Genomic DNA, 144,179 nt, shown 5'->3' with positions numbered 1-144,179 from the left:
AAGTCTTTACTTTTTCTTCAAATGGAAGTGTCATGATCATTGATTCTTCCTCGTCCCACGTGGTAAACTTAGGACCCTCTTATTAGGTTTTTCCTCTATTTGCTGATTCAACTTTTCTAGAATCTAAGGATGTTTGGTATTGTGTGAATTTGTGATTATTCTTCCTTGAGGTACAAGAGATTTTTACTTTATATAAATCATGTCATTTGACATTTGCTGCGATGCTGTGCAGGTGGTATTTCCCAGTTATGGAGAGCGTTATTTGTCATCGCCATTGTTCGAATCCATTAGGCATGAAGCTGAACAAATGACATTTCATTAAGATAATCTCCTAAGTAATTCTGCTCTCTGAATTTTATGGTATCAGAGTATTTTTGTTTTTTGTCTAATGATCCTCTGTTCATGAGGATCCACCACTTGTTTGACTTCAATAATGCAAAAGAATTTTTTAAGAGAAGCCAACCATGATCCCTTATTCAGAAGGATTAGAAATCTCCATGTGTTTAACTTCAAACCATCTAAAAGGAATAGAAAATTAACAAATGTTGAACGCGTTGGGATATCTTATAAAAAACGCTCTTTCTGAAAAAATGAAGTATCATATTTATAGTATAAAAGAAAATATTTATGATAGAAAGGGTAAAGAGCACCTAATCTTTTAAAATTTAAATGGACACATTAATTTTTAATGTTGTCCCAATGATATAGATTATTTTCGTGGGTGATTTATATGCTTTAACTTGTTTACCAGGAAACACCATAAACTTATTCTAGTTGACTTTAAAATTTCACTTATTTTACAATTAAAATCTTTAATTCATTTTTATCTTAACTAATCCTTCAAATTTAAACAATTTAAAAGTAGCCTTTTAAACCATCGTTGTTATATAAATTTTGTTTTTATAAATCACTTTCTATGCATTGAAACATCATAAAAATTATAACTAAATCACCTTTTGCAAAATTTATTAGTTTTATTTCCCCCCTTTATTTTGTTAGTATTTTTTTCCTAAATTTATATTTTTATCGTATCTTAATAAATTAAAAAAATATATACTTGTAACAAGAAAATTGTAAAAGATTAGTTTGTTATTGATATTAAAAGCAAAAACTTACCTCTAACCCAATGTAAATAACTATTTTTTAAGAAAAAAAATATAATACAATTAATTCAAGATTACTATTTGAAATACTAAGGTTAAAATCTCAAGTTAGTTTCTCAGTATTTTTGTCTTAATCATATTCTTACTTTTGAAAATATGATGTAATCATCAATTAAAAATAAAATTAACCTTTATATATATATATATATTACAAATTGATTTTTATAAGATTTAGTCAAATTAAAATTCATTTCTAACCATCTTTTTGCAATGTGTTTGAATAATATTATAAGTTATCTTTACATTATTTTTATAATATTCAATTTTGGCAATTATTTATCTCCTTTGTAAAAACTAGGTCATCGCTTAAATTTTGGCAATGTGTGTCATCATCAACACACATATTTATAATTTATTAATTATTCTTACTAATTGATTTATTTAAACTCTCCATTTTAAAAAATTTAACTAAACAATAATATTGTTTTATCTTATTTTTTAATATTTAAATATTATTATTATTTACATTTTTTTTATTAAAAAATAACATTTAAACAAAAAATTATATCAACCCCAATTATTGATTGTGGATAACTTTTATCATTAGGAATTTAAATGAAAAAGTCTCACGTTAACTAAAATTGAAAAAGTAGAACATTATATAAGGATAAAAACTCATAAACGTATTGTCTTAAAATTTTGAAAATAATGTCAATGTCTTGTGTGGTTGGACTCAGGTCTCGTTGGTATTTATTCTTCCCATAAAATCCTCTTCATAGACCTAACATTTACAAGAAAAAATCAACTATAAAAAAATACAACGTAATTTATTATATTAAATTAAGGTTTAATCACACGGAAGGTTCCCGTTTTCGTTACAAAATCTCAATTAGGTCCTCAACTTCAAAGTTATCTCAATTGGGTCATATTTTTTGAAAATTTGTTCCAATTTGGTCATTTCCGTTAGGGCATCATTGACGGCGTTAACTCTATGCCACGTGTCAACTCGTAGTTTTTTTAAAAATTTTTTAAATTTTTTTAAATTTTTAAATTTTTTTTTTTACCTTTTTTTCTTAAAAAAATCTGACATGTGTCAAATTAGGGTTTTGCCACATGTCAGCTTGTGATTTTCTTAATTTTTTTTTAATTTTTTTAATTTTTAAATTTAAAAGAAAAAAAAAACTGCCACGTGTCAAAATATGATTTTGTCACGTGTCAATTATTTATGTGAAAAATCTCGATTTGGTTATTGTATTTGATATTTTGTCTCAATTTAGTCCTAATCTCTTTTTAAACTGAAGTAATTTCATCCCTTTCAAATTGAGACCAAATTTAACTTTTATATCAATATTATGATGATATTTTTATTATAATAGATATTTTTTAAATTCAATTGTAAGTTGTTTAGAAATTATTAAAACAATTTTTTTAAATAAAGTTTAATGCAAAATTTAAATTTAAATACAATTAATTTGGTTTAAAATATCTATTATAATAAAAGTATCATTATAATATTGATATAAAATTTAAATGTTGTCTCAATTGGAAAGAAATGAAATTACTTTAGTTTAAAAAGAGATTATGACTAGATTGAGACAAGAAAACAAATACAGGGACCAAATCGAGATTTCTCACATAAATAATTGACACGTAGCAGAATCATATTTTGACACGTGGTAATTTTTTTTTAAAAGCTAAAAATTTAAAGAATCATAAGCTGACACGTGGCAAAACCCTAATTTGACACGTGTCAACTGTTTTTCAAGAAAAAAAAAAGTAAAAGAAATTAAAAGAAAAAAAAAAAACACGAGCTGATACGTGACACACACTTAACACTGTCAATAAATGCCTTAACAGAAATGATCAAATTAAAACAAATTTTTAAAAGATATGATCCAATTAAAATAACTTTGAAGTTGACAACCCAATTAAAATTTTATAACAAAAATAGACGTAATTAAACCTTAAATTAACAGAAATGACCAAATTAAAACAATATTCTTTTATTTTATATTTTCACTTTTGCAGGAAAATTTCACTTGCGGCATACGAACAAGGAAAATTTTCTACCGACAAACCATAAGCGATTATTTTCCATTACGTCTGTACCAACTATGTAAGGAATGACGTATACATTTATTATTCATCGAAAACGTGTCACGCGTGGGGTGGGAGAAAAGGATTTAATTATATAAAATCAAATTAGTTTCTCATCTATATCTAGAGAGAAAGATTTGATATTTATTTTACAGAAAAAGAAAAAGAGGGAAAGAAAAGGACAGGAATTTGTTATAGTTTAGTCAAACACAACAAAAGAGAGAAAATTAATTTAAAACCTGGCTTGTCCTTTTATTTAGTTATCATATCATATTTTTATAATTTTCAAATATATATTTTTATCTATATACTTTATCAAACAGTTAACATTAAAAACAAATCGTTGGAGAGAGAAGAAAGTTGACTCAAGAATAGATAAAACCTAATTTTTGTTTTGTTTGTTTTTCATGTCTATGACATGGGAGAGGGGAAAAACCAGAAATAGTAAGTATTAATAATTATTGAGTTAGACATGAAACCAATAAAAAGTAGATAAAATTATTTAGTATTGTTTGCTTTGATTTTTTATTAGTATTGTGTGCTTTGATTTTTTATTTAAACTCTCATTCTTCACTTAATGTATTTATTGTATTTTTTATAATAAATATAAAATATATAATCAATAAAAAAAAATCAAAGCAAACAATACTAAATAAAAAATCTCTTCAATTTTTATCTTAATTAAACAAATTATTTTATTTTATTTTACTGTTCATTTCTTTATCTCTTTCCAGTCAAGAATTTATTGTTCGCAACCCTACCTACATGACCTGTTGACAACTGTGTACCAGTTGATAATCAATAGAGGATTGTACAGAGTATCAAAACGTTTTTTCTTCATATGATTTTACAATTTTAGCCATCTCTAATACTTTTTTTTCATAATATTTTAAATATTTATAATAACAAAATATATTATTTCTCAAATTATAATTAACATATATATTATTAATAATTATATACTATTATTATTATTATATATATAAATAAAATAATAATAATAAGAAATAATATATTTATATGTATAATATTATTAAAAATAATAATATATATAATAATAATAAAGAATATATAGTAATTAACAATAATATATAATAACTAAATATAATAATAATATTAGTTATTAACTAATAATTTTAAATAGTAATAATTTTTATAAAGTTAATTATAATAATATAATATAATTTATTTTTGTATTTTTTGTTAAAGTTTATTAAATAATACTTTTAAAATGTAATATTTTTAAATAATCTAAAAATTATTTAATATATTTTTATATTGAGGGTGCTTTAATAATTTTTTAATTTTATCTATTATAACTCTTTATTTTATTTATCACATCAGTCAAATTATTGAGTCAGTTTCATTAAATTTATTTTTAAATTTACTCAATTTATCTTTTAAATCCACACAAAGAAACACACATATCCATCAACATAAATTCACATAAATTTACTTTCACATTCTCCTCCAAATTCATCTATCCATAAAAACACAATCTTATTGTTTAGCTTAAATGAAATATTATACAAGAAAAATATATTTGAAAATTAAATAACGACAATTTTCTCTTATAATTTAAAATAAAATTGTTTAAATAATTTTAAATGTTTAAAATAAAAAATATTACCAAAATTATAAAAACAAATTGTGAAAATTTAATTTTCCAAAATTCATTTTCCATTATATAAACCTGTCAGGTCCATGCAAACTTTTCCTTTAGTATACTCAACTTTTTCTAGTCTAGTCTCCACCTTAATCTTCACACCTCACTCTTCCTCCACCCATGGCTTTTTCTCACGACTTGGAGGAGGAATCCTCTTCGCCCCCTCTCGTGTTTCACGTGCGGAGGAGCGAACCGGAGCTGGTGGCTCCGGCCAAGCCCACTCCCCGCGAAACCAAACTGCTATCAGACATAGACACCCAAGCGGGCCTCCGAACCCAAATTCCAATCATACAGTTCTACAGAAACGACCCATCAATGGCAGGGAAGGATCCGGTTGAAGCCATTAGACACGCTCTCGCCGAAACCCTAGTTTTCTACTACCCGTTGGCTGGAAGGATTAAGGACGGTCCTGACGGAAGCCTGGTGGTGGATTGCAACGAGGAGGGTGTGATGTTCATCGAGGCCGACGCTGATGTCACACTCCACCAATTCGGTCACACTCTTAAACCCCCTTTCCCGTGCTTCCAACAACTCCTTTACCAACCTCCCGGTTCGGAAGCTGTAACTCATACACCCCTTTTTATTATACAGGTCCAACCTACCATATTCTTCACCCAAGCTTTCAATTTTATACAGAACATTATCAGGGTTTAGTAAACAAACTTAATCATATGCATGATTGATCAAAATCACAAGTTGGATTATATAAAGAGAGTTTAACGTGACATGCTTAGTTAATTACAAATGACTGCATGCATGTTTTTAAAGCAGTCTCTTTTTTTTTTTTTTAATGATACACAGGTGACGCGTTTGAAGTGCGGTGGTTTCATCTTGGCGCTCCGTTTCAACCACGCCATAGTCGACGGAGTTGGCCTGATTCAGTTCACAATTACCATGGCAGGGATAGCTCGAGGAGTCTTTCAAGAACCTCCATTCAAACCTGTGTGGCGCAGGGACCTTCTCAGTGCCAGGGATCCGCCACGTGTCACATTCAACCATCGCGAGTACGAGCAACTCACAGACTCCAACGACGCCGTTCTAGAGAGCTTCGAGCAACGGTCATTCTTCTTCGGCCCGGCCGAAACTGCCGCCATCCGCGCCCTCCTCCCCCATGACCTCGACCAGCACACCACCACCTTCGAGGTGCTGACGTCTTACGTCTGGCGCTGCCGTACAAGAGCGCTTCAGATCAATCCTGATGAGGACGTTCGGATGATGTGCATCGTGGATGCGCGCGACAAGTTCAAGTCGTCCTTACTGACGGGTTATTACGGTAGCTGCTTTGCGTTTCCGGCAGCTGTGGCCGCTGCCGGAGAGCTTTGCTTGGAGCCGTTGGAGTATGCGGTGAGGCTGATACAGAAGGCGAGGGGCGAGGTGAGCGAGGAGTATGTTCACTCTGTGGCGGATCTGATGGTGAGTTCGGGAAGACCTTTGTTTACTGTCGTGAGGTCGTGTCTGGTTTTGGATACGACGGAGGCTGGATTTAGAGATTTGGATTTTGGGTGGGGGAAGGCGCTGTATGGAGGAATGGCTGTTGCTGGTGCAGGGATGTTTCCTGCAGTGAACTTTCATGTTCCGAGTCAGAACGCGAAGGGAGAGGAAGGGATTCTGGTTTTGGTTTCCTTGCCTTCACAAGTTATGAAAATCTTTGCCAATGAGTTGGATGACAATTTGGTTCAGAACAACACAACAATTTAGTTGATCATTTGGTTTGGTGTCACTGTTCATTGTTTTATGATCTACCTAAGATGAAGTCATTAGAAGTGAGAGGTTAATTGTGGACTTAAAAGCTTGGGTTGTCATCACTGTAAGAAATAAATTTGTGTGTGTGTTTTAAAATATAATAATACCTTTTAATTAAAAATCTACATTTAAGTTGTAATTAATTTTAAATTCTATTAAATATGTGTGTTTTGTTTTGTTTTGTTTTTTATTATTAGCCATTGATTTTCCTAATCTCTAGCTATTTTGATTTAAAACTTATGAAGAAACATGTTTAATAGTTCCAGAAATTTCATTAAAGACAGTTAGTAAATTTCTCAGTAACTATTTAATGTCTCTAATATATGACAACAAAATATTTAGCCAAATATTTCAATTTCAATTGGCTTCCTTTTTCTTTTTCTTTTTCATTCTAAACAGTACTATTTCCCGTTTATCTGATCTATGTATAAATAGACAGGTGAAAATTCTCTGGGATAAATGTTCAGGAGATCGAATTTAAATAAAATAATTTATATTTATAACATTTTCTTAAAGCAATTTTGTTGAAAAATTATTTAGTGTAAAATTTTCAACCTGTCATAAAATTTGCTTTCAGGATTCTTTTTCATCGTGTAGTCAAACCGAAGTTTGAAAACAAAATCAATTTTGATATCTATCAATATCTAAATATCTGTATCTCTTCTGCTTTAGGATATAGATTAATTAACCAAGAACCAATTTTAGAAATGTAGTATTTTGGTGTATGCATGTCTTTATTCATTTTATCTTTCAGATTTTCAGTAAGAAATCCTATACAAAAATACTATAAAAATATTGGAGTCAAGAGACCGATTAACCTTAATTTATTTAGATTCATTTATTTGTAATGATATAATTAGATATTTACTCGAGATTTCAGTTACGTGCATTTAAAATTTAAAATTTAAAATAACGAGTGCGGGATTTGTTTGAATGGATTTGGACAGAAGGGAAAATGCATATTAGCGGGATAAGTTACTTATTTAATTCCGCTCCATGTGATGATATTTGGGGTGAATAATGTTATTTTATAAAAGGAATATCGCAAAAACATCATGTGGACTGAGTTTTGCAATAATCATGGCGAGAATAGAGGTTGAGAATTGTGAGAACGGTGAATTAGAACGCACGTTGAACAACTAGGGAATCGATTCTGGTTTGAAAACTATTCAATAAGTTCTTGAGATACAAAGAATCGAATCTAGATTTGTTGGAACCAATTCCAAAATATCGGCCATGAGAATCGGTTCTCTTGGAGATCCGAACCGATTCCAATTTCTAAAAATGGTTTGTTTAAGAATAGTAGTGCATGCAGGATTTTTTGTCTGTAATAGACAAATCACTTCTCATAATTACGAGATTAGACAAATCTTTTAAAAATTACGAATTTAGACAAAATGTATTGGGGAGAGATGTTTTCTCATAAAGAAGTTTTCAGATAAAATTATTTAGGAGAGATACATTTTGTATATTGTAATTGATTACTAAATGAATTATAAGATTAGTCCAGAAATATTGTAATCGATTATAGAATGAGTTTCAGTATTTCTGGATAATATAATCGACTACATAAATATGTTCATCAATTACAATTGTATTTTATTTTTTTAAATTTAGTTGTAATTATTCTCGACACATCCTGTGCACGTGGGAAGAGACTACTTATGTTTGTACTTGTACTTGTGAAATTCAACTTTGACTTACTTTGAATGAAAACAGGTTGTTAGAAAATCTTTTGTCCATGCTATTTCTATTGTGTCTCAAATCTGCATAGGTAAATGGAAAAAAGTGAGGTAGATTTTAATTTGATGATCACACATGATATTATTATTATCTCCCTCTCACTTTATTGAATAAAAGTAAAAAATAATAATTCACTCACACAAAAGTAATTTCATAATACTTTTATCAGAGCAACTTAGTAATTTTAATTATTATCTATTAAGACTTATTTTTTTTTTATCTATCATATCAATCAATTTACTCACAAATTTCATTCTTAAATCCATTCATTTTTACTTTCAAATCTCTAAAAAAAACAATACAACTTTTACGTTCAAAGCAACCAAATTAATCCCATCACTCTCACAAAATAACCCTAGAAGCTGATTTGTCCTTAAGTGAATGTTTTTATAGTATTAGCCTTGGATTCTCTGGTTGACCCATAGGCGAGTAGCCGTTAAGATTGAGTTTTCTCAGTTGTTAACAACCTTTTTTTATCTAATTAGTTTAACATTTTTCCAACAGTTCTCACAACTTTCAGACTTTGAATGTTCATTTAGATGATAATAATACAGACTTCCCCAATCTTGAGCGGAACACTACGAAAACACTTTATTTGACTAAATTTTACTAACAATATTTTTACTAAAATTACTAAAATTCTATTTTCGATGTTCTAGGTGACAATGTTTTCTATTAGAAATGTTCAGGATAGTTTATCTATGATAGAATTGTATAAACGCTTAAGTATAAAATAATTTACTTAAATAATTACGTTGAAAAATTAATCAAAGCAAACTATTGTAAGACCCCATTTTTTGTGTTAAAGTGTTGGACCAACTTTGATAAAAGGTCCAAGGACAACCCATCTTGTTTTTTCAGGATTCCTCAATTGCCCACATGCTTCTCATTCTGTCTCATTCACTAAAAATAGTTCTCACTCTTCCTCTTAGTGCTGAAGTAGGAATTGTGTTAGGGCAGTTGCAAAATCCCCTTCCAGTTAGCAGAAACCATCTTTCACCACCTTCTTAAATCTGCTCCAGGTAGGGTTTCTTGAGTTAGTTCTCAATTTCGAGATAAGAGAAGCTAGGGTTTAAAGCTTTTTATGATTATTGCATCTTTTTCTAGTTTTAAATAATGTTTATGAGGGCTCGTTGTTGTGGTTACCTAGAAATGGTTGAAATGTTGTTTGATACTATTCTTCTGATTTGCATGCGTGAGCAGTGAAGAGCTATGTTGTTTTCATCCAAGTGAATAATCCTCGCCTAAGCGAAATTAGCAAGAAGTTCACCCTAGGTTCTGCTCGAGTTGTCGCTCAAGCGACGAACTCCAGTTTTGAGCGAGAGTAATCTCGCTCAGGCGAGAAGGCCTCGCTTAAGCGAGAACTCGTGAACCCTCACAATGCCCTCTGATTTCAATCTCGCCTAAGTGTGAGCTTTTCGCTCGAGCGAGAGGCACCTATCGCCTGAGCGAGAGCTCCTTAGCTTAAGCGAGATTGACAACATAGTTGTTTGAATGCTTGTATGCTTCCATGATTGATTTGTTTACCTTTTTAAAGCATGAAGTATGATGTTAATGTTCTATGCAATGTGGTTGTGTTTTATTTAGTTTTTGTTGTTTGGGATTTTGGATTTTTGCATATTGAAATCAGTGAAAATCTGTCAATTTAGCTTAAGCGAGATCAGTCTAGCTTAAGCGAGAATTTATAGCTTAAGCGAGACCAGTCTAGCTTAAGCGAGAATTTCTAGCTTAAGTGAGATTAGTCTAGCTTAAGCCAAAACAACTCCAAAATTTTAATTCCTTATTTTAACTTGTGGATTGATTCAATTACTCTTAAAGGCATGAATCTGTGATTGTGATTGTGTATGTTTCATGTGATATTGACTTGCTTGGTATAAAATGAAATACGAATGGGTTGGTTAGACATTGACATGAGATTATAATGCTTGAGATGGCATGTGGAATGTTGTGCATCAAAGAGTTTCATGGGAAATTCTTGGTGATGGTGTTGTTAGTGTATACCTTGATATAGGAGATGTCTAGATAAAGGAAGGTATCCTGAACTCTAATAATTGTTCACACTCATTTAGAGTAAAATGATTTATGTAGTGAGATTATGTAGTGAGAGTGGCAGGAGGTTCCAGTCTTTGGCAGGATAATGGCCTTAGACAATCAGGGAATTAACCTTCGGGTATGATTGGGTGATAAACCCTTGTGTGTAGACTCTGTAGAGTTTAGAAACCAGCACATGCGTATACTTCCTTTAGAATTTTATATCAAGAGTATAATCTGGATAATTGAGTCAGAAGGTCTTGCATTTGTTTGCTATCACATGAATTGGGTACCTAGTGCTTTATATGATTATGACTTGATTTAACATTTACTTGCTTAATAACATGGTGAATTTTTTTTTATTAGCTTACCCTTTCTCTTTGTGTCTGTGTTTCTGTTTGGTTTTCGTTTTGCGATAATCACCAAATCCTTTGTGTGAGCAGATGTGGAGACCCTTGTTGGTCATGATGTTGGCGGGGAGGTTGCGGTGTAGTTAGGTAGAGCTGTCAAAACGGGTCACCCGATCCAACCCGGCTCGGCTCGCGACGGGTTGACCACTTAGTGGGTCAACCCAACCCGACTCACTTATTAGCGAGCCAACAAAATTAGAACCCGACCTGACCCACCACGGGTTGGTGGGTTAAACAGGTTAGCTCACTGGCTCACTTAATTAAAAAAAAACACACAATTTTTTTTCTTTAATCTCAAGAAAACTAAATTATAATTCCGATTAAAAATCTAAATAAACTTCAATACAATCCAAATAAAATCCCAAATTATGTTAAACTCCAAATACAAACCAAAATCACAAAAATATAAATTACTATCTAACATCAAATCATTATTGTCACTTATCAAACTATAGTATTAGAATCTTGAATGAATAAATCCACAACATTTTCATCTCTTGAAACATCTTCTTTATCCCTATCTACAATATATATATATATATATATATATATATATATATGTATATTATATATACATATATATATATATATATGTATATAATATATTAATTAATTAAATATTTAAAATTTATTGGCGGGTTAGTGAGCCAATCCGGCTCATCACGGGTTCAACCCGAATGAATTGGGTTCTTAATGGGTTGGGTTCATTTTTAACCCGTACTGAAATTTGTAACTTTTTTCAACCCAACCCGACCCGAACCCGTGATGAGTCGGGTTGGCTCGCGGGTTATAACCCATTTTGACGGCTCCATAGTTAGGCTTCTTGAATCCTTTATTGTTCATTGTTGAGCCTTTCTTCTTAATTTTATCAGTTTCTTGTCCTGTGAGCAAATTTCTAGTTTAATCTAATATGTGTTTATATTCTTTCTAATATACTTTCTATTAGTGCTCTTTTCTTTTATACAATAAACATGCAACATTCTATTTACTAAAATTATTTTATTAAATTGGGATGTTACAACTATTACTCTTGTTTATACTAATTAATATATATATATATATATATATATATATATATATCAAAATTAGTGTTATATAAATGAAAACTATTTATATATTTGATCCATATTCTTATAGTATTATTTTTAAAATTTAAAATTAATAGAGAAATTTATTTTTCAAGGTTGTGTTTGAATTCAAGCACGAATTGTCAAAGACGAAAACTTTGAAGGCAAAATTTAAAAAATATGATTAAAATATTAATTAAATACGAAAAACGAAAAATATTTTGTCTCATACTTTTCTTCAAAGATGAAGAGACTTGCAAGGAAACGTATAAAGTGATATGTTATACGTAAAAGTTATAATTTATTTATACTTTTAAACATTAAGAATAAAATAATATAAATAATAAATAGTAATGATAATGCAATTAAAAAATAATAATAAAAATAAATTATATTTTTAAACAATAATAAAATAATAATTTGTTATTTAATTAAATTAATCTATAATATTTTTTTGAATTATTATATCAATCCCATTATTCACAACCTTTTATAATTTTTTTATTTATTTCTCTTCATTTTTTGTCTGGATCCTGCAGAATTGTTAAGTTGAATATCATGTGAGACCACATTGAAATAAACTACACATGACTTCTTTCAATAAAGTTGATGTGCTAAATGTATGAAGTTTCACATTTTCTGGCTCAATTCTTGGATAATGTGCCTTATATAACTATTGAGCAACTTCACTTAGTGCTAATCAATTTTAAAATCTCTATGCCATTACAAGAAGCCTTAAATGATGAGAATTGGATGATTTTAGGAATGAGATACAAGAATCAAATTACTTTTAGTACTACACAATATGAGTATTTTGAATATTATTCGCTTTGAGTAGGTGTTACCTCTATTTCAGAACCAATAATCTGAATAAGACGATCAAATATGCTTGTTTTTTTTGCTTCAAAAGATTTCCAATGTAGCAGACAATTGTAAAGGGTAAATGCTACAACAGGTTTTCCTTCACAGAACCCCCGAGATCTTTTTGTCACGCATTTGAAAAGAATATCTATAATCTCCTATACACAAGGAAATTAAACAGAAAGATAATCTGAAAACCATTAAACAACAAAGAACAAGTCACAGCAAACTGCAAACAATTGATTATTCACCTTGAGCGATTCAGCGGCGTCAGTGGTGGATGGTTCTAGTGACGGTGAGCAATTTGCATTGAAGTAGTTGCAGGTTGGACCTCATCTCTGTGTCAGAGGTTGTTCCTCCATGAAATTCTGCACCATTTTGGCCAAGCAGCACACCGAGGTTGTTTCAAATTCTGTTGCTACATCTGAGTTGTTCTTCGATAACTAACTATCAACTACGAACAGCCATTTCAGCCACGATTTCATCACTGACTTGTTCCGAACTACCACTGCGTCCTTCACCTTCTTGGAATCTATGGGTTGAACTTTCATTGGAACCATGTCTTTCTTCTGCTACTCTTTTTACAGAGTTTCTAATTTTTTTCTCCATAAAACCCCAAGCCCTATTCAACACACATTTAATAATAAGTCACGGACTGCACGTGTTCTTCTAGACTAAGAGAGTGAAGGTTTCAAGGTGAGGGACGAGCATTGGTCATCGAAGGCGAGGGATAAACTTTTGCTAGCAATAAAAGACTACCACCACAGCAGCGTGCGAGAGCGCCAGAGAAGAAAGGAATCCGTCACGAGAACCAACAGCGACGATAGCATGGACAAGACCTGTGTGCTGGGAAAATGGCTCTGAGAATGTGAGAAGCGGAAAAGATTCAATGATAACAATTCATTTCTACATCTGTTAGGGATAAAATAATTTCTCCATTATTACAAAATTATCATCCCTTTATGTTTTTATATCCGCTTAAAATATAATAGACGTAGAATAAATTTTTTCTTTTAAGAGTTCTATATATAACCCTTATGAAAGTTATCGTCTTGTTTACAAAATTGTTATCATCTCTTTTTTTTATACTTAATTTACAAAATTGTTATCGTCTCTTTTTTTATACTTACATGAATTAAAGCATATATGATTAGAGCTGTTAAAATGAATGATTCGATTGGATCTATCAAGAGTTAATCATTTAGTGAACCAATTTAATCCAGCTCATTTATTAATGAACCAAAAAAATTTGAATCTGATCTAGTCCACCAGGGATTGGTGGGTTAGACATGTTGGTTCACGGACTCACTTAATTAAAAAAAAATACAATTTTTGTTTAAGTCAAAACTAAATTATTATTCTAACTAAAATCTAAATAAATTTTAATACAACTCAAATACAAACCAAAATCACAAGAATACAAATGATTTATGTGTTGGCTAAAAAAACTAGTTTTACCCAACCGCAAAACTTAACTTAACAAAAAAAAAAACATTTGTGTGACCCTTTATTTGCGGGTTGGTAAGCCACTCTAGCTCACAACGGGTTCAACCCGGTCAATCAGGTCAAAAATCAACCCATATTGAAATTTGTAAAAATATTTTAACCCAATCCAACCCAAACCCGTGATAGACCGGATTAGCTGGCAAGTTCCAAACTATTTTGACATCTCTATATATAATATTGTGCTATACAATGTTTTTTTACCGTGTTTGTGGCTAGTGTAAGACAAGTACATAACAGTTGACTTTGTTGCTTTTATAAAAACAGGCTAGATAGTAAAGATTTGTCATTTTACATTAATTATCAGCGTAAGTAAAGACAAACATTCCATATTATCTAACATATTTTCAACAAAAAAAAGTCATTTGTGGTTTTATATTAATATTAATCTAAAACCTCACATTTGTTAATAAATTGAGAGAATTAATTAAGCTTGATGATAAGGTGAAATAAAATTTGTTTCAATTGGTTAACGAAAAATTAAACCCAATGATTCAATTGACAAATATAAAAAACTGAGTACTCCATAAAAAAAGAACAAAAGATAAATTAAAAACAACCAAATTTATTAGAAACTTGAATTTTAATTAAAATTTATATTAGTTAGTTTAAGTCTATTTCAATAGATTTATCTCGGATATAAATCCATACTTTGGTGTTTTAGTATAAACCAATTCATTACACTTGGATTGGATAATCTTTTATATTTTGAAAATTCAAAATAAAGGTAAGGTTGGATTCATTCAAGTTATTATGTAAGTTGGGTCCAAGTAAGTTAGAATTAGGTCGGGCTAGGATTAGCTTGTACAAGATCGAGTTGCGTCTATATATATTGAGTTAGGTTAAACTTAAGACAAAAGAGGTTGATTCTTGATCAAGTTTGATTGAATTTATTGAGTGTAGCCCAAGCCAACCTAGAACTAAGTCAAGTCCATGTGAGATTGAATGAGTTTATATTATTTTACATTAGGCCGAATTGAGTTCATGTTAGATATAATTGAACCTAGTCAAATTTTGGTCAGTTGGGTTAAGCTAAACTTAAATTAGTATGAGTTCAATCAAGTATAGCACATATTCGATTGGATTTATTGAATCAAGCTCAAGCTCATGTTATTTTGAGTTTGATCAGGTCGTATGTTATACAAAATTCAAACCTAAACATAAATTTAATTTAGAAAAAAATGATTTTATTAACCATGTGAAAATAATATAAATTTAAATTGGAATATGAAAATTAAATCAAATTGATGTATTTAAAATGAATATGAAATAGATATTTTTTTATCATCAAAATAAATGTTTTAATAAAATATATAATAGGGTTAGTCAGTTACGATCATATATCCTCCTAGTGTCATTTACAACATCATTGTCCCTACTCCAACACAAATTTAACTAAAATAACAATTCAGAATATCATTTAATTTTCTCTTTCAGTTTCACTCTTTTGAACAAGATTGTACACACATTTACTTGTTTTAGCTCAAATTACTAGCAATATTGTGTCACTGATGCAAATCACTGTGTCTCTTTTATCCATCTTTCCAGGGGATGCTTTGTTCAACGCTCATCTTTCCTCCTTTCTTTCATTTTTGCAGTTTTGATATTGTATAGGTTTTTCCCAAGCCTTCCAGTAATGTTGACTGTGACTTTGTACACCTGCACACAAAATACACCCCCACAACACAAAAAATGCCCTATATATAGTTTTTTATCGTTAACTAGAAAGGCATTCCTAGTTGTCCTGCATCAATAATTGATTTTTGTAATCTCATTATTAATTAGTATCTATACTCCAAATGAATCAAAACCTGCTATAGCGAATTTTCTCTCTTTGGTTGCTTTTATCCTCTAACCATGTTCATCTTGCCCCCATACTATGAATACTCCTTGCTACACCTATAATCATACACTCCTATGTAGCCTTGTTCTCTCCATCACATAAGCATCGAATCTTATTTACATTAGATTTATTGTTCTTGAAAATAGTTTCGTTCCTCTGTTTCCATATACTCTACACCACGCACACCTAGGTCAAAATTATACGCCAAAAAGAGTGTGATTATGGAGGATAGTGAATTCTAAAAACAGTAGGGTTAGCTCAACTAAAACGATAGTGACAACTAAAACAAAGTTGATCTCAAATAATGAAGTGCTCAAGACATATTTGAAACTTTCTTTAAAAAGAAAAAAACATGGTTAGCGCCATTTTATCAACAGAAAACACGTTTAGAAAATATGCATGGACCACCTCAAATTATTTATCATCTAGAATAAAAAGAACGATAGGCAATGACAAATATAATAAAAGAGTATATATAGCATTGCAAGGCTATATATAAGTTAACAGTGTCCATGTATCACCACCTCACAGTTAACAGATGAAATTATTGTTTAAAATAGAAAAAGATACTTTGAGGAAAAGAAAACACGAGACATAGCGAACCTAAACAACTTTTATGATAGGAAACAGATGAGAAGGTGAAATGATAGATCATTGTAGCAAACGCAAGGAAAAGTGTTAGCAGGCCTCAGATAATTGTTCACGTCATTATCAAAGATAATATTATCAGCCAATGTCGGCAATATCAACACATCACTGGCCACACATTATTTAGATCATAAAAACCAATTTTGAAAAAGAGAGAAAACAAAACTTTGGTATCAGTTGAAACTTGAGTTTGAACTATAATGTTAAGTGATGATAACATAGTTACAGAAGTACCACGTACCAAATTCAGCATAGTGGGAGAACCCCATTTTGAACTGTCATCAAAACAAGACATATGTGATAATAACGTTAAAGTGAAGGAACCACGTAACACACGTATAGTGAATAATCAGCGTACATGATGACTCTCTGAATAGTAGCAGAGAAGGGAGAAAGTGAGGAAAGAGAAGAACGAAGAGATCTGAATTTATAGGAAGTAATGTTGGAGTGTCGAAGTAAGAATAGGAGTCTTCTCTTGATGAACAAGCAAAATACTACTGGTTGTGGCAGTCTCCTGGACTTTTCAAACACAACAGATATCGAAAGCATCTTAGCGCAGCCTTCTACTTTTCAAGCGATATCACGAGCGCGTGCCATGCAAGAAACTTTTTTTATTTAAACTTATAGCTTACTTTTAAGAACGTAGAAAGTTTTACTCAAGTAGCCATTAATTTCAAATTAACTTCATTCTTAATTTAGTTATTAATTATAAAATTTACTGTATAACAATTTATGATTAACTGACCATTTAACTCGTTTGCAGTATACATTATTTTATTTATTCGATAACTTGCGTCATTTTGTGCTTATCAATATAATACATCTCGAAAAATTTGATCACTTAAGATAAGTTAAAGTTAGAGAGGAGATAATAGTGAGTATATAATTAGATCTAGGTCCATGATGTTTCTTTCTTAAATCAAAGATATTTTATATTAGTATTTGATTTTTCTTATCCTCTTATAGTAGTAGAGTATTATGAAGTGCAGTTCAATTATTACTCTGAAGAATGAGTGTACTTGAAAGCAAAGGATTAAGAGTGTTTTCTATGTACTGTACAAATTTACACTTAATGATGATTCTCTACGGTTGTGGTTTCTTTTCGTATTTGGAATTTCTATGTTATACTCTTGTGTTCGCTATGTTAAATTATTTCTATGTTAATAAGGTGATTATTGAGAGTAAAAACGATAATGTTCTTACTTGAAAATGTGGTTTAAACTAATGAAATAAAAAAAGTTTTCACTTTACATGAAAAATAATGATAAATAAAGTTACAACTACGGATCAGATGAGACAGATTGTCAAACATAAATGAGTCAATAATTATAACTTGTTCCGTATAAGACGGAACTGAGAGACCAGGTCAAGGTGATTTGTAAGTTTTTTTAAACTATTTTAACCTAAGATTTGCACGTTAATAATTAATAAATGCGAGATTCTTTTACTCGAAATGGTACTTGTATCCAGTTATATGTATTAAATCATTAAAATGTATTAAATCATTAAAATGTCAGTTTTGTGAGTTTGATTTGAATTGATATGAACATGTAATTTGTAGTTTTTTTATTTGGTTTGGATAAAAAATCTGTTTGTCTCAATCTTATCCACTTTTGCTTTATTTTGGTCGGTTAAGAATCCGTTTAATTAGACCTGTTTTTTTGTTTCTAATCTGTATTTCATAATATTTTCTGATCAGATGTCTGTTATAGCTATATAGATCATGAAAATTAGAAAAATCCAAATTTTAAATCCAAACTATATTCAGATCAAAAAATAATATGATCCTAATTTGAACTTGATCTTCCTTTCGATTCCAATTCCATTTCAAGCACTCTCTTCTCGCAAATATTCTCGTGCCCTGCCCCTACAACGCCGCGCTCCTCGACTCACAACCTCCAAGGAAAGCATAGATACAAGGAGTGGTACATTTACCACGTTTTAATGTTAAAAAAAATATTATATAATAAATTGTCTTTACTCTTTAATTTTTTTAATATTTAATATATTATTTAACGTTTTATTATATTTATGCTTAAATATTATTAAATTATAATATTATATTTTTTAATATTTTATATATAATTTGACCTTTTATTATATTTATGTTTTAGATGAAAATTTTATTTTATTTTCAAAATAAAATTTCAAATAAAATTAGATTTATAAAAAAAATTAAATTTCATTAAAAATATGAATTTAGAAGTGGATTTAGATTTAAAAGGTGATCCAAATATTTATATATTAATTTTAAAAACATTTAAACTAGTTTTATAACAATAACATATTAATCTAAAGTCTAATTTAATTATGTGAATCTAAATTGGATCTTTAAAAAAATTATCTATATTCATCCCTATTAGGGATGACAAAGGTGAAGACAGATAATGTTTACTCATAACTCGACTTGAAAAAAAAAATCACCAATTATCCATTTGTTTACTCGTTGGATATCCACTTAAAAAATACTCGTGAATTTTTTTAAAATCCATGGGTACATGTGGATACTCGCATACCTGCGAATATTTAATAAACATATATTTTTAAATAAAATTATAAAAAAAATAAATATAATATGAATTAAATTTTCATTTTCATTTTTATTAAATTTAACTTAATAACATATAATTTTAATATTTTTACAAATAACGGATACTCACAATTATACAGATAGTATCTATATATTTATAAGCAGATATTAAAATCTTCGTTACCCGCAAATAATAAATACCGCAATTACTAACTATTCGTTGCAAGTGTTATTAACGAGTAATCGTGAGTACTCATATCCTTACCTCTGATTGTTAACATCATGTATTAATCATATTTATAAATCGAAATGGAATCGTAGGCACTTCATATGCACATTATTTGGTTTTGGTTAATTTACATGTTTGATTTTAGGGATCACATTATCCTAGGAGTTTGGGTTGCAACTTTTTTGCCGGGAATTATGCAATCCTAAGTTTTATCAGTTTGATTTTACTTGAAAATAGTAGCAATAGGATCAAGAATGCAAACTTATAATCTTATTACATTCTTAATAGGCAATACTACCTGGTTTTGTGGAATATCAATTGACCTAAAATCATGATGACTGTATTATAATTTGAAAATGTGCAATCACATAATTTTTGGAGGCAAGCCAGGTGGGTAGAGGGAGACAACAACCTTAGTGATCTTTTTAACAACACACAGTCTAGAGGATGTAAATTTAAATATGCATTAACTAAACTCAATCTGTGTAGAGAGATGATTTTTTTTCCTTTTTGTATAGCACATTATATGCATTTCATTGTATGGAATTTGTGAGAATTTTCAATGAGCAAAAAGGATAAGTGATAAGGGAAATTACAACAAAAGAGAAATTTTTTGCACTACTGACAAAAAGGAATCCACTACAAATTATTTGTGCTAAGATAGTGAAGGAACACTTTAGTTGAATATTGTTAATCATCTAATTAATCGAGAGAGACTAGACCTAATATCCAATGACATTAATGGTGGTTGTTTTTTATTTATGTGTATGCCTTAGTGTTATGTTATACAAATATCTCTTATCCTTTTTGTGAAAGAGGCCATACTAATCTTGCGTCTTGTTTTAAATTTTTTCGTGACTATTGATGGTGTAAAAAGTTAGAACACCAAGTATTTACTATAATTTATGTATTATTTATTGTTGATAAGAAAATCTAATGTATGAATTATTTAGATTAGTTTATCGAGATAAACCTATTTTATTAATTTTATCTATATATTGTTTATTTGAAGATGTAATGATTTTATTATAATTTTTTCTTTAAATAAAATATTAGTAATATAAGAAAAAAAAGTCTATATAAACTACTAATCTTTTTATCCAATATTAAAGGGTTTGTAATGACACATCTTAAAGTTATTCTGGCTAAATTCTTTATTTTAAATTTTGAGAAAAAATATATTATCTGTGCTAAATTACATACCCTCAATTGTAATAAGACCTTTTTCCCGCAAAACTTGTCGTAACTTAACTAAACGTGCCTTCAAATTACATATTGTTTGGCCCATTTATAGAAAAGAAAAGCTACATTCACTAATATCTCTTAACTTAGTGAGAGGTTTACTTTAAATATGCTTACATTGCTTCAAAAAGTTACGTAAAAATATATCTTTAGAAGGAAAAAACCCTGTGATCGAAGAAATTGATTGCGAAGGGCGCGAGTGGGCACTAGCACTTAAACAACTTCATTCAAAGTCTGACAGAACTCTCACATTATTAATATTGTCTTCTAGTTAAATAGAATCCGGTGGTTTCTGATCTTGTGTGTTTCTTGGATATTATGGAAGTACAAAAAGAAATTTACTGTGTTGATCTTTTGTTGCTAAAGTTTCACAAAATCACTTTCCTTAAAATTCTATTATCATGAATGTCCAGTTAATTATTATTTGCATATAATTGATGTCTCTGAAAAACTTGTTGGCTTATAACAAAACAAAATTACTTAATATTAATATATATATATATATATATATATCACTAAAAAATACATTCATTTAGTAAGGAAAAAATAGCATGGAAAAAAATTAAAAACAAATAGTGTCGGCATTTTGGTCTCAACAGAAAGATAATAACTACCTTACTACATACAAAATTTTAATAATTTCAAGAAATAAAAATTCAATCCATAGCGAGGACCTAACCCTTTCTACATATCTTAAAAATTAATTTTCTCTTAGTCACGGGTTAACCCTTTCTTTATATCATTTTTTTAAATTAGTTTTTGGCTTTGTGAGGGTATAACCCTCTCCATCTATTTTATTTTTAAAATAATTATCTGCTATAAAAATTAATTTTATTTTATCAAGAGTTTTGATTCCTCTTTAAATTATTTTATGAATTAGTTTTAGTTTAACAAGAGTCTAGCCCTCTAAATATTATTCTTTAAAATGATATTTTACCTTATCAAACTTTTTATAGTTTTTTTTTTTTTAATTAAATACTTTGAAGCGTATTCTTACTATAAAATATTACAATTTAAATAAATAAAATTTCATCCATTAGCGATGGTCCGATCCTTTTTATATATTCTTAAAAATTGACTTTAGTTTAGCAAGGGCATATCCCTCTCTTTATATTACTTTTTAAAATTAGTTTTAAGTTAACAAGGGTCTAGCTCTCTATATATCATTTGTTAAAATATTTTTCTGTGTTAGAAATTATTCTATCTTAGTGAAAATTTTGACCTCCCTTTATATTACTTTTTCAAATTAGTTTAGCGAGGGCTAATCTTCTCTAACTATTATCTTTAAAAATGATTTTAGCAAACTCTTTTTATTTTTTTTTAAAAGAATTTGCTAGTTGAATCAAACCTATGACTGTGCATTATTAGTGTTTGCTTCTTCTTTTTTGTCTTTGTAAATATATATTATATCAAAATAAAGACGTATGAGCAAATAAATAAAAATATTTTTAAGTGTATAATTAAATTTTAAATATAATTAACTTGAACAATTACTTATAAGTTTAGAAAATAATTATAAATCATAAAAAAATAAAAAATGTATAGAAAAAAATAGAATAAATTGATTATTCATAGATATGTGACAACAAAATGGATAAAAGAGTAAATTAACAATATTAAATGATTAAACATTTGTCAGCAAAATAAACATGGGCAAGAAGGTAAAATTACTAATATATATTTATTTATATTATAATGGATAATAGATAATATATAATAGATTTTAAATTTGTGTTTATGCAAAAGTTGATTTTTGTTTTTGTGGTTTTTAATATTACTAAATGTATATTGAATTAAAATAATTTTGAGGTTGAGGGAAAAAATAATCATATTTTTAAGTTTATAATTAATTTTTTAATAAAATCAACGTAAATCGATTTAAAAAGTCAATGATAGAGGATTACCTTTTAGATTCAATACAAGAAGAACCTAAGGAGAAGTCATTGAATTTAAATGACATATGACAAGGTCAAGGCCCAAAAACTTCAAAAATCAAATCTCCTCAAAGCTTTTCTTGTTCCATGAAGTTTGGAATTCAAAGGAAATGAATATCGTGGCTTGGAGCACACTCATAAAATATTTTGTATGCTCCCTAGGTGAGCTCATCTCATTGAGCTTCATGTTTGCAACAATTGAATCTTCACATTTATTATGGGTCCAACATCTTTAGGCCTTGCTTTGAGATACATAGGTCACCACGTACAAATGTAAACACTGATGATTAATATTGAATTTTGAATTCACTTAGAGAAATTGTCCTTAATTATTGTCATCTAACAATGTTTTTTTATCGAAGATTGATATCTTGTGGGAATCTTCGTTGACTCATCAATCTTCTCGACTGTGGTATCTTTATATCTATCTTTGTTCCACGTTCTTCTTTGACTTGTCTGGTATGTGTTGTTAGACTCATCTAATCAATATATATGGACACACATTCGTCTAATGTATATTATTAAAACGATCTAATTAATGTATGAATACGTTCATCTGATGTGTATTGCAAAACTGTCTAATTAAATAATGCGTATTAATAGAGTCTAATATGTATACAAATATATTCGTTTAATTAATTATGAATGACTTGTCTAATATCTTGTATTATATATGGACATACTTGTCTAATGTATAATGTTATATTTGTCTAATATATTTTTATTATAGTCATCTAGTCGATACTTTAAACTGATTTTGCGTTAAAATCTTAATTTTTGTAACTTCAATTTCAATTATTGATATTTAAAAACATTTTTGTTATTATTAAAAACTCGCAATATATTTAGAGATTACATTTGTTCTTAGGTTTTTAATTTGTTTCTTATTACTTCAACTTGTTTCCCATTTAGTCACCTTGTCTAGAAATCATTTACTAAATCTTGAATAATTGCTTTTTTAAGTGTCAAACTTAGGATGAAACGACAATCAAAATCCAAAACGTGTTTAGTTCATACATTTTGATTTTTTTTTTATCTTATTTAACTACAATACTTTATTTTAGTAAGAATTTATTCTAGTAGTTGAAATTGGTTGCATCATTTTGGAAGTTTGTTTTTATTAACAATGATAAAGATCGAAAACAATGTAAAATATTTATTGTTAAATAATAACATTCTATTTATTATATAGTTTTTGTTTTAATTAGTAATTATAAAATATTACATAATCAATTACATGCGTATTATTTTTATTAATTTTCAAATTTTATTTCTCTTACAAATACTTTTATTAATTTATTTCAATAATTAAATTTTGGTTGTTTAGAATTACTAAATTTTATAATATTATAAGTCAATTTTCTAACCTTAATAAATTGTAGTCCATATTATAAACAAATTTGATTCGATACTAATATAATGACCAACCATATACATTTAATACCAACAATTTTTTTTCTATATATAACAATATATAAAGAAGTTTATCTCTTTTGTTTCCAAATTTCAAAATATCAATTTTAATTTTTAAAATATAATTATTTATTAAATTTTTGAAAATTGACTGTTACTTTTACAAACTTCTTTTTATTTATCAACAATTATTCTCTCATATTTTTCTATATATTCCACTTTATTTTTAATAAATATAATTTTATTTTATATACTAACTTAATAACATTATATTATCATCACCTATTAATATAATATTGTACATATTTGAAAAATGCGTAAATATTCAAAATATATTTAATATGATTTAGAGCATCTAACCATATAATAAAATCTTGCTTAGACTTCACTCTTAAATTAGTAAGACTATCAACACGTTTACTACATTATCCAAAGAGGTTATAAATATGAAAATTTAGAAATGTAGATATTGCTAATCAATAGTTTCATCTTTCTTTTAAGCGGTAATCAATTGTATAATAAAGAAATTTGGAAAGGCTTACACTACTAATAAATATTTATTTAAGAATTTATCAATTTTTCATGTAATAAGTTTTTTTAAGAAAATATTACTGCATCAAAATTAAATATTTAAAAGATCACATTTACTAAATATTAAAATATTTTAATTAATAGTAAGAATTAAGACTATGGTAATAACATTGTTTCATTAATAAAAAAATAATGTGATGATTGAAATATTTTAGGACATAACACTATTAATTAATTAATTTAATTAAAACATATGAAAAGTTGTGTAATTACGAAGGTTATTATGAAAAACTTATGTTTCCTTTAATGGAGATTTCATATTATATAACCCACAAATTAGGATTTTGTACAAAATAATTGATTGGAGTGTGTTTGGAATTAACCAAAATATTATTATGTATGAATGGAAGCTTGTAAAGGAAATTTAATCTTCTAAAGATTTAAGATCCTTTGGCCATTAGAAAAGGTTTAATAAAATGAAAATATTAGAATGGATAAATGTAAGAGATATAAGACTAAATATTAGAATGAAAATTTGTTGGTTACTTATTCTATTTATGTGAAATTAGAGTGAAAAATATTATAATGATGAAAAATATTTTAAAATGCTTTGCACTCGATTTGAGGATTAAAACTATTACTCTTTTTTAAACAATATAAGGATTTTTTTTATTTTACTAAAATTATATTATATTATATATATATATATATATATATATATATATATATATATATATATATATAAAAGTTTCCTTATTTTGATATTTTATAAACTAATAACTTTTTAAGTTACTTTTACGGTCAATACATACGTGTATATCATATTGACAGTTATTTCTAAATTTATTTTATTCTTTAATATATATATATATATATATATATATATTAATATTAGCATATACATAAATTTATTTTATTCTTTAATATATATATATATATATATATTAATATTAATATTAACATATACATAGACACTGTCACGTATGTGTATACGCATTTTAAATATATGTGATATTATACTAATAAATGATGATAATATAATGTTATTAAGTTAATATATAAAATAAAATTATATTTATTAAAAATAGAATTAAATATATAAGAAAAGATAAAAGCATGACGATTGATATATAGTAAAGAAAGAGAAGAATATCTTATAAAAAATTTATAAAAATAACGATTAATTTTAAAAAATTTAATAAATAATTATATTTTAAAGACTAAAATTTGTATTTTGAAATGTGAAAATAAAAGAGGGAATGCTCTATTTTAACTACCATAATATCAATTATATCATTTACAATATAATTATTTATTAATTTTTTTTAAATTAACTGTTATTTTTACCTATTTTTTATAAAACTGTTTATCTTTTTTCTTTTTTTTATTCATCAACAATATAAGGAGGATTTCTCTATTTTAACGGTCATAATATCAAAATATTATTTTACAGTATAATTGTTTATTAAACTTATTTAAATTAATTGTTTCTTTTACCTATTTTCTATAAAACAGTTTATCTTTTTTCTTTTTATTTATTTATCAACAATATAAAGAGAATTCTCTCCGTATCCACATTTCATAATATTAATTATACCTTACACTGTAATTATTTATTAAATTTTTTAAAATTAACCATTATCTTTTTCTATTTTTTATAAAACTGTTTTTCTTTTTTCTTTTTTTTTATTCATCAACAATTATTTTTTTTATTATTTTTGGATTTACAATAAAACCAGGGGTGCAAAAGTAAATATACACCTCCATTAAAAAATAGTTATAATAAAATAAAAAATGAAATCTAAATTACGAAATCCTTTGTATTACCTAGTGGAACCTCCTTCTTTTCCTTTCATTTCACAAAGCGTTTAATTTTTTATTTGTCTTTGCTCTCACCGAAACCGTCCTTTTCAAAGGGCCTTGTTAGATAGAAGCAAAAGAGACGCACTTGTATATCTAGAAGGAAAAAAAGTAGTGGAAGAAAATAGAAAATAAGAAGAGAAAAAGGCATGACCAGAATAGTTATGTGAAATAAGTGAATTTATCGGACATTGATCGAGAAAAAATATTCTCTCCGGACAGAAAGAGAGTCTCTTCATGTAGGAGTAGTGAGTGATATGTGATTGGTTGTTGACCAACAGAAAGGAATGATGCATGGGACTAGCGGGCATTGAACCCAACGGAGTGACTTTCATCCCGACAAAACTTCGTTCGAATTGCATGTGTTCTGTTAAGCATATTATAAAATGTATCTCAAGCTTGCCCCCGATTGGGAGGAAATGCTGCTTCTTCTTCTTTTGCCGTTGATGGTTAGGGTTTCGTAGGGGCGTCATCGGAATGTTCAAGAAGCTCCCTTCTTCTTTCTTTAGCCTCTCCAATTCCGTTATTCGACGGGGTATCGTGCCAACCATGCATTGATTTTTTCTTTTTTCCCTTCAGGTGATTACCCTTTTTTCTTTATGTTTTTTATGTTTTTTTGTGTGTGTTGATTGATTCTTCAGTTCTTATATTCTGTTGTTGGAGTTGTTTTTCTCGAACGCGTGAGGTCGAGTGGGGAATAGTGTTATTGCGAAGTGTAGGGACAAGTTTATTTTATTTTTTGTGAGTTCTTGATTGTTCGTTTGGGAGTGAGGTTTTTGTTATCTAGGTTTAGGGAAGGGGTTTCTTTTATGGCGAAATTAGTTGCTTATTAGATAAGTTACTAATGGTTCACGATTTCAATGTCAAAAACCGTGTTCTGTTTTTCATTTAACAAGGTTTGCGCTTTTGCAGTGGTTTAGCGCGGGTTACTGATATTCAGTTTAATAATTTGTATACAATTTACCAGAAAATTACTTTTTAAATTTTTTTTTCACCATTTCAATTTTTTTAATTATACTTGGGAAGAAGAAAAAAAAAACTGTAACTTTGATACCTTGGAAAAAAATTCTACCTTTCCATTGTTAATCATGGATTTTACAGAGAGAGTTGGTGTGTAAGAGGAAAATGTTGATAAATCCTAGCTAGCATTTCATCAACTGAGCTTCACTTTCTCTTTCGCTATGGCCTTCTATGGAGCCGCAAAACGTGTTTGTGTTTTCATAAGCCGGAATCGTTCATATTCTTCTTCTGCGTCTTCGGAGAACGTGAATCGGATAAAGCAATTGCGAGAGAGAACAAGCGCTCCCATCAAGGACGTTAAAGCCGCTCTGGTGGATTCCAATTGGGACATTGACGCTGCTCAGAAGGAACTCAGAAAAAAGGGGAAAAGTTTTGGCTTCCAAAAAATCCTCTCGAATCGCCTCCGAAGGTTTGCTCGCCCTCGCCCAAACCCCGCCAAAGTTGCTCTCATCGAACTCAACTGCGAGATCGATTTTGTCGCCCGAAACACATTTTCCGACACTTGGTTTGTCTCTTCATATTCATCATATTTCAATTACCAATCTTTTTCACACATTTCCTCACTCACTCTCTTCTTCAATCTTCAGGCATTGTGTTTGGCAAAGCAAGCATTGTCGCTCGATAGCTCTTCTTCTTCTGCCTCTCATGTCGGATCTCAATCTTTGGATGTACGTTAATTAACGCTCTTAATGTAGTTGCTATGAACCTCTTTTATATAAATGAACTGAGTTTCCCCGTTTCCTAAAATCCTCTCGAGTTACAATGTTGTTACAGTGTGTTTATTGACATCATTGCTTGCATCAAATTTGTTTGTTCCGAATATTCTTGAATCAATACTTATGATATCATGTCTTAAGCTGCCTAATATGCCGTTCAAATGCATGTCTTAGGTTTAATTTCGTTTTCTTACTTAGTTTTAATTTTTTCGAATCATGTTTTGTCTTAGGTTTTTGTGTAGCTGTTTTACATGTTCGTTGATTCCATAGAAGTGCGCTTAATTTGTGTTTTGTTTCGCATTTGCTCAGTTGGTTTTTTGATTTCGGTTGTCTAGTTTTCTATTTTGTTGAGTTCTGAATTTGTTCTTAGATCATGAACAAATAATCTGAAAATCATGTTTCTGTTTATTTTCTTCTGCCAATTTGTTTGTTTCTACTGCTGTTTTTGATTCTATTTGATGTTCGTATGATTGTGAACTAAGTGCTTGCCAATGATTGTTGTTGACCAAACCATATCTGAGTTGTTGAAATGTGGATGTGTTCAGAGTATTCATGAGATTCTGGTTTAGCTGAAAGCATAGGCATTATCAGTATCTTGTTTAGTGCAATCTTCTATTCCTTCACAGATGATTGAATTTTGGTTCTGTGGTAAATTGTTGCTGCTGGACTAGTCTTTTTGATTGAGTTTGATGCTCTGGTTGAAAGTGATCTGGTTGTGTTCATAGTCTGATTACTTTTATATGATTGAATCATATCCAGATTTTGAAAATATTGATTGGTCTCTGGCTATTTGAATCTGAATGGAAACTGCATTTGCTTTATTTGTGTGTCTGCTTAATCACATTTTGTTGTTGTGTGATTAGCCTAGATTGTGCATCTTGTCATATATCTGCAGCTTCATTCTTGCCTTGATTGTGTTGGCAAATTTCTTGGTTTGGTTGATATATGTGTGCACTAACTGTGGGCTTACTTGTGAGTTTTGCAGCTTGATTTTCTTTTCTGCAGTAGCCACTCTGTTGTGAGTTGAATGTCGTAGTTTATGACTAATTTGACCAGCATCAATGCTTCAAAAATCGTATGCATCTTTCTGTGTTATTACACTGTTGATTTTTTTTTTTAGTGCAGCTGTGTCATCTGTCACCAATTCAGTTTTGATTGTGTGAAACTGTTTTGTTGTTTGATTACTGCACTGCCAAGATCTGTTTTTGTTTGCCTTCTGAATTGTTTTTAAGTTGGATCATTTTTCCTTTGCCATATGCATTTGATCACTAAATTGGAAGTAGTACATTGACACTGTTGTGAGTTGTTCTTAAAGTCTTTGAGAGTTGCAAGAAAAGAAAGAAAATCAGTGAAAAGATTATGCTGGAAAAAAAAAAAACGCATCTGAAAAAAAAAATAATAATGAAAAGTATTTTAGGACTCTGGAATTTGTTTTCTTCCTTAGTGTGCTAAGAGTGTAGCACATATACTACTATCATCTTCAAATTCAATTGCATATGCTCTTGATTCAACTTGTTTCGAGTCTTTTTGATTTTAGTTTTGTTAATCTTGTTCTAGACAAATTCCTTAGGTTCTCTTTTGTGTGTCATCCTTTGATGCTTTGCCTTTTTCTTTCTTGCTTGTCTTCCTTGATAATTCCTTGAGTTTGTCATTCAATCTTTCACTTGATGTTGTTTTCCATTTGAGTTTTTCTTGATTTTTTCTGCTTTGCTATTCTTATGTGGAAGAACTTGAGTGCTCTTGGTTCATTTGGCTTGAAACTCACTGATTTAGCAACTTTGTAGGTGATTATCTAACTCTTGAAGGTAGAGCTGATGGAGGAACAGTGAGGAAAGACATTTGAGTGACTTTCCGAGAGGACTTGTAGGAGTGAGCTGGGACTATAATTGCAAGAAACACTAGAGGAAGAGATCTAGATGTGGGTTGGACCAAGAGAGATATATATGGAAAGCAGCCAACATCCAGTTTTATTTTTATTTATTTTTTTTATTTCTGTTTTGATATCACGGAATTTTGTGGTGTAATTTTCTTATTTAAGTTTTTGTTTCATTTGGTTTAGGTGGGAAAATGCTTTAGAGCAATCCTAACCTTAACTTGGTGTGTAATAGCTTCTTAACGTGTAGGGTGAGGTCATCAAGGGGTTCCAAGTGCCACTTGATTCTTCACATAGGAAAAATTCTCGTCTAGTTTATGTTTTCTTGTTTTTATGTTTTCTTGTTCTTTATGTTTTCTATGTCCAGGTTTTGTGCTTGTGATATGCATGTTGGGTTTATGTTTTATCTCTGTGATATTTAGGTGCAAATCTTTAAACACTTAGATGACCTTTCTATGGTCATAGGCTTTTCACACATTTAAACTTTGTTTTGAAATTTTTATTAAGAAGTTTTTTTTTGAAAGTATACTATGGAATCTGGCTAGGAAAGTCATGTGCAAGAGAGTGGTGGGATTATAGGCAGTCTAGAGTGGAAAAAGGAAGAAAATCTTTCATTCAAAATTGGAGTGAATTGAGAGCTTGCATGGGAAGAAAAAGAAAGAAGGAAGGAAGAAAAACTCACAATATTGAGATAAAGAAAAAGAAAATTGAGATACAAAGAAGGAAGGAAGAAAAACTCACAATATTTCCAAGGGAGATAAGGGAGTTAGAAGAGAAGGAAAGATTAAGAATTTGGAGAATAGAGTAATAGGAAAGAGAAAATTTTGAGAATGAAATGAGAGAGGAACGAGAAAAGGATCAAAGAGAAAATGAAGAGAGCTTGAAGAAAGAAAAGGCTCAAATAAAGAGAGAAAGAGATAGAATTTTGAGAATGAAATGGGAGAGGAACGAGAAAAGGATCAAAGAGAAAATGAAGGGAGAGCTTGAAGAAAGAAAAAGCTCAAATAAAGAGAGAAAGAGGAGAAGCTCAAGAAAGAGAAGGAGGAGAAAGAGAAAAAAGAATATAAAGAAAAAGAGATATTAAGACAAAATGCAGAGTTTAAAAGAAAAGAGGAAATGATTGAGAGAAAAGAACTAAAGGAAATAATGTTTAGGGAAGTAGAGATATGATCGAGAGAAAAGAAAGAAAAGAAATAATGTTTAGGGAAGTAGAGATACAATATCCTACTCACATCCTACTCCTTGCATAGACTTAGTAATCCCATCATTCAATATTGTCTTATTCTATTTGTGACAATTCCTTGAGTCCAAATGATAATGGGAGACTACAATTAGAATATTGAGTCTGCAACCACACTTAGACCGACCCATAATAATTTGAAATTTGTGTTCATACAAATATGTTGTTTTAGTCGCTCTTAGAATTTGATATGAAATAGTGGCTTCAATTTTGAGATCTTGTAACTTGAGTTGGGTATACACACTAAATGAACCTAGTGAATAAAATTTTTATTCCTTGTTTCCCGGTGTATGTCTCATAGGGGTATATTTTGACTTATCCCATCTGGAATTATTAAATCGGACACTGATTTTCTTAGTTCACTGTGTAAATTTCATATGGGTATATTTTTAGCTTTCCTGTCATAAAATTTTTTGTCAAAGTACACTTTGACTTTCTTTGTTTACATGAGATAATTTTGAGTTGGCTTTGGTTGTCCAGACGGCTTATGAAACTTTTCGTTATTTTTTGATGAGTTGTTGGATCAAAGTGGAATGGTCTATTCTAATTGTGGTAATTCCTTGAGTACGAATGATATTGTAAGATTACAATGTGAATATTGGGTGTGGAACTTTGGTGTGCAACAACACTGAGACTGAGGGACCACAACTTGAAATATGTGTTCATACAAATTTGTTGCTTTAGCGAATAATTTATTCTTTTGTTCAGAGTGTACGTTTTATAAAGGTATATTTTGAGTTGTCCCCCCAGGAATTACTAAATCGCACTTTGATTTTCTTAGTTCACTGTGACAATTTTATATGGGTATATTTTTAGCTGTCCCTTCATAAAAATTATTGTTAAAGTGCTCTTTGACTTTCTTTGTTCACATGATATAATTTCGAGTTGGCTTTGGTTGTCTAAACGCCTTATGGAAATTTTCGTTACTTTTTGATGCGTTGTTAGATCAAAGTAGAATGTTTTATTCTAATTGTGGCAATTCCTTGAGTACGAATGATATTGCGAGATTACAATGTGAATATTGGGTGTGGAACTTTGGTGTGCAATAACACTAAGATTGAAGGACCACAATTTGAAAGATGTGTCCATACAGATCTGTTGCTTTAGTCGCTCTTCGAATTATGGCTGAAGTTGTGGCTTCAATACTGAGACCCTATAACGTAAATTTGACATACCCACTAAATGAAACTAGCGAATAACACTTTTATTCCTTGGTTCATAGTGTACGTTTTAAAAGGGTATATATTGAGTTGTCCCAACTGGAATTACTAAATTGCACTTTGATTTTTTTAGTTCACTGTGCAAATTCCATATGGGTATATATTTAGCTTCCCTGTCATAAATTTTTTTGTCAAAGTACACTTTGACTTTCTTTGTTTACATGAGATAATTTTGAGTTGGCTTTGGTTGTCCAGACGGCTTATGAAAATTGTTGTTACTTTTTGATGCGTTGTTGGATCAAAGTGGAATGTTTTATTCTAATTGTGGCAATTTCGTACGAATGATATAGCGAGATTACAATGTGAATATTGGGTGTGGAACATTGGTATCCAACAACACTGAGACTTAGGGACCATAGTTTGAAATATGTGTTCATACAAATCTGTTGCTTTAGTCGCTCTTGGAATTGTGGTTAAAGTTGTGGCTTCAATATTGAGACCTTATAACTTGAATTTGACATACACACTAAATGAAACTAGCGAATAACACTTTTATTCTTTGGTTCATAGTGTACGTTTCAAAAGGGTATATTTTGAGTTGTCCCAACTGGAATTACTGAATTGCACTTTGATTTACTTAGTTCACTGTGCAAATTCCTTATGGGTATATATTTAGCTTCACTGTCATAAATTTTTTGCCAAAGTACACTTTGACTTTCTTTGTTCACATGAGATAATTTTGAGTTGGCTTTGGTTGTCCACTCGGCTTATGAAAATTTTCGTTATTTTTTGATGCGTTGTTGGATCAAAGTGGAACGTCTTATTCTAATTGTGGCAATTCCTTGAGTACGATTGATATAGTGAGATTACAATGTGAATATTGGGTGTGGAACATTGGTATCCAAAAACAATTAGACTGATGGACCATAGTTTGAAATATGTGTTCATACAGATCTGTTGCTCTAGTCGCTTTTGGAATTATGGCTGAAGTTGAGGCTTTAATATTGAGACCCTATAACTTATATTTGACATACACACTAAATGAAACTATCGAATAACACTTTTATTCTTTGGTTCATAGTGTACGTTTCAAAAGCGTATATTTTGAGTTGTCCCAACTGGAATTACTGAATCGCACTTTGATTTTCTTAGTTCACTGTGCAAATTCCATAGGGGTATATATTTAGCTTCTCTGTCAGAAATTTTTTTGTTAAAGTGCTCTGTGAATTTCTTTGTTCATGTGAGATAGTTTTGAGTTGGCTTTGGTTGTCCAGACGGCTTATGAAAATTTTCGTTTCTTTTTGATGCGTTGTTCGATCAAAGTGGAATCTTTCATTCTAATTGTAGCAATTCCTTTAGTACGAATGATATAGCGAGATTATAATGTGAATATTGGGTGTGGAACATTGGTATCCAACAACACTGAGACTTAGGGACCATAGTTTGAAATATGTGTTTATACAGATCTGTTGCTTTAGTCGCTCTTGGAATTGTGGTTAAAGTTGTGGCTTCAATATTGAGACCTTATAACTTGAATTTGACATACACACTAAATGAAACTAGCGAATAACACTTTTATTCTTTGGTTCATAGTGTACGTTTCAAAAGGGTATATTTTGAATTGTCCCAACTGGAATTACTGAATTGCACTTTGATTTACTTAGTTCATTGTGCAAATTCCTTATGGGTATATATTTAGCTTCACTGTCATAAATTTTTTGCCAAAGTACACTTTGACTTTCTTTGTTCACATGAGATAATTTTGAGTTGGCTTTGGTTGTCCACTCGGCTTATCAAAATTTTCGTTATTTTTTGATGCGTTGTTGGATCAAAGTGGAACGTCTTATTCTAATTGTGGCAATTCCTTGAGTACGAATGATATAGTGAGATTACAATGTGAATATTGGGTGTGGAACATTGGTATCCAAAAACAATTAGACTGATGGACCATAGTTTGAAATATGTGTTCATACAGATCTGTTGCTCTAGTCGCTTTTGGAATTATGGCTGAAGTTGTGGCTTTAATATTGAGACCCTATAACTTATATTTGACATACACACTAAATGAAACTATCGAATAACACTTTTATTCTTTGGTTCATAGTGTACGTTTCAAAAGCGTATATTTTGAGTTGTCCCAACTGGAATTACTGAATCGCACTTTGATTTTCTTAGTTCACTGTGCAAATTCCATAGGGGTAGATATTTAGCTTCTCTGTCAGAAATTTTTTTGTTAAAGTGCTCTGTGAATTTCTTTGTTCGTGTGAGATAGTTTTGAGTTGGCTTTGGTTGTCCAGACGGCTTATGAAAATTTTCGTTTCTTTTTGATGCGTTGTTCGATCAAAGTGGAATCTTTCATTCTAATTGTAGCAATTCCTTTAGTACGAATGATATAGCGAGATTATAATGTGAATATTGGGTGTGGAACATTGGTATCCAACAACACTAAGACTGAGGGACCATAGTTTGAAATATGTGTTCATTCAGATCTGTTGCTCTAGTCGCTTTCGAAATTATGGCTGAAGTTGTGGCTTCAATATTGAGACCCTATAACTTAAATTTGACATACACACTAAATGAAACTATCGAATAACACTTTTATTCTTTGGTTCATAGTGTACGTTTCAAAAGGGTATATTTTGAGTTGTCCCAACTGGAATTACTGAATCGCACTTTGATTTTCTTAGTTTACTGTGCAAATTCCATATGGTTATATTTTTAGCTGTCCCGTCATAAAAATTGTTGTTAAAATGCTCTTTGGATTTCTTTGTTCACGTGAGATAGTTTTGAGTTGGCTTTGGTTGTCCAGACGGCTTATGAAAATTTTCGTTATTTTTTGATGTGTTGTTGGATCAAAGTGGAATGTTTTATTTTAATTGTGGCATTTCCTTGAGTACGAATGATATTGCGAGATGATGATGTGAATATTGGGTGTGGAACTTTGGTGTGCAACAACACTGAAACTGAGGGACCACAATTTGAAATATGTGTTCATACAAATATGTTGCTTTGGTCGCTTTTGGAATTATGGCTTCAATATTGAGACCCTATAACTTGAATTCGACATACACACTAATTGAAACTAGCGAATAACACTTGTATTCTTTGGTTCATAGTGTACGTTTCATAAGGGTATATATTGAGTTGTCCCACTTGGAATTACTGAATCGCACTTTGATTTTCTTAGTTCACTGTGCAAATTTCATATGGGTATATATTTAGCTTCTCTGTCAGAAATTTTTTTGTCAAAGTACACTTTGACTTTCTTTCTTCGCATGAGATAATTTTGAGTTGTCTTTGGTTGTCCAGACGGCTTATGAAAATTTCCGTTACTTTTTGATGCGTTGTTCGATCAAAGTGGAATCTTTTATTCTAATTGCGGCAATTCCTTTAGTATGAATGATATAACGAGATTACAATGTGAATATTGGGTGTGGAACATTGGTGTCCAACAACACTGAGATTGAGGGACCACAGTTTAAAATATGTGTTCATACATATCTGTTGCTTTAGTCGCTCTTGGAATTGTGGTTAAAGTTGTGGCTTCAATATTGAGACCTTTTAACTTGAATTTTACATACACACGAAATGGAACTAGCGAATAACACTTTTATTCTTTGGTTCATAGTGTACGTTTCAAAAGGGTATATTTTGAGTTGTCCCAATTGGAATTTCTGAATCGCACTTTGATTTTCTTAGTTCACTGTGCAAATTCCATATGGGTATATATTTAGCTTCCCTGTCTTAAATTGTTTTGTCAAAGTACACTTTGACTTTCTTTGTTCACATGAGATAATTTTGAGGTGGCTTTGGTTGTCACGACGACTTATGAAAATTTTTGTTACTTTTTGATGCGTTGTTCGATCAAAGTGGAATCTTTTATTCTAATTGTGGCAATTCCTTGAGTACGAATGATATAGCGAGATTACAATGTGAATATTGGGTGTGGAACATTGGTATCCAACAACACCGAGACTGAGGGACCATAGTTTGAAATATGTGTTCATACAGATCTGTTGCTCTAGTCGCTTTTGGAATTATGGCTGAAGTTATGGCTTCAATATTGAGATCCTATAACTTAAATTTGACATACACACTAAATGAAACTATCGAATAACACTTTTATTCTTTGGTTCATAGTGTACGTTTCAAAAGGGTATATTTTGAGTTGTCCCAACTGGAATTACTGAATCGCACTTTGATTTTCTTAGTTCACTGTGCAAATTCCATATGGGTATATTTTTAGCTGTTCCGTCATAAAAATTATTGTTAAAGTGCTCTTTGAATTTTTTTGTTCAAGTGAGATAGTTTTGAGTTGGCTTTGGTTGTCCAGACGGCTTATGAAAATTTTCGTTATTTTTTGATCTGTTGTTGGATCAAAGTGGAATGTTTTATTTTAATTGTGGCATTTCCTTGAGTACGAATGATATTGCGAGATGATAATGTGAATATTGGGTGTGGAACTTTGGTGTGCAACAACACTGAAACTGAAGGACCACAATTTGAAATATGTGTTCATACAAATATGTTGCTTTTGTCGCTTTTGGAATTATGGCTTCAATATTGAGACCCTATAACTTGAATTCGACATACACACTAATTGAAACTAGTGAATAACACTTGTATTCTTTGGTGCATACTGTACGTTTCATAAAGGTATATATTGAGTTGTCCCACCTGGAATTACTGAATCGCACTTTGATTTTCTTAGTTCACTGTGGAAATTCCATATGGGTATATATTTAGCTTCTCTGTCAGAATTTTTTTTGTCAAAGTACACTTTGACTTTTTTGTTCGCATGAGATAATTTTGAGTTGGCTTTGGTTGTCCAGACGGCTTATGAAAATTTCTGTTACTTTTTGATGCGTTGTTCGATCAAAGTGGAATGTTTTATTCTAATTGTGGCAATTCCTTGAGTACGAATGATATAGCGAGATTACAATGTGAATATTGGGTGTGGAACATTGGTGTCCAACAACACTGAGACTGAGGGACCACAGTTTTAAATATGTGTTCATACAGATCTGTTGCTTTAGTCGCTCTTGGAATTGTGGTTAAAGTTGTGGCTTCAATATTGAGACCCTGTAACTTGAATTTGACATACACACTAAATGAAACTAGCGAATAACACTTTTATTCTTTGGTTCATAGTGTACGTTTTAAAAGGGTATAATTTGAGTTGTCCCAATTGCAATTACTAAATCGCACTTTGATTTTCTTAGTTTACTTTGCAAATTCCATATGGGTATATTTTTAGCTTCCCTGTCATAAACTTTTTTGTCAAAGTACACTTTGACTTTCTTTGTTCACGTGACATAATTTTGAGTTGGCTTTGGTTGTCCATACGGCTTATGAAAATTTTAGTTATTTTTTGATGAGCTGTTGGATCAAAGTGGAATGTTCTATTCTAATTGTGGCAATTCCTTGAGTACGAATGATATAGCGAGATTACAATGTGAATATTGGGTGTGGAACATTGGTATCCAACAACACCGAGACTGAGGGACCATAGTTTGAAATATGTGTTCATACAGATCTGTTGCTCTAGTCGCTTTTGGAATTATGGCTGAAGTTATGGCTTCAATATTGAGATCCTATAACTTAAATTTGACATACACACTAAATGAAAGTATCGAATAACACTTTTATTCTTTGGTTCATAGTGTACGTTTCAAAAGGGTATATTTTGAGTTGTCCCAACTGGAATTACTGAATCGCACTTTGATTTTCTTAGTTCACTGTGCAAATTCCATATGGGTATATTTTTAGCTGTTCCGTCATAAAAATTATTGTTAAAGTGCTCTTTGAATTTTTTTGTTCAAGTGAGATAGTTTTGAGTTGGCTTTGGTTGTCCAGACGGCTTATGAAAATTTTCGTTATTTTTTGATCTGTTGTTGGATCAAAGTGGAATGTTTTATTTTAATTGTGGCATTTCCTTGAGTACGAATGATATTGCGAGATGATAATGTGAATATTGGGTGTGGAACTTTGGTGTGCAACAACACTGAAACTGAAGGACCACAATTTGAAATATGTGTTCATACAAATATGTTGCTTTTGTCGCTTTTGGAATTATGGCTCCAATATTGAGACCCTATAACTTGAATTCGACATACACACTAATTGAAACTAGTGAATAACACTTGTATTCTTTGGTGCATACTCTACGTTTCATAAGGGTATATATTGAGTTGTCCCACCTGGAATTACTGAATCGCACTTTGATTTTCTTAGTTCACTGTGAAAATTCCATATGGGTATATATTTAGCTTCTCTGTCAGAATTTTTTTTGTCAAAGTACACTTTGACTTTTTTGTTCGCATGAGATAATTTTGAGTTGGCTTTGGTTGTCTAGACGGCTTATGAAAATTTCTGTTACTTTTTGATGCGTTGTTCGATCAAAGTGGAATGTTTTATTCTAATTGTGGCAATTCCTTGAGTACGAATGATATAGCGAGATTACAATGTGAATATTGGGTGTGGAACATTGGTGTCCAACAACACTGAGACTGAGGGACCACAGTTTAAAATATGTGTTCATACAGATCTGTTGCTTTAGTCGCTCTTGGAATTGTGGTTAAAGTTGTGGCTTCAATATTGACACCCTATAACTTGAATTTGACATACACACTAAATGAAACTAGCGAATAACACTTTTATTCTTTGGTTCATAGTGTACGTTTTAAAAGGGTATAATTTGAGTTGTCCCAATTGCAATTACTAAATCGCACTTTGATTTTCTTAGTTTACTTTGCAAATTCCATATGGGTATATTTTTAGCTTCCCTGTCATAAATTTTTTTGTCAAAGTACACTTTGACTTTCTTTGTTCACGTGACATAATTTTGAGTTGGCTTTGGTTGTCCATACGGCTTATGAAAATTTTAGTTATTTTTTGATGCGCTGTTGGATCAAAGTGGAATGTTCTATTCTAATTGTGGTAATTCCTTGAGTACGAATGATATTGCGAGATTACAATGTGAATATTGGGTGTGGAACATTGGTGTCCAACAACAATGAGATTGAGGGACCACAGTTTGAAATATGTGTTCATACAGATATGTTGCTTTAGTCGCTCTTGGAATTGTGGTTAAAGTTATGGCTTCAATATTGAGACCTTATAACTTGAATTTGACATACACACTAAATGAAACTAGCGAATAACACTTTTAATCTTTGGTTCATAGTGTACGTTTCAAAAGGGTATATTTTGAGTTGTCCCAACTGGAATTTCTGAATTGCACTTTGATTTTCTTAGTTCACTGTGCAAATTCCATATGAGTATATATTTAGCTTCCCTGTCATAAATTTTTTTGTCAAAGTACACTTTGACTTTCTTTGTTCACATGAGATAATTTTGAGGTGGCTTTGGTTGTCTAGACGACTTATGAAAATTTTCGTTACTTTTTGTTGTGTTGTTGGATCAAAGTGGAATGTTTTATTCTAATTCTGGCAATTCCTTAAGTACGAATGATATTGTGAGATTACAATGTGAATATTGGGTGTAGAACTTTGGTGTCCAACAACCCTGAGAGTGAGGGTCCACAGTTTGAAAGATGTGTTCATACATATCTGTTGCATTAGTCGCTCTTGGAAATTGTGGTTAAAGTTGTGGCTTCAATATTGAGACCCTATAACTTGAATTGACATACACACTAAATGAAACTAGCGAATAACACTTTTATTCTTTTGTTCATAGTGTACGTTTCAAAAGAGTATATTTTGAGTTGTCCCAACTGCAATTACTGAATCACACTTTGATTTTCTTCGTTCATTGTGCAAATTCCATATGGGTTTATTTTTAGTTTCCCTGTCCTAAATTTTTTTGTCAAAGTACACTTTGACTTTCTTTGTTCACGTGAGATAATTTTGAGTTGGCTTTGGTTGTCCATACGGCTTATGAAAATTTTAGTTATTTTTTGATGCGCTGTTGGATCAAAGTGGAATGTTCTATTCTAATTGTGGTAATTCCTTAAGTACGAATGATATTGCGAGATTACAATGTGAATATTGGCTGTGTTACTTGGATGTGCAACCACACTTAGACTAAGGGACCATAGTTTGAAATATGTGTTCATACAAATCTGTTGCTTTAGTCGCTCTTGGAATTGTGGTTAAAGTTGTGGCATCAATATTGAGACCTTATAACTTGAATTTGACATACACACTAAATGAAACTAGCGAATAACACTTTTATTCTTTGGTTCATAGTGTACGTTTCAAAAGGGTATATTTTGAGTTGTCCCAACTGGAATTACTGAATCGCACTTTGATTTTCTTAGTTCACTGTGCAAATTCCATATGGGTATATTTTAAGTTGTCCCATCATAAAAATTATTTTTAAAGTGCATTTTGACTTTCTTTGTTCACATGAGACAATTTTGAGTTGGCTTTGGTTGTCCAGACGGCTTATAAAAATATCCGTTACTTTTTGATGCGTTGTTGGATCAAAGTGGAATATTTTATTCTAATTGTGGCAATTCCTTGAGTACGAATGATATTGCGAGATTACAATGTGAATATTGGGTGTGGAACTTTGGTGTGCAACAACACTGAGACTGAAGGACCACAACTTGAAATATGTGTTCATACAGATATGTTGCTTTAGTCGCGCTTGGAATTGTGGTTAAAGTTGTGGCTTCAATATTGAGACCCTATAACTTGAATTTGACATACACACTAAATGAAACTAGCGAATAATACTTATATTCTTTAGTTCATAGTGTACGTTTCAAAAGGGTATATTTTGAGTTGTCCCAACTGGAATTACTGAATCGCACTTTGATTTTCTTAGTTCACTGTGCAAATTCCATATGGGTATATTTTTAGCTTCCCTGTCATAAAATTTTTTGTCAAAGTACACTTTGACTTTCTTTGTTCATGTGAGATAATTTTGAGTTGGCTTTGGTTGTCTATACGGCTTATGAAAATTTTCGTTACTTTTTGATGCATTGTTGGATCAAAGTGGAATGTTCTATTCTAATTGTGGTAATTCCTTGAGTACGAATGATATTGCGAGATTACAATGTGAATATTGGGTGTGTTACTTGGATGTGCAACCACACAAAGACGAGGGACCATAGTTTGAAATATGTGTTCATACAAATTTGTTGCTTTAGGCTGAAGTTGTGGCTTCAATATTGAGACCCTATAACTTATATTTGACATACACACTAAATGAAACTATCGAATAACACTTTTATTCTTTGGTTCATAGTGTACGTTTCATAAAGGTATATTTTGAGTTGTCCCACCTAGAATTACTGAATCGCACTTTGATTTTCTTAGTTCACTGTGCAAATTCCATATGGCTATATTTTTAGCTGCCCCGTCATAAAAGTTATTGTTAAAGTGCTCTTTGACTTTCTTTGTTCACGTGAGATAGTTTTGAGTTGGCTTTGGTTGTCCATACGGCTTATGAAAATTTTCGTTATTTTTTGATGCGTTGTTGGATCAAAGTGGATTGTTTTATTCTAATTGTGGCATTTCCTTGAGTACGAATGATATTGTGAGATGATAATGTGAATATTGGGTGTGGAACTTTGTTGTGCAACAACACTGAAACTGAGGGACCACAATTTGAAATATGTGTTCACACAAATATGTTGCTTTGGTCGCTTTTGGAATTATGGCTGAAGTTATGGCTTCAATATTGAGACCCTATAACTTGAATTCGACATACACACTAATTGAAACTAGCGAATAACACTTGTATTCTTTGGTTCATAGTGTACGTTTCATAAGGGTATATATTGAGTTTTCCCACCTGGAATTACTGAATCGCACTTTGATTTTCTTAGTTCACTGTTCAAATTCCATATGGGTATATATTTAGCTTCTCTGTCAGAATATTTTTTGTCAAAGTACACTTTGACTTTCTTTGTTCGCATGAGATAATTTTGAGTTGGCTTTGGTTGTCCAAACGGCTTATGAAAATTTCCGTTACTTTTTTATGCGTTGTTCGATCAAAGTAGAATCTTTTATTCTAATTGCGGCAATTCCTTTAGTACGAATGATATAGCGAGATTACAATGTGAATATTGGGTGTGGAACATTGGTATCCAACAACACTGGGACTGAGGGACCATAGTTTGAAATATGTGTTCATACAGATCTGTTGCTTTAGTCGCGCTTGGAATTGTGGTTAAAGTTGTGGCTTCAATATTGAGACCCTATAACTTGAATTTGACATACACACTAATTGAAACTAGCGAATAACACTTTTATTCTTTGGTTCATAGTGTACGTTTCATAAAGGTATATTTTGAGTTGTCCCACCTAGAAATACTGAATCGCACTTTGATTTTCTTTGTTCACTGTGCAAATTCCATATGGGTATATTTTTAGCTGCCCCGTCATAAAAGTTATTGTTAAAGTGCTCTTTGACTTTCTTTGTTCACGTGAGATAGTTTTGAGTTGGCTTTGGTTGTCCATACGGCTTATGAAAATTTTTGTTATTTTTTGATGCGTTGTTGGATCAAAGTGGAATGTTTTATTCTAATTGTGGCATTTCCTTGAGTACGAATGATATTGCGAGATTACAATGTGAATATTGGGTGTGGAACTTTGGTGTGCAACAACACTGAGACTGAGGGACCACAGTTTGAAATATGTGTTCATACAGATCTGCTGCTTTAGTCGCGCTTGGAATTGTGGTTAAAGTTGTGGCTTCAATATTGAGACCTTATAACTTGAATTTGACATACACACTAAATGAAACTAGCGAATAATACTTTTATTCTTTTGAGTTATCCCACATGAAATTACTGAATCGCACTTTGATTTTCTTAGTTCATTGTACAAATTTCATATGGGTATATTTTTAGCTGCCCCGTCATTAAAATTATTGTCAAAGTGCACTTTGACTCTCTTTGTTCACGTGAGATAATTTTGAGTTGGCTTTTGTTGTCCAGACTACGAATGATTTTTTCAGTTATCTTCTGATGCGTTGTTGGGTCAAAGTGGAATGATTCTAAAATATTATCTTACTTCATATTTATTCATTTTGTAAATATGAGTATGGCGTGCATTTTAAATGTATTTGACAGTTTTTGTCTATCTTTCAAAGTTTTGGATGACTACACGAAATTGTCCCTTATAATCTGGTAATATGATATTTTTATCCGATGAAGGATAAAATGTTGGTTTTGAGCCTTGTATGAATTTATAGATTTTAATGTTTCTTTGTTTAGTTCAATTGAGTTGAGCTTGGACTTTAACTTTTGATATTTTGTATTGTCAGAAAGTCCAATGAAATTCTGTTAGGTGCTTATCCAAGTTGCCCCTTTCAAAATGTTTCATCCAATTTTTGGTATTGATCACAGGTAACCGTTGTGCATATAAATTTGAAACTCCCGTACTTGAGTTTGTATAGTGCCTCTAATTTTGAAAGCTCTATAACTCGGTTTGATATTGGATCTATAATTATTGAAAGCTCTATAAAATTCTCTTTATATAGTATACAAATTTCATGTTCTTGTATTTGAGTTGTTCCTCGTTGTTCAGTCGCGAGATGAATGCTTTATTCTAGTTGTGACAATTCCTTAAGTCCGAATGATTTTTGGAGATTACAATTGGAATATTGGGTGTGTAACTTGGGTGTGCAAGTACACTGAGACTGAGAGACCACAAACTGAAATATGTGTTCATACAAATTTATTGTTTTAGTGGACCTTAGAATTCGAGCTGAAATTGTGGCATCAGTTTTGAGACCCTATAACTTGAGTTGGACATACAAACTAAATGAAACTGGTGAATAACACTTTTATTCCTTGGTTCACAGTGGACATTTCATAAGGGTATATTTTGAGTTGTCCCATCTGGAATTATTAAATCGCACTTTGATTTTCTTAGGTCACTGTGCAAATTCCATATGGTATATTTTTAGCTGCCCCGTCATAAAAATTATTGTCAAAGTGCACTTTGACTTTCTTTGTTGACTTGAGATAATTTTGGGTTGACTTTTGTTGTTGATGAATTTTTCAGTTATCTTTTGATGCGTTGTTGGGTCAGAGTGGAATGATTCTAAAATATAATCTTACTTCATATTTATTCATTTTGTAAGTATGAGTTTGGCGTGCATTTTAAATGTATTTGACAGTTTTTGTCTATCTTTCAAAGTTTTGGATGACTACACGAAGTTGTCCCTTATAATCTCGTAATATGATATTTTTATCTGATGAAGTATAAAATGTTAGTTTTGAGCCCTCTATTGAATTTACTAATTTTAATGTTTCTTTGTTTAGTTCAATTGAGTTCAGTTTGTACTTCAACTTTTGACATTTTGTATTGGTTAGAAAGTCCAATGAAATTCGATTAGCTGGTTATCCAAGTTGCCCCTTTGAAATGTTTCATCCAACTTTTGGTATTGATCACGGGTAACTGTTATGCATATAAATTTGAAACTCCAGTACATGAGTTTGTATAGTGCCTCCAATTTTGAAAGTTCTATAACTTGGTTTGATATTGGATCTACAATTATTGAAAGCTCTATAAAATTCTTTTTATACAGTATATAAATTTCATATGCTTGTATTTGAGTTGTTCCTCGTTGTTTAGTCGCGAGATGAATGCTTTATTCTAGTTGTGACAATTCTTTGAGTCTGAATGATTTTTGGAGATTACAATTGGAATATTGCGTGTGTAACTTGGGTGTGCAAGTACACTGAGACTGAGTGACCACAATTTGAAATATTTTTTCATAAAAATATTTTGTTTTAGTCGCCCTTAGAATTCGAGCTGAAATTGTGGCTTCAATTTTGAGGCCCTATAACTTGAGTTGGACATACTGTGAACAAAAGACAGGTAACAGCTTTTTGAAAAAATGATCTCTGTATTATGTTATTCAAATATAAACAATAATACAGATTTATAATGACATAGAAACAGAAAAAATAACCCACCCATTGATTTCACGCAGGAAACGTGGGTTGAAATAACTGCAAAACTAATGAGAGCTAAAAATTAGCTCTATTCCTAAATATCTGGTCAGTAACTGACCTCTTATTTAACAAATCAGCAATTTAAATTAAACAGAATAAATATCTAACATTCCCTCCCTTAAACTAAATGTCAAAGAGAGCATTTAGTTTACTTCATATGCTTCAACCACGCCTAACATTCTCCTGAGTTTTATGAATTGCTCTAGCTTTAAAGGCTTGGTCATTATGTCGGCGATTTGATTCTGGGTGTTGCAGTGACTTAGTTCAATGCTTCCATCTTTGACCAGATCTCTTAAGAAATGAAATCTTATATCTATATGTTTACTCCTTCCATGGAAGACTGGATTTTTGGACAATTGAATAGCTGAATTACTATCACATAACACTAGAACTTTACTCTGAATTTTGAGGCCAAGAGTCTCCATAATTCTCTTAATCCATATACTTTGACAAGCACATGATGCAGCTGCTATATATTCTGCTTCAGTCGTGGATAAAGTTACCACTGGTTGTTTTTTGGATGACCAAGAAACAGGTCCAGATCCTAAAAAAAATACAAATCCAGATGTAATTTTTCTATCATCAATATCTCCAGCAAAGTCACTATCTGTATAGCCTACTATGCCAGTACTCTCCCCTTTCTTGTAGTATATTCCAAATTCTGCAGTGCCTTTTAAATATCTCAGTATTCTTTTAGCAGCAAGCCGGTGATTCTCTGTAGGATTGGTCATAAATCTGCTAATTAAACTCACCCCATACATTAGATCTGGTCTTGTAGTAGTCAAGTACATAAGGCTTCCAACCACTTGTTTGAATAGAGTAGCATCCACTTTGGGTCCTGCATCATTCCTTGACAGTTTTGTACCTGGTACAATGGGATTTTTCACTGCATTGCAGTCCTTCATACCAAAACGTGACAATACATCATGAACATACTTCCTTTGACACACAAAAATTCCATGTGTATTTTGCAATATTTCTAATCCAAGGAAATACCTCATTCTTCCTAAATCTGACATATCAAATTCTGTCATCATAGAACTTCTAAAATCATCACACATGCTCTCATCATTTCCGGTATATATTAAATCATTTACATATAGGCTCACAATTAAATTGTTACCTCCCTTTGATTTTGTGAACAATGTGTGTTCACAAAAACACCTTTCAAAGCCATTGTTCGTGAAGTATGTTTCTATCTTGTTGTACCAAGCTCTTGGTGCTTGTTTGAGTCCATATAGGGCCATTTTCAGCTTGTATACCTTTTCTTCTTTGCCAGTCTTTACAAACCCAGTAGGCTGCTGTACGAATATATCCTCATTGAGATCCCCATGCAAAAATGCGCTCTTCACATCTAGCTGAAAAATGTTCCAGCCATATTGAGCTGCTGTCGAAAGAATAATACGTATGGTATCCATCTTGGCCACTGGTGCAAAAACTTCTGTATAGTCCACCCCATATTGTTGTGCATACCCTTTGGCCACCAACCTAGCTTTGAACTTGTCAATTTCTCCATTTTCTTTGAGTTTGGTTTTGAATATCCATTTGACTCCAATTGGCTTAACTCCTATTGGCAAATCTGTTAACTCCCATGTTTTGTTCTTTTCTATGGCCTCCATCTCTCTCTCCATTGCATCCCGCCAAGTTTTACTTTTGACAGCTTCTTCAAATGTCACTGGATCATCTTCTATCATCATCATTGCATTTTCACTGTCTTCATCTGATAAGCCTTCTCCCTTTTCATAATCAATCATCCAAACTGGATCTCTTCTACATCTTCTAGCCCTCCCTTCAATCGAAGTATCAACCTGTGGAAGATGCGATTCAATCTGTATTTCATCAGTGTTAATTTCAGTATTACCTTCATTCATATTGTCCACTGTTGGCTGCCCAGAAAATTCTACTGCTGTCTGATCAATCTGCTCCTCAATATCACTGTTCTGTGTTGTATTTTCACTCCAGTCCAAAGTTGTGCTTTGACTGGTTTTGTCATGTTGTTCCCAATCCCAGGTTTTTTCTTCTTCAAATATGACATCTCTACTAATGATGATTTTTTGATTTATTGGATCAAACAGTCTATAGGCCTTGGATTCATCACTCACTCCAAGGAGAATACATCGTTTACTCTTGCCATCCAATTTGACTCGTTGTTGATCTGGTGTATGTACATGAGCTATACATCCAAACACCCGAAAATAAGAAACAGAAGGCTTTATTCCACTTCAAGCTTCCTCGGGGGTTTTGTCTTGCACTGCAGTGGTAGGACATCTATTTAGAATATGTACACACCATTTTGTTGCCTCTGGCCAAAATCTTTTGGGAACATTTCTTCCTATTAGCATTGACCGAACCATATTCATGATGGTTCTATTTTTCCTCTCAACAACTCCGTTTTGCTGAGGACTATAAGCTGCTGTCAATTGTCTCTGTATGCCTTGATTCTTGCAAAATTCAGAAAAAGAGTTAGAATTGAATTCACCTCCTCTATCTGTCCGTAAGCAAAGAATGTTGTCTCCAACTTCCTTTTCCACCAATGATTTGAAACTTTTAAAACAAGAAAAAGTTTCTGACTTCTCATTCAAAAAATACACCCAAGTTTTACGGGACATAACATCAATAAAACTCAGGAAGTATTTCTTATAAATCAGCATGAACCAGCTACAATTTTTTCGATGCTCTCCATAAGCTCTTCTTTGGCATAGCATGGCGGTGTTGTTTTCCAGCAAGACAATGTGTGCACAGATCTTGGGGCGTAGTGATAGATGGCAACCCGTTCACCAGTTGTTTTGAAACAAGAGTTTTTAAGCCATCATAGCTTAAATGACCCAACCGATTGTGCCATAGTTGAGAATTTTGTTCTAGTGTTGCCTGAAAGCATGTAGTATTTACTGAAACCATGGTTGCTGTCAGCACAAACATTCTGCTACTGCTCATGTTAACCTCCATAATCTGCCCTCTTTTAGGATGCATAATAGTGCACTTGTTGTGTTGAATATTTATAGACAGGCCTTTTTCTTGAAGTTGTCCTAAACTCAATAAATTATTTTTGAGTTCAGGAACGTAATAGACATGAGATATCACATGCGTGACACCATTCACCACCAACCGAACGCTGCCTTTTCCCATCACAGCAATGCGTGTATCATTGCCTAGTTTTACTCGATGTCGAAATTCTTCATCTAATTGTGTGAACCAATTTTTGTTACCACTCATGTGGTTACTACACCCAGAATCTAAAAACCACTCATTATGCTTTCCTTTCATGGAATTTGTGGATGCCATTAACAAGAGCTCATCCTCTTGTTCCTCCTTGTCTTCTACTTCAGCATAATTTGCCTTCTTCTCCCACATAGGACATTCATATTGAAAGTGTCCTAGTTTGTGACATTTGAAGCATTCAACTTCTGCTTTGTTGAATGATTGTCTTCCTCTACCTCTTCCTCTGAAGGAGCCTCTGCTTCTTCCTCTTCCTCTGCCTCTCCAACTTTTGTCTTCTGTCACCGCCTGCATCACCTGCTCTTCATCTGTAGCCAACATCATTCTTTGTTCATGAACTAAGAGGCTACTTTGGAGTTCATCAATCGTCATGTTATCCATGTTGTTGGATTCTTCTACTGAGCATACCACATAATTAAATTTCGTTGTCATTGATCTCAGGATTTTTGCGGTAATAACACTTTCTTGCATGTTTTCACCGCATGCTTTCATGCTCTTAGCAATCTTCAGAGTTCGGGCAAAATAAGAGTTCACAGATTCACCATCCTTCATTTGTAACAACTCAAAATCTTTGCGCAGAGCTTGCAATTGTGCTCGTTTTACCCGAGTTGATCCTTGATATTTCTGCTTCATTGAGTCCCATATATTCTTGGATGTTTCATCATTGAGGATAGTGTCCAAAATTTCTCTATCAATTGCTTGATAGAGATAATTTTTTATCTTCAAATCCTTTAGCTTTTGTTCCTCCTGTGACCTCAGTTCAGCTTCTGATGCACTTGTTTTGTCAGCAATGTCTGCAATTCCATGTTCCACCAAATGCCAATACTCCTTTGAACGTAAGAAATTTTCCATCAACTTGGCCCAATGATCATAGTGCCCGTCGAATTTGGGAATAGCAGGCTGCACATATTTGCTAGAATCTGCCATTGCTTTTCTTTGATGATTTCACTCGCTGTGTCTCTCTAACACTCACCCACTGTTTGGTTTAAACCCCTTACTTCTGGTGTCTCTCTCACACTCTCCCAGCGTTTGGTTTTAACCCGTCACTTACTATTTCTCTCACTCCGATATTGGTTCTGGTTCAGGCCCCTATGAAGGAGCTCTGATACCAAATGTGAACAAAAGACAGGTAACAGCTTTTTGAAAAAATGATCTCTGTATTCTGTTATTCAAATATAAACAATAATACAGATTTATAATGACATAGAAACAGAAAAAATAACCCACCCACTGATTTCACGCAGGAAACGTGGGTTGAAATAACTGCAAAACTAATGAGAGCTAAAAATTAGCTCTATTCCTAAATATCTGGTCAGTAACTGACCTCTTATTTAACAAATCAGCAATTTAAATTAAACAGAATAAATATCTAACACATACACACTGAATGAAACTGGCGAATAACACTTTTATTCCTTGGTTCACCGTGTACGTTTCATAAGGGTATATTTTGAGTTGTCTCTCTTCGAATTTTTGAATCGCACTTTGATTTTCTTAGTTCATTGTGCAAATTCCATATGGGTATATTTTTAGCTGCCCCGTCATAAAAATTAGGGTTAAATATATTTTTGGTCCCTCAAGTTTCAGCGAAATTTGAAATTAGTCCCTCATCAAAACTTTTGATCAATTTAGTCATTCATCTTTCAAAATGCGTGAATTTAGTCCTTTTACCAAATTTTGTTAAGTTTATCTGACATTTCAAGCACATTTCATGATAGTATTTAAATTATTTACATTGTTCGACACATTTTTGCTTCAATGTTAACTTAAATATTATCATGAAATGTGTTTGAAACGTTAGATAAACTTAACAAAATTTTGTTAAAAGGACTAAATTCACGCATTTTGAAAGATGAAGGACTAAATTGATATAAAGTTTTGATGAGGGACTAATTCCAAAATTCACTGAAACTTGAGGAACCAAAAACATATTTAACCCTAAAAATTATTGTCAAAGTGCACTTTGACTTTCTTTGTTCACACGAGATAATTTTGAGTTGGCTTTTGTTGTTTAGACTGCTGATGAATTTTTCAGTTATCTTTTGATGCGTTGTTGGGTCAAAGTGGAATGATTCTAAAATATTATCTTACTTCATATTTATTCATTTTGTAAGTATGAGTTTGGTGTGCATTTTAAATGTATTTGACAGTTTTTGTCTATCTTTCAAAGTTTTGGATGACTACACGAAGTTGTCCCTTATAATCTGGTAATATAATATTTTTATCCATTGAAGAATAAAATGTTGGTTTTGAGCCATATATTGAATTTACTGATTTTAATGTTTCTTTGTTTAGTCCAATTGAGTTGAGCTTGTACTTCAACTTTTGATATTTTGTATTGGTCAGAAAGTCTAATGAAATTCGGTTAGGTGGTTATCCAAGTTGCCCCTTTGAAATGTTTCATCCAACTTTTGGTAGTGATCACTGGTAACTTTTGTGCATATAAATTTGAAACTCCAGTACATGAGTTTGTATAGTGCCTCCAATTTTGAAAGTTCTATAACTCGGTTGGATATTGGATCTCAGTATTTTAAAAGCTCTGTAAAATTATTTTTATTCAGAATAAAAATTTCATGTGCTTATATTTGAGTTGTTCCTTGTTATTCAGTTGCGAGATGAATGCTTTATTCTAAATGTGACAATTCCTTGTGTCTGAATGATATTGCAAGATTATAATGTGAATATTGGGTGTGTAACTTGTGTAAGACCCGAAGAATTTAAATAATTAAATAAATAATTATTTAATAAATGTGGGTAGTAGAAGCCTTTATGGCAATTAATGTTAACCTTTATGATGTGGAAAAGTACTAGCTCAAGTGATTGAGAGTACTTGGTTATGTGAAAGGACTTGGGTTCAAGTCCTATGTATGATGATTGTGTAAATTAATTAGTTTTATTATTTTTATGACATGAGCGTGATAAGAAAGTATACATTTATAGATTTATAGAAATTATCACGAAATAGGAATTGGTTGAGTTGGTTGTGCATTATCTTGATACTTGAGTGGTTGAGTGGTTTTGGTTGTGCTTGAAGATGATTATTTATTTAATGGAGAAAGTGGAGAAATACATTTTTGTTTGAGATTAAATTTCTGGCGTATTGGAAGTTAACCCCTATTTCTTTTCAAATTTTGTGTGGAATAACGATTGCGTGAGAGACGCGATTTTTTTTCCGATAGTGCAGAGTTTATTTGATCGTTTTGAAGTCACTGCTTATGTGGTCTTTTGTTTGAAAATAGCACCAGAATGCTTAAGAATGCTAGGACTTAATTACTTCTTCTTAGTTGATTTGGATGGTTAAAATTTCTTGTGTATTAGGAACTAGTTTTATTAGGCAGAGGGTTTCGTTTTTTTTTCCAGTGGGTGATGATTTTGGAACCATAATGGAAATAACTGGTTTTTTGTTTAGGTTTGGAATTTGTTTTTAATTATAATATGAAAAAAAAATAATAGAAAAATTCCGATTTCATTTGGGAACGTGAAATCGTAGTTCTAATATCCATTGGGTTGGTTATAATAATATTATATATATATATATATATATATATATATATATATATATATATATATATATATAATATAGTGTAAATCAATTGCTATTTGGTTTAGATAATTGTGATGGTTAAGTCTTTGCAGGATTGGTTTTTCTTTTCCTTTAGTAATAGGCGTTGGAATTTGTATCAGTGCATAGATACAATGGTTGCTACGACGTGGGTGCATAATCAAGCATGAATATGGTCCTATTTTACATTTCATGAAATTGAGAGATTTGTATTAAATAGTATATATGTTTTATATGTACGTATCCTATATATGTTTTAAGCATGATAAATGGAAAATTATTTAAGCCATGATTTTAATATAATAAGATGTATTGGTGTATAGGTTCTTTTATTGTTAAGAAAAATAAATAAATAAAAAGAATTAAATTGCTGTTTGAATTTAATTCTTTTGTTTTACTGTTTAATTTTAGTTGTGTTGACTGTCTGTTTTATGTTGCTGCTGTTTTTTTTTTTCTGTTGCTGCTGTTTTTCTTTATGATGCTATTGTTGTTTACTATTATGTTTTTGTTTTTCTTTATGCCGATGCTGCTACTGTTTCCATTATGTTGCTGTTTTTCTGTACGCTGATGCTGCTGCTGTTTCCTATTATGTGGTTGTTTTTCGTTATGCTAATGTTGCTGCTGTTTCTTATTTTGCTGCTGTTTTCTATTATACTGCTGTGTTTTTTTTCTATATGTTGTTGTTGTTGGTTATTTGTTGTCGCTGCTGTTTTTCTTTTACTCTTGTGGTTGCTATTTATAATTGCAATGCTGCTGTCTGTATTATTTGATACAGAATTTGTGGCATGTTTTAATACGTAAAAGAACAAGTTGATAGCGAATGGCATCGATAGTGAATAAAGACATGATCTCAAACTATGAAACCATTGTTAATATAAATGTGTGAATTGTGATTCAGTCATATGACTATGACTGGATAGGTATCTTTGTCATTATGAATTGTGTGTTAGGTGTTGGAGTTCTGTAGAACCTGCCCAACATGTCAAAAAAAAAAAACCGGTAGTATTGGCGCTACTAGTATGGTGCCTTGTGACGCGGGACTAGCCGCTAGGCGATATCAACCTAAAAACAATGGCAGTGGTCCCTATACGAGCGAGGTGCCTGGCGGCAGTGTTGGTTCCGCCAGGCGGAAGAGGTGCAACAGAAGCTTTGGAGGTTGTGTGACGCCTGGCGGTGTGAGATGTCCGTCAGGCGGTCTGGAACCAGGTTCCGCCTAGCGACGCGAAAGGCGCGCCAGGCGGTTTTGGTGCAGAGTTAGTGCGCGAGGAAGGGTTTCTACACGGCTTTGGGTGATGTTCATGATGCGAGGCTTTGGCTGGGGGCCCAGTTACGAGTGCATCTCGTATTGGGGTAACACGTGACCACTCTAGGTTGTAGCTTGGTGGTTTAGGAAGTCTAGTGGAGTGTGCGAGTTGTGGCTCGTACGACGAGGTTTCGAATGATTGCCCTCTTCAGTGCACCTGATAGAGTTTTGGTAGTCTGGGAACAACTACAAACTTATGTTTGTTTTGGGGAACTCCACTTGGTGTCACGATGAGATGTTGTGGCAAAGTTATTCTCACGTGTGGACTATCAGGTGGGGCCTGTAGTCGGAGGGGCGAGTAGACACTCATGCAGCAAAGATCGATCATTAATCTTACCTAAAGGGTATAAAAATGATAGACGTCTAATGCAAGTTTTAGAGATGGAGATCTAAGGAAAAAGGAAAGGATTATACTAACTAGGGCTAGGCAAAATATACCGAACTGCACTGCACTATCAATAACTGCACTGAACTAAAAAATAGTTCGTCTGAACTCCACTGAACTGAAAAATAGTTCAGACAAACTGAACTGCACTGTTTTTGTTTTCTAATAAACCGAAATGTACTATACTGCATTGCACTATAATATGAACTGAACTGAACTGTTATAAACTGAATTATTTTATGAACTGCACTAAGTTTGAAATGAACTGCACTATTTTTGAACTAGATTGAACTATTTTTTAACTGAACTGCACTACTTTGGAATTTAACTATACTGTTTTTGAACCGAATTGTATTGATTTTGAACCGAATTGCACTAATTTTGAACTGAATTTCACTGTTTTTGAATCGAATTGCACTGATTTTGAATCAACTACACTATTTTTTAAACCAAACTATACTATTTTTGAACTAAACTGTATTATTTTTTAACGAAACAATACTATTTTTAAATCGAATCGTACTAATTTTGAACCAAATTGTATTATTTTTGAACTAAATTACACTAATTTTAAACCAAACTATACTACTTTTAAACTAAATTATACTATTTTTAAACCAAAGTTTGAAAGTGTTTAGGAAACTAATTTTACAACTTTATTAATTTTTTTTCTTTTAAACATGTCTTAATACTCATCTTATTAGTTGCAAACACATTATAAAATGTATGTTTAAGTAAAATACAAGTGATGAATTTAAATATAGAAGAAAATATATATATATATATATATATATATATATATATATAAAGTGTAAGAAGGGTTGAATTATTATTCACAGGGACTTGAATTTAAATAAAGATATATTTTTTTAAAATAGAAATGGAAAAACATAATAACATCCTATCAGTGCTTAACAAATAGTCTTTAATTTTGTAGAGGAAGTCCATATTTAACAAATACATCAATAACTTTAATGGTTTCTTTGCAAAAAAAACAAGCATCTAAATTAGTTATTTTTCTCGTTAAAGTTTACATTGTCCATATTGTTTGAACCTTGTTTATTAGCTTTCAAACATAAAAATCTAAACTTTTTTACTGTGACAGTGGGTGTTGATTGAAACAAAAAAAATGGAGACTGTTCTAATATAGAATAGGAAAGGGACACCCAGTTCAGGTCGTACACGGGTTAACTGATATAAGTTTGGTTTGTTGAAACTGAACTGAAAAACAGTTCAGTTCAGTTTTAATTACAAATAGTTCAGTTTTTTTCAGTATAAAACAATGCAGTTAATCATGGATCAGTACAATTCAGTATATTATGCCCACCCCTAATACTAACACGGGTTATGATATGGAGATGATGTAATTTATATTTATTATGATATGTGTTTGATTTATTTAAATGAGATCACCCTATCTGTGTGTTTTGGCGATGATCATGTAACTCGTTACATGGGAGAAGATGTTGATGCAGGTGAGCATGCAGATGCATAGAGACGGAGTGGGGATCACTATGGGACAATTTTCTTAGTTTTCATTATGGATTTTTCTTTTGTAACTTTTATTTTGGAGGAATTGGTTTTGTAATAATTGAATATTGCGGTTTTAATTACTACTTATGTGACATTTGAAGATTTAATTTTCCCGCGTTTTTGGGAAATTGCGATAATAAATGTGATGTTTTATAAATCTTATTTCTTCTTTTTTTTAATAAGTAATTTTCGGCTAGGACATTACAACTTGGGTGTGCAACCACACTGATACTAAGGGACCACAATTTGAAATTTGTGTTCATACTGATCTGTTGTTTTAGTCGCTCTTAGAATTTGAGCCGAAATTGTGGCTTCAATTTTGAGACCCTATAACTTGAGTTGGACGTACACACTGAATGAAACTAGCGAATAACACTTTTATTCTTTGGTTCACAGTGTACGTTTCATAGGGGTATATTTTTACTTGTCTCACCTGGAATTATTAAATCGCACTTTGATTTTCTTAGTTTATTGTGCAAATTCCATATGGGTATATTTTTAGTTGTCCTGTCATAAAAATTATTGTCAAAGTGCACTTTGACTTTCTTTGTTCACATGAGATAATTTTGAGTTGTCTTCTGTTGTTGATACTGCTGATGAATTTTTCAGTTATCTTTTGATGTGTATTTGGGTCAAGGTGGAATGATTCTAGAGTATAATCTTACTTCATATTTATTCATTTTGTAAGTTTGAGTTTGGCGTGCATTTTAAATGTATTTTACAGTTTTGGTCTATCTTTGATAATTTTGGATGATTAAACGAAGTTGTCTCTTATAATATGGTAATATGATATTTTTATCCACTGAAGGATAAAATGTTAGTTTTGAATCATGTATTGAATTTACTGATTTCAATGTTTCTTTGTTTGGTTCAATTGAGTTTAGCTTTTACTTCAACTTTTGTTATTTTGTATTGGTCAGAAAGTTCAATGAAATTTGATTAGGTGGGGTGTATATAATTATAAAGATTGTTATGAATAAAATAAATTTGTTATTGAAAATAATGTTATAAGTTATATTTTGAGAAAAATAGTCTATAAAAGAGTAAATAATTGTTTATAATGAGTAGTTACTAATAAAAGTAGTTGCTAAGTCTTATAAAACTTAAAAATAGTTTGTTTATTATGAATAATTATTTAAATCTAAAAATAGTAATTAAGAAGATAAAATTAAAAAAAATAAAAAAAAAATACTAAAAATGTATTATTTTGATATATAGTTATAGATTATGCATTACTATTTGTTTATTATTTTTTTTAATTTTAAAAATGAATATAAATAAATTTTCATATTTTATATTATATATCTTTATATTTATTTTTTAGATAATTTTTTTATTAAAAGTATTTATTTTAGTTTAAAAATGATTAATTTAAAATAAAAATTAAATAATTGAAAGAATTAAATTTAACAAAATTATTACTTAAGAGGTAAATATAGAAAATTAATTTTTTAATTAAAAAGACAGTCATTTATTAAAGAGTAAAATTAGAAATAAAAATATGAATAAAAAATAGAATAGCCTCGGTATATTGGTATAGACTAGAAATAAAGGTCACCGGATAGAAATTAGATCTATTTTGAGTTAAACACCTGCATCTTATTGTTTTTTTCCTAAAAAATAATTGGCTGCTAGTACGCACAAACAGTCACAGAAAATGTATTACGTATTACAAAACTGAAGCATAGCCAAATGTATTGATTTATAATATAATACTCTAACTATCATGAGAAGAGTTATTACATTGCTCCATAATTAAGACAAATAGTACAGTTTATTTAAATATATGAAAGGTTTTGTTATCTAAATTTTAACTTAACAAGTTAAAGTAAGCGATTTAATCAATTATCAAGTTCAAATGGAATCAAAATAAATAAATTTTAAAATTAAAGCAAAATAAAATTATAAATTTGTTATGATTACAAATTATTGAAATGATTAATATGTAACGAAAAATATATATGAAAAAAAAGTTATGAAACGTAAAACTAAGATTGAATTAAAATAATTACATTTAAACAATAAAATTTGTATAATTACTTGACTGTAATCAAAAGTTTTCCAATTTATCTTAGAAATAAATTAAAGATGAAAAATAACAACATTATTAAATCTACAATACCAAATAAAATATTATCAAAGTATACATTAATGATAGTTTTTATTTACTTGATTTAAAGTTTAATTGAAAGCAAATTAATTTCCACATTTACCACCAGGTCCTCCAAACAAGAGAACGTAACCAACAGAGCTTTTTGGATATTTGACATCGTAACAATTGGGGTTGTCAGTGAAGGAATAAGTTTCATATGGTTGAACTTCGTGACTTTTTCTAAGTGAATTTCTAATGAACACTTGTCTAAAGTAACAAACACGAGTATTATAGTTATAATAAGGAAAATGAGGAAGATGTCCAGATCCCATTTGAGGACTATTAGTATCAAGATGAGTTTTTGTTCTTCCACCCCATCCTACTTGATCAGCTGAGGTCATGTTTGAGAATAATTTTATTGGAAAGTATCCAATAAACTTATTTTCTACACTTAACCACCAATTTTTAGTCACTGGATCCTGAAAATATACACACATTTTATGAAATATATACATCATGCGTAGTGTTAATCATGTCTATCATATAATATTAATTTGTTTCATCATTATATTCACTTAAAAACTGTATTCCATTAATTAAAATATACATTAATTCCATAGGAGTTAAATCTAGCTCTATTTTTTGTATTGTAGTGAAAATGACATAAAATCATTATGACCTGAGAAATAGAAAAGAGAGACGCCACAGTTGGTCCTCCATATACAGATATGTTGGTTATTCGTGCACCAAGATATTGATCATTGCTAGTTTGAACAAAACCTGCACATCGAATATTATAGCATCCTGTCTTCTTGTAGTTATCTGACTATAAATTTTGAACACCACACATCAAACTTTGAATAATGATATTAAATATGATAAATTAATTAATTGAAATTTATTTAGGAACTCATAATAATGGCTTAATTATATCCTTATACATTATATTTAAAATAAAAAACAAAAAAATCCTTCATTCATACGAAAAACTTATTAGGGACCACATCTTATCTTTCATTTCTATAAACAAATTAATCATAAACAAAATGTAATAATATGTCCTTACCGTCCACGAGGAATAAAGATGAGTTCCATAATCACCATATAGTTCTGGAATCACCTGATAGTAGTCCATTGGATTAATTATAATATTTTTTTTATCACACACACAGAAAGGTTAAATGTGAAAATTACAACTTACATGCCATCCTAATGAGATTTTGTTAGTTGATTCTATCCGTCCATTTTGAACCCATAAATGAGACATGGAGATTTGAAACTTTGTATCAACTCGTGGATTATAAATACTATTTACTCCATTGACTTCATAATAAGGACCAAAATGTGGTTTAGGAGAAACTTCTGCAAGCTGAAAAATTCAATAATCATATTTAAAAATTAGATGAAATACAATTTATAAAAAGGAAGTACGAACATTTTAAACTACTTTTACAAAAGATCTTACATGAACACCAGGAAGGTCTTGAACTAATATATGATTGTTTAACATCAACTTTTCTCGAATAAGGTCATCTTTTGTTGTTCTGAGAATAGGAACAGTCCTTTTCGGACAATCATCCTTACTCAATCCAAACATGGACCTAGTTCTTAAATTTTTTTGACTAGACTCTTCAATCACATTATGAAAGTTGGGTTTCCTCTAAATTAAAAAAAAAAACAAATATCAAAGCATGGAAAACATTGTAAAAGAAGGATTAAATATTAATCCTAAATATTGAAAAGAAGATGAAAGTCAAATTTCAATGTAATTAAAATGTTTTGGTTATATACCTGCAACTTGTGGTCCTTTAGTAAAGGATGGTCAAATAATGGTTGTTTGTAAATGTCAATGCAATCAATAATGTCTCCAAACTTCGTCTATCAAATTTAAAATAAAACACATAGAAATAAAATATTAAACCATGTAGTGTGATATCAACTCAAGGAAACATATATGATGCAACATAACAAATTTGAGACATGCATGAATACTCTTCATTGGAGGCTTATTAATGAGCTCAAGTTGTCTATCCAAATCCAAATCTTCCTTTAGTATAGTTTGAATTCCATCAACGTTAAGACTAACATGACTGCTCAACAAACACAATACAAAAAACAACATATGAATCATTTTTTTCCAACTGCTTAGCACATCCTCACACACGTACAGACTCCCAAATATATAATGGTGAATCTCATAAAATAATTTAATGCTCATTTGATTTCTTCTCATTTGTGGTTTTACATTACTAGATAATCTTTCGACAGATTTTAATAATCAAAAGTTATTAGTCATTATAGTGGCCAATTTAGATACCAATTTACAAAATAAAAAATTATTGATTACTAAAGTAGTCTATATTATAAATAAAAAATTATAATTGGTCTCTGAATTGATTTAGACAATCATTACCAGACAAAACACTAACTACCGACAAGATGGATTAGTTTCTAAATTAGTCTCTGATCAATTAGTGACAAATTATAACTTTTTATTCATAATAGTAACTAGTTGAGTGATAATAATTTTTCTTAGTATCTAATTTGTCATATATTGTCACTATAGTAACTAACTAGACTAAAATTGATTACTAATAACACATTAATTTGTATCGTTTTAATTCCTTTTATAACAGTGTTAATTTCTTTTATAACATTTAAAGAAAATATTTATTGTATAATAATTATTATAAGTTACCTATTATATAATAATTTTATAATATCTAAAGAAAATATTTATTGTATAATAATTATTACACGTTACCTATTATATAATAATTAATGCATAACATTTAAATCAAACATATAATAATTTTAATTTTGAAATGTCAACTAACAGCTATTAGAATATAAACGTTCTTTCTTTATTAAAATGTTTATAACAAAAAAAAAATATTTAAACTGAAAAAATGTTTGAATTTTCTAACATAGTGTTAATTTCCCTTATAACATTTAAAGAAAATATTTATTGTATAGTAATTATTATACCTTACCTATTATATAATAATTAATGCATAATATTTAAATCAAACATATAATAATATTAATTTTGAAATGTCAACTACAGCTATTAGAATATAAACGTTCTTTCTTTATTAAAATGTTTATAACAAAAAACTATTCAAACAGAAAATATGTTTGAATTTAAATATCCAAGTCAAATAATCAAACGTATAATTATTAATTTCAATAATTATAATTAATAATTGATCAAAATATAATTAATAAATATTAAAATATAAACTTTATTACTTATTTAAAAGTAGATAACAAATAACATAATTAAACTGAAAATATATTTGAATTTATATATCTATTTTCTTGATTTACGCAAATTTCACTCGGTAAATATCTCTATTACCTTTTTAGAATTACAAAATTATCACTCATTAAATCCTTCTAGTTCCTTTGTTTATTTTCGAAAATACCACTTAGTACACATTTTATTATTATTATTATTATTATTATTATTATTTATTATTATTTTTATTTTTATTATCATTACTATTATCGTCGTTATTATTGTTATTATTAACATTATTATAACATTAACATAAACATAAACACTATCACTATCACGTGTTTACGATTTTTTTTTAAATGTACATACTATTATAGTTTATTTATAATTAAATAGTATAAAATAATTTACTTAAATCATTATCTTAAAAAATAAATTGAGCAAACTACCAGTCTTTTTGTTATATATATATATATATATATATATATATATATATATATATATATATATATATAATACAATTGAAAGTATCACAAAAAACAAAATGTTACATGTGTTATCTTCTTAGTAATTCTTCAATTTTAGATTTCAAAATTTCTTTATCTCAAAGTATTTTTTACACGTGTCTTCCGAGTAAAAATTCTCAACCCCTCTTTCTCACTTTCCACCACACTCACTTTTTTTCACCTCTCTTTACTTTCCATCTCTCAAACCCTACCATGTCTTTCGCACCACACTCACTTTTTTTCACCTCTCTTCACTTTCCATCTCTCAAACCCTACCATGTCTTTCGCACTCTCCACCTCTCTGCCTCCTCAAACCCTAGCCACCTCTCTATATCTCATATATTCTTTGAATCGCACTTTCCTCTTCCTTCACGCAGATATTTTATTTCTGGTTTAGAGTGATGTTTTGTTCTCATATTCATGAGCACCGTCAAGAACATCAAAATGTAAAAACTTTTCTAATATTTTTTGTTCTTCTACCATATTTGTTCTTCTCGCAGATCTGAATACTTTGAATACTCTTTTATATTTTTTTTGTCTCTAATGAATGAATGCTTTTTGGCAGATAGATGAAATGTGTCAAAAACACAATAAAGGTTGAAACTTTTGTTCTTCTTGCGTTGTTCTTCTCGCGGATCTTTTGTTCCTCTCCCAGATCTGAATATTTTTTTATGTTTTTTTTTCTTTGATGAACGAATGTTTTCTAGCAGATGGATGAACTATTCCAATAACACAATAAAGGTCAAAGCTTTTTGTTCTTCTTGCGATTTTTTCTTCTCCAGATCTGAATATTTTTTTATGTTATTTTTCTCTGATGAATGAATGCTTTCTGTTAGATAGATGAACAGGTTGAGCAGTTGCGGATCTTGACCAAAAGCGTCGGAGGGGCCAACATAATATAATTTTGAGATCATTAGATTCAATCATTAGTATAATACTTCAAAAAATGATTTCTTTAACTGAACATTTTTTATCATTAGTATAATACTTCAAAATATGTGAAGAGGTAGAATCTATCTTGTTTTAGTCAATAATTTCATTTTCATTCCTCTTAAACGATTAATTTATTCTTTCATTATTTATCAATATACCTTTTTTGTAAATAATACTAAAAAATAATTGATCATAATCTAATAAAAAATTGAGACATGTAATTATTAAAAGAAAAATATATTCATTTCATTAATACATAATACACTATTTTTTTTCTATATTCATAAAAAAATATATACAAAAAGCTCATGAAATAAAAAAAAATGTTTTCATTATCAAGTAAGACAAGAGACGGGAAAGGAAGAGGATAAATGAGAAATATAATGAGTTTATGTATAACTTTTTTTCTTTAAAAACAAAAAGAAGACATATGAGAGTGAGAGATTATTACAATTTGTGAAAAACTAAAAAGACAATGAAAAGGAAAATAAAAATTATGTTAATAAATATTTGGTTTAATTACTCTTTTGACTCATGTTTTGGTTTAAAAATGTTAAGTTGGTTCTCCAATTTTTTTAGTCTCAATTTGATCCCGATTTTTGAAAAAAACTGATATAATTCGATCTTTTACTATAAATTTCGTTAAATTCCTCGAAACAGATCAATGATCTTTTCATTAAAATTGAGACTCTTAATATGGATAATTTGCTTTGTTGGTGTAATTAACCTAATCTTAGTGTCAATTTTTAAATAAAAAAAGGGACACAAAAAAATTAAACCTAACTATTTTTATTTTTTATTATATTTTATTTTGTATTTACATTAAATGTTATGTTTAAATAAAAGAAATGAAAAATAAAAAATTTAATTTTTATTAATTTTTAATATATATTACCTACAATTTAAAAAATTTAATAAATTTTAAATATATTTTTATATTATATATATATATATATATATATATATATATAAATCAAAAAAAATTCAAAATTTTGGGGGGCCAAGGCCCCTCCTGCCCCAAAAAGCTCCGCCCCTGGGGTTGAGGAACACAATAAAGGTTGAAGCTTTTGTTCTTCTCGCGGATCTTTTCTTCTTCTCCGAGATCTTAATAATTTTTTGTGTTTTTTTTTTCTCTAATGAATGCATGTTTTCTAGGAGATGGATGAACTGTTCAAGAACGCAATAAAGGTATAAGTTTTTTATTCTTCCCACAAATCTTTTCTCCTTCTCCTGGATATAAATACTTTTTTATGTTTTTTTTTCTTTGATGTATGATTTCTTTCTGTCAAATTGATGAAATGTTTGAAGAACACGATGAGTTTTTCTTCTTCTCGCGATTTTTTTTTCTTGTCCCAAATCTAAATTTTTTGTGAATCATTTTTGCTTCTCCCAAATCTAAATCTTTTTTTTCTTCTACCAAATCTAAATTTGTTGACAGACAAGGATTATTATTTTTAGATTATTAGTGCTCTGAGATGAAGTTGACGAGGAAATGTTTAGTTTTCGAGTTTTTTTTTCAAAATATAATCTTAAATCCAATAATTTAAAACAGTAATTGTTTAATTTCAAATAAGATTTCGTAATCCAGGATAATATTGCATATGAATGAGATTATATAATTCTAAATCTGATATCAACACATACATTACAAATATTGAGTTTTTTCTATGTCTTCGATTTGTTCTCCCGGTAATCCATAACTTTGTTCTCTCTATTTCTTACCAACTTTAGGCTATGAATTTGAGAGGAAGTTCATTACAGCATGTTATCTAATTTTATAACTGTAATATCATATTCCAAATAATTTAATTTTTTATGTAAGTTATATATATGTTGAATCTAACTCCAAAATACTTCTATTTGACAGATAGTTCTTAAAGAGTATGTACTGTAGTCAAAACGTGAAAAAGTTAAAAATAATTTTTTTTTTATATAATTAATATATTTTAAAAGAAATTATTAACTTTCAAAATAAACATGTTTATTGATTTGGAATATTTTATTATAAATGGATTGTCATTTTAAAGTTGTTATCTACATTATTAATATTCATTTATTTATAAAATTACTTATATTTTTAATTTGAAGTTAAATTTAGAGGATTATTGAGTATAAAAATACTGATAATGAAAATATTTATATATTTTTTTAAGTTAAAATTTATAATTCTTTTTTTTTTGTAAATATAATAAACACACACACACCTACTTTTCCTTTTCTATTTGGTTTGCAACCTTTTGATGAGTTTTGCATTTTTGATATGTAGGTTGTTATATGCAATTTTATTTGGTTGATTGATGAGTAACTTTTGATACTTACTATTGGTGCTGGCAGGCAAGGATTTGTTTTTTTGGAGGTTAGTCCTGCTATCAAAAGATGGAGTTGAAGAGTAAAATGGAACTTTAATGGTTAATTTTTGAGTTTTTTTGTCTTCTCGATTGTCTATTTGAGTGTTTGTTGGTTCTATTTATCTTTGTTTCAAATGAATGTTAACTTCATTGTTTTTTTTTTATATCTGAATGGATTTTTCATTCATATCCATCAACTCATTAGTATCATATCTTCTTGAGCTCCTTTATTACTCCATATTAACTCCTATCTTTGTAAATATATTTTGTCTCTGGAATTTTACATGTTGAAATTGCTCTAGTGGAAATGGTGGCTATTTGTTTTTTAAATTTGATCACACACCCAAAATTACTCCTCTAATTCACTCTTGCACCCAAAATTATTTTAATTTTAAATTTTTGGTTTTTTTCGTACTAATCTAGCAAAAACCTGACAGAAATCAAAATTGCTTATTCAAAATGTTTTTGAATTCAAAATTTGAATTTCAATTATTGCATCCACATCTATGGTACCTTTGCAACTCATTTATATGTACACCTCTAGACTTTGTTCAAATTTATGCTTTTATAACAACAACTTGCCAAACATGGAAATTGGACAAACCAGTGAGGTTGAAGTTGGAGAAAAAAGTTAAAGATTAGAGCAGTTGAACATGTAGTTTAGGTTTGAATCCTTTGCAGAAGGCAAAAGTCAGTCATAGGTTTGTTCTTGGATTTCCTAATGATACTTGATTTTTAACTACTTATACTCATTTTTGTATTTGCAATTATTATCATACAAATGTTAAAAAGTGAAGTTAGTAGGTATAATATGAAAGTTTAGGGAGAATTGGTTTCAATATTCAACAGATTGTTTATTTTTTAATATTTTGTTTTATTTATGTTAATGTTGTTTTTCTTTTCAGGGACATATTTTGATAATTTGAGGAGAAGGAAGACTTTTAGCATGGAGTGGTGTTGGATATGTAAAGTTGACTGTGAAACGGTAGAAGGTATGAATTTGCAATCACACATAAAGGAGCACAAGAACATGACTATGAATATGGTTAAGACAATCAAATTTTTAATCATCATAACTATTGGTGCTCTTTTTCATTTTATGTTTTGACACATATTAGAGTAATGTTCGGAATTTTGATCCATTTAATATACATATTTTCTTTACTGGGAGTTGATTTTTGTTATCAATTTTTTATTTGTTAGGCCTTCTTATGTAAATGTAAATGTATCTATTTTACTCAAGTTTCTGTTCTATAGTGATGACATGATTGACTTCAGAGATATTATGATTCTAATGCGAATGAATTGTAAACTTTTGCACTTTATATCTTTTATTGCGTATGATGCTTGACTTATTTATTTTTAAATTTTTTTGTTGTAATTTTATTGTTTTGAAAATTAATTATAGGCTTTTGGTTGATGTAGAAGAGTTTTTAACCTTATGTGGTGAAGTCTACAAACTCTATAATAGTTTTTGATTCAATTGTATAAAGTCGTCATTCTTTTAATATGTATATAATCCTTTACTCTTTCTTTCCTTCCTCTGTTAAATAAAACTTGGATTTCTGCATATTGAGTTTCAATTTTTTTTTTATGAGTACAAATTTTGATATAAAGTACGAATGTGAAGCCGAATCGAATGAGAGAAGTTCAAGAGGAAGGAAAAGTATGGAAAAAGGTAAAAAAAAAAATTCTATTTTAAATATGAAAATTTAAATAAAAATATAAGGAAAGAAGCTTTAGTCCTTGCCTTTTTATTTTGGGTTATTACTAGATTTTGGTTGTAGAGGGAAAAGTTTTGTTAAAACCTCTTATTTGAACTAAAAAAATTTATGCTCATATATTTGTAATAAATTACTTTTAAAGATCTTTCACAAATTAATCAATTAATTCTATTAATTATTTTAGGGTTAAATATGTTTTTGGTCCCTCAAGTTTCAACGAAATTTGGAATTAGTCCCTCATCAAAACTTTTGACCAATTTAGTCATTCATCTTTTAAAATGCGTGAATTTAGTTCTTTTAACCAAATTTTGTTAAGTTTATCTGACGTTTCAAGCGCATTTCATGATAGTATTTAAATTATTAACACTGTTTGACACATTTTTGCTTCAATGTTAACTTAAATACTATCATGAAATGTGCTTGAAACGTAAGATAAACTTAACAAAATTTTGTTAAAAGGACTAAATTCACGTATTTTGAAAGATGAAAGATTAAATTGATATAAAATTTTGATGAGAGACTAATTCCAAAATTCACTGAAACTTGAGGGACCAAAAACATATTTAACCCATTATTTTAAATTTCTTTAATTACCTTTAGATTTCTTTAATCCATATATTTCTAAATTGGATTCTTCTATTTTTGAATTTAAATAATCTGAAATTATTTGAATCCATATGTTTGCAACCATTACTTATATGAATTGTTAAAAACAGTTTCCATTAATTATTTTGATTTTTTTATTATTTACATTATTTAATCATATTTTGTTCAATTATTATTACCATTATTATATACATGTTTTTTACTAAATAATATTTTTTTTCAAAATCAAAAAATAGCAAATTTCAAAGTACACACATTTTGAAGAAAAATAAAAATAATATTAAATAATTATATCAATATTTTAATTAATATAACAAAGTTAAGTAAATAATTTAAAAAATATATATAAAAAGAATTGAAAGAAATATATTTTAAACAAGAAGACTTACATATATAATTTTTTATTGTTTATATGAATTGTTAAAAACAGTTTCCATGATTTTTTTATTATTTACATTATTTAATCATATTTTGTTCAATTATTATTACCATTATTAAATACATGATTTTTACTAAATAATATTTTTTTCAAAATCAGAAAATAGCAAATTTCAAAGTACACACATTTTGAAGAAAAATAAAAATAATATTATATAATTATATCAATATTTTAATTAATATAACAAAGTTAAGTAAATAATTTTCAACAAAATATAAAAAGAATTGAAAGAAATATATTTTAAAGAAGAAGACTTGCATATATAATTTTTTTATTGTTTAGTGTACTTCATTTAAAATATGAATTGTTATATTTTTAATTTGACCTTTTAGCAAAATATATATATATATATATATATATATATATATATATAACTAAATTATGTTTTTATAATATTATACTTTTAATCCATCGTATAATATAGGGTTAAATATGTTTTTGGTCCCTCAAGTTTCAGTGAATTTTGGAATTAGTCCCTCATCAAAACTTTATACCAATTTAGTCCTTCATCTTTTAAAATGCATGAATTTAGTCCTTTTAACCAAATTTTGTTAAGTTTATTTGACGTTTCAAGCACATTTTATGATAGTATTTAAGTTAACATTGAAGCAAAAATATGTCAAACAATGTAAATAATTTAAATACTATCATGAAATGCGCTTGAAACGTCAGATAAACTTAACAAAATTTGATTAAAATGACTAAATTCACACATTTTAAAAGATGAAGGACTAAATTAGTCAAAAGTTTTGATGAGGGACTAATTCCAAATTTCGCTGAAACTTGAGGGACCAAAAACATATTTAACCCTATAATATATAACTAAATTATGTTTTTATAATATTATACTTTTAATCATCGTATTTAAGTAAACTTTGTAAGAAATAAGTATCGATAACCAATTCAACGATTTAATAAAAACCACTTTTAAATACATACTTTTTATTTGGTAATATTTTATTATAAATGAATTATAATATTGTTTGTTTTAAAATTGATATCTATTTCATTATGTTTATGATTTATTCAATTATATTTTAAGTTTTTTTTTTATATTTATTTTCTATTGAGAAAGAATTATAAAGATAACAATTAAAATTATTCAATTATTATAATTATTTATTTATATACCTAAAATACAATCATTATACAAACAATATTTGAATATATATACTTCATACACATACACTTTATTAATGATACTATACTGCAATTCAATTTTTATCTGAACACAAATCAATTGATTTATTATATTAATGAGCAAATTGTATTTTGATAAATTTAAATTTCTTTAATAATTTGCTCATTTGACCAAATGCACATTTATGAACTTTATCGATAATTATTTTGAATGTGAGCTATACAATGATAATTCAAATAAAATACTTCAAAATACCATTAATTATAATAATCAATATACATGATTATATATATATTATTTATTATGATTAATATATAATGTTTTTTTACACCAAAATTATTTATTTATTTAATATATTCTAAACTTAACACATTACATTACATTAAACCAATTTTTAAAATATTTAATGATAATTCTAATTAAACCTTAAAAATTGATAATAATATAATATTATAAATTTAATCATTAAACTATTTATGTTATTTTAAGGTAAACACCCTAAATAAGAGTTTGAAATATAAATTTGTACTAAAATATGATGATTCCGCTAAACAGGTTAACCATATATCTAATCTTTATATTTTTATCAAATTTAATTTTTATATTTGATATTATTTGTAGTTATAGATTCTTTACTATTTTTCTTTTGTATTGTTTAACCTTTATATTTTTACATTTTTATAGATGACATATCATATGTAGTTTTATATAGTCTATTTTTCATAGAGATGTCAAAATAGATTGGAATATGCGAGTCAACCCGATCCACCACGGGTTCGGGCTGGATTGGATTAAAATTTTTTTACAAATTTTAATACGAGTTGATTTTTGACCTAATCCTCCTAGAATCCGGCTTACCCGGTTGAACCCGTGGTGAGCCGAGTTGGCTCACCAACCCGCATACAAAGGGCCAAAAAGTATTTTTTGTTAAGATGAGTTATGTTTTAATGAACAAGTTATGTTTTAAAGCTTTTGGTAAAACCTTGATAGATATAATGAGAGCTAAAAATGAAGATAATGTTGAAAGACCATTTGGTGAGTGAGAAAGTTTTGGTGTTGGAAGGTGATTTCAAACAAATTTTGTCGTTGTAAAAAAGGGATTAAGATTTGATATTGTGAGGATATCATTATACTACTATGATTTGTGACAACATTACACAGTTCTAAAACTTCAAAAAAAAAAATGAGATTAAGACCACAATTTCAAATCAAAGTGCAAGAACTATAAAAGAATTTATTGATTGAAATCTACAAATTGGAGATGGAGGTATTGATTTGAATGAAAATGGTGAAGGCAATATTTGTATAACATTGGATCTTTTAATTCAAGAATCTGAAACACCTTTAAATTTTTTAGTAAACTTTGTTTATCCTGGTCTATTAAGAATATCATGAATCGTTTGTGATGGGACTATAACAATTGACTCTATTGAACAAGTAAATGACTTCATTCTATCTTTGATACATGGTGAATAACAAACAAACTTATTTAAGTTCAAGCACTCCTTACCAATATGATGAAAATCAAAAAATTCAAGGTGAGTATTTTACTTTAGAGTTTCTCAAAGATATTAAATGCTGAGGGATTCCCAATCATAATATTAAATTGAAAACTCTATCATGCTTTTAAGAAACATTAATCAAACAAATAATTTTTGTAATGATACAAGATTTAGAATTAATTATTTGGGAAGAAATGTTATCTCTATTATAGTAATAACGAACAAAAATATTAATGATAAAATATTCAAACTAATAATAAACTTGACTCCTTATTCCAACTTATCTTTCAAGTTTCATACCAATAAATTTATTTTAATAAACTCATGCATTTTTTTTAATAAACCCGTGCAACACGGGTAAAAATTCTAGTATATATATATATATATATATATATTTCAAAATTAATGTGATATATAAGTTAAGATCATTTATACAGTGATACAGAACCTATAAAAAATTTCAAGGGGTGAATTATATTTTTATTTATAAATTATTTTTTGTAATTGAAAAAAAAATATTTTTCTAATTTGATTGGTGGGTATTCGTACCTCATATAAATAAGTTATTCGTACCTCATCAATTTGATTAGTGGGTATTGACTGCCAAAGATGACGCTTCCTCACTTTCTAAAGGTAAAGGATGTTCAATAATTGTTATATGTAACTCTATAATCTTTAGAGAGTTATTTTTTCTTTTCATTTTCTTTAATTATTGGATTCTCATGAAGTTTCTATAAGTTCACACATTTTTAGCTAACATAGACACATTTTTTTCATCTTCATCACAAATCTTCCTCTTGAAAAAACAATCAATTTTTTTACTCTTTATTATAGTTTTTTAAATATAATTTTGTCACTTCTCACCTATTCAAAAAAAAGATAAAATTATGAAAACACAAATTTAAATCTCAAAACCAAAACTCAATATTTTAAGAAAATTAACAACTTCTAGATTATGAGCTTCTCTTACCTTGAAATAAGTTCCTAACACTATTCTTCTATTGCACAACTTCAAAGTTTAAAATAACACTATCTACATGAAAGTTTAAATCATGATTTTACTACCAGAGACCTGCCTATAATGAAGAAAAATTACATAAAAGAAAAAAACATGTTGCTTTGAAAAAAAAAGGTAAAAAACTAACTTACTCCAAATAAGAAATTGTTCGGTCTAAAATGTTTATTAACCTCTCAATTTTGCCTTAGTGCAATTTGATTTTGAGAAAAATGAAGGATTGATAGTGAAAATTGAGATAGAAATAAGATGTGAGAAAATAAGTAGAGAGGAGAGATAAACCAAATAAAGGAAAACAATAAATAACATAAGAGGAGAAAAAACTTTTTGTTAAACAAGATTGTGAAATAAAATAAAAGATAAATTTTTTGTACATAATATAATTATTTACATTAAAAAAAATATAACCTAAAATTTATAAATCACTACTGGAATTCTTCATATTTCATGAGATTTTTCCTGCAATTTTTTCATAAAATTTCCTTTTTGCCATTATTTCTAAGAATTTTAATTGACTTCTACTTCATGGATAATTATTTTTTGCAAAATTATAAAATTTGCAATCATTTTCTACAAATTTTCCTGTGAAACCCTAAATATTTTCCTTAAAAATTTATAACAATTTCTTACAAATTACTTTTCATAACAAAATTTGTAAGAATGTCTCATGAAAAAAAATTTAAAACAAAACTGACATGAAATATATGTTTTTTTAGTAGTGTATGTTTTGGCTTAATTATTGATGCGTTCAATAATTTAAAAGTACAAAAAAAAATTATTAGATATATGTGATTTTTTTTATAGTTATAATTAAATTATATATTATATATTTATTTTTGATGTATTAGTATAGTGATAAAACATATAAATTTTAAAATATTATTTTGATTCCTCCAAAATTAATGATCAAATTCCGCTACTCCATAATACCAAAAGTGTAACCATACTTCAAACAAATTCAGCAAAGAAAATTTACAAAGCATTCACTACAACCTTATTACAACAACGAACAACGACTAGAAATGGCAATAAGTTCTGGTTAATGCCAGTGTGATTGAGACTTGTGTTATTGATGCAAGTGCAACTTAAGTTAATGTTCAACATGAATTCCCGAGTGAAGCTAGTGATTGCTCTTTGTTAGTGAGCTTTGTAGATCATGTTGCCCTCAAACTATAGGAGGGCGAGGTGTAAGTAACAAAACCCCTACATATAACTATACTATAAACACGAGCGAAATCATACATAACTACCAGTGTGACGAGCAACCTCCTCCCACACCACCACACATTCCCAACTGCCTACTAACCACCACCCACAGTCACTCACCACAAAGAAGCACCACCGCTCACTTGAGAAACATTAACTCTCGGCAAAACCAAAAACCTAACCATTCCTCATACTATCAACTGGGGGTTGTAGGAAAAAATACTTGTCTATATACACTATTATTTCTTCCTACACCATCTTATTTTCTTTTTGCACCCCATAACTTAATGAAAATGACCTAACTAACCTTGATTTTAAAAATATTGAAAACCCTAATGTCAAATTTACCTAACTGTATGCTTGTCACAGAAGTTGTCGTCGCACCTCCATTGCACAAAGCTCCTTGTTTATATATATGCCATTATTTCTTCTTACAAATCATATTTTCTTTCTCCACCCCATCACAGTGAAAATACCTAACTAACCTTGATTTTAAAAATATTAAAAACCCTAATATCAAAATGACCTAACTATATGTTTGTCACACAAGTTGTCATCGCATCTCCATAGCACAAAGCTTAGCGCCACCATTGCTCAAAGCTTGTGATGAAGTAAGTGCTACTTGTTTCACTGTGCATCACATTTGAGAGAGGTAAGTGGCTTTGAGTTTCCGTTGTTGGCATTCGCGGTTGGTGGGTGTATTTGTGGGAAGGTGTGTCAATGGTGCAAAAGTTTTTTGAATTAGGAATATATTCTGGATTTTCAAATCCATAATGTATCAAACTCAGTTAACACACCGATACTATTCTATCCAGAAAAAAAAAAGTATGATTGTTTTGGAATTTGAATATTTTAGAGACACAACAGAAATAAATTAGAGAAGAACGCAGTAAGATAGAGATGTTATCTAACATATCGATAAGTCATACTTGTTCTATTTTTGGAAGATCTTGTGTTATATCACCTGATCTCCATTTTTTATGTATAAATGTAACTAATATATCTCCTTCAGAAAGTATTTCTCCATCATGACCATGAACAGTTGTTGTTCCAGGAGTCGCCAAATAAGGGTTAGCCGATCTTATTCCTACAAAATCCATTTGAACAATTAGAATTTGACCCGATTTAAGGTGTGGTTCATTTTTCGTTTGAACTATACATACATTTTCGCAAATAAATTGACCAAGATTTATTAAGGGAAACTTTTTATTTTCACAATAATTATGATGGGATTTAAAAGGATGTTACTAGATAAATAAGATTTATAAATGATCTCGTTTTTGTCTATTAAATAATATTTTAATACTTGAAAAGTTTCTTTTAATTTGTCAAGTTGCCCGTTTTTATTTATCGAGATTTGATTATTAGTAATTAAAAGGTAAAAATAAAAATGGACAACTTGAAAGACTATTAGAGAAGATTCGTTACAAAGATGTGTTGAATCATTTATTTAATGAGATAAGATTAACTACATAACTAAAAGTGTGTTCTTGGTACTACTGTATATAAGCATCTAAGTTTGAGAAAACTTGGAAACCTACAAGAAGGTCCGAACCCAAAAAATATAAAACTAAATTACAAAATAAAATCCAAAAGTCAGAAATATAGAAATATAAATAATTTATAAAAGAAAACCCAAAGTCTATATATATAAATTAATTTTCTTAAAAATTATCCTCCAAATGTGCTACATGTCATGATCTTTCGAGTTGCCATGAGCCTTGAATATGATCTTTCAATCTCTTGTTCCTTACTTTTGTCATAAGTCATTTGAATTACAAAGGTTCATCTTTTTTTATATTCTCGTATAATTTAGAATTCTCGTATAATCTAGAATATTTTCGAATTCAAAATACAAAATATAATATTGTTAAATATCCTAAAATACGTTACAGATTTGAAATTCTTTTGACCAAATCGACATAAACTTTACGAATGTGCGACGACAACTTACGTGACCAACATGCAATTAGGTCATTTTTATTTCAGGGTTTTAAATATTTTTAAATCAAGGCTAGTTAGGTCATCTCTATTAGGCTATGGGTGCATGAAGAAAATATGGAGGTGCAGCAAGAAAATACGGGAAGTGCAGGAAGAAATAGCCTGGGGTGGATATAGAAATAGCGCAAAATTCTTTTGTCTTGCATCGATCCATTTCCTACACACGTGTGACTTGCTGCATAGCTGATCTATGCCCCTCTCCCGGGCACAAGATCTACGAGCACTGCACTTCCTTTCCCCGTATGGTGAAACTTCAGAACAACAGATTACAGTGACGAGAGTCTTCACTCCATCGACGCACATCCGAGATGGCTTTCATGGCGGTCTTGGAGTCCGACCTCCGCGCTCTCTCTGCCGAAGCTCGCCGTCGTTATCCCGCTGTTAAAGACGGTGCAGAACATGCCATCCTCAAGGTTACTCTCTGCTGCTTATGTTTTCGTTTCGCATTAGTGATTTTGGATTGCATCTGGTTTGAGCTCTTTGTTACCTCCGAAACTCTGCTGCATTGCAATTCGATTTTGCAAATAGGAAGGTTGTGCTGTGGTGTTTCGTTGTTTTAGGAACTAATTTTAAAGGAAGAAAATGTCACTGTATGAATTTCAATTTTGAACTTCCATTTATTGGCTAGTAATCATCACAACTATTGAAATGGATTGACTGGTTTTAATTGTTGGATTTAGTTTGAAGTGACCTCAGGGCTTGACGCTTGGTTACTCGGAAAATGAGGAGCGTTTTTTTTTTTTTTTTTTTTTTAATTTTAAATGATGATAGAATGAACATTTAAGGATCTTTTGCTGCGGAAAGTTCTTTGATAATGTTTTGAATTACTCTGTTAGATGCAGAAGTGTACTAATACTGTTAATAAGTAATTTCCGAGGGAGACTTGTACGGACGTTTTGTTCATTTTATCTTATAGATAAAAAAGTGGCAATTTTAAAGTCTTTACATGTCTTATTATTCACTTGCAGCTTCGAACGTTGTCAAGTCCGAGTGAAATTGCACATAATGAGGACATATTACGCATATTTTTGATGGCTTGTGAGGTCCGAACAGTCAAGCTTAGCATTATTGGGCTTTCGTGTCTGCAGAAACTGATATCCCATGATGCTGTTTCCCCATCCGCCCTGAGGGAGATTTTATCTACTCTGAAGGACGTATGTTTATTTAGATAACCAGTTGAATCATTTAATGGTTTAAAAACATTATTTAGCTGGTCCTTACTTTTGTCTCTACTCTTTGGAAATATTCGATTGAATCAAAATGTCTTTTTTTCATGGTCTGGCTATGTTTAATTTTGTAGATTTATGTCAGAGCTGGTACATTATGTTTTAGTTTCATTCTAGTGCAAAGGCTAAGTCATGCTTCAATAACCTGCCTATAATAACCTGTCATGTGCAGCATGCTGAAATGGCAGATGAGGGTGTTCAGCTCAAGACCCTTCAAACAACATCAATAATATTTCAATCACGATTGCACCCTGAAAATGAGGTAAGTTTCTACTACATGAACTACTATAGATGATTTAGTTTGCTTTATACAAACTGTATTATAACTGGACCCCGAAATTGAATGGTAAGCTGACTGTACTGTTAAATATAATATATAATGTATTGATTTATTCAACAAAACATGTAATTGACCTAAATAAGGTTTATATAGTGTGACATGGACTGTATGATACAGTTAATACATTCACATTGGATGATTTCCTAGTTGGAGGTTTGAACCTTATCCTATTTTTAACTATTAAGGACATATTGGGATTTTGGAGTTAAAGCTGCTTTGCTATGAGTCTCAGCAGAAATATAGAATAAGTTATAAGTCAATACAGCAACAACATTGCCTTAATCTGCTAAGTTAGATTTGCTATATGGATCAATGAATGTTGTAGAGCAAGATTAAGTGCTTAAAATACTTGAATAAATAAAATGGAAGGAAAATGGTGTATTCATCCTACATTGTTGCGCTTTTAATTGATGTATATATAGGAGGTACAAAATAAGGCAAGACACTTACCTTACAACCTAACCCTAAAGTTGGGTACATACAAAAAAAATAAAAATAAAATAACATTACATTTTAACACTCCCACTTAAACTAGAGCATATAGGTCATATGTACCAAACTTGGAATAGATAAACGAAATCATAGGTCCTCTTAGAAATTTAGTTAAAATGTCTCTTAGTTGCTCATTAAAATGGCAAACCCCATAATGAAATCCTTGTCAAGAACTTTTCTCTAACAAAATGAAAATCAATCTATCTATGTTTAATTCTCTCATGAAACATCGGATTGGAGGCAATGTTCTCATTTTCACAAAATTTGAACTCTTGAATTTGTTGTTTAATCAACACAAGTCCACATGTGGCCAGGGCCATCAATCTATATTCAACTTCTGCAATAGATTGGTCAACAACATTTTGTTTCCTACTTTTCTATGATATAAGATTCCCTCTAAGGAATGCACAATATCTTGTGGTAGATCTTCTGTTAATGGAACAACCAACTCATTTGCTTCACAATACCGTAAGACTTGAGTATTTCCCTTGTTCTCATAGAACATTCCTTGTTATGGTGAGATAAATGAGTTTCCCCACCAACCTCTATCTCTTTGGGTTTGAGAAAAGTTCACCTTGGTTTCTTATTAACTTCTGATTTAAGTCCATAGAACTATGAATGGGCTTGGAGTTTGTTAGGTCTGTCTCCTCTAAAATATGAATAATATATTTTTGTTAAATGATGACCCATTCTTTTGATTGCACCACTTCAATGCCAAGAAAGTATTTTAGATAGCGTAGATCTTTAATCTGAAAGTGGTTGAATAAATGCTTTTTTAATTGAGCAATTCTAGTGATATTATTTCTCGTAATATTAATATCATTAACATGAACCATAAGATAAACACACTTACCAGAAGAAGTATGACAATAAAGCATTGACTGATCTGCCTTGTTCTATTTCAATAAAAACTCTACACAATATGACTAAATTTATCAAACCAAGTTTGGGGTGATTACTTCAGGTTATACAGAGAGACTGATATATTTTACAAACTAAACCACACTCTCCCTGTGCAACAGATCTAGGAAATTTCTCCATGTAAATCTCCTTTCCTAGATCACCATGAGGAAAGACATTTTTAATGTCAAGCCAATGAAGAGGCCAATGGTGAATGACAACCATAGCAAGAAAAAGATGAAAACTGTTGATCTTAGCCACATGAGATAAAAGTATTACAATAGTTGAAACCATAAGTCTAAGTGTATCCCTTAGCTAGTAGACGAGCTTTGAGACTATCTACTTTACCAATATGAGCAATCTTAATTGCATAGACCCATCTACAACCTACAAGCTTCTTAGAAGGAGGAAAGGAAACAAGCTCCCAAGTACGACTGTGTTCAACTGCATGTATTTTTCCAATCATGGCTTGTCGCCATCTACGGTGACCAAAAGCCTTGTGAACATTGTTAGAATAATGTCGGACAAAGAGAAACAAAAGAGGAATATGAAGGAGACAAATGATGATAACTTACTATATTATAAACAAGAGATCAATTACGAGTAGATCAAATTCCTTTTCTAAGGGCAATAGGCCAAGCATGAGTTAGGAGAAGGCAAAGAGGATGCAAGATCCATGGTATTGGAATCTGGTGGTGGAGGATTTGAGTCATGAGGACTTTAGCTAAGGATGAAGGAGTTATTTGTGCCCAACGTTGCAATGTAAGAATGGGTGGTGGAACAATGACATATGCACTTTGAGTATAAGTTTGAGAGGAAGCAGGAATAGTTATTGGATCACAAGATGGTACAAGACAGACCTATTGAACAAATGAAGAATGTTTCGTTGAGGACAAAAGAAATTTGTGTCCTCAAAGGAGGTAATACATATATATATATATATATATATATATGTATGTATGTATGTATATATAACTTTTGGTTGAGGGAGAATAACATTTATAATAGCCTTTGTAGAAAGTTTGTGAAGACTTGGAGGGACACTGTGAACAAAACTAGTACACCCAACCACATGTGGAGAGACATGATATAGAGGGTCATTTGGAAAAAATTTAGAGTGAGGAACTTTATTTTCAATAGAGGAAGAAGACATCTTATTGATTAGGAAAGAGACACTGGGGATGGCATTCTCCCAATGAACATTAGTATTTAACATTAGAGAGTGTGCAATTTCAGTAAGATGTCTATTCTTCCTCTCTACTATACTATTTTGTTGTGGAGTGTGAGGACATGCTCTCTAATATAAAATTCCTTGGGAAGATAAAGAATAAATGAAGCACAACAAAAGAATATTCCTTAGCATGCTCACTTTTGAGAATTTTTATTATCTTCCCAAATTGGTTCTTAGTTACATTGAAGAAAGACATAAATATGGATATAAGTTCGGATTTGTCTTTCATTAAATGAACTTGAGTATGTCGAGGGAATTCATATATGAAGGTTACAAAATAATTAAAATCAAAAGAAGTGGCATGACTTGGTGCCCAAAACATCATAATGAATATTAGAAATAACTTAAATATATCGTGTTTTAAATGGTTAGGAATGGAAGATCCAACATGTTTTCTTAACTAACAAGACTTACGATCTATAGCTTGAGTTTGTTTGAGACTAGCAACCATCATCTTCCATCTTGATAATTTGGGTGGTTCAAATGATCATGCAAAAGTTTTAGGGCTGGAGTTGCAAAACAAGATATTGAGTTACTTAGGTTCAAATAATGATAAAGATCCCATTACTCATGTCCTTCTCAAATCAGATGACCCATACCATGTTTCTTCATAATAAAGGAATTAGAAGTAGAGGTCACAAAACAATTTAAAGAACAAGTCAATTGATTTAGAGATATTAAATTGTAAGGATAATGAGGAGTCGACAAGACAATTTAAATTTAGGAAAGGGGATTATGAAACTTGGCCATCTTCTTGAGATGGTACTTTGGATCCATTGGCAACAATAACACAATGAGGAATTTTTTGGTAAGAAATGGGGGAAAAATTAAGAAATGTTCCATGGACTATGACCTTCCACAAATTGAGAAAAGCATGTAGTTGACACACTTGGCACAAAGAGGATTGAACTTGATTGATTAATTTCTCATATTTGTACCTTGAAAATTTTTCGTACTCTTCTGAAATTTTAGATTTCATTTTTCTTTTTATTTAGACACATAAGGAGCTTTGTATAGAAAGCTGTCAAGTAATACTAATTTTCTTGCGTATAACACATTCTCTTGCCATATGACCATTGCGGACATCCACTCCTACTGCTACATCCTCCTTTTCCTCTTCCACGAGGGACTAAGATGTGAAAGTTTCAATATTTTCAATTTGATTGTCATCTTTCATCAAGTTAGGCACACAAATGAGTTTAGCAATTAAGCCATCCATAGATGTGATTTGAGCGCTAGCTAGAATTTGATCACGAACATGATGGAAGTATAAATGTAGGCTTAGAATCTAGACCATGTTATGTCTATCAAGTTTCTTCTTGAGTTCCTCTAATGAGTCTGCCAGTAGAAATCTTTTCACTTCATCTATTGCAGTTCTAACCTTTCCAATATGCGAGACCATATAATGGTTGGTATGTTTGGGAGAAGGTTACTCATTGAGTTGCATCAAAGTGACATTGAATATCATTAGCAAAAATGTCTTGTGCATTCTTTCAAAAAGAGTAATATGTTTTGAAGGATCTGAGCATCTATAAAACATCAGGTTCAACTGACTGCCATAAAACAACACATGGCTGGAAGTCAATCTTTTGCCTCTAAGATCTATTTGCATTAGGAATAGAGCTGACTTCCATTTCTAAAGGGTCATCATGTCCTTGACCATAGAACCTGTTGGGAAGTCCCCTATCACTTACCTCAAGTTTGTGAGTGTGACTTCTATGTCTATTGGACAACTTCACTCAATACCAACATGGTCTCAAAGCCTGTAGCTCATCTTGGTAATCACCTGGTTTTTGCAAGCTCGTCTAGTTTAGAAGACATTTTTGGAGGGGTAATGTTGGGAAGTCCCACGTCACCTGGCTCAAGTATTGGAGTGCAGCTTATATATTTGTTGGGTAACTCACTTAATGCTAATTGGTTTTAAGCTGAAATCTATGCAACCATAACATAACTAAATGGAGGCAAATCAAGACGGATACTTCTTCTAGTTGATTGCTGCACTTGTAAAAAAAGAAAGGAGCAACACCTGTCCTGTTAAAGTCATTTCAAGTCTTGGACAACTTCACTTAATGCCAATCGGTTTTAAGCTGAAATCTAACAAAAACATAACTCCATGGAGGAAAACCAAGATGAATATTCTTCTGGTTAAGTTTTGCCCTTCTAATGATAGGAGTAGCAGAAAAGAAAGGAGCAAACTCTATTGATGTCATCTCAGAGATAGAGAACAACTACCAAACCTGAGAAGAGAGAAGAGGAACTCTAAGGCCGTGAGAGGGGGAATGTGTCTCAACACCAAGGTAAGTTGGAACAGTGAAATGAGGTAAAAAACGGAGACAAAAGAGGCTGACAATACAAACAAAGGTGTTGCTTTCACCTGTAAGGTCTAAGGAGGTTAAACACAGGAATTTATCTTATGTGATATAATAGATGAAAACATTATTTATAAAATTAGAACACTACTTCTACCAAGAACACCAACCCCCAGTGAAAAAATACACTGTTGCTAATGCTTTTTTAGTCCTTGCCTTGCCCAAAGCTTGCAGAATTCAGAAACAACAACTAGTTCACAAGCCAATTCATCATGTTAAAGCAAGTAGTTGCTTGCTTTATGAAAATGTTGGGACAATGTTTTTTGTGGTATTCTTACATTTGATGGATCATTAGTGTTACATCTAGTAGTAGTGTTAGACAACAAATTTAGCCTTGGAGGGGACCTTCACCATAAAAGGAACTAAATTAGGCATTAAGGACTACAAGTAAATATTTTCTAAAATGTTCCCAGGAATGACCCTGAAGATTCTCTGTTTTGAATGTGTTGAAAAGTTGTCATATGCCTTCTCAAAACATAACTCTAATATTCTATATCATTATTCATGGAGGCCATAGCAATTAGGGCAGCTTCTCGAGTTTGTCTGCCACCCAAAAGCAACCTTTTAGCAGTGGAAATTGTGTACTCAAATTCTTTTACCAATCTCAAGGACAAATCCTTAGCTATAATCTGATGGACTGGACCATAAGATAAAAAAACAGATTTATTGCCAAAATTAACAATATTAGTGGTTGGTTGAATGTTAATTCATTGTTCTTTGTTTTGTGTGTTGATTCTGTATGCTTCTGTCAATAGAAAGATTAAGTATGATGGTATAGGCATCATTACCAAAGGATGGATCATTTGATTATAGGCTTAAATTTTTTATGCACTTGGCTTTTTTTAGAATTGGGGGTTGGACAAATTACATGGTGCATCATCGTGCCAAATGGCCCCAATTATTATGCGATTGCTGAAAAATAAAATTGTTTAGAAAAGGATATAAGAGGCTGGTTTCATATTATGCTGTCCTAGTGTTGTTCAATTTCATTATTTTTTTATCTGAAAGATAAATAGACCAGACCTTTGATTGAATTTGTGTCCAACGTGTTACAAGTTATTGTTAAACTCCAGGAAAGAGATAAACATTGAGCTGAAACTGTGTTTCTGAGTCAACACGGATGCTTTATTTATATTGGGAAAAAAAATAATCAATACTATAAATAAATGAGATTTGATATTCTCTAATATCAATGATATGATAAAGGAATAAATAAAAGTGTTCCTAACAACACATATAACCTAATAATACATATATAATTTAGATTCTTGATTATAGAAAATCAACTTCTTATTTCTATAATTATAACAATATTCCTGATTATATGGATCAGTTCCTTCTTTCTATAATTATAACAGCTATAATTGTATCTTGTTAATTTCAGGATACCATGTCTCAAGCTCTTGGTATCTGTCTCAGGCTTCTCGAAAACACTCGATCTTCTGATAGTGTGCGGAAGTAAGACCTCCCTCCCTTTCTCGCTTTCTATGTGCACACATGTATGTGTATAGATATAGATATGTAAAAGTTGTGATTCTGCTGTAAGTTGTAGTATTTAATGTTTATTATCTCTCTAAGTAGTTCAGTTAATATTAACATAGTTTAATGTACCTTAGGAACTTGTGATGTTTTAATTGTTCTCTTGAAACTAGTATTGGTTATTCATTATCTTTGTAATCATTGTTGTTATAAATAAATCAGCTGCTGAGTGGTAAGAATACATTCAACAAATTTCTTCTCACATTTTCTCACCAGATTCATTTAACTTCTCCCTGTGGAAACCTTTTCTCCATATTAATATTATGTCCATCACCAGTTGATTATTCTTTTATGCGTTGCATACATTTATCCTTTTTATCTGTATGTGTTCTTGAATTTTTTTTTTTTTTGCAGTACCGCAGCAGCTACCTTCAGGCAGGCAGTAGCCCTAATTTTTGATCGTGTAGTTTTGGCCGAGTCTCTTCCTGCTGGCAAATTTGGTTTTGGAGGTCAGCTCACTAGGACAACTTCAGTTACTGGTGATGTTAACCGCAGCATCAATTTGTCCAAGTATGTTCTCCCCCTTGTTATTAGAGACTTGCTTAATGGTGTTGTCTCAAGTAGACCAATTGATTCTCTTAATTTGAACCTGTGGTTATGATCTTTAGATCATGTTTACAATTCCAGTGAGATCACTTGTTAATTGTGTTTATAATCATGGACAGCTCATTAGATAATGAAATTGTTTCTGGGAGTCCTGCTGTGACGAGGGAGAATTTAACTGAAACCGGAAAACTTGGGCTGCGCTTGCTTGAAGACCTGACATCTCTTGCCGCAGGTGGATCTGTATGTGCTTATTTGGAACCATTTTTTCTCTCCATGTATAGACCCATTTTGTTGGAATTTTGTTTCTGAGTATCTAGAAACCCGTTAGGGGCTCTCGGTTTTTATTCACATCACTAGTATTGATTCTGATTTTCATTAAATGCCATTTCTTCCTGGGTGACATTAACCTTCATCTATTCTACAGGCAAATTGGTTACGTGCCAACATTCTTCAGAGAACATTTGCACTTGATATTCTTGAGTAAGAAATATTTTTGCACTGTGTGGTTTACTGGTTGATGTCATTTTGCAGATTATTTGCAATCAGATATTTGATTGAGATGCCTGGAATTGTTGATTTATTCTGTTATCTTAAGCTAAAATGCTGTTTAAGTGAAGAACATTGACACACACACATCTATTTATATTTATATTCTACAAATTAGATCATCCAAATGCTTGTGAATTGGCCTCAACAGTATGGTGAATTCAATTTGGTTGTTCCACTGAAACATGAATTTGCAATGCTCTTCAAGAAACATGAGTTTGCAATTCTCTTCAATCCTCATTATAATATTTCCAAACCTGTTTTGCAGGTTCGTTTTGTCCAATTATGTGGCTATCTTCAGAACCTTGTTACCCTATGAACAGGTGAATCTGGATGCTGTTACTGGTATTTACTTGAATCGTACCATGCTGGCATATCTTTTGTTCTTTTATCTCAATGCATTTGTTCATAAATTTTTAGGCTTTACGACGACAAATTTGTTCACTTCTTATGACTTCACTTCGTACCAATGCTGAGGTAATTAGTGCCCTGAAACATGTTGTACAATGATGTTGTCTAACTATTGAGATTCTTTCTCTCTGTTTTTGAAGTGTAAAATGATAATATTCGAAATTCTTTAATGTGATAAATAGCTTGATGGAGAAACTGGTGAACCTAGCTTTCGTCGTTTGGTCTTGCGATCGGTTGCTCATATTATAAGACTTTACAGTTCTTCCCTTATAACTGAATGTGAGGTTAGTTGCTTATTTCCTTTTCCATCTAGCCACTCAGCTCATATCAATTAGGCTAAGGAAATCGATAGTGCAGATTTCCTTTCGGGTTGTGTGAGAGGGATATATTTTGTATTTGTATGATGTAATGCACAATGAGCATAATGCTTGTGAAGAGTTTCTTCTCAACTGAGAGCTAATTCTTTGCTTGTAATCTAATATACCAACCTTGTATTTTGCTGCCCTTTGGTATCAGTTCCTTTTATATATTTTGTCACATCTCAGCAAAATGGACAGATGATGATTACCTTTTCTTTTAATTATCAGGTTTTTCTCAGTATGTTGCTGAAGGTTACTTTTCTTGATTTGCCATTGTGGCATCGCATTCTTGTTCTTGAGATTTTAAGGGTAATTTAGTTCTGTTGTATTATTCTTTTTAATTTTCTTTCATATGTTTTTTATCTAATCACTAAGTTCTTAACCTAACAACCAGACATGGTGGTTTCTAGGGGTTTTGTGTTGAGGCACGGACACTGCGGATTCTTTTCCAAAACTTTGATTTGTAAGTTCAATTTTCTTTTCTGAATTTAAATGATATTGTGCATAATTATGGCTAAAGTAATGACGCAAAGAGTTTTGGAATGAGAAATGGAAGAAGATATTGAAGCATTACTAGAAATGTGAGCAGAAGAACCCTAGTCAAATTATCCATGGAATTTGACATTCCTAGGTTTTAGAGATGCTAGCTTTTGACAAACTGAGATATTCTTCATTAGAAAAATGTGGTTCAACCCTATTAGATTGGAGATGTTTGCTCTCTTGCTAGGAAAACTATGTAAGGAGAACATTTATTTTTCTGCGCAGCCAACTCTCTTACAAAAGGAACATTAAGGAAATTTGTATCCACTTTGAGAAAGGGAAGACATTAAGGAAGAACTCACCTACAATCAGAATCACATCAACAATCTACACTCCATAGCTAGTGCCAACTATAAAAGACGACAAACAGTAGTGGAGGAAGAGTATGAGAGAAAGGAGCCTCTCAACCAATGCTGAAACTGGAGAAACCATGGTCAAAACACGGACAAGGAGGTCCGATAAGCTTTGTGGAGTAGAAACAAAGTTGTTCCAGAGACAAAAAGGTGGCCTGTGCTGGCTGATGGTGTTCAGCAACTGATGGCGACAATGGAGGATAATGGTGGACTGTGGTGGACAACTGCAAAACTAGTAGAGTGGGATCAACCTCATTTGATACCATCTTAAGACTGTAGATATGAGAAAAAGAGCTTAAGAGATGTATTATCTTTATTATTTATAGAAGAAAATTACATGGGGAATATCTATGTAGTTAATGCTAACAACTCATAATTGTAGAAGAAAATTACATCAGAATATGTAGGTAATTAATGCTACCAGCTCATAGGCGCAATATATAGCAATTTTCCAATACAACTACTAACTACCTACATTAAATATCTATTCTAACAACTACTATATATAATACATATTCTAAGTAAAGTAATTAATTGCTATTTTGTTGTGTTTAACCTTGTGTTCATGTTTGCAATTAGTTTCTATTTTGAATGATATGTAGTACTTATGTCTAATGTAGAAATTATATTTAACCAATGCGTGGGAATAATAAAGGATAAGTAAGCTGTGATAGTGGCCAAAGAAAAATAATGCATCAGAATCCACATAATGGCCAGAGAAATTGTGCATTAAAAACTTGAAGTTAGGCAACAATAGAGAGAGAAAGCATTGTCTGAAAAGAAAACCATGAATTAAGACATGAATCGTTATTATATTAAATCGTGGCCCAAGTTTAATACTATATTTCAGTAATAATCAATAGTATGGGCACAATAATATTAGTTGTGCTTTCTTACATGAGTTGTCCTAGCCACTTGGTCCGGTGCAATGTTTTAAAGTGTGTACTATATCCAAACCTTTTTAACTACTAATTGAGCATTGAGGAAGCCATGTTTACCACATTTACCAAATTTATGGTGAGGGGATTTGACAAATTTTAGTGTAATAAAGATACATGAATTACTAGAAAATAACCTAAGTGCAATATTATGTATTCATTGTCGCTATCCATTGGCATCACAGGCACCCCAAGAATACAAATGTTGTGGAGGGAATGGTCAAAGCTCTTGCAAGGGTTGTTTCAAATGTACAGGTTTGATTTTAACTGCATATGCTTTTATTTATTTCTGACTTCTGATTCAGGTTTTTGGTCATGGTATAACATGGATATATTTGGTGTGGTATTTCGTTTTTTTTTTTTTTTGAAAATAAAAGTTATGGTAAGAAGAAACTTTAAATGATTATGTAGGTTCAAGAATCAAGTGAGGAGAGCTTGGCTGCTGTTGCTGGAATGTTTAGTAGCAAAGCCAAAGGTATTTTTTATTTTATTTAGTTGAACAAATTGTCACTTTTATCTCTTTGTGGAAGTCAATATTTGTTTTGATTCCGTTTTTTACCCAAGAGTGTCACATTGCACTGAGTAGGAAAGTCTGATACTAATTTTGTTGATAGTTTTATCTTGTTCTATCTGTTTTGGTTGATACTTTGTTAATATCATTTCCTGCTTCCATAAAGTGCTTGTTATATAGCCAACTCTTTGATTTTTCTGCTCCTCAGGTTGTGTTTTATTTTAGAGTGTGGTTTTTCTTTTCCTTAACACATCTTAGCTGATAGCTCTTATGTGTTATTGTTGTATATGTTCTTTTCTGTATATTTTATTAATTGACATCTTCAGAGAGGATGCTCTTCCCTCTATCTTGTATTCTCTTTTTTCATTCCTTTGAATTCTTATTTTAATTTTGAAAACAATTACTTATTAGATTATGAGGAGAGAAAGGAAGATAAACAGATGAAAATTAATGATTGAAGGGTCTGGTTTATTCAACACCAGTAACATACAAAATCTTGAGTCTTATTAAGAGACTCTGAAAACATTTTACAAAAAATACACCACACAACCCAATACTGAACTGAAATTAAGGACAAAAAAAATAAATAACAGTTAATAAACAACAGTTAATAACAATTAAAGACCAACATAACGACCAACTGGAAAATAACTGAATCTGAAACTGTACAGAATATTCAACATTTATACAAGACTGGTATTAGTCAAACTTTTAACACCCAAACTCTCTAAAATAAGGAAATAAAAATATGGTGAAATGAATAGGAAGATTCTAAAGATATTTTTCTCCTAGTTACTATAGGGAGATTTAATAAATTTTTATCAAAATAATCAATCTATTGAAAAAACCTTTAGTTTTACTATAAGTGTTGTCTGTACATAATCCTTGTGGTTATTTTGAGTATAGTAGTGATAAGGGCCATAAGTGTATTTGAATGGAGTCTGGATGATGATGTTTTAACGCATGAGTGACATGTTTTTACTCTGGCAGGTATTGAATGGAGTCTAGATAATGATGCATCCAATGCTGCAGTTTTGGTTGCCAGTGAAGCACATGCCATAACTTTGGCAGTTGAAGGCCTGCTAGGAGTTGTCTTCACTGTTGCAACTTTAACTGACGAAGCCATAGATGTTGGAGAGGTATTCTCTATAATTTCTGTTGTTTTTACTTTTCCATATTGTTTTTTTTCTTAGATATGCTACTCGATGACCTACTTCTTCTATGTCCATCCAGCTTGAGTCTCCTAGATGTGATAATGATCCACCTGTGAAATGGTCTGGCAAAACTACAGTTCTCTGCATCTCAATGGTCGACTCACTGTGGTTGACAATACTTGATGCATTATCCCTTATTTTATCAAGGTTTGTTTTTCTGCATACACATAAAAAAAAAGTGACACTGGTTGAAAGGTCTTGCACAATTCATTAACCTACTCTTAGCCTTTAACATCTATGGACATTTTGATTAAGTAATCATGTTGATCTTGCATGCAAAATTTTAGAACAATGGGAAATGAATAAGCATGATTAGTGTGATCTTAGTATTGAGTCATAGAGTAAAGCACCTAAGCTTCTTTCTGATTCATAAGGAATTTGAACAGCATGGTCAGATCTTAATAATCTGCTGGATTTTATGAGTAATTTATCCTATAAAACATAGTTTAGTGCTCTAAGATATTTTTGTACCATTCTGGTTGGTTACAATTAATCTTAATTAACCATATATTGTTTGTTATGATTTCAATATATTCTTTAACATTTGACTTGAGGTCAATTTGAAGGTCACATGGAGAGGCCATTGTTTTAGAAATATTAAAGGGATACCAGGCATTTACTCAGGTATGTCAGTTTCTGCTTTGAACTCTTTTTTTTTTTTTTTTTACTTTATTCTATTTGCATGACATTGGAAACCAACTTTGAACTTAAAATGATATTGGATTGAAAAATTTCACAGGCTTGTGGGATTCTCCGAGCTGTAGAACCTTTAAACTCCTTTCTTGCATCCCTTTGCAAATTTACAATCAATTTTCCTGCTGAAACAGAAAGAAAGAGGTAAAATGTTTTAAATTTGTTATTTGTATTTTTTGTTTTCTTTTATTAAGGTACTTTTCATGAATTCAAGCTTACAGTACTGAGATTTTAGCTTAAATTTGAGATTTTAACAGTGCTTTGCCGTCTCCTGTATCAAAACGGTCAGAACTATCACTTGATCAGAGGGATAATGTTGTGCTTACTCCTAAGAATGTGCAGGTGGTCCTTCTGGGTCTTTGAATAGCAATTTGTCTTTCCCCCAATTGTCTGTAGTTTGGTTTTTTAACTATTCACTTTCTCTGAGTTTGTATATTTGATTGTCATTACCACTACTCATATTTCATCCACACTGATCACATGAACTAGGCCTTGAGAACTCTTTTCAACATTGCTCATCGGCTGCATAATGTTCTGGGCCCATCCTGGGTTCTGGTATGTTCTATTTTTCTGCTGTTTTCTTTTATGTACATTCCTACCCCCTCTGAGTGTATGATCATCATGAATACCTGCAGGTGTTGGAAACTCTGGCAGCTTTAGATCGGGCAATTCATTCTCCACATGCCTCTACTCAGGTAATTATTTGTTTTGTTCTATTATTCAGTGATAAATTGCTTGCAATGTATGTACAGAAATCATGAATATTGGGCCCTCCTCCAAATAGGTTAAGCTTTTTACGTAATAATTGGTTCTTGAGTTTTTTTTTTTACTCAAGTGGTTAGGAGTTTGATTTTCACTTCCCTCTATTGGCTCCCGTTATTGAATCTAAATTTTTGCAATGAGCAAAAGTGAGTGCTGTTTTGTCCTTTCGTTGGTGCACAGATATTAGTTATTATGTTTTCTTCCATTCAATTGCTTACCAAATGGCTTTTGATGTTTCTTTTTGCATTTCGTGTTCTTTGTTTCGGAGGCTATCTTATCCTTTCTCTACCTGTACTTTACCAATATATTAGTTGTTCTTGGATTAGGGATTTCTCCATCTCCACTCAAATCTCTACTTCCTTAGGAGTTTGTGTGATGACGAATTTGGATTCTCTGTTGGATTTTTTTATGCTTTTCTTCGGCTGTATCTTCAATATACCTTGATGACCACTGATTTTGAAGTATTAAATTATATTAAAAAAAATTAATGTATCAACATAGTGTATTTTTAATTCTTAGTAGAATACAATACAAAAAATTCAGTAGAGAATCTGGACTCATGTGATGACAATACCCAATAGTGAATCACTATCGAAATCTTATTTGCTTCTGCTAGATGGAGCATTTTTTCTAGAGGCACCACCAACGGTAGAATCTTTTTCATTTTTTTTAAACTTCTATAGAGTGTGAATTCTTGATAGCCCTGGTGAACATTCATGTAAGTCCTGTCTTCACATTCCAACCTTCTAAAATAGTACAACAAATTGCTCCTTTCGGAACTCCCTCCAAGATCTCAATAAAATCATATTCTGATGATTTGCTGCAAGTTGGGAGAGCTACAGGCAACAAAACCCGATTTCAGGGGTTTTGTACAGCAGATGACGGGATAGCTCTATATTAATATGTTGTTTAATCTGTTCTGTGGAGTGTCAAAGAAGCTTTTCTTCTAACAAGTAATGACTCTTTTTAGGACGTGATTTTCCTTTTTGCTTTTCTAGTGCTTGGTTAAAGGTATCTATAATGGTAGTCTCTTTATTCTTATTTGTGGTACTCTCTTTATTCTTATTTCTATTATGAATTTTTTTTCCCAAAATGTTTATAAAATTAAGTTTGATATGCTTCATAGTTTTGTTGGAAATTTCTTTTGAGTGTGTCTTATATAGAAATTTACAAAGTACATGACCATTAATTCTGCAGGAGGTCTCCACCCCTGTAAAGTTCTCAAGAGAGTTGTCTACACAATACAGTGACTTCAATATACTCTCGTCTTTGAACTCTCAGGTGATAAACCTATTTTATCTCTTTGGAAATCAACATAAAAAATTACTTTCAACTGCTACACTCAATTTAGGACGAGCTTGGATGTCACTATAGTTGTCCTAATCGCAATCCTTTCCAAAATATATTTTCTTTTCTATAAATCTTTTTTTCTTGGAAATTCTTTTCCATGTCCAATGATGAGAATGCAAGCTTGATTTTATTGCTATCTAAGCTTTGATTCTCTTTCATTCTGTATATGTTTTGTTTTAATTAATGCCTAAGTTTTTATTTTTTTTCTTTCTAATTTTTTTGTTGGGAATGTATAAGCCAGTTGATCTAACCTGTTATTATTTTCTGTTTAAAAGCTCTTTGAGAGCTCTGCTCTGATGCATATACCTGCTGTTAAGTCTCTCCTCAGTGCATTGTGTCAACTTTCACATCAATGCATGTCGGGTACTTCAAGCAGTTCAGGACCAACAGCTAGTCAAAAAATTGGAAGCATCAGCTTTTCAGTGGAAAGAATGATCTCCATCCTTGTGAATAATGTTCACAGTATGTAGACCATAACTCTAAACATGATTTGTATGCTGGATGTTATTCAATTCATTCTCTGTTGTATTTTTCCTAAGTAGATACTTTGAGTTGTGATATTTAAGTTCTATTCACTAATTTTGGGTTTTAGGAATATTCATTCTTGATTTTATTATCGAGTGAAGGTGTTAGAATTTTATGTTGTCCTTTTTAACCACAGGAGTTGAACCATTTTGGGATCAAGTAACTTGTCACTTTCTTGAGGTCTCTTTCTTTCTCTTACTGTTTCTTTGGCGTGGCAATGGCAGATTCATTTTCATTTCAGTTGATATTTTGACATGCTCTTTCAGCTAGCTGATAATTCTAATCCACATTTGAAAAACATGGCACTTGATGCACTTGATCAATCTATATCTGCAGTCTTGGGTTCGGAGAGGTTCCAAGACTACAAACAATCCAAGTCTCTTGAAACATCACAGGAAGTGAGACCTTCTACCATTTTTATTGCAAGCTACCCATAATTTATTAAAGGACGACTTATTGTGTGTCCACAATATGCAGATGGAAGTCAACATCGACAAGTTGAGGTCTCTTGAATGTTCAGTCATATCTCCCCTAAAGGTTCTTTATTTTTCTTCTCAAAGTGTAGATGTTCGTGTTGGATCTTTGAAAATTCTTTTGCATGTCTTGGAGGTAACGCTGTTGCTAGTTGGTCAAGTTTTATTGTTATTTCCTTGTTGTTTGTTTGCATGATGCTAATTTATACAAATTCTTTCAGAGGTATGGAGAGAAACTTCATTACAGCTGGCCTAATATACTTGAAATGTTGAGGTTGGCCTTCTTATGCCCTTAATGTATCTCTCTATTGGTAATCCTATGGTTAATCAATGTACCATTGTGTTACTGTAAGGTATGTAGCAGATGTTGCGGAGAAGGATCTTGTTACTCTCGGCTTCCAGGTATACTGATTTAGTTTGCTGCATTTATTGCTCAATGGGGTTATTGGTATATTGAGTTGACTATTAGTACTTCTCTCGTTACTTGTGATCATGATTCTGGAAAGTACACATTATTAATGGTGACAAGACATTGCCTATACTGCTTGTCTGTCTAGGCTCTCTAGTTCCATTTAGCCTAGCAATTTGCCTCCAAATTTTCTCTCTAAACTTGTGAACATTTTAGTTATAATTTTTTTTTTCTATTTAGTTTTATTTTTTAAGGAATTATTCTAATAGTTTAGATTAAATATTTTATACCTTCCTTCCATTTATTTTCCTCTTTCACCTTTCAATAAAAATAGACAAGCAAAAACATCACATTACATATTGATATCCCTCTTGGATGGCAACCCAATATGTGACATTCATCTGCAGCACATTATATAACAATTAAAGATCATGAAAGTACAGGCAGAAGTAAAGCGACCAAACCATACCCGCTGTCTAAGAAAGAAACCTATACCTATGCAATTGAGCCTATGTTTTGACATACCTTATATTTTCTACTTCACAAACCTCCTTGATTTCACAAAATTTTGTTTTCTTAAAGTTGCATTCGTTTTATAAAATTCCAGTATGAGGCATAGCTTGTTGGCATTTTGAAAATAATGGATGTACTACATTTAGTTTTTCATTTTTAATCTATGACTACACATAACTTAGGCAAGTTGAATTTATTTAAACTACTAAAAAGGGGTTATGACTTCTACATCTAAAAAAACAAATATCATCATATAAGTTCTTCCTTGATTTGTGTCTCTGTTGGATTTCTTCCTGTGTATTTATTTACAGATATTAGCAGATAAGCATGTTGTTATTTTCTTTAAGCCTTTTTCCCCTGTATCTCCTGTGCACCAAACTTCTATGCACTTCCCCTGACATCATTATCATGATTTTTTTTGTTATATATGGCATTTTCAAGGTATGGATTTGATATTCATATCCTTTATATGGAGCTTTCAAATCATGAATCTAATCTGCCATTTTATCAATGTATGCCTTCTAAGTGTTTCATATGTTTCAATTCTTGTGACGTTTTAATCTACAAAATGCAGTAATGATTTCAAATTATCATTTATTATGAATTTATTCCACAACTCTCATGTTGATTTAATTATAGTTTTGAATCTCCTTTTTTATGCTTCATGCTTATTTTAAGTTTTCTGTAAGACATGCTATAGCTTCACATTTGATCTAGTTATCATATTCTTCCTTTTTAAGAAAGGTTTTAGTGTTATTCTTTCTGTGTAACATTATCATATGTACTAATTTTCCTGATTTTGTTCCTTTCTAGAACCTAAGAGTGATAATGAACGATGGACTGTCCACCTTACCTACAGACTGCCTTCAAGTGTGAGATCCCTTGTTCCAACTTACCTATATGCATACTGCATGCATGCGTATATATGATTTCTTTTATTTTCTTTATTTTTGGATGTTATAGGTGGCTGCAATCCTCGTCTCTTAATTTGAAATTGAGTTTGGCCTAGGCCAAATTAAGACAGTATTATAGCTCATCATAGGTATTCGCCATCCTTAGCTGTCCAAAAATCTACCTGGCCCCACGGTTTTTGTAGTAGAAACCTGCACCATTCAGATGTTAAATCCTGGGTATGAGGAAATGTGTGTGGGATTAACCCTAGCTCAAATTAGAGTAGCATTGATGTTTCTCATACTAGGATGCATGTATGTGTACACTTGTACACAGAAATTCACATATATTTGCTCCTAGTCTGGCTCCTTCTGTCGTTTAATATGTATTAAACATATATTACAGGTGTGTTGATGTGACTGGAGCATACAGTGCTCAGAAGACCGAGTTAAACATAAGCTTGACAGCAGTGGGACTTCTGTGGACTATGACTGATTTCATTGCAAAGGGTCTTCTCAATGGACCTTTTGAAGGAAAGGGTACAGGTTCGTATTCTGTTGTCAAGCCTTCTGTTTTTAACTTTTTGATGTTCTGAAATTATACCAACGTTTCTATTTCAGGTGTCAATTCCATAGTGAAGCAGATAAACAATGAAAAGACGGAGGGTGGAACACATATTTCTAATATTGTGAGAGATAAGGCTTCTTCTATAGATGGTGTTGATTTTGAGAAGCTTCTATTCTCTGTTTTCTCCTTACTTCAAAACCTTGGGGCAGATGAGAGACCAGAGGTACAATATTTTAAATTTCTAATTTGGTTTCACTTTGAAATTTTCTACTTTTTTTTTTTTTTTATACCCAAACGACTTCATGAAAAACATCTTATGTGCTAAGATGGATATTAACAGGGTAATAGGGTAACAGAGAAAAAGAGTAAAAGCTCTTTTTTCTAAACTGAGTGGTCTCTGCCACATCAGCAAGTTTTATTTTCTGTTTTTCTGCTAGATCAGGAAGTTAGGTATCAATTCTGTTAAGCATTCAGTTAGCTCAGTTTATTAGCCAACTGGTTTTCTGTTAGCTGATTAGTTAGGCTATCTTGCATTGCAAGCTTCAACGATGTATATAATCTGATTCTATTAGATTGAGAAATACAAGAAATAAAAACACAAGTTACATTTTTCAGAAAATTTATTATGTTTACTTCTTTAGATATGCAATTCTTTTAGCAGTTAAGTTTCATTGAGAGTACCACTTGTGTGCATATGAATCTCTCTCACTCTCTTTTTCTTGCTGGCCCCTTCTTTTAGATTCTTGGTATCTCTATTTTAGTTTTTGATAAAACTTCCATTACAAAGCCAATTGCTTCCTTGCTGTAAGTTGATATAAGTAGTATTGATGAGAACATTGGTTGAAGGGCAGTCATAAGCAATTTTTAAATAGGACGATGTGAAGATGTTCTTTTCCCCGTTTGGTGTTTTTGATGATTTTTTTTCTTATAAGCTAAGTCTGGCCTGGTGGATGTTTCTTTGAAGTTACCTATTATAGTCGCACTATCCCTGAAGTTTAATTTGTTAGGGGAGATTGTGTGACAGGTTTTATGTCTAACACATCCCTACTCATCAGAACCCTTTGGACTTGCAAGGACAATATACATGCGTATCTTATTTTATGCTGAAATTTAACTTTTATTTACAACAATGTGCATCAAGGGTCTAATACTTTGTCCTGAATCAACTACCCCAAAAACCTAAGCTATTGAGTGAAAAGACATAAATGGTTACATCTAAATCCTAATGTTACCTTTTCTTGTATAGAAGCATGCTAATTGCATAAATGTTGACTTACATTTTTCCCAGGATGATAAAGCTACGGAAATTGACTTTATTGAAAATTTGGAACATCTCAATTATTGTTTCTATTTTTTTTTTTTTTTATCTCAGGGAATTAGAATGCTGTTGTTGTTAGATGTTGTGTTTGTTGCCACGACCATGAATCATCAGAAGTATCATGAATATTTATAATTTTTTTATCCCATGCATTTATAGAAAGGTTAACAGAGTTCTTTGACAGGAAGTAAGAGGGTGGGAAACAAGAATTTAAGGTTTAGAGGGTCTGTGCATAAGGGAGATTTGCAGACAACCTGAGTGTCATTCGGAGCTGTGAATATTCTGAGTGATTAATTTTCTGATTTTGATGGGTTTATCTTAAGGAAAGGAACAACTATTGTTGAATTTTCGGTGCTGTCTCCCACAAAAAATGCTAGTGTTGCATAGAAAATTAAAGAAATCACAATAAAATAGCTGAAACCTAGGGATTATTCCTATTGTCTCTTGTACTTCATAACTTGGTTTTGTTATATAACCAAGAAGAGATCATTAATCATTACATAATCTTCTCCCTAAATAGTGTTACAACATGCAACCATTTAAATAGACCTTCAAGAATCCATTGCTCTATACTAATACTATAACAATTAGGGAAATTTGGACAATAAAACAAAACTTGTTAACTCCTAAATAAAATTGCTCTCTAGTATTGCTACCTGATGTTAAAGCTTTCTGGAACTGAAAATTTTGTTTTTTAGGTGAGGAATTCCTCAGTCAGGACACTGTTCCAAACTTTAGGAACTCATGGACAAAAGCTTTCAAAGAACTTGTGGGAAGATTGTCTTTGGAATTATGTATTTCCTACATTGGACCGTGCTTCTCATATGGTAAAGCTGAAACTACTGGAAGTTGAAATGAAGACTTATTTTCATTGTAAGCTGATGGACATTGAATATGATTTTTGATAAGTAGGCTGCTACCTCTTCAAAAGATGAATGGCAAGGGAAAGAGCTTGGAACTCGAGGAGGAAAAGCAGTTCACATGCTCATACATCACAGGTATTTGCAATTGACTCTACTACTCGTTTTCTAGCCTCAGTGATATACTTGTTAGAGAAGATGGGGAGAATGAACGGTGGAGAAAAAAGTGAGGGTAGACTAGACCTCACTGAAAATAGTCTCGAACATTGTCGTAATGCTGATCCCTGAAGTCCTGATCTTGTATATTATACTACATTTCTTGTTTTCCATAATGAAATTGATAAGAAATAAATTATATGAATGATAATTTCATAGTATGAAGAAATTATGGTACTTGAACCCGTAGTATGGAAACATGAAAGACTTCCTATTTTCATAATCCAACAACTCTTATCTAAATTTTCCCATATTTGGTGACATTCTTCCTTGAGCTGGACCTTACATAAGCTTTCCACTTCTTTTGAATAAAGTCAGTAAACTAAACCTGTTAAATTGAAGACTTAAACTCTGCCAAAACAAGTTCTATCTACTTGTAGGAGCTTTAAGAACAATTAGCAATAAACTAACAAACTCAATAAAGAAATTGTAGAAATCAAGAAATAACAACTTAACAATCTTGATCGACCACAACTTTCAATGAAATCAATGATGATGGCCCATGTGTTAAAGCACAAGAAAGACAAGGTATAATATGATTTTTGATCCACAGAAACCAGCATAGAAATTAAGAGGAGGGTAAAACAGATATAATAACACGGGGTATTGGGAGATTGAAAAGTTTAAGAAGTATCTCTGAAACGGTTAATATATCGCTGACATCTATGCCTTTCCTTATGTTTAAGTAACTCCAACTATTTTGCACTGTAATTAACTACTTCATTAATCACCTAACACTTTCCAATATATCGCTGATATATGGGTACATTCAAATGAATTTTGCAGTCGTAACACGGCTCAGAAGCAGTGGGATGAAACTCTTGTGCTTGTTTTTGGTGGAATAGCACGTATATTACGGATGTTCTTCCCCTTTTTCACAAGCTTAAGTAACTTTTGGTCTGGTGGGTTCACTATTAAAAGATGATGTATCTGGTATTTTCATTTGGTGTAATTTACAAGCAGTCCTGATTTAATTTTGTTTTATGTAGGCTGGGAATCATTACTTCAATATGTTGAAAATAGCATTTTAAATGGTAGTAAAGAGGTTGCACTTGCAGCAATAAATTGTTTGCAGACAACTGTTATTTCCCACTCATCTAAGGTAGGGATAGATTTGAATTAGAGCTGATCTTCTGTTTGTAGATGAAGAATACGTAGCTGAATTTATTGTCAACCATCTTTAACTCTAGCCATGTCTATTTCTAGACTCTGTTTGAATATATTCATTCCTCTAAATAGATTTCTAGGAGTAGAAAATAAGTGGGAAAAATGAAAAGAATTTCTCCAAAAGCTAAAATTGGCTTCTGTGGAAGATAATTTGTACAAATTATTTCATAGCTTATCCAGAAGTTAATTTTAACTTATGCATAATCTGATTTTAGCTTATAGAGTTGTTTCTTTCACTTTTCTTATTTTCTTTTCCTGTAAGTGCTTCTGGAGAGGTTTGTCCAAATAAACTTTTAACCAGTTATCAAACATAAAAATCAATAAAGCTGAAGTAGTTGAATTGAAAATACTCATTTAAGTACTGACAGAAGTTTGTGAATTAGGGAAATATGCCAATGCCTTACCTTATTTCAGTAATTGATGTTTACGAGCTTGTTCTGAGAAAGCCTTCTAGTTACCATGGCAGTGCTGCTGATAAGGTGACGCAGGAGATTTTGCATGGTCTTGGTAATGTATTGATTTTCATTTAATTAAGATTTAATGTTTTTGTCTACGTTGCTTATGAATTAAGTCATTCTATTAGGTTTCTATTTTGTATCATACGCCCACAGTCAAGTAGCTTTAGATAGTATTATTCATATAAGACTTATTTTAATTTATATTTTGATCATCTATCAGGAGAGTTGTATGTGCAGGCTCAAGGACTGTTCAATGATGTTGTATACACACAATTGATATCAATCATAGATTTGGCCGTGAAGCAAGCCATGTTAACTAATGATAACTTTGAAATGGAATTTGTGAGTCCATTTTCTATTAACTTTATTAATATTGCTTAATTGCTTTTTCTTATTCATTTGTAAGTTGGAACCTAGAACTGTTATTATTATCTTCATTTGTTTTTCCAACAAAACTGGGAAATATGAGACAAGCAAATATGCTTGAGGGGGCTCAGCAGCGTTCATGAAATAGATGTCTGACCTCATAAAATATTGGCTGCATCTATCATTTGTCTACCCATAGATGTCTGACCTCATAAAATATTGTATGACGAGCTGTTCATGAATTTGATGACGTGGACAGTTTGCATAGGGTCTCTTAAACCTCTCCCCATTTTCGCACAGACAATAAAAATATTGTCTGTCTAATGCCACAAATCTCTTTGTGGATAGATGTATTGTCTGCATAGGGAAGAATTTCTCCAGAAATAGCGTCTTGGGGTTTTCCCGGCTAGTAACTGACCCTAGTGGAAGGTAATATATAGCCAGTATTTAGCAGCATCTTGCAAGGAGAAAGGAAAAATGCTTTGAGCTTTATGTGCTCCTCGGTACCTATAGATGGTCTCATGGTGGTGCACACAATGTGAAATTCCTTGAGATGCTTTTGTGGATTTTCACCTGCAAGGCCATAAAACTTTTGCAAAAGATGAATTAAATCAGATTTTAATTCACATTGTACATCCAAATTAGGATATTGGATGCACAAAATTTGAATTGAAACATTGGGTGCAACTAATTCCCTCAAAGTCCTTACGTTTATGTTTCTTTCACTATTAGATGAAGAACATGTATCTGACCATATGACAATTGGTGTGTCTAACGCTATGCTAGATGTTCTATCAGTAGAACAGTGATGCAAAGTTTTTTAGTGTCTAACTCGTCTATGGTATATATGCTCTTAAAATGGAAATCTATCACCTGAATTTGCTGCTCTTTTCGTACACTAGATGCTGATGTATAGACAGTTTAATCTGATTATCTATGACTCACTTAAATGTAAAATTGCTACTAAAATTTAATAGTTAAAAATCTCCAAGAACAAATTATTAGTTAAGAACAAGATTACAAATTAAAACAATGAATTGCGGACAAAAGGAAGAAAATTTGAAAGTGAAATTCAAATTGAATTCTCCGACAAAACCAAATTTGATCATTGTTGTTTCTATGATCAAATTCAGTATCGTAGGGCATCTACTGTATTCACAATTCGAGTTTTAAAAAGTTCCAATACTGCCCAATATATTAGGTCCGCCAAACTACTAAAACACAAAGCTCAAAATCTAGCTTCTACTGTTGAATATTCTCTTATGAAATTTACCTGCTAGCATTTTAAAGGTGGTTATGAAATCTGTTAGAATGTAATCAGCTGTAACAGATTTCTAGGAAATTAACTGTTACATAATCTGAGAAATTAGGATGATTGATTCCTAATTATTAAGTGTTTTTATTATAATTGATTCTGTAAAACAGTATAAATACATACTATGTGGTCTGCATTAGACACACAATACATTCAGAACATATACAATTTTATAAAATTCTTGACTAAGGAATCAAAGTTCAACCGATGCAGATCAAGATAAATAATTTTCTCTGTTAAGCCATTCTAGTCTAGAAAGAGAAAACACTAGTCTAGAAGCCATTCTAAATGGAAAACAATTAAGAGGACCTCCAACAAGGAGAGAAAAGGGGACTACACTCTAACCCACAACCAAGACAAGTTTGGAAACTCAAAAATAACGGTTGAAACATAGAGTAGAGGAGTCAGTGAGTTCACTAGAAGAATCACAGTGTTGTTCAAGTCATTGAAGGCTGGCAACTAGAGCATACACACCTGATTGAACTGCATAGAAGAACGGAACAGGCAGAGGTTGTTGCCACAGTGATCAACACAGTTGTTCGTCACCTAATGAGGCGCACCAGATCTGGTAGTTGCAGTGATGCTGACAGTGGCTGGTGGCTGCAGATGGCAGTGAACATCACCGGATAAAGACAAGCATAGCGAGATCAGACACTCTGTGATACAATGTAGCGAATAATGGATTTGGAGGAGAATAAACCTTGAGCGATCTCTCAGATGTTCTATTAAATAGAGAATAACATATAAGTCCGAAGTACAAAAGGATGATTGACAGGTTACAGCAAAAAACAGCTTTACAAAGTTTTCTAGAAAATAATAATAGATTTCTTCTAACAGTAGTATAATTTCCGTTTTTAGTAGAAACTTTCGTAATGTTATGTTTCATTTTTCTAGGGGAATGTCCCACCAGTGCTACGGACTATACTGGAAATCTTGCCACTGTTACGTCCAACAGAGCACATTTGTTCTATGTGGTCCCTTCTTCTTCGAGAGTTTCTTCAGTATCTTCCTAGGCAGGATTCTCATTTACATAATGAGGATGGTAAAATAGATCAAGCAAGAGGTTCTGACCTTATTTTAGTTATGGAACTATCAGGTTGTATCTATGCTAGTTTTGAGTTTTTTCCTTTAAGTTTGAAATTTATGCTTGTGTTTGCAGATTATCAGATTAAACATGATGCACCAAATGGTGCTACTCCAATATCACACAATGAAGTAGCAGCACCAAATGCCATTCCAAGTTACATATTTGCAGAAAGGCTAGTTCCAGTGCTAGTAGATCTATTCTTGCAAGCACCTGCAGTTCAAAAGCATATTATGTACCCTGAAATTATTCAAAGTCTTGGAAGGTAGTAATTGCTCTTATCTATTGTTTTTTTTTTTCTGCTCACTGTTATTGGGTAGGATGGGGGATAACTCGCAAAAGGGTGCTGAGATTTTCTTCAAAAAAATAATTTAGTTAGAGATATTTGCACACTGTTGCCAGAAAATGATGAGAACCCGTTTCCCTGGAGAGTGAACTCAAGCTTTTATAGGTTATGATTGCTACAGAAACGGGAACTTTGAAAATGTTTAAATTGGAAACTGGGGAAAAGAGAAAAGACTTTGAATGCATGCTTGAGATGAATGCTACTCTTGTGGGCCCCTTGAAGTTCTTTTCACCGGTAGGAATTCTCTTTTTTTTTTCTTTTATAAAATATAAGGAGCGGATTCTAATAAATGACAATAAGGAAATGCGGCAATACAATATATTCTAATAATTACATATACTAAATGAGGAAACTAATCCTAAAAGGTAATCTAAAATATTGAGATATAATTATGATATTTTTCAATATATTGTTTGTGGAGGACTGACTCCTGCATTCTTTTCGGGAAGATGTGTGGTTACGTTGAAGATGATTGTCACTTAGATTCATGTAAGGGAAATATCTACTGGTGTTCTCCTTATTTACTTTGCCAGCTTCGGTAACCAACTGACCAACATCTTTACTAAGTCTCTCTAGGGTGTCTTATATTGATGAAATTTGTAATAAGCTTGTCTAATATGATACATATGCTCCAACTTGACGGGAGAGTTAGAAATATGATTTGATTACATTAAGTAAAAAAAAAAAATATGTTAGGGTATTTCCCAGTATCAGATATTGATTTTTTTTCTGACTATTGAATCTCTTTTCATTATAAATAAGAATATTAATGTACCCAACACACTTGGATTTCGTTATATTCTTTCTCAATTTCTCTCTTCTCAACATGGTACTAGAGTGATACCATCCTTGGTAACCTGTTTTTTCACTAATCCTTTCAACAAACTCATTAAGTCAAAATATGTTAAATGTTATCCTTGTGTAAAACTAATACATAGTGCAACAGAAAATTTGACAATATTGAGTAATGAAACCTTTTACAAATTCTCAAATAACCATTCTATTTACGAGTAATATATGTTAAAATGTTATTGTTAATATCTCACATTGACTAGAAACATGGTAAATGTTGTCTCTGTGAGGTTGGACAGTCCTCACTTATAAGTTAGTTTTTAGGTTCAGCTTAACTTTATGCTCAAATTCTAAAATGGTATCATGGTCTAATCTGAATTTGTTATTGGTTGCCTATATTTGTCTAAGCTCCAAACGTGTATACCTAGGTAGGGTGGTGTTGTTGGGCCCACATTTGTATGTTGTGAGAGGATGTGATTAGATAACATATCAACTAGAGATATGGCCAATGTAGTCTTTCTAAGTTTTGGACAAAGCTCATCTTACAAATTAACTTTATAAGATTGAGTTCAGTATCAAACTCAAATACCAAGAGTATTTGTAATTTGCATTCCAAGTGAAAAATGTTTTTGGTTGTTTTACTCACTTAACTCTTCTATTTCCGTTGTCAACGTGAGGAGGAAAGGACTGAAAAAAAAGGTAAAAGTTGATAATTTGAAATTAAATTATGAAAGATTTTATTTTTTTATGAGTGAGAAAGACAAGAGGAAATACATTAAAGTTCACTCACCAACAACTTTTGAGGATACCCCTCCTAATCTTTACTCTTGGAATTGACCAATGTAAACTCTTCACCATTTGGTCAGCTCATTTTTTATGCAATAAAATATGCAACCCTAATGGATTGAAGATATCCACCTCTTTATATACTTACATATTCCCCTTTTCTCTATAGAATCATGAGTATTCTTCTGCAATAATATTATGTTAATTTTTCAGATGTATGACAACAAGAAGAGATAGTCCTGATAGTGCACTTTGGAGATTAGCTGTCGAAGCGTTCAACCGTCTTCTTATTGATTACGTCACCAATTTAACCAATGGAGGTTCAGATTCAAGTACTAGTAAATCTGTCAGAACAAGAATATGGAAGGAGATTGCGGATGTTTATGAAATATTCCTAATTGGATATTGTGGACGAGCTCTTCCTTCAAATTCCCTCTCAGCTGTGGTGCTAGAGGCTGATGAGTCCCTTGAGATGTCCATCTTAAATGTTCTTGGTGACACAGTCCTTAAGTTGCCAGTTGACACACCTACGGATGTAAGTTCTCCACCAATATATAAGATACTTTAGTATTAAGAAGTTCAATAACAATAGTTTGATATTTAACTATACATGGCGCTAGAAGAAAAAATAATTTCATCGTTTATAGTTTTCACCCAACTGTTAGGCCCCCTATTAAGGTGTACATTGGGAAGGGTGACAAGAGGATCATGGAAACAACTCACCAAAGCAATGGTGTTATCTTTTAGAAAAATCAACTACAGGGATAACATGATGTCTACAAAGCAGAGAGAGAGGTTAGGAAAGGGAGTAAATTTGAAACTCAAGATTCTAGGGAGGTACACAATTCCAAAACGAGTATTTCGTAGGAAGATTACATATAGTGTCTTATTTTTTCTGTTTTTATACAGATGAATACGGTTTTAAGAACCAGTCCATTGATTCATAAGTATGCATCAGTTTCTTTTAGGTTCCCCATCACTTACCCATATCTTCAAAGTAAATATAATTTATCTCTGCGATGATATGGTATACTTACACTTTAAATTTATCGGGAAAGAACCGCATTGCTAACTTTTGTGTCATAAAACACAAAGTTATGAAAAATGGATTGAAATAAAACAATGTTATCAAATTTCGGCCATGGCGGCGCCATGGCGGAAATCGGTTGCGGTTTCCCGACCTACCGCCACAACATGACGGAGGCGAAGCGGGTTTCCTGTGGCGGCTCGTGGCGGCCGCTTTTCGCATGGCGGCTGGCGGTGGCGAAACGGTAATGGCGAAAAAAGAGAACTGAAGAAAGAGACAAGCAGTAGCAAAGTGGAAGAGATACTGCAGCTACCGTGTCTGAGAAGAGATGAGTAGTGTGGGAGATGAGATAGGCGGTGGCTGCCACAAATAAACCCTAATTTCATCCTTCTATGCGTTTTACTCCATCAGTTTTACTGAGGTCTAATTTGGGTCAGGCCCACTAACATTATTTGACCTAACTAAGTCCAAAACCCCTCCCCTCTTTTTCTTTTATATTTTACTGTGGCCCTTTTCTTATTCTTTTACCAGTTACTGCAGTAAAATATTACTAATGCAGTTAAATATCCATTAAAACATCTCTTCTCTTATTCTTTCAACTTTGGCCTTAGTTACTGCAACTAAGAGCCACAACTGCCACCACCAGTTGCTGCTGCCCACCATTGTCAGCCACTGTCGTCTGTCGCCTACCGTCACAATCAGCCACCGCCGCCTGCCTCCGGCTGCCACAGTCAGCCACTGCCGCCTGCCGCCACTGTCAACTCCTTTTTTTTCAAATTTTTTTCTACTTCTCTTCTTTCTCTATAATTATTTTTTCAAAAATTATACTTTCCGCTATAACCCGATATGATTTCCGTTATAACTTTATAACGGATTTTTTGCTTGCCGATATTTTCCGTTATCCGATATTGATAACACTGAAATAAAATCGATGCAGAAAATTGGTTACCACAAATGAAAAATAAAAATAGTTAAAATTATTTGTAATTTTCATTTATTTACTGTGGTGGCCATATCACTAATTGATATAAAATATTTAATACATTCTTGGCGTTGAAGACTAGACATCTCAAAGTCTAAGATTAGATATTTGCAAGTGGTCTAATAACGACCTAAGATATTTTTATACATTTATAAATTCATCAACAATTCTTAGGATAGACTTTGATACTTTGAGTAGATGGACCGAAAAACACTTTTGTTTTCCAATCTATTTACTCTAGTAGATGCAATTTTAGAATTTGACTATTGACCTAATTCAAACAATATAAAATCAGCTTCTAAGTTAAGGATTATCTTCCACATATTTAGAGTTCTTACATTTTGCTTATTAGAGCTAGCTCTTTAACGACTGCTCATCGCTTCTTATGCATGACTTCTTTGAGTAATAATTAATTCGGATTATTGATAATTTTTTCCCTGAACTAAAGTTGTGTGCTTATTTTTCTGCAAAAGTCACCCAATTGGACTTGTTTTCAGCTTTTCTTGCACTCCAGATTAAGTACAGTTGAACATTTAACTTTTTCCTTTTATTCATCATGGAAGGGGAATGAGAAGAGATTTTGAATATTTATACTAATAGTAGGCTCTTAATCCTAATTAAATAAGAAATAAATTGTGAAATATGAAATAGGGAAACTAATCAAAAGAGATAAACTTAGACACTCTAAGATATTCTAGATAAATTATATACTATTGGTTGCTTTTCATATGTTCTAACAACGTGCATGTTTTTAGATTCTGCTGCGACTGGTCTCCACATTGGACCGATGTGCATCACGCACATGCTCATTACCTGTTGAGACTGTAGAGCTTATGCCTCCTCACTGCAGCAGATTTTCTTTGACTTGTTTACAAAAGTTGTTTTCTTTGAGCAGGTGCTATCCTTTGAAAGCTTGTTTAATTCGTATTAGATTTTTTTTCTGTAAATAATGTCCAAATTCTGAGTGTAAATCATCTTAGACTTGATGTCATTTATGTCTTTATGTGAGATGGTGTACTTGTCATGGATGCTTCTAGTAATCTACCTTCATCATGCATTTTTGTATACAGTTGCCTGCCTTCTCTGGACATTCTTTTCTAATGAATTCATGATTTATAGTCTCATCAGAAGAAAAGTATTCTGAATTATTTGGGTGCCTGATTACTAACTCCTGCTGTATCATTGTAATAGAGACCTGAATAAAGGCACTATTTGATTCCTAAAATTTCTTTGATCTCAACTCCTTATTTTTCCTTCTCTTTGCATTTTAGTTTTTACTAAATATATTATCTTCATATGCTGACCAATTGATATACTGTTTTGTTAGTTATTCTAATGAAGTCAATTGGAATATGACAAGATCCGAAGTCAGCAAAATCTCAATTACGATGCTCATGACCAGATGTGAATACATCTTGGGCAGGTTTCTGACAGATGAAAATGTCTTAGGTGTGCTTTTGTTATGAAAGATAATCAACATCCTATGGAATTTTCATTTCATCTACCACTTTTTGCCTACTTAAATATTTTCTTTTCCCTGCAGGTGACTGTCCATTACCAAAAGCAAGACTTGAAGAAATTATTTATGTTCTCCGAGAACTGGCACATGTTGTAATTCATCCAGATGCAGCATCTGTTCTCCCTATACACCCCTTGTTGAGAACTGGCCTAGCAGAGGACAAGGAGAAGCACAACAACCGACCCCATTTGTTTGTGTTGTTACCTTCCTTTTGTGAGCTTGTTACATCAAGGTAAAGTAACTATAAACTTGAGTTACGATGCTTTATATTTAGCGTGCAAATTTGTGGAATCTTTTTGCTTGTGGATCTATGTGGGTTGGTTTGTTATTGGAAATGGAATTTCATAAAATTCTTTGATGATTTTTTTTCTTATCCTCCAATTCTACTTTTCTCTCATCTTTGGGGGGAAAAAAATAAGGAAAAAATATTTACTAATATTAAGTTGGATAAGATATTCTCCAGCAGCACAAAATACCAATCACCATGCTAGAAGAAAATATATCCACTAAAAAAGTGCTAGACACACTTTGACAAACAGATAAATAAAACCCCAGAAGTCATTATAGCTTTAACTCATAAGGAGGTGCAGATACAAGCGTGTCTTCCAGGAACCGCTTAAACAGACTTCTTACACAATATAAATAAAAGTTGCATAGTTCTCTTTCTTTTATCCTATCCATGCCTTTTACGAAAGATCGATACTGAATACTAAAAAGATCTTCTAAAGTGGTCGAACAATCTCAAAACGACCTCCAAAGAGTACTAGCTAGTTCAAAAGAGGCTAGGCCACTTCACAATGGTAGAAAGCATAGTTTGGCTTACGTGTCCAAAATATCTTCTTTTTAAAACCTATCAAGCATTTATTGCTAAACGACCTTCATTTCTGGTAAAGAAGTGAGAAAACAGTTTCTCTTTCATTTTTTTCATCTGTTACTTCTTCTATGTCTAAATTTTTTCTTTTGATGATGGACAGAGAATTAAGAATACGGGAGCTAGTGCAAGTACTGCTTCAGTTAGTAACCAAGGAATTGTCTCTGGAAAAGCTCAGCTCACCGAGTGAAAAGAATACTTCCAGATAAGCCCATTTCATAAGTTTTACATTGAAAATTAAGCTTATGAAAATACCAAGCTTTTCTCCTTTTACCCTCGGCTAGGATTGTATATTTTTTTCTTTCTGTAGACTAGACTAGAACCACCTATAGGAGGTTTTCACGGTCTTTTCTTTTGCCTGTCATAAATTATTGTCAACCATACTCTTTCGGCTCTATAAGCGTCGTGCCCTTGACCTCCTCAAACTGGGAGAGTTATAAATCTGGGAAATCAATGGAGCAGCTGAGAGAATTGTGTGGTTTATACAATCAGATATTGTAAAGGAAGGAACAACAAAGGAGGGGGAAGAAACTGTGAAAATTGTCCTAGTGAGAGGATCTATGTGCCCCTTGACTCGCCAATTTTGTTGTACAAAATCACAGCGAAATGTGTCTGATGTTGTGCCCAATTTTTTAAACTCGGGCCCAGGCCTTAATTTTTTGTTTGTTCATGCAAATCTTTTTTGCACCTTTAAATGTTCAATGATATGTATAATATCTCATTTATTGTGACTGAGAAACAAACGGATATTATATGACGGAATTCTCGGATCGAGCATGTCTTCCGAGAAGAAATAGTCTGAATTCCATCGTATTCCTAAATGCTTTTGTTGAGAAAATTGTTGTACTCTTGATGCTAGTGTCTTTAAACGAGTATACCATCTTTGTTAATAAAGAGAAGGCTTTGGTAAAAAATTGATAGATTGCTGTAAAGAATTGAAGCCACTGGTGAGAAGAGAAAAAGGCAGAAAGAGTTGGGGTTTCATAAAAGACTAAGGGCATCTCCAATAGGAATGCCCTCCCACTTTTATCACTTTTATTTCAAATTCGCAACTTATGCTCTCACTGGTATATGAAATGTTTTCTATAAGGATAATTTATCACTATAGCATTGACTTAATTTTGATTGATGTGTTTAAGGAGTAGGATTTATTGAATTTATAGGAACGATGGATCAGCATGTCAATCTTTTTCAGTTAAATCGAGTGAAACTATAAGTTGGCATTACATCTACCTTAATAGTAGTTAACATGCATAAAAAGTAATAAATTGTTAACGTGAGTAAATAATAATACACTTTTAACATGCATATTTATTCAACATTAGATAGTGATAAACTATACAAACTTAGCTTCTTTTTTTATGTTAAACCCTGTCAATTGAAATACATGTACGAGCTATTAATTAGGTTTACCTAAATCCGTGTATAATGGAAACATACCCCGTTTAACAATTTCATAGATATAGCAAAACTATCACTTTATCTTTACAAAAAGAAAAAGATTTATTCTAAATTTAAAAACAAAATCGTATGAAAAGTTTTACATTTTTTTTTATGCAGCTTAATCGTTAACCAAAGCTTGTTTTATCGATCAATACATTTATTTTTACTTAAAAATACATTTTTACCAGCATTCCAATCACATCCTAATTCCTAATGATAAGTCGTTGCTCGTACTTTCATTATAATTAACTCAAATCAAGTGAAATTTTGTCTAAATATACAAAAACGTCATATTAAATAAAAAAAAGCAATCTTATTTATTTTGTAAATTAGGATTTCATAAAGTTACATATTTCAAACAAATGAAGGCAGAAATAAAATATAAACGCATTGCTTTGAAGAAAACTATCACGGTTAGATTAAAAAAAATAAAAATTGGGCGAGCTCTTAACATTTTGTCAGAGGACAGAATTTTGGTTGTTTCGTTCTCCATGAAGGAAAGAAAGAAAAATGAATCACTTACAAAATGCGCAATGGCGATAATATACATATATGGTATGTGAGATGAAGTAACTAGTTAGTGATTTGGTTAAGCCTAGCAGCAGCAGCCACGGCTGCTGACACACCCCCAGGATGAGTAGTGAGGTTGGGATCATTTCTCATTTCTGCACCAGTCACACCTTCAGCATCTCTCCGAGTCGCTGCTCTATCTGACGGTAACTTCGAAGTCGCATCCTGCAACAAAATAACTGTTATCTATGCGTCCTTCTTTTTCTTAAATGGCCAGAGACACACACAACACAAGTGATTTAATTAGTGCAGGTACCGCCAGAATATCTGCGAGTTTCGTCTTGTCCTCTTCCTTTGTAATCCGAGCATTTAGGGTTGCGGCCGATTGCGCCGCCGCAGCAACGCCTCCGGGGACGATGTTGGTGCGCCCGGTGGCTCTCACTTCCGCAGCTTGAATCGCCGCCGCATCGCTCCACTCCACCGGCTTCTTTCCCGCCGTGAGAACCGTCGCTTCCAGTGCTTCACCTATGGTGATCCCACCGCCCCCAATGCCCATCTCTTGAACAAGAGAGGACGTCAGTGGCGCCTTTTTGCTAAATTGCTCCACCATCTGTAAGCAATTCATGCATTTCATATCAATTATTAACATTTTATTTGCCACTGAATGTCAAACGTAGTTTATATTTCAATTCATGCATGTAAAATAGAAGAGAAAGTTAAAAAAAATGAATATAATTTATGTCTTCATTCTCGGTGGATGGAAAAAATTCTTTAAAAACAAAAATGAAAGATTTAGTTAATACCTCAACCAATTTATTAACTCTCTTCTCCTTTTCCTCTACTGATTTCTGAGCAACCTACGGAACAAATTAATCAAAAATAAGAATTAAAGAGAAAACACCGATCCTAAAAACATAAATAAACAAACCAGAATAATTAAAAGTTTCTTGGCGTGTGTGTATAATATGTACGTATACATATATACACATATAAGAAGAACCTGTTCACCAACGGACTCCGATATCACTTGCCTCCCCGGAGAATCAGTCTCCTTCACACTAACACCATCGCCAGCGGCGATGTTATTTATATCGTTGAGCCCCACCACCCCATCTCTCTCATTTTTCATGGCCGCGGATTGCATCGCCGCGGCGACGCCACCCTTGGGGTTCTTACCAAGCAGGTGACTCTCCACCTTTTGCATGGTGGCGGCGTCAACCGATGCAATCGGTTTGGTTTTGAGATCTCCTTGAACGTTGAAGACATCTCCGTATGTGATAGCCTCTTCTTGATGATCCTCCCTCTTTGGCTGTTCCTGACTCATGTTTTTAATTGTTGGACACCAATCTCAGTGAAACCTTTTTGAATTAATTTTGTGATTTAAAGAGGTTTGGATTGATGAAGGGAAATTGTAGGTGCGTGCATGGGGCATGCAGTGATGGAGGTGGCAGATGGCAAAGGTTAGAGAGAAAGTAGGTAGGACTTGTTTTTTGTGGCTCAACTCAACCAACCATTGGTTTTTGACGTTCGTTTGAGAAAGCGAAGACAAGTGTCGTCTCCACCGTCTCTGCCTTGACCAGGTCTTTTCATCTCTCTTGCCTTTTTCTTCCTTCATCCGTGCTCAAAAATTTTCAGGGTATCAAAATATTTTTTAACTGTATACAAATTTTTAAGGGATAAATTCTTATATATATATATATATATATATATATATATATATATATATATATATATATATATATATATATATATAAGAATTTCGGAAGGACCAGACTCTCAATTATAAGATCCGCACCCTTCTTCCTGGTGCGTGAATTCCCTAAACCAAGTATATAAAACTATTTGGCAAAAGTAAATGGTTTATCTTTTAGATTGCGAAATAATCAGTAAGTTCAATTTGAAAACATAATCTTTCATACTTCCCAACACTACTTTACTTGTTTTAATCACCAGCGCAGAATTAGTTTACCATAGAAAAAAAAGGATAAAAAAAGTATACAGTAATATTTTTATAAATAACTAGAAATTATCCTAAAGAGTCCAATACAGAATTGTTTAAATTGAAAATTTTAATTTTCCTTTTGTTTTGTAATTTTTCTTTTTTTTTTATTGACAGTGTTTGAGTGTTCTGTGATAGAAGTTGGTTTGCTAGTGTGAATCATTTGGTACGGCCTTTCACTGTGATGAATGTTTTTTCTCTAAGGAAATGTTATTTTGACACCAGGTGGATTTATGAAAATTAATTTATAATTTTTTTTATTGTTGTCTGTGCAAGATGGAATTTGGGATTGGGAGGGCGCGTAGTTCCATTTTATTCTTTGTTATTTTTCTCTTTCTCCTGTTCTTTTTCTTCCATTCCTCTTTATCATCTCTTTCCCTATGAACTTTCTTCTGTCATTCTCCAGCTCTTTGATTTTTGTACCGTTATCTTTTACCTCCATACATAAAGAAACGCAGAAGCGGAATAGAAGACCTAGCCCTAGCGGATCGACGTCGTCTTCTGCGATTGACATAGTAAATAATGACTTCCGCGGTCGTGCAAGGAAAGGGGTTCAATGGCAACAGTATAAACTTGACTGTGCCACCTGTTTCACTTCGCTCCGCGTGGTGAGTGGGACTCTCGTTGGACCGGGCCTTAGATCTTGCCCAAGAAACTACTCCACTTGAGCTCGCTGCACGTCCTCCAACGTCGGAGCTTGCGTCCTCTCGCTGCTGCTGCCTTGACAAGGACTGTTTTCCTGTCGCTGCTATCGCTGACGAGGTCCTGTTTCTCCCTCTCTCTTTCAGTTTTTGTTGTGTGGTTTGGGTTTTGATAATGTTCATCGGCTGAAGAGATATATGAGCTTTTACGTTTTGATTTTCAATGATTTGGAAACTATTTGATGGTGGTTTGAAGGAATCTCATATTTTCTAATTTATTTTGTTGGTCAGTTTTGATTGGATCCAATGGTGGTTGGTTGGTGTTACTAGTTGAATTATTTTTGTTTGTTTGTTGTTTGAAAAATAATTGAAATTGGTTTTGTGAATAGGATGCAGTTGAAATTGTTTCCAAGGTATGAGAATGTACGCCATTGAGGTTGTTATTGAATGTGTATATGGTTGTGAATTTTCCAGGTAGGTAGCCGTGGTATGACTTACTCATTTTTTCTTTGTGCAAGAAGATCTACAATAAATCAGACAAAATATATGTGATTAGTTCCTCCATGAAGATAACAAGTAGAGGGAATCCGTGCATCAAGATTATGATTTATATATTCAAACATAGTCATGTACATTGTTGGAGATGTAATTTGTCATTGTAAATAATTTTTTAGGTAAGTTGGAGTTTAAAGTCTATGTTAATGACAAACACTTGTTGTAAAAGGTATATTGTCATTAGAGAAATGGAAATTGATGATCCTAAACATCTATCTAAAAGATCACTTTTTGTTGTGATACATAAAAAGTACAATTTATTGGATGTAAAAAATTTTGATTAAAATGTTTTATCACTCAACTCTCCACTTATTTGTTCATTCTACCTCACTTATGTTAAAGATCGGTTTTGGCCAATTCTTTTTCAAATCAATCACCTAATGCAAGCAATAAAGCAATAAAGGTTGGTACATAAGTACATCTCATTAGATGACAAAAAAATATTGATTAGTATATTTTAAATAATTGTACAAAAAGTAATTCGCAGCTCTCCACCTAGTGCTCCACTTATATACTAGTTTGACCTTGTTTTTTCAAGTTAGTTACCTAAAGCAAAAAAATAAGGGAACTTTGTGGTACATAAGAAATACCTCTCATTGGGTGACCAAAAATATTGCTTAGTAAATTTTAAAAAAATTGTACAAGTAATATGCAACTCTCAACTGATTTGTTCATTGTGCTCCACTTATGTTGTAGTTTTGGTTTGGTCAATTTTTTTTCAAGTCAGTTACTCAATACAAGCAATAAATGTTGTGGGACTTGTAATCAAATTTATAGTACATAAGAAGTACATTAGATGACAAAACAAATTCATTGGATGAAAAAACAAAGATTGATGGGTAAGTTTTAAAAATTGTACAAAAAATAATATACAATTCTCCATTTATTTGTTCATTGTGCCCTACTTATGTTGCAAATCTGGTTTGACCTATTCTTTTCCCAAGCTAGTCATCCAATGCAAAGAATAATGGATGATTCATGTGACTTGGAATCAAAATTGTGGTACATAAGAAGTACCCATTGAGTGACCAAAAAATATTGATTGGTAAGTTTTAGAAAAATGTACAAAAAGTAATATGCAGCTCTCAACTTTTTACTTCATTGTGCCCCACTTATTTGCAGATCTGGTTTGGTATGTTTTTTTTTTTTCAAGTCAGCCACTTAATGCAAGCAATAAAGGTTAATTTTTGTAATTTGTAATTAAATTCTTAACAAAAACAAAAGGTTAATTAGTAAGTTCAAATTTGTGGCCCACTTATTTCCATATATAGTTTGGCCTTTTTTGTCATTCATTCAATGCAAGCAATAAGGATTGATTTCTGTGACTTGTAATCAAATTTGTGGTACACAAGAAGTATATTCCATTAGATAACAAACAAAAGATTGATTAGGAAGTTTAAAAATATTGTACAACAATTAATCTACAATTCCCCACACTCAATTGTTCATTGTTCCCCACCAATTTTGCAGATTTGATTTGACCTTTTTTTTTTTCAAGTCAATCACCCAATGCAAGTAATAAGGGGGTTAATTTGTGTAAGTTCTAACCAAATTCGTGGTACATAAGAAGTACATCTCATTGGATGACAAAAAAAGATTTATTAGTAAATTTTATAAAATTGTACGAAAAGTAATAAGCAGATCCTTACTTCTTTACTTATTGTGCATCACTTATTGGCCTATCTGGTTTGGTCTAATTTTTTTCCAAGTTAGTCATTCAATGCAAGAAATAAGGGTTGATTTTTGTGACTTATACTTAAATTGTGGTACATAAGAACTTCATTCCATTTGATTTAAAAAAAAAATTGATTAGTAAATTTCAAAAAATTATACGAAAAGTAATACGCTCCTCCTCACTTGTTTGTTTGTTATGCCCCACTTATATGTGTATATGGTTTGGTCTATTTTTGTCAAGTCAGTCATTCAATGCAAGCAGTAAGGGTTAATTTTGTGACCTGTAATCAAATGCGTGGTACATAAGAAGTACATCCCATAAGATAACAAACAAAGATTGATTGGTAAGTTTTAAAAAATTGCACAAAAAATAATATGCAGTTCTTTACTCATTTGTTCATTGTTTCTCACTTAGATTGCAGATTTGATTTGACCTTTTTTTTTCAAGTCAGCCACCAGTGCAAGCAATAAGGGTTGATTTTTGTAATTTTATAATCAAATTTGTAGTACATAAGAAGTACATCACTTTGGATGATAAAAAAAAAGATTGATTAGTAAATTCTAAAAAATTGTACGAATAGTAATACACAACTCCTCACTTATTTATTCATTTTGGCTCACTTCTTTGCCTATTTGGTTTGACGTATTTTTTTTAAGTCAGTCATTCAATGCAAGCGATAAGGTTGATTTTTGTGACTTATAATCAAATTCGTGGTACATAATAAGTATATCCAATTGGATAACAAACAAAAAATTAATTAGTAAGTTTAAAAAAATTGTACAAAAAGTACTGTGAAGTTCCTCACTTATTTGTTCATTGTTCGTCTCTTATATTGCAGATCTAATTTGACCTTTTTTTTCAAGACAGCCACTAGTGAAAGTAATAAGGGTTGATTTCTGTAACTTATAATTAAATTTGTAATCCATAATATGTAAATCCTACTGGAAGACAAAAAAAGATTGATCAGTAAATTTAAAAAAATTATACAATAAGTAATATACAACTCTCCACTTATTTACTTTTTGTGTCATACTTATTTGCCTATCTGGTTTAACCTTTTTTTTCTCAAATCATTCCTTCGATGCAAGCAATAAGGGTTTGATTTTTGTGACTTGTAATAAAATTTGTGGTACATAAGAAGTAAATCACATACGGTAACAAACAAAAAACAAAAGATTGATTAGTAAGTTTAAAAAATTGTACAAAAAAGTAATATGCAGTTTCCCACTTAGATTGCATATCTGATTTAACCTTTTTTCTAAGGTAGCCACCTATTGCAAGTAATAATGGTTGATTTGTGTAACTTTATAATCATATTTGTGGTAGATAAGAAGTTTATCATATTGGATGATAAAAAAGATTGATAGTAAATTTTATAAAATTATATAAAAAGTAATACGCAGCTCCCTACTTATTTATTTATTCAAACTTATTTGTCTATCTAATTTGACTTTTTTTTTCAAGCCAGCACCCTAGTTCAAGATTTAATGGTTTATTTGTGTAACTTATAATAAAATTTATGGTATAAAAGAATTCTAATCCAGTTATGTCAAATTTAATTAATAATTTCAATAATATAGACATAAATATATTATTAAAAAGTGAAAATTATAAAATTTTTAAACTTTTGGAGATAAAAAAATAAATAATCATTTCAATTCAATTTTTTTGATTAGAGATTCATATTGTCAACGAAAAATTTAAAATGTAAAATATATGATAACAAAAGTTTGAATTTAAAATTACAACATTAAAAGATTTGTAACAAGATTAGCTTTTAAATTCAAATAAAAAAAATTATAAAATAAAACTTTTTAATGGACATTTTTAATGTCCTAACTAACTTTAACACATATTTTTAATATTTTAAAAGAATTTCATTTGATATGGGAACGAAACATAGAAACTCAAAAATAAAATAATATACTATAATACATAATAACATTTAATAACATAATAAAACCATATCCAATATATGTTGTAAAAAAAATAATTGAGTTATGATGTCATTAATAAACTAAATAAAATATAAGAAATAATATTCCATTTAAAATTATAATATATTTATGTCAAATTTTAATAATAATTTAAAAAATAATTTCGATAACATATAAAAAAAGAAAATTACAAATTCTTTAAACTTTTGAAGATAAAAAAAATAACTAATAAATTTTATGTCAATTTCTTTTTAATGTTAAGATTCATATTATCAACAAAAAAATTTAAAATTTAAAATATATACTAACCAAGTTCGAATTTAAAATTACAACACAAAATTCGTAAAAAAAATATTTTTATGGAATTTTTCCTGTACATCCGAACAACTTTTTTAAGCTTTCATAGTTTGCATTTAAGTTCATAACAAATTCTAACAAAACAAAAAGTTTAAAATATTTATCCGTTCTTAGCAATATAATAATATATTATAATAGATAATAATACTTAATAATAACAATACTACAACAACATAATATTTTTAATATAATAAATAATTAAATATTAATATCATTGATAAACTAAAATATAAAATTAAAAGTAATATTTTATTTTAAATTATATAACTCTTATGTTGAAATTAATATCTCAAACGTGAATACGTTAAATTACTCTGTTGAATTATATCTATTATTGTTATTTAATGTGTATTTTTAATTAATTAATTTATATTAAATTATTATAAAAAATAAATTAAATAGTCTTAAAAATAATTTCTTGCCCGATGAGAATAGTAGTATTTTACATACAAATTTTATATAGAGATATATTTCCACGTTAAATTTTATTATGTACGGAATTTTTTATATAATAACAAACTGGTCTTTTATCTTTTTCATTTTTTATGTAATAACAAACTAGATAAGAAAATATATTTCATAAGAAATTTAAATACAGATTTTAAATAAAAAATATAAAAAATATATAATTATGAAAAACTGATTTCGTTTCTATTTGTTGTATCAGGTTTTGACGAACTTTGTTGGTCATCTTCCTTTCCAGAATTGGTAGTTGGTCTGTTTGTTCACGTCCTTCTTCTCACCTTGGTATCGTACTCTCTCTCACTCACATACTCACATCGGAGTCCTACTATCTCTCATTCACTTTGGGCGTCCGCTATCCCTTGAATCGGAGTTCTTGTTACTGACGAGTGAGAAATCGGGGCTGGAAGTATTTTTCTTCTACATTGTTTTATGTTCGTTCTTTTACATCTGCGGTTGACGTTTGATCATGTGATCGTTTATTCTTTGCAGGTTGAAAATCTCCATTTCTGAAATCCTAGAAGGTTTGTTTCGAATCCAAAACAGCAACTCTCCGATCACCCTTTACATCCGGTAAGAGAATTTTTGTAATGTCTTTACTTGTTCGTTATTATCAAGTTGTGTCTCTCTCGGTCACTTTCTCTGTTAACTGAGATGAACAGATGAATTTTGAACTATTTTGGAGTTGCATTAGATACCCGACCAGATTAGGTAATGGTAGTAGCATGGGTCCTATTGTCTCCAACACCTTTTCTACCTTCATTTCTCATCTTCACTATCATCTTGTTTTGTGGGTTTGGTTTTGTTTGCTTTTGCTAGGTTTACAATTTGATGTGACTATTTTTTTCATTTTCGTTATCTACATAAGTGATTTGATGAAAATGATTACTCATTGTTTGTTAGGTTGGGCATGCTGTGACAAGACACAATGCAGAGGGGATTACAAAGAAGTTGTGAGTTGGTATTCATTGATACTTTATCAGCTTGTCATGCCTGATATTGTCAACATAGTGTCATTCATTTTCTTCCACCTACCTCTCTCCAGGCGGTATGCTTTGTTCATTGCCTCTTCCTAACTAATTTATTTTCTGTATGGTTTGTTGATATATGTTAAGTTGTGGAATAATGTTGCTGCTCCTTTCTTTTCCTTCCAATAAATTGTTTTTCTTGTAGGTATCATCTTTATACATAGTGGAATACAACATTAATATTTTTTGCATTCCATTGTAGTCATGATTAAGAGATATCATGGTTAACCATCACCACTAATTACTTAATCAAACAGTGTCTTTGGCAATTCAGAAAACAGTTTCCAAACATAGTAAAGAAAAAAACCTGTGTCTCATTTTCCATGTTAAAACAGTTTAGAAAAAAGTTCGTTAGGCAAACCCAAGGGGTCTAAATAGTATTCCTTCCATGTGTTAATGTTCCCCCGATTGCAAAAAACTCTAAGCAGATGATCAATTCATATTGTATGTCCTGCATTACAATATTATTGTAGATATCTCAGACCCATTAGAATTATAGAAATCATTATCAGTTAGCGCCATAGAGGTCTGGTTTCTCTGTGTTCTTGTTAACTATGGAGGGGAACTAATAGTATACTTACCACTTTATGCCAAAGATTAAGAGCACATGATTCCAATGAATTTAATTCACATTCATCTGGCCCATTCTGCCAAGTGTACATATATGAGTGACTTACAAAGATAATAATCAATTTCTCACAGCTTATTTAAATACAGAGGAAATGTAAATAACAATAGGAAAATCTTTCAGTAATAAGATTTTAAGATTCAAAACATAATAGTATTTTAATCATTATACTTTTTTAATCACAAATTTTACCTTTTCTCTTTCTCCTAAACTTAACTGTAATAAAGTATAAAAAGATTCCTATCTTGATCTGGTTTCCTGCAACCAAACATTGTGTAACTTTTTTGACATGTCAGAAATAGGACCAGACTCCTAGAGTAAAGTTTATTGACTACATAATTTAGTGAGCAAAAATTAAAAGACATTGGTAAAGTTAAATTCCTCTTCCATTATATAAGTGAAAACATCATAAAAAAAGAGGCATAATGCTATGCAGTTTACTTTTACTGTCTCATGTAGAACTAGGGTCCTTCTCACTTACCTCCAGCCATAATGCTATCCATTGGTAGAGACTTTTCTTCATAAATGGTCTTACAAAGTATATGCTAATGCTTGGAGTGAATAGAGACACGTACCAGGAATGGTACAAACTATGGAACCTCGTGGTGGAACATGTTTTAATTTCTCAAAGTTCTATCTTAAGGCAATGATTATCGTTTTGTGGGTTTACCTTATATGAAGTGCAGATTGCTTTCGATAAAGATGAGAATAGACACATAACCCATCGTTGTTGGATACGTGAAGATGACAGTACATGAGGTGATGTGAGGAAAATAGTCTTTCTTATAGAGTTTCCATAAAATAAAGTCTCGGAATTTTAGCCCAAGAGATTAATGTGGAGTAGGGTGATACTTATATATGGATATTTGGTTGACCGTTCTTGGTGGTTATTTTCTGTCATGTTGAGGCTGGAGTGGAAGCTTCACAAGTCAAAGTAAAATATTAAACCATTTAGGTGAAGGTACTGATGGGATTTAAGTCACGGACTGGTCAAAAATAGGTCCAGTGGCCAACATATTCAAAGAGAGTGAAAAGGACTGATACAGAGAGAAAGTGAGAAAGTGAGAATCATAAATGAAACTTTGCATGTACACTTCAGAAACTGATTCTGATCTGCATTATAGTTAGTTTAACGTTGCAGATATGATCTGCATTCGAATTGAAACATAATCTGAGATTTCAAATGTTATACTAAACACAGTTGAAAGTGAAAATATTTTTTAATTCATTCACCGTTAGAGTGGTGCGGCTTGATGGATTTATATATCGGAGCACCTGCACCTTTATATGTTACATTTCTTTAAATGCTGAAATGCTGCATATGTTTATAGTGCCACAATGCTTTCATTGCTCTTTAGAAAAATATTTCAAAGATATAGCTAATGAAAAAATAAGTGATCAAGATAAAATCAGTTATTTTCATGTGTTTTCAAATATGAGTTGTTTGATTTCAATCAATTACCCCCTTTTGCAGCTCATGCTTGCTTCTCTGTTCATTTATTTTATGTACCTGCCCAAAAACATAAAACATCTTAGCTTCTTTTAAGTGCTTGGAGATAAAATAGAATTTCATTTCAATAGTGTCGAAGGTTGTTATAGTTGCATCAAATTGTTAGGAAAATATCTGCAATGATATTAGTGCTACTCTTGCAATTAATGTGAATAGGACCATGCTTTGCCGAACCAGAAGAACCTACAGATTATGTGTATAGGAACATGACAAGGTTAGGAAAATGTTATGCCAAGTTATCTAAATTCATTTAGAAATATCCTCCTATTGTAGATTAACTTTTTAGTTAGTTCAAGATTTTTGAATTATATAATTGTTAGGAGTCTTATGAGCACTGAATTATGTATGACAAAAAAGGAAGAATGATCGGAATACACACATGTAATGATTATTTTTTATTTTAAATTAGAAATAAAAAATAAAGAAGACAAAATTGTAAAAAATATATATAATGTTTTTGTTATTGTAAAAAAATTGTACACTTTTGCATTCTTTTTAATATTTTTTTAATAGAAACGAAAGTTAAAAATATGTTTGACAAACTCAACTCATAAATCATGAGCCAATAAACAGATTTGTTTGATTAAAAGTATCTTATAAACTTAATTCATAAATATAGAATAACATAACTATATAAGTTATGATATATAATTTTTAAATACTTGAAGAAGTTTAGAGAAAATGAAACAGTGAAAAACTATCACTGTTACCGTTTTACCATTGTTTATATAAGAAAAAAAGAGGCAGAATACAAAGAGTCATCAGTCCTAACCCTAACCCTAAAGAAGGGATCCCATACATGATAATAAAAGAACATTACATTTCAACACTCCCCCTCAAGCTGGAGCATATAGATCATATGCTCCAAGCTTGGAACATATAAATTGAATTCTAGGCCCTCTTAAAGATTTAGTTAGAATGTCTGCAAGTTGTTCATTAGAGCCGACAAACTCAGTAACAAGATCCTTGGATAGTAATTTCTCTCTAACAAAATGACAATCAATTTCTATATGCTTTGTTCTCTCATGAAACACCGGATTGGAGGCAATGTGAAGGGTTGCTTGATTGTCACAACATAACTTCATCTGCTCATTTTCACAAAATTTCAACTCTTGAAGGAGTTGTTTAATCCACACTAGTTCACATGTAGCTAGAGCCATAGATCGATATTCCGCCTCTGCACTAGATCGAGCAACAACACTTTGTTTCTTACTTTTCCAAGAAACAAGGTTCCCTCCAAGGAATACACAATACCCTGTGGTAGATCTTCTATCAATTGGACAACCAGCCCAATCTGCATCACAATATGCTACAACTTGAGTACTTCCTTTGTTCTCATACAACAATCCTTGTCCTGGGTTCCCTTTCACATATCTGAGAATGTGAATCACAGCATTCCAATGATCAATGTGGGGATTTTGCATAAATTGACTTACAACTCCCACTGGATAAGAAAGATCAGGTCTTGTTATAGTAAGGTAGATGAGTTTTCCAACCAACCTTCTATATCTCTCTGGATCTAAGAAAAGTTCACCTTGATCTCTTGTTAACTTTTGATTTGAGTCCATAGGGCTATCAATGGGCTTGTAATTTGTCAGGCCTGTTTCCTCCAAAATATCAAGAGCATATTTTCTCTGTGCAATGATGACACCTTCTTTTGATTGTGCCACTTCAATGCCAAGGAAATATTTAAGACGACCCAGGTCTTTGGTCTGAAAGTGGCTAAACAAATGGTTCTTCAATTGAGCAATTCTAGTGATATCATTTCTTGTGATAACAATATCATCAACATAAACCATAAGATAAACACATTTGTCAGGAGAAGTATGACCATAAAATACTGAATGATCCACTTCACAACGTTTCAATCCAAAATTCTGCACAACACGACTAAATTTACCAAACCAAGCTCGAGGAGATTGCTTCAAGCCATAGAGAGAACGATGTAACTTACAAACTAACCCAGACTCCCCCTGAGCAACAAACCCAGGAGGTTGCTCCATGTATATCTCCTCTTCTAGATCACCATGAAGAAAGGCATTTTTAATGTCCAACTGATACAAAGGCCATTGGCGAATGGCAGCCATAGCAAGGAAAAGACGAACAGAACTGGTTTTAGCCACAGGAGAAAAAGTATCACAGTAGTCAAGGCCATAAACCTGAGTATACCCCTTAGCTACGAGACGGGCTTTGAGTCGATCTACAGCACCATTAGGACCAACCTTAATAGCATAGACCCATCTACAGCCCACAGGCTTCTTACCAGGAGGAAGAGAGACAAGTTCCCAAGTCCCACTGTGTTCAAGTGCCTGCATTTCATCAATCATGGCTTGTCGCCATCCAGGATGACCAAGTGCCTCATCAACATTCTTAGGAACCTTAATAGTAGACAAGGAGGAAACAAAAGAGAAATATGGAGGAGACAAACGATGATAACTCAAAAATTATAAATAGGATGTGGATTACGAGTAGAGCGAATACCTTTTCGAAGGGCAATAGGCCAAGGATGATCGGAGTCAAGAGAAGACGAAGAGGATGAAGGATCCATGATTCGAGAATCTGGTGGAGAAGGATTTGAGTCCTAGGGGTCTTCAGGCAAGGAAGGAGTCCTTGGAGTGCGACGCTGATATGTGAGAAGAGGTGGTTGAACAATGTCATTGTCATTCTGAGTGGGAGGTTGAGTTTCAGGAATGACCAAGGGATCACAGGATGGTTAAGGAAGGACCTGTTGAACAGATGAACTCTCCTCCATGGAGGACAAGAAAAAAGGTGTGTCCTCAAAGAATGTAACATCAGCAGACATATAATACCTTTTGGTTGAGGGAGAATAACATTTATACCCTTTCTGAAGGCGAGAATATCCCAAAAAGACACACTTAATAGCCTTTGCAGAAAGTTTATCAAGACCTGGTGAGACATTATGAACAAAACAAGTACATCCAAACACACGTGGAGAGACACGATACAAAGGATCATTTGGAAAAATTATCGAGTGAGGAACTTTATTTTCAATAGAAGAAGAAGGCATCCTATTGATTAGAAAACAAGCAGTGAGGACTGCATCTCCCCAATGATGAACAGGAACATTAGTATTCAACATTAGAGAGCGTGCAGTTTCGATAAGGTGTCTATTCTTTCTTTCGGCTATGCCATTTTGTTGTGGAGTGTGAGGACATGTGGACTGATGTAAAATTCCATGGGAAGATAAAAATGAGGAAAACGCAGCAGAAAAATATTCCTTAGCATTATCACTTCTGAGAATTTTAATTGTCTTCCCAAATTGGTTCTTAATTTCATTAAAGAAGGACACAAATATGGATAAAAGTTCAGATCTTTCTTTCATTAGATAAACCCAAGTACAACGAGAGAATTCATCAATGAACGTTACAAAATAGTTAAAACCAAAAGAAGTGACACGACTTGGTCCCCAAACATCATAATGAATAGTAGAAAAAGCAAAATTACATCGTGTCTCAGACTTTCTAGGGAAGGAAGATCTAACATGCTTTCCTAACTGACACGATTCACAATCTAAGGCTTGAATGTGTTTGAGACTTGGAACCATCAACTTCAACTTGGACAAACTTGGGTGACCCAAACGATCATGCAAAAGTTTTGGGGATGAAGTTGCAAAACAAGATACCGAGGAGCTTGGTTTTAGGAAATAAAGTCCCCGTGACTCATGTCCTTCTCCAATCAGACGACCCGTACCATGTTCCTGTATAGCAAAGGAATTAGCAGTAAAGGTTACAGAACAATTTAAGGAACGAGTCAATTGACTCAAGGAGATTAAATTGTAAGGACAATGAGGAATGTACAAAACAGAATTTAAATTTAGTGAAGGAGATAAAGAAACTTTTCCAATTCCTTGAGATGCCACTTTGGATCCACTTGCAACAGTAATAAAATGAGGAATTTTGGGAGAGGATATGGAGGAAAATGAGGAAATGTTACCAGAGACATGATCGGAGGCACCTGAATCAAGAATCCATGGACTAAGACCTTCCACAGATTGAGAAATGCATGCAGTTGACATTGAAGAGGATGGGCCAGGATTGTTGGATTTCTCAGATTTGTACCTCAAAAATTCTTGGTACTCTTCATCAGAAAATCTAGATTCTGAATGATCAGACTTGGACACATGAGCAGCTTTATCAGGAAAACCATGTAAGGAATAACACTTGTCTTGGGTATGGCCCATTCTATTACAATATGAGCATTGAGGACGCCCACTTCGACCACCACGTCCTCCACGGTTGCTCCGACCTCCTCCTCTTCCTCGTGGTGCTACCATTGCTGATGTTTCAAAAACATCAATTGAACTTTCATCTTTGACCAAGGTAGGTACACGAAGAAGTCTAGTAACTAAGTTGTCCATTGAAGGAATTTGATCACCAGCTAAAATTTGATCACGCACATGATCAAAACTCGAGTGCAGGCTCCTCAAAATTAAGACCATGTAAAACTTATCAAGTTTTTTATTGATATCGTCTAATGAATCAGCCACAAAAAAACTCTTCAATTCTTCTACCGCAGCCCTAGCCTTTCCTATATGAGAAACCATATCATGATTGATTTGCTTGAGTGAGGCTACTCTTTGAGTTGCATCAAAGAGGCGCTGAATGTCGTTAGCAAAAATGTCTTGTGCCCTTTTCCAAAAAGAGAAGCATGTCTTGTAAGGTCTCAAAATGTCTAAGACCCCTTGCTCAACCGATTGCCATAAAACAGCACACAACTGAAAATCCAATTTCTGCCACTTAGGTTTCTCTTCCTCTGAAATAGTAGAGACCTCTTTTTCAAGATGATCATGATAGCCTTGACCAAGAAACCACAACTCCACCGAAGCTGACCAAGAGGAGTAATTTTTCCAGTTCAGTTTTGCAGAAGTAATAATAGGAGTAGCTGACAGAGAGGGAGCCATTCCAGCAGCCGTAGAAGCCATTAAAAAAAAAACTTAACTTTTGAGAAGAAACCCTAGGTACAAGCTATGGCCACCAAAATAGAGAAACAAGAGCACAAATAGATCCAGGAGGCTCCGGCGAGTCGAACGACAGTGGCGCGGTGCAATTCCGGCGCCGGGAAGGCGGCGCGTGGCGGAGCGTGCGGAGGATTCCGGGGACGTGACTTGCGGGGATGGGTTGCGCTTCTCGAGGCGCACCTAACCCTAACTTCGCCGGAGTAGACACGCCGGCGGCGACGGCGGACGGTGGCGGAAGACGACGGACAAGCGGCGGACGACGACAGTCACTGTGACAAACAGTGAAGAGGAACCAGAAAAGATGTTCTGGCTCTGATACCAACTTGAAGAAGTTTAGAGAAAATGAAACAGTGAAAAACTATCACTGTTACTGTTTTACCATTGTTTATATAAGAAAAAAAGAGGCAGAATACAAAAAGTCATCAGTCCTAACCCTAACCCTAAAGAAGGGATTCCATACATGATAATAAAAGAACATTACATTTCAACATAAATATTCTATACAATTATAATTTTGGGGTTTTAAAAGATAACTAAATTTTCATAATATTTTAGTTTTTTTGGCACGTGTACATTTGATTTAATTAATTAATTTAAAGAGTATGAATATTTCTTTCAAAAATTTACTTCTTTAATTTCAAATATTTTTACATTAAGTTTCTATTTTACAAAACTATTTTTGAGAATAGGGAAGAATAATTCAAAACTAAAACCAAATTGTTGTTATAAATATTATTTTGATGATTAAAGTAATTTATATTTTAAAAGGAGTGTTCTTTTAAGACATCATCATTCAAAAACAATTTTTTTCTAAAAGTATGATATTCATTATTTTTTGTAAAATCAATCTTTTCCTCTTGGACCTAGTCAATCTAAATACTTAAGATTTTTAATCCAATTTGAAAAAACAAAGTTAAATTAATTTTAAATTTGATAATTAATTAATTACAAATTTTGAATTAAAAATTAAACTCATTCAAATTCAAATAAGGATGTTATAGGAACTCAGAAGCAATAGCTAGAGTGTATAATTTAATTACATGCAAGGAAAAAAATATTCTTATCAAAATTTAGAAATTGTTAATCTTCTTAAGAAATAGAAATTTTGTAGTACGCAAACACGTGCATTATTATTCACAGGCCATAAAGTAAACTTAATAAAGCTTTCAGACTTAAAAAATCAAATCAATCTTTTAGATAGTTTCTCTGACCACCATAAATCCTGCATGGTTAAAACTAAATCTTATCTTATCAACTCTATTATGCCATCTTTATTCCAAAAATATTATATCAATTTTTAATTTATTTTGTACAAAAATAAACATATTATATAATTTTTTAAGAATATTATAAAATTTATTTTAATTAATAAAAAGTATGTTGTCTTTTTTATAATTCAGTATATTATTTAAGATTTTAAATTTTATATAATGTGAAACTTATTTTAATAAAAGACGTCTTACATGATTCATGTATTTATGATAGAAGAACATCTACCATAAATGTAACAATAACACGTAGCTGCATTGAAAAAGTATTGGGACACTACACATTACTAGTTTTCAGCCCTGATTGAATTGAAATGAGGAAAGAGTTTCATTTGTTTTCTTTTTATACTCTCTCTCTTCTCTCACGCGACTGACACCCCTGTGTGAGCAAATCGAAAAGGTGCAGTGATCCATTCTCCAACATTTCATTTCCCAGAAGCTCTTCTTCTGTTCTAACTCAACACCTCTTCTCTGTTCTCATGGCTCCGAAACGACGTTCCTCTAAGGTAGTTTCAAGTTCTCCTTTTGCTCTCATCTTCCACCACGTCAACTGAATCAGTGTTTCGTGTTTTCTGTGATCAACAGAAAGGGGAAAGCCGAATGGACGCAGCTCTCGATGCCATGCATCCCTATGGCTTCGACAAACAACGGGTCCGAAGAACCGTTCGAAGCCTTCTCGAAGTAATCCAGTCTTTTACCTTCAACCTTAAATTTTTCAATTTTATTTGATTGTGACATAAAAAATGTCTGTGTTTTAGGTTTATGGTGGCAACGACGGCTGGGTCTTCATCGAAGAATCCAGTTACACTCTCCTCGTCGAAACTCTTCTTAAAGCTTCACCTCAGGTAACTCTACTTCTCTTGTTCCTTAATCTCCAAGCAACTGTGTAATCTCTTTTGTCTTTTCTGATTTGATTTTGTCTGCGGCTGTTGTTGCGTCGAAATGTATTGCTTCTATGGTAAAACCCCTTCATTTATGATTTATCTGAATGTTATTATGTTCTGATGTGGGCTTGCTCAGACTCTAAAAAATGATACAAATACGGGTTTTGGTCGGAAAGTTACATTTGTTTTTGTTTTTCTAAGCTTCATTCTTTATGTTTTTTGTTTTATAATAAACCTTATTATTTAAGGTGGTGAGTGGAGGGGAGTATTTGGTTGATGTAATGGCTGCATGACGGACCCTTATAACACTTATGCCAGCTGATATTTTAAGCACCAAGGACACGGCCTTTAAGTCTTTAAATCCTGATATTTAACCACCAAATTTACTTTCCACGGAAGATAGTGAATTTTCTTACACCAGACATATATACCAACTTCTCATGGTGGAAGTAGTGGTTTAAAGTCTGTGATAAAAGATCATTCATTGTCCTAGAGCGATAAATCATATTTTGAGAATTCATACATACGCTTTCAAACTTATGTGTAAATAGTTAAACCGCTAAATAAGGAGTTGATTTGAGATTTTTCACCATAACTCAATAGTTTATTGGGTGTATTGTGGATTTGGGTAGTTATATGTTTTGAGAGGGTTTGTGATTTTCTCTTCTTTGTAAAAATCTGTTAAGTGTTTTTAGATGCAAGTTTTGAGGTATTAAACCACATCAAATTTGACTGTGTTTTCTTTTTTGTTTTGATTTGGGAATTTTTGGTAGAAAAGATCATTTCTTATTGCTTGTAACTCAACAACTGATGTTACAGGGTGCATCAGTTGTCACAAAGGTTAGCTGAGTTTGGTTACAATCAAATTGTAACACTTGAACTATGATGCTTTTAAGTAAAAAAGAGTTACATCTTGAATATAAGTTGTAACTTTTGGCTTAGTGGTAAGCTTTTGATTCAACAATATCCATTATCCTATAAAGGTCAGGTGAGTCAAGTTATAATCAAGTAGTGACACTTGATTTCTACATTCTTAAGTAAAAAAAAAGTTGTCTATAAAGTTTTGTTGTAATATTCTGTCTTATTGAATTTGGCCAAGGCCATGAATATATACAAAGCTTGTGTAGCATATACATAAATAGCAGAGCTAATTTAGGAACAAAATAAGCTAATATAGGAAAGTGTATCAAGGAGATATCCCATATTGAGATATTGCAGTCTAAAGAATATTTACAGATTAATACCAATAAATACCAAGATATATCCCACTAATACTTTCCCTCAAGTTGGAGCATGGAGATAGTAAATGCCCAACTTAGATTGTAAATGACCTAGAGCTTTGGTCAAAATATCTGCAAGCTGTGCACCAGTCTGAATATGAGACGCAAAAATCATTCCATCTAGCAATGCATCACAAATAAAGTGACAATCCATTTCGGTATGTTTTGTTCTTTCATGAAAAACTGAATTAGCTGCTATATGGAGAGCAGCTTGACTATCACAAAACAATAGCATGGGATGCACATGTTGTATCAAAAACCAAGCCAAAAGGGATTTCAACCAATTTAACTCACATGTAGTAGTAGCCATTGATCTATACTCGGCCTCCCCAGAAGATTGAGAAGCAGTTGGTTGTTTTTTCGTTTTCCAGGTGACAGGAGAAGAACCTTAGAAAACAAAGTAACATGTCAAGGATTCTTAACCGCTTCTTTAAAAGAGTTGAGTTCAGTCCCTATATTAATTGTTGCCAAAAAATGGGTGTGTCTCACAGAAAAAATTATCACAATTTGCACAATAAGCAATGGGAAAAGGAGTACCTGAGTACTTTGACGAAGCAAGTGATGTGACAGGTTTTGTAACACAAATGGTGTTGGTAATGAAATCTTTGAGTTTACTAGAGGGTTGCTTTTTTCTATGACCACGACCAGTTTGAGGCAAAACAGTATCTTCAGTAAGCACAACCTGTCCAATATCAAAGTGGTATCAAGAGATTGGACAACAACCAAATCGTCACATGCAGGTGATAGGACATGTTGTGCAATCGCGCTATCGATTGCCACACTTCCCCTTGCTAAGGAAGTATCCTAAAGATGAGGCATGATGTTATAATACTTCTTATTTTCAATTATATCAGCAGGGGTATGCAAGGAGGCTACACTAGAATAAGGAAACTGATGTTCACAAAAACATCTCGAGATATAAAGTGTTAAGAAATATTCTTTCCTCCAAGTCATACAAAATGCCAACCCCTTTTACCAAATGGATATTCTCTTATCTGTTCTCAATAGGTTCTACTACATCTAAAAGTAATTGACCTTAGTACTTCCAATTTCCAAACCATCATATAATTCAAACATAAATAATGATTTAGTGTTCCAAGTTTGACACACACAACAGTTTCACCACCTTCTTGATATTTTTCTGCTTGAAACCAAGTTGGGAGTTTAAACTGAAGTTTTATTTGATGGAAAGAGAATGGAAGTGGTTGGCAGATATTGTTTTCCCAATTTTCAATAATTTAGGATGATGTTATGGGCATAAATGAGTTGTTTTGTACATGTCCTTTAGTCCTTCAGCTCTGGTTAAGAATCATATCTTCCCAAATTCAATTCCAATGTTATATCGTGGGCAGCAATGAGCTGTTGTATGTGTATTTGGATGATATGTTCCGCTATTGAAGTTCTCTGTGTATTAAATATTTTTTTTTATTTTGTTAAACTCCTTCAAAGTCTTTATACTCTAACTAATGATTTTAAGACACTCATCAATAGGATTATATATTGAGAAACCTCTGTTGTTCCTTCTTTATAATCCTGATGTTACTTGTAAATTAAAATCTTTCATTTCTTGTGAGTTCAATAGCCTCAAATAGTGATGAATGCCTACAATTTTGAGACATTCACATAACAATAGTTTTAAAATTACTGAGATATGACATGCAAGCTTGTCTTGTAATACAATGAAAACTTTGTTGAGTCTTTTGGCAAGCATGGCTACGGTCCTATGAAAATTTGTTGGTGGATCTTTGGTCTGATAACCTATATATTCTTATGAAGTTAGCCTTAACAATGTCTAGTTCTATTGTATTGTTTGTATGAAGGTTGGTTTGATAGAGGCTAATCCAGGAGATGGTTCTAGTGAGGTAACACCTGCCAGTGAGGTAACAGCTGTCGGATGCTCGAACAATGCCCTTCAAGCATGCTGTAAAGCACAAACTTCTGATGATACACCCTTAACTAATAATGTCATGGGCACTGGAACAGTAACCAGTGAGACTGGTTCTCAACTTCCCATCAAGAGTGTGGATACTGTATCCTCAGCAAGTGGAATTGGTAGTGTGCATTCCTTTAAGTCTGTAGACACATCATCGGTAAACAGAAGATCTTCTAATGAACTTTTAATCAAGGCTGCAAGTGAAACTCCCATCAAAGCTGTAACTATATCTGCAGAAAAGAAATCTGGTTATCAACTTTCCCTTTTTTGTTATTCTTTTAATTGGTTCTGATACTAAGGTTAGAAGCATATTAAACATGTTTGTGATTAATTATCTTGTATATTACTGTCTTGCAGAGTGTCAGCCAGCAGGAAACTTGGCTTTGCGGGAAAATCATGGACCAAGGATTCCACAGCTTAATCACAAAAGGCGTAGACCTTGCTATGGCTGGATTTCTAGTGATGAGGAGAACGAAGATCTAATAGAGGTTATACCTAAATCTCCGTTGTGAAATATTTCACATGTTAGAGAAAATGGTCAACAAGTGTAAACATGACAGGGGCAGGGTATTACTTATGTGTTATATTAGAGAACCATACCCCATCTAATACAGATCAGGTTCCGGGGTATAGGTACTGTAGAACAGACCAAAAGAGATAGGATGTTTTATTTTTATTTTTTTTCAAATGCATTGAGTTATATGATAATATTTTCCTTTTAACCAAATAGGAACTTTGTACCGTCTTTGATAGCATGAAGATTACATACAGATTAGAGTTTCATTCTGTTAAAATGACATTTTAGTCCCCTTTTTAGCTCAAAATTAATTTCTGTTTCACTCTCAGAAATCTTAAAATATGGAGGAGTATGTCAATTATGTTTTAGGTATAAGTAAGAAATTTTATTACATAGTTTTAGGCTTGTTTTTCTTCAATAAATACGCGTGCAATTAAGTTCACACGTTAACTGGGGTTCTACATTCTCGAAGTCAATACCTAAAGGCTAAAGGGAACAAATATTATTTTTAACAGTGAAAACACATGGGAACATGTGTACTTTTTTTATCATAGTAAAAAATAATAAAATTAATAATAATATTATAATTATAAAATTAAATATAATAGATGGATATAATAAAATAGCTTTATAATTTTTTCTATTTCTCTATCTTCTCTCAATTTTACTTTCCATGCTCTTCCATTTCAAAAGTTTGATAACACCATCGAGAGTTACGGATATTTTGAAAGGATTGGATTTTGAGATAAAGTAAGTTTAATTTCTACTTTTTTTATTAGAAACAGTCTATTTTTTCTTTTTCATTTCAGTTGCATTCTATTTTATGCCTTTAAGATGGTATTTAAGATGGTATTTTATCTATCTGCAATTTTAGAATCATGCTTTAATGGTTGTTTTGGTCCTGTTACGGGTGTAGAAAGAGAATAATTCAAAAAGAAAAAGTTGTGTAGGAAGTGGTTTATTTTAAGAACTCACATTAAGGTAAGAGAAGTTAATTATTTATAAATGTTTTTGCATATTTTTGTTCAAGATTAAATTGTTAAGTAAATTGAGAACTCTTGAATGTGCTCTGTAAAATAAATGATGAAATCTTATTGCTAAAATGAGATACTGCTTAGAATTTATAGTGAAATTCAATGGTATTCTGAATGATGATAGAAATGTATTGAGATGGTGGGTTAGATTGGATTTACATGTTATGTTATTTGAGTTATTGGTTTGATTATATAGTCGAATTGAATTTGTGAATCATGGGAATATGTTTAGAAGTGATAAGAAGTTTTAGCATGATTTGGATAGTTTATAATAGCAACAAGAAAGACAATATTGTTTTGAGATTGAATGAACTTTGTTTGGTTTGATGTGAAGTTTGAGTCCTAGTAGCTATTTTCAAGGGAAAATACTATTATTTAGTGTATCAAGTGAATTGAAGGAGATTTTGGGAGTGAGACTATCTTGACTAAACTAGTGTCTAACTCAGGCTACGACATCTAGACATCAAGGTGGTATGAGTCGAAGAAAATTCCAGGTGGCAGATAATATGATATGAAAGAGGATCATACTTAGGGAGCAAGTGGAGTTAACTCTATCATGGCTTGGTTTGACGACATTTGTCCCGAGTAATATAACATTAATTGGAAGGTTTGGTAGCAAGCTTAACAAGTTCAAAGTTTCACGAGTCCATACAATACATTAGTCTTCCAAAAGAGAGTGTAAAATTATTTTTATTGTCTGAGCAACATTTGGCTAATAGTTGTTTGATCAATTGGATTGAGCCATGTGGGTTTGTAGCTAGTATATGATTTGATGAATGTGAATTGTTTGGGGCTAAACTCTTTTTAACTGAGATGTTTGGATTAAGCAATGTGGTTTGACGTTGGATAGTACATGTTGAAATGTTGAATGATTGTGAATTTTGTGAGTTTTTATGTTGGACGGTAAAGAAAATGTCCACTAAATGAGTGATTGAGGAGTAGAATTATGGAGACACAAGATAGAATTGTTGATTTCATGAATGACAAACTTATAAATTGTATATCCCTTCTTCATTTATAAATTATCTTTTCCTTTTTTTTTAAATGCATTAGCTTATCCTGATATTATTTGTTTGTGTATTATTTGTTTTTTCTTTCTCTACGATGATCATTCAGGAGCAGTAGGTGCCTGCAGACAGGACTAGTAACTTTGTGCTGGACTAGTAACTTTGTACAGACAGGACTAGTAACTTTGGAGTTAAGACAAGATTTTGAAGACTACATAGTATTAGTTAAATAGAGAGTACTTCTATTTTTTTGAGGGAAATGTATTTTGGGAAAAACTTTATCTATTGTAAAACTTTAAAATAATATATATATATATATATATATATATATATATATATATATATATATATATATATATATATATATCATATTTTTGTCTATATATCACATGGCTAAGTATATTAATTTTTGTCTGAAAAAATTTAAGGATGTTACATTTATAATTTAATTATAGAGAGTTTTTATTCTTTTCTGTAAATAAACTTTTAATTAAAAGATTATTAAGTTTAAAAAAACTGATAAAATTGAGAAAAAATTATAAAATTGAAAAAATATAACAGTTATTTGAAAGTTAAAATTGTTGAAATAATGATTTTAATTTAAAAACTTATATTTAAAGGATAAAACTGAAACACACGTATTAGTGTGATGTGCATGCATCTTTACTAAATATATATATATATATATATATATATATATATATATAATATTATGTTAATATAAATATATAAAATAAATATATATTTATTAAAATTAAATTGAAATAAATGAGAAAATAAAAAAAAAATTAATGAATTAAAATAAATAAATAACTGTTACAATAATTTTATAAACTATACGTAAAAATAACGGTTAAACTTAAAAAAAATTATATATAAGATGAAGTTGAAATAAGTAATTATGAAGAAAAAAAAATACTAAAACTCTAATAGTACGTATCTAAAATATTGAGAATAACTATGGAACAATTGAGAACATCATACACGATCTGTAGACAAATAGACTCAATACCTAAAGGTTAAGTTTGTCAACTTCTTATGTTATTTTTGAAAATACTAAAACTTAGAAGTTAGCCGGATTTAATTAATGAGATTCAGATATGATCTTGTAACTTTTAATGAATTTGAATCATTTGTTAAAGTCATTACAAATCTTATTAACTTTTGTAATAAATATTTTTTGTTTTTTTTTTCGTTTATTATTTTCATACATAATGTAGAATTTTTGTTGCGATCTCCATCGTATGACGGCACCGAGAAGGAGAAAAAAAAAAGAAAAAGAAGAAAAATCAATTGCAATAATTTTCTTGAATACATTCTTGTTTACGACAAGTCCACTTCCCAACATGAATTCAAATTCATAATGAGCTAAGTTCTAAGTATTTATTGTAGACTATCCCAATTATGTTAATTAATAGATAATTAAAAAAAAAACAATTTGAAACAGTAGAGATACTGTACGTAATAAATGCTTATAAATTATAGTGCCGTTTGTTGTATATCATAAACTTTTCGATAGTAGAGAAAAGTTGGAGTTTTACCATGTGCAGTATAATGTAATTTTTCTTTTAACTATCACATTATTCACTATTTTAGATGTAGTTTTAGAAGATAATTTCATCTGAAACTTATAAGTTAGTTTTATATTTCTTCCATTTTCACGATGATTAATTTCGGATACATAGAAAATTTCCAAATTAACTATTATTCTCGCATTTAAATGAAGTATTCATTTGTTTTCTTAATTTATAATCCAAAATAAGGTATTTTCAGAAAAATAAAGTCATTTTAAAAAGTGATATATTTGTTATTTTTCTTAATTTGTATAACTACCATGAAACCTTAAATCTACGAAAAAAAAAACGTACATAAAAAACTTATTAGGGAATCAAGACGAACATAGAAATAACAAAAAAATTGTGAAATATTAGGGAAATTTATCTCTATAAATGACAAAAATGATTGTGAAAAGAGAAAACGAAGTAAAATTGAATGATTATAGATGAAGGAAAAAACATGTATAAATGAAGAAGCGGAGTTAAGAGAAGTTGAGAGCTCCACGTAGACTATTGAGGAGACACGTAGGTTCCCATGTCAACATCGAATCGACGCGTTCATATAGCGCGGTGATCGTAGCGTATCCAAGTGTGCATGTCATTTTCGTAAATTAATGCAACCCGAAGGCCATTTGATTACCGGCCTTTCCAACGCTTGTTCTACTCGCCCAAGTTTTTCCCTCCTAACACTTTTATCCCTTGGAGTCCCTTGACCCTCGAAGGCAACCCCGCACAGAAAAAACGAAGAAAAAGGGGAGAAAGTTGAAGAGAAAAGAAATCGGCGAGAAAAGGAATCGACTGGTGAATTGAAAATCAGGGAAAGATATTTCGATTGCTATTTAGAATTGGAAAGTGACTTCAATTTCTTTCTGAGCTGCTTTGATGAGTGAGAGAGTGAAGAAGGAAAAGCCAACGGGGGAGAAAAGAGAGAGGATGAAGAACATCTTCAAGAAGCTTCATATAGGTGGCAACCACGATCCTCAGCGATCCAATGACAATTCGCCACCTGTGCCGTCGCCGTCATGCGCCGCCGATCAGTCTCAAAGCTCCGGCGCCGCTCCTGCGAGTCCCTCGTCGGCCTCGGCCACGGCGTCGGCCTCCACCGCCTTGGTTTCTCCCGGCGGAGGCGTGAGTCCGGTGGTGAATCGGCAGGACTTTTTCTCGTCGGAGGAGGAGTTTCAGGTGCAGCTAGCCCTAGCTATCAGCGCTTCCAATTCGGAGTTCCGCGACGATCCTGAGAAGGATCAGATCCACGCGGCGACGCTGTTGAGTCTAGGAGGGCTTCGAATCGATTCGGCGAGGAACAAGGACGATGCGGCCGAGGCGCTGTCGAGGCAGTACTGGGTAAGGTCTTACTCAGTTGTTGTAATCCACTTATTGCAATGTTGCTCTATCGTTGTGGTTAATTGAGGCAAAGCTGTGAATTGTAGAGGTTTATACAGAGTGGGTTTCACTCTAGAAAGACTTTTATTTATTTGTTCTTGCAGTAACTTCAGTTGTGTATTGGAAATTAGATTCGGGGCTTTAAATGTGTCTAGGACTAGCTACTCCAGTGAGGTTCGAAATGCGTTTTCGATCGGCGAGTTAAAATTTGGTATCTGCAGAAAGTAGACGGAACTTCGGTAGAATCTGATTGATAGGGCAAGCAGTGGTCAAACGATGTTGAATATTTGGGTGGTTTTTGTAGAATTGCACTATACCCCTAGAAATTTTAAACGTGGGATGCTGTTATTAGAATCACCGGGTGCTTATTTGTGTGCTTGATGTTGAAAAAACAAGGAACTTTTGTGATTGAGTTATTAAACTGATGCACTGGCAAACATTTGGTTAGACAGTTTACATTTTACACTATGATACGACGAATTTTCTGCCATAATCAGCAGTTGATTGTTGTTAGCTGTTGTGTGTGTATGACTTTCTGTGGCTATCGTTATGAAATTCCTTAGTTTTCTACGGCATAGCAATTTGAAGAAAATTGTAAAAGTATATGCTTTATACTCATTATTACACACTCACCCACTTCATCACATGGTATTGCTTATTCTGTCATTGTCTTGGAAATTTTATTTTTATTAAGTGAATATGGTCGCTGAAATTTATTTTTATCTGTTCAGCACCAAGATAGAAATAATAAAATTATAAAATGTAGTTAAGGAACATGAAACTTGTTTCACCTCCATTGATGCTTTTTCACCTTTCCGTTTAGTGACCTTTCTTGAACTGCATCTGTTTTGATTATCTTTGATTCCTATTTTGTTGATCAGGAATATAATGTGCTTGACTATGAGGAGAAAGTAGTAGATGGTTTTTATGATGTATACGGGCCCTCTAATGATTCAGTGATGCAAGGAAAGATGCCATCTCGAATGGATCTTGAAGCAAATCCTGGAGGTTCTGAGGTGGTCATTGTTAATAGAACAATTGATCCTGCACTTGAAGAACTGATACAAATTGCACAATGTATTGCATTAGACTGCCCGGTCACTAGTTTGGCACAAAGGCTTGCTGAACTTGTTACAAGTCATATGGGTGGTCCTGTAAAGGATGCTAGTATTATGTTAGCAAGATGGACAGAAACAAGAGCGGAGTTAAGGACAAATCTTCACACAATTGTATTGCCTCTCGGGTCCTTAAATATTGGGCTCTCTAGACATCGTGCTTTGCTTTTCAAGGTTAGTATTGTGGCTTTTATTGGTAATTAGATTCTAGTTAGCCGTAATGTAATTTGTTGTCAGGTTAATGCAGTCATAATCTGCTAAAAAAATCAGACACAATTACATTAAAAGAAAAAGAAGTGTAACATGATATCTGCTATTAGTATTAAATAATTATATCACCCAATAATATTCTTGAAATGAAAACATTAATAAATTAATAAATGTACTTCAGATAGTTTTCTTTAAAAATACTCATGTTGATAAAATATCCCTTACTAATCTAGCCTGAGCTTGCATTAAGAAGTATATTTGCTCTAAGTATGCTTAGCTGAAAAAAATGAGAAATCATGCTCCATTTATCAAGATTGAGTCATTAAACTTATGGCTCACTTTGCTCATCAATAGGACTAAAGCTTCTTTAGGTTTTTAACCTTGGCTTAGTTGTGATGTAGTTGCAAAGCTAGTTTTAAATACGATATTTGAGAATATATCTTCCAGTTAAATTTCAGTAATTTTTGTGTGCATTTTAGAGGATCATATTATAATTCTTTATGAATTTTATCAAGATTTGCATAACTTTTCTTGATCTATTGCCTGTGTAATAATGTACTTGTTTCTTTTCTGCATTCAGGTATTAGCTGACAACATTAATATGCCTTGTAGACTGGTAAAAGGTAGTCATTACACTGGTGTGGAGGATGATGCTGTCAACATTATAAAGTTGGAGGGTGAAAGGTTAAGGATCTTTGTATTTTCATGTATCTGTTATCTTACTAATTTGTGCGTCCATTTGCTTCTCATATGCAATCATTAAATGTCTATAAGTTTACCCAGAAAGTTTATGTGGTTCTGATATCTCCTTCTCTGCTTTCAGGGAGTTTTTGGTTGATCTCATGGCTGCTCCAGGGACACTTATCCCACTTATGCCAGCTGATATTTTGAGCACCAAGGATAGTGCCTTTAACAAGGCTTTTAATCCCAAGATTTTACCCAATTTACCTTCCTCCAAGGATAAGGAGTTTTCTTACTCAAGACCTATCCAACCATCTCCTGGTGAAGGTAGTAGTCAAAATTCTGTGATAAAAGATCATGCACTGCGTTGGAATGGAAAATCATATTTTGAGAAGTCAGAGCCTTCAAACATAGGTTTGAGAAGGGACACTGGCGTTGGTCCTTCTAAAACTTCTAATAGAGGGACCCCTAATCAACCGGAGAATTTGCCTGCTCTGTCTGGTACTTCTCTGTACAAAGGGACCCTCGGAATGAATACAATTGGTGATGGGACGAGACTTAATGTCAATGTTGTACCATATACTCAAAACAGCTCCAATGACTCTCGAAACCTTTTTGCAGATCTTAACCCATTCCAAATAAAAGGAATGGGGAAGGCCTCTGGGCTTAACAAACCCGTAGAAATTAAACCTAATAACACTGTTTCTGGTCGGCCCCCAGTACTACTGACGAAGAAGAACCGTCATGCCTACAATGAAGACCCCAGGAAAACTAATTATAACCCTAATGAGTACAAACCTCCCTTGTTTGTTTCCAATGGTTCTTCTACATCTGAAAATGTTGACCATAGTTCCAAACCATTATATAATTCAAATTTAAATAATGATGTAAATGTTCAAACTTTGGCACATGTTACTGGTTCAGTTTCATCATCTGTACCTGAACTGAACCAGATTGAGGATCTCAATGCTGATTTTGGCCAGGGGGGTCTGGAAAATTCTCAAAACTTCATGGTGGAGGCAGTTAGAGAACCTGATAATGCCGAAATCAGACATCACGACCGGAGGAAGCATACTTATGACAGATTCCTGGGAAACAATTTCAAACTAAAGGAACCAGAGAGTCCTAGCTCATCAATTGATTCCATCACAAACAGGGTGGATCAAATATTGGATGATGTAGATGTTGGTGAATGTGAGATTCCATGGGAGGATCTTTTTCTTGGTGAAAGAATTGGTATAGGTAATGTACATGATTTGCTTTCATTTTCTTCTTGAAGCGTCCTTAATATTTACTGAAAATTGGACAGTGCTCTGATTTACTATTTGATTTACTGGGGCTCCCAATTGATGCAAATCAATCATTAATCTAGCAGTAATCTCCACCCTATTTTTAAATTGATTATTTTATTTTTATTTCTATTTGTGCAAACATGGTTATGTCAAGCTCAATTAACTTTTCAATATTTTATATTTTTTACATGCGCAATACCATTTTATATGTGATAGTTGGGGAGGCTGGTAGTGTGCTTTAAGTATTCCACTTGTTTCTGAGTTTTTTTTAATATATATGTTCATCCTTTCTTTCTAATAGGTTCATACGGTGAGGTATACCATGCCGACATGAATGGCACAGTGAGTTCTTGAATTCCTTTTCATATTTGTTGGGAATATTATTGTTATAGATTGAATTGGAAAATTCTTATATTGTCATATTCTTAGTGATGGTTATTCTGAACTTCTATCTGCATTATTCAAATGTAAAAGTGATCTCGCTAATTAATATAAAGATATTACCTGATCAGGTCATTTAGATAACATTCTTCAAAAATGGGTAGATGTTATGTAGTTTCTGTAGTTGTCTATATGCCTAGTAACTCGTCATTCTTGTGAAGTGAGATGGATGCTTAATACTACAGTAAATGGGTTAAAAAATGAGAATAGAATTATTGCTGAGTTGGGATTATGTTTTCATATAATGTGTCTTCATTTTAGTGTCATCATCAACAACAATTTAATAAACATGATTGCGTTACTAACTAATTCAATTTAACTTCTGCTAAAACTAAAGCACAAGATCAACACCCAATAATCAGTAAGAGTTTGGGGAGTTTATATACTAGACCCTTGTTAAATTTTGCCAAAACATCCGAAGGAAAGAAAAGGAAAAAGATGAAAAAGCTGATGATCTCTTTTAGGCTACTGAAGTCTCAAAATCATAACTCCCAGTTTCTTAATTTCAGAAGTTTTAACCAAAACATAAAGATTTATGTCTCTGATTTTCTAAATCATGATCCACTGTTGAAATATCAGGAGGTTGCTGTAAAGAAATTTTTGGATCAGGACTTTTCAGGTGCTGCATTGTCTGAATTCAAAAGAGAAGTAAGTACTAATTTTGTTTTCTGTTTTGCTTATTTTATTTGTATGAGAGAAATGAAAAGAGATAGTGTACACTTGCCAATTTAAAGAAAATAATTTTGTTACTTTCAATTTAAAACTACATAGAAGATTTGAGCATAAATACCAATAGGGAAAAATAACAAGTTAACTTGGTAGGCAGTGGTTTCATGGTTAAGGATCCATTTGACCTTTTTAAAGGCCAAAATTAATCTGTTTTCCATCCTTTTTGCTGCAAGGTACGGATAATGCGTAGGTTACGTCATCCAAATATTGTTCTTTTTATGGGTGCTGTTACTCGTCCTCCTAATCTCTCAATCATTTCAGAGTATTTACCAAGGTATATAACTTTTTTCCATTATGTCATTTTTATAAAATAATAATTACCTGTTGACCATATTATTTGTCCTTGGAATCCTTAGCTGTTTCCCATTTTACTCTTTCCACGTTTACATGCCTCACCATTGTTACTGATGTCCATTTTGCAGAGGAAGCTTGTACAGATTACTTCATCGCCCTAATTGTCAGATCGATGAGAAACGAAGAATAAAAATGGCTTTGGACGTGGTATGAAATAATTACACTTCTCCCTTTTCAACCATCATTTATACCAATAAACTTTCACATTTTGAACGCTCCAAATTTACAGGCTAGGGGCATGAATTGCTTACACACCAGCACACCTATAATTGTTCACCGAGATCTAAAGTCTCCAAATCTTTTGGTTGATAAGAACTGGAATGTTAAGGTATATGATTGACAACTCATACTGTCCCTTTGCCTTGTTTGTCATTGTTTTTCATTTGTATAGGCTCCTGAATTCTTTTTCTGCTATATTAAATGTATCTGTTCATTAGTTTAGTGAAGTCAACTAGATTGGTTTGAAAAACATGGTGTTTGAGTATAGTTATCTGATTATTTGTGCAACCTGCATGTTTTTTTTTTTTTTGGATTTCATTTCTGATCACGTTACATAGAAAGCATTCTATTTTCATGATATTTTGTAAGTCCAGTCTTGGTATATTATACGAAGGGTGATGTAATGTAAACACATGCTACTATATGCAATGTGTTGTTTCTGCCAACTATCAACTTCTGAAATTGGAGAGATGAACATGTGGAAGTCCACATCCACCTAAATGGTCAATTTTGTTTCATGTTAAACTTGTGTATGGTCAACTTAATAAATTGGTGAGTATATAAGGCTAGTTAGTTGTATATAGGAGGTACCATATATGGCAAATATAATAATAATAACGACAACAACTTGATGATGATGTCTTGTTGAAATTGTGTAGTCTTACGAGTGAAAAACAGATTTTTGTGTTACAACAGTTGTGAAATTTAATAGTCTTAGCCAACTCAAACTGATATTTGGATTTTGAATAAACCCAACCAGATACAGAAAACAAAACCAGATCAGTATTGTAGTTGGGTTGCTTGGGTTTGGTCAGGCTTGCTTGGGTTTTGAACAGTTGTAATCATATGGCAAATGTGGGTTTACAATGTGAAGGATAATTTTGTGGGTATTATTTTTTTCGAACATATTTCTTGAATTATGTATTCGTCAATTGCTGAGTTATTGTTTATTTTGTATGATCTTATTGGCTATGTTAGTTGTAAGTAAGCCTTTCTTTCTACAGGTATGCGATTTTGGGTTGTCAAGGTTGAAGCACAACACTTTTTTGTCATCCAAGTCAACTGCTGGAACGGTGAGAATTTGGGAAAATCTGTATTATGTATAGGTCTTTTCTTACGCACATGCAGCGTGTCTTATCTGCCTTTTACATTTCACTGACATTATTTTTTCGATATATTAGCCGGAGTGGATGGCTCCTGAAGTTCTCCGCAATGAACCCTCAAATGAAAAGTGAGTTATTAATTTGAGATGAAGGTCTTTCTTATTCTTGATTGTCATTATCATTTCATATCGTATTTGTGTAATCCATGCTTGTCCATAGTTGCTTCACTCTGCTGGTGGATGTATTCCTAGGTCAATTGGGATTGGATTTGGGAGGAAATCAAGTCCAAACCAATCAATTTTCATTAGCTCAGATTTAAAAAATAAATAAAATAAATTCAAATCAAACCAAGTCTGATGAAAGAATGAATTGGTGCGGTTTAGTTCAACTGGATCCAATGATATCCAGATATACAAAATTCTATTTGAGAAATAGGAAAAACGCATAATTTTATTAAAAAAGTTGCGCTTAATTCTATGATTAAAAGTGATAAGCCACATTTTTGTATTGTAAGTAATTGACTTACATCAACAAAGTCATGGCAAAAGTTATAAAAAAGAATTATATAATCATATATGAAATTTCATATATAGTTAATATTAATAAGAAACATATATAATTTGGTTTGGTTCAGGTTTTTTGGATTTGTAAATCATAAATCCAATACATAAACTAATGAACATAAGACTTGATTGGTTTGGTTCGGATTGAATTTGAGTTAAAATCTTAACCAGTTTAATTGGTTTGGTTTGGATTATCGGGTTGATCCAAACCGATGAACATCACACCCCTATCTGCTAGGCCCTCTTTACATATTTTCGCTTGATGAAAAACATTCTTAACCCATATTTCGTTGTTGTGTTCAATTACTGAATTGTTTTCTCCATTCATAAAAAGCGCATTTTTACTTTTATCTGTAATTATAAAACTTAGCGCCTGGTAGACATGGCTATAACAGTTTTAGAAGCAAAAGTCTGGAAATTTATGATCCTTATTTAACATTTTGAACATGTATTTAGATTCAAATATTTGCTTGTTTCTTTTATTGCTGTCTATTGAATGCATCTCTATTAATCATCATATCAAATACAGATGCGATGTTTATAGTTTTGGAGTCATCCTATGGGAACTTGCTACATTAAGGTTGCCGTGGACTGGAATGAATCCTATGCAAGTTGTTGGTGCTGTTGGTTTCCAAAATCGTAGACTTGAAATTCCTAAGGAAGTCGATCCTATAGTTGCAAGAATAATCTGGGAGTGTTGGCAACAGTAAGCATGTTCAGCTTTAAATTTGATTTATTCCTTTTCTTCTCCTTCTACACATCATTAAATGATTTGTGGAAATTTTGCAATTAGACTTATTTTCCCTCTCCCTGTGACAGGGATCCAAATTTGCGGCCCTCGTTTGCACAACTGACAGTGGCTCTAAAGCCTCTTCAGCGTCTGGTTATCCCATCGCATCAAGACCAGGTACCTCCACTCGTGCCGCAGGAGATTTCTGTAAATTCCACCCCATGAAAACTCTCGCCTCAAGTGTGAATAAGTAGCCATTCTGCATAGTTATGTGCGTATAAAGGTAACAAATAAAAAGGAAAAAAAAAAATCGAAACTTGTAACGGCAAATGTTTGTGTTGAGGGAAATATCAACTGCAACTTCACTGCGGCCAAACAACTGCAGAGAGCCATTTTGTATTTGTTGTGATAGCTTGTCCGAGGAACTAAAACTCGGTAATATGTAAATTACTGTACTTCACAAGCAGAAATTTCTATACTTTGCAAAAGGTACGTTTCATCGGGATTGTCTAGAATTTGACCGTGTACCATGCTCAAGTTAACGTATTTTTGCGCTAGTGTGTTAACCTTATTATTCGTGATAAATATTTTCATCAGGAGTCATTTTGCTAGCAAGTAAGAATAATTAGCCGTATGCTTTTTTATTTGTCTATACCTCCGAAAGGATTCCACCCTTTACTTGTCAATTCCTCCTTCTCCACCGACCAAAGCATTTACGCAATCGCAGCATTGATGCCATATACGTTGATTTTGTTAATTCTCTTATTCTGCCATTTGTTTGTCGATAAGTAATTCATACCATATCTAGCGAGGGAAGCTGTTCAATGTTTTTGGTTGAATTATAATTTTGATTTTCATCATTTTCAATTTTTAAAATTTAAATACAGCTACTTTATAATGCTATTTTTTTAATGAGAATGTTAATGAATCAAAATAACAGCATGTCAAATTGGAAATAAGTTAAAATTGTATATTTTTAAAAAATTAGAACTATAGTTGTAAAATTATTGAAATCAGTAAAAGTCCCTAAACTACATTTTAAGTTTCTCTTAAAGAGTTTAGGCTTGTATAACTATTAATTGTGTTTGTATTATGTATGAATGCATTGTCCATGAACATTAGTGTATTTTTCTTTCATATGAATGTAGCTAATAAAATATTTAAAAATACAGTATTTTGAAAGTATTTGTATTATC

At 31.7% G+C, this 144,179-nt stretch overlaps 8 protein-coding genes and 2 long non-coding RNA genes across 23 annotated transcripts in view; 8 read left to right on the top strand and 2 right to left on the bottom strand.

Moving 5' to 3' along the window:
* The window catches only part of LOC114189768 (bifunctional L-3-cyanoalanine synthase/cysteine synthase D1-like), a 6,727-nt gene extending 6,265 nt beyond the window's left edge, over window positions 1–462 (top strand). For all 7 annotated transcript variants that reach the window (XR_003605731.2, XR_014996722.1, XM_085676101.1 and 4 more), the window contains one exon: window positions 233–462. Coding sequence is in view for 4 of the 7 variants with exons in the window: in XM_085676101.1 (XP_085532227.1) it covers window positions 233–322 (90 nt within the window). In the remaining 3 variants the exon portion in view is untranslated. The remainder of the gene's footprint in view (window positions 1–232) is intronic.
* Window positions 463–4,929: 4,467 nt separating this feature from the next.
* On the top strand, window positions 4,930–6,734 carry LOC114189969 (benzyl alcohol O-benzoyltransferase-like). Its single transcript, XM_028078700.2, has 2 exons — window positions 4,930–5,457; window positions 5,668–6,734. Exons 1-2 carry the CDS (start codon window positions 4,987–4,989, stop codon window positions 6,562–6,564), a joined length of 1,368 nt encoding a protein of 455 aa, XP_027934501.2. The 5' UTR covers window positions 4,930–4,986; the 3' UTR covers window positions 6,565–6,734.
* A 19,823-nt stretch (window positions 6,735–26,557) lies between these two features.
* On the top strand, window positions 26,558–32,083 carry LOC114190659 (elongation factor Ts, mitochondrial-like). 2 transcript variants are annotated; one of them, XR_003605837.2, is made up of 5 exons: window positions 26,558–27,033; window positions 27,556–27,979; window positions 28,062–28,142; window positions 29,176–29,265; window positions 29,975–32,083. XR_003605837.2 is itself a non-coding variant. In XM_028079628.2 (4 exons), the coding sequence occupies exons 2-4, from the start codon at window positions 27,636–27,638 to the stop codon at window positions 29,976–29,978; spliced, it is 429 nt and encodes a 142-aa protein (XP_027935429.1). In that variant the 5' UTR covers window positions 26,564–27,033; window positions 27,556–27,635; the 3' UTR covers window positions 29,979–32,083. The 2 variants fall into 2 exon arrangements, 1 of the variants encoding a protein (XP_027935429.1); XM_028079628.2 differs by lacking the exon at window positions 29,176–29,265 and having other exon boundaries at window positions 26,564–27,033.
* Window positions 32,084–57,580: 25,497 nt separating this feature from the next.
* LOC114191344 (protein neprosin-like) lies at window positions 57,581–59,629 on the bottom strand. Its single transcript, XM_028080514.2, has 7 exons — window positions 59,479–59,629; window positions 59,286–59,372; window positions 58,960–59,154; window positions 58,696–58,863; window positions 58,561–58,614; window positions 58,174–58,320; window positions 57,581–57,973 (listed from the first exon to the last, which is right to left on the bottom strand). The coding sequence occupies exons 1-7, from the start codon at window positions 59,623–59,625 to the stop codon at window positions 57,599–57,601; spliced, it is 1,173 nt and encodes a 390-aa protein (XP_027936315.2). The 5' UTR covers window positions 59,626–59,629; the 3' UTR covers window positions 57,581–57,598.
* Window positions 59,630–61,481: 1,852 nt separating this feature from the next.
* On the top strand, window positions 61,482–62,241 carry LOC146884819 (uncharacterized). Its single transcript, XR_014996601.1, has 4 exons — window positions 61,482–61,687; window positions 61,807–61,837; window positions 61,952–61,982; window positions 62,082–62,241. It is a non-coding gene; the product is annotated as an uncharacterized LOC146884819 (long non-coding RNA).
* An 878-nt stretch (window positions 62,242–63,119) lies between these two features.
* On the top strand, window positions 63,120–65,765 carry LOC146884818 (uncharacterized). The gene is made up of 3 exons (XR_014996588.1): window positions 63,120–63,362; window positions 64,441–64,530; window positions 65,428–65,765. It is a non-coding gene; the product is annotated as an uncharacterized LOC146884818 (long non-coding RNA).
* Window positions 65,766–74,313: 8,548 nt separating this feature from the next.
* LOC114190201 (ARM repeat superfamily protein) lies at window positions 74,314–107,799 on the top strand. 2 transcript variants are annotated; one of them, XM_028078996.2, is made up of 44 exons: window positions 74,314–74,569; window positions 75,125–75,310; window positions 75,555–75,644; window positions 82,099–82,172; window positions 82,608–82,763; window positions 82,919–83,039; window positions 83,224–83,279; window positions 83,614–83,668; window positions 83,766–83,822; window positions 83,939–84,040; window positions 84,344–84,424; window positions 84,526–84,578; window positions 86,132–86,201; window positions 86,358–86,421; window positions 87,448–87,596; window positions 87,691–87,818; window positions 88,238–88,295; window positions 88,411–88,508; window positions 88,622–88,706; window positions 88,854–88,919; window positions 89,000–89,059; window positions 90,324–90,407; window positions 90,752–90,938; window positions 91,138–91,181; window positions 91,268–91,399; window positions 91,479–91,610; window positions 91,696–91,748; window positions 91,828–91,876; window positions 93,210–93,268; window positions 93,693–93,832; window positions 93,908–94,077; window positions 95,871–95,999; window positions 96,085–96,170; window positions 97,035–97,150; window positions 97,238–97,350; window positions 97,799–97,922; window positions 98,094–98,215; window positions 100,449–100,617; window positions 100,714–100,903; window positions 102,776–103,097; window positions 105,327–105,466; window positions 105,899–106,020; window positions 106,115–106,322; window positions 107,065–107,799. In XM_028078996.2, exons 1-44 carry the CDS (start codon window positions 74,465–74,467, stop codon window positions 107,168–107,170), a joined length of 4,911 nt encoding a protein of 1,636 aa, XP_027934797.1. In that variant the 5' UTR covers window positions 74,314–74,464; the 3' UTR covers window positions 107,171–107,799. The 2 variants fall into 2 exon arrangements, with proteins under 2 accessions (XP_027934797.1, XP_027934798.1); XM_028078997.2 differs by lacking the exons at window positions 74,314–74,569; window positions 75,125–75,310; window positions 75,555–75,644; window positions 82,099–82,172; window positions 82,608–82,763 and having other exon boundaries at window positions 82,930–83,031.
* An 898-nt stretch (window positions 107,800–108,697) lies between these two features.
* Window positions 108,698–110,284, bottom strand: LOC114192679 (late embryogenesis abundant protein D-34-like). The gene is made up of 4 exons (XM_028082458.2): window positions 109,915–110,284; window positions 109,718–109,771; window positions 109,231–109,524; window positions 108,698–109,139 (listed from the first exon to the last, which is right to left on the bottom strand). The coding sequence occupies exons 1-4, from the start codon at window positions 110,236–110,238 to the stop codon at window positions 108,978–108,980; spliced, it is 834 nt and encodes a 277-aa protein (XP_027938259.2). The 5' UTR covers window positions 110,239–110,284; the 3' UTR covers window positions 108,698–108,977.
* Window positions 110,285–116,738: 6,454 nt separating this feature from the next.
* LOC114189914 (uncharacterized) lies at window positions 116,739–132,869 on the top strand. Of its 6 annotated transcripts, none has more exons than XM_028078641.2 (9): window positions 116,739–116,929; window positions 117,033–117,113; window positions 117,444–117,588; window positions 126,353–126,458; window positions 126,538–126,633; window positions 126,711–126,797; window positions 129,937–130,297; window positions 130,407–130,537; window positions 132,047–132,606. In XM_028078641.2, exons 3-9 carry the CDS (start codon window positions 117,530–117,532, stop codon window positions 132,113–132,115), a joined length of 909 nt encoding a protein of 302 aa, XP_027934442.2. In that variant the 5' UTR covers window positions 116,739–116,929; window positions 117,033–117,113; window positions 117,444–117,529; the 3' UTR covers window positions 132,116–132,606. The 6 variants fall into 6 exon arrangements, with proteins under 6 accessions (XP_027934442.2, XP_085531519.1, XP_085531520.1 ...); XM_085675393.1 differs by having other exon boundaries at window positions 116,739–116,949; XM_085675394.1 differs by lacking the exon at window positions 132,047–132,606 and adding an exon at window positions 132,717–132,869 and having other exon boundaries at window positions 116,740–116,949.
* Window positions 132,870–134,832: 1,963 nt separating this feature from the next.
* Window positions 134,833–143,633, top strand: EDR1 (Protein kinase superfamily protein). The gene is made up of 13 exons (XM_028079011.2): window positions 134,833–135,507; window positions 136,428–136,835; window positions 137,452–137,555; window positions 137,695–138,794; window positions 139,146–139,186; window positions 139,865–139,933; window positions 140,188–140,288; window positions 140,437–140,515; window positions 140,598–140,696; window positions 141,592–141,660; window positions 141,769–141,818; window positions 142,783–142,959; window positions 143,073–143,633. Exons 1-13 carry the CDS (start codon window positions 135,046–135,048, stop codon window positions 143,206–143,208), a joined length of 2,895 nt encoding a protein of 964 aa, XP_027934812.1. The 5' UTR covers window positions 134,833–135,045; the 3' UTR covers window positions 143,209–143,633.
* Window positions 143,634–144,179: the final 546 nt, after the last annotated feature.

This window comes from Vigna unguiculata, chromosome 7 (genome assembly GCF_037176805.1).
Source record: "Vigna unguiculata cultivar grain cowpea cultivar isolate G323 ecotype 2 chromosome 7, ASM3717680v1, whole genome shotgun sequence".
NCBI lineage: Eukaryota > Viridiplantae > Streptophyta > Magnoliopsida > Fabales > Fabaceae > Vigna > Vigna unguiculata.
This window is presented reverse-complemented; position numbering and strand designations above follow the sequence as displayed.

Coding starts and splice junctions, on each gene's coding strand:
- EDR1 (XM_028079011.2), top strand. CDS start 135,046: ATGAGTGAGAGAGTGAAGAAGGAAAAGCCAACGGGGGAGAAAAGAGAG. Junction 140,289..140,436: donor ATTTCAGAGTATTTACCAAG/GTATATAACTTT, acceptor TCCATTTTGCAG/AGGAAGCTTGTACAGATTAC. Junction 140,697..141,591: donor ATAAGAACTGGAATGTTAAG/GTATATGATTGA, acceptor TTCTTTCTACAG/GTATGCGATTTTGGGTTGTC.
- LOC114190659 (XM_028079628.2), top strand. CDS start 27,636: ATGGCCTTCTATGGAGCCGCAAAACGTGTTTGTGTTTTCATAAGCCGG. Junction 27,980..28,061: donor AACACATTTTCCGACACTTG/GTTTGTCTCTTC, acceptor TTCAATCTTCAG/GCATTGTGTTTGGCAAAGCA.
- LOC114191344 (XM_028080514.2), bottom strand. CDS start 59,625: ATGATTCATATGTTGTTTTTTGTATTGTGTTTGTTGAGCAGTCATGTT. Junction 59,373..59,478: donor CTCCAATGAAGAGTATTCAT/GCATGTCTCAAA, acceptor TAAATTTGATAG/ACGAAGTTTGGAGACATTAT. Junction 58,321..58,560: donor ATCTTTATTCCTCGTGGACG/GTAAGGACATAT, acceptor CAAAATTTATAG/TCAGATAACTACAAGAAGAC.
- LOC114189969 (XM_028078700.2), top strand. CDS start 4,987: ATGGCTTTTTCTCACGACTTGGAGGAGGAATCCTCTTCGCCCCCTCTC. Junction 5,458..5,667: donor CACCCCTTTTTATTATACAG/GTCCAACCTACC, acceptor AATGATACACAG/GTGACGCGTTTGAAGTGCGG.
- LOC114190201 (XM_028078996.2), top strand. CDS start 74,465: ATGGCTTTCATGGCGGTCTTGGAGTCCGACCTCCGCGCTCTCTCTGCC. Junction 93,833..93,907: donor TTTTGAAGGAAAGGGTACAG/GTTCGTATTCTG, acceptor TTTCTATTTCAG/GTGTCAATTCCATAGTGAAG. Junction 94,078..95,870: donor GGGCAGATGAGAGACCAGAG/GTACAATATTTT, acceptor TTTGTTTTTTAG/GTGAGGAATTCCTCAGTCAG.
- LOC114189914 (XM_028078641.2), top strand. CDS start 117,530: ATGCCTGATATTGTCAACATAGTGTCATTCATTTTCTTCCACCTACCT. Junction 126,459..126,537: donor CGAAACGACGTTCCTCTAAG/GTAGTTTCAAGT, acceptor TGTGATCAACAG/AAAGGGGAAAGCCGAATGGA. Junction 130,298..130,406: donor ATCTGCAGAAAAGAAATCTG/GTTATCAACTTT, acceptor ACTGTCTTGCAG/AGTGTCAGCCAGCAGGAAAC.
- LOC114192679 (XM_028082458.2), bottom strand. CDS start 110,238: ATGAGTCAGGAACAGCCAAAGAGGGAGGATCATCAAGAAGAGGCTATC. Junction 109,772..109,914: donor CGGAGTCCGTTGGTGAACAG/GTTCTTCTTATA, acceptor TTTGTTCCGTAG/GTTGCTCAGAAATCAGTAGA. Junction 109,525..109,717: donor GAGTTAATAAATTGGTTGAG/GTATTAACTAAA, acceptor AATTGCTTACAG/ATGGTGGAGCAATTTAGCAA.